The 141141-nt window shown below is 52.4% G+C and overlaps 3 protein-coding genes and 1 long non-coding RNA gene across 18 annotated transcripts; 2 read left to right on the top strand and 2 right to left on the bottom strand.

The window, feature by feature from the left end:
- Positions 1-39396: 39396 nt before the first annotated feature.
- On the top strand, positions 39397-64264 carry VSTM2B (V-set and transmembrane domain containing 2B). The gene is made up of 5 exons (XM_026494682.3): positions 39397-39478; positions 40030-40214; positions 41142-41171; positions 42458-42935; positions 63818-64264. Exons 1-5 carry the CDS (start codon positions 39397-39399, stop codon positions 63904-63906), a joined length of 864 nt encoding a protein of 287 aa, XP_026350467.1. The 3' UTR covers positions 63907-64264.
- LOC113252197 (uncharacterized) lies at positions 48967-104709 on the bottom strand. Of its 4 annotated transcripts, none has more exons than XR_006408992.3 (5): positions 104435-104709; positions 102623-102731; positions 91363-91457; positions 56786-57006; positions 48967-55176 (listed from the first exon to the last, which is right to left on the bottom strand). It is a non-coding gene; the product is annotated as an uncharacterized LOC113252197 (long non-coding RNA). The 4 variants fall into 4 exon arrangements; XR_007191018.2 differs by having other exon boundaries at positions 104481-104694; XR_003314770.4 differs by lacking the exons at positions 48967-55176; positions 56786-57006 and adding an exon at positions 71078-71290 and having other exon boundaries at positions 104435-104703.
- A 5-nt stretch (positions 104710-104714) lies between these two features.
- Positions 104715-115979, top strand: LOC113252195 (ribonuclease P protein subunit p29). Of its 4 annotated transcripts, none has more exons than XM_026494678.4 (7): positions 104715-104959; positions 106925-106977; positions 108561-108784; positions 109661-109738; positions 109904-109965; positions 111545-111646; positions 112579-115979. In XM_026494678.4, exons 1-7 carry the CDS (start codon positions 104953-104955, stop codon positions 112713-112715), a joined length of 663 nt encoding a protein of 220 aa, XP_026350463.1. In that variant the 5' UTR covers positions 104715-104952; the 3' UTR covers positions 112716-115979. The 4 variants fall into 4 exon arrangements, with proteins under 4 accessions (XP_026350463.1, XP_057170102.1, XP_057170100.1 ...); XM_057314117.1 differs by having other exon boundaries at positions 104735-104968; XM_057314119.1 differs by lacking the exon at positions 109904-109965.
- MEAK7 (MTOR associated protein, eak-7 homolog) lies at positions 114992-134252 on the bottom strand. Of its 9 annotated transcripts, none has more exons than XM_026494676.4 (8): positions 134137-134252; positions 127562-127738; positions 125391-125621; positions 124920-125064; positions 122619-123047; positions 120047-120165; positions 118392-118571; positions 114992-117941 (listed from the first exon to the last, which is right to left on the bottom strand). In XM_026494676.4, exons 2-8 carry the CDS (start codon positions 127712-127714, stop codon positions 117828-117830), a joined length of 1371 nt encoding a protein of 456 aa, XP_026350461.2. In that variant the 5' UTR covers positions 127715-127738; positions 134137-134252; the 3' UTR covers positions 114992-117827. The 9 variants fall into 9 exon arrangements, with proteins under 9 accessions (XP_026350461.2, XP_026350462.2, XP_057170094.1 ...); XM_026494677.4 differs by having other exon boundaries at positions 134162-134227; XM_057314111.1 differs by lacking the exon at positions 134137-134252 and adding an exon at positions 129719-130468.
- Between the last annotated feature and the right edge of the window lie 6889 nt (positions 134253-141141).

The following is a 141141-nucleotide window of genomic DNA, read 5'->3' as shown; positions in this document are numbered from 1 at the left end:
ATAGTGACTCTATTCATAATCACCAAAAAAAAGAAAAAAAATTGTAAAAAATGTAAACGTCTTCCACTGGTGAATGGATAAGCAAGCTGGCACGGGCATACAGTGGAATGCTTTTTTTTCCTATGGAGCTTAGCGATCTGATATTAAAATTCAAATTGAGGGTGGAAAAAGGGAAGGCAACACAATTTTTAAAAGAAAATGCAAAGAGGGAAAATGTGCCAGGTAATAGATTTGTTATAGAGCTAACCTCCTTGAACCACTGTGGTGTTATACATACGGGAGGAGACGAATAGACCTGGGCTAATCCAGAAATGGAAGTACCATTTAGCGGGGAAAGGTGGAGTGTTCCACCAGTGTGCTGGGACGATGGTCTATCTACACATACATACCTGCCTACTTAATGCTCCTACATTTCACTATTTACACAACCTCCATCTGCGAATTGTAAAGTTATAAAGGTGAAAACGTAAAAGGTTTAGAGATGGATTTCTTAAACACGATACCAAGAGCACACACCACCAGAAAGAACACAATGAGAAGTGTGATTACATTAAAAATTAAATTGTCTGTGTGTCAAAGGCGCCATTAACACATTTGGAAGAGGAAGTCATAATCTAGGACCATCTATCTCAACACATACAATCAACATCGTAGTCTCAAGAATTCATAGAGTACTCTTACAAGGCAATTAGAAACAAATAGTTTAATGGTCAAATTCATAAGAGATAAAACCCTAATGGCCCATAAGCATATGAAGTGCTGCTTAATTTCACTAATATTCAGAAAGAATTCAGATCAAAACAATGAGATGCAGCAATTCCACATCGGAGCGCGGCACCAGGTTGGCGGAAACGTCACGATCCGGAGATGTCCAGGGGTGCTTGAGACTGAGGGCACAGAAAACCATTCACGAGCTGCTGGTGGGAACTAACACTAATATAACTACTTTCAAAAACAATTTGGCAAAATCGAATCGAGTTGACCATGCCCGTACCCAGAGGCTCAGGATTCCCCTGCTGGGTGTGCGCTGCCGAGAAAGCTGGCCGGGCCCTCCGGAAAGTGCACTCTGGTTGTGTCAGTGGCCGCAGCAGAAAGTCCGCCAACAGACAATGGATAAATCACCGTGGTCCAGTCATACAATACATACCGCCCTTCCACTGAAATGAATGAACTGAATGTGTCCATGTCCACAGGGAGAAATCTCAGAAGCATAATGTGGAGGAGGAAAAAACAAAGATCGGTACGAATTGCACGACACTGTTCCCATAAAATGTGGGATCACCTACAACGATCGTTCATGGATGCATTTGTATGAGGCCAAAGTGGGAGTCCTGATAAGGAAGGATGCACCCCACTTCAGTGGCTGGCTCTGGAAGATGTATAGAAAAGGTCTTCAACTCTATCTGTAACCATTTTCCTGCAGGAGGAGGAGAGGGGGAGGGGAGCGAGGAAGGGAGAAGGATGAATGAATGATGCATTTCTATGTGAATGGGCTGTAGACTGTTTTCCCCTGTATTTTGTTTCTTTCTCATTGAATGATTTTACAACAAAAATAAGAAGAAGAAGGAAGAGATGAGGGAGAAAGGAAGGAAAAGAACAAATAGAAATTCACCGAAGTACAACGATCTCCTTAGAGCATTATGGGAGATTGCATTCTGTTCTTTACACTTTGTCGTATTTTCTAAATTATCCCCAGTAAGCATGTATGACTTTCATAATCTGAACAAAAACAATGAATGCTGTTTTAAAAGCACCTTGCTAAGCCGTTGTGATGTGAAAGTCTGGGCTGTGGGAGAGGCGCTGGTATTTTGGACATCCAGGCCAGCTCCCAGAGCAACTTTTCCAAGTCAGCTTTCTGGGAGGACTGATAAGGGCACAACCGAATTTAAATTTCACTATCAGTGCCACCCCCTGGGCCTCAGGAGGTGAGGGCTCCAGGAGTCTCGATCCCTCTGCCAGCTTCCTAGGGGACAGGGGCTGCAACAAGAGATAAAAGCCAGCTTTGTTGTTCTCTCCGAAAACCTGAAAATCATTCTTGAAAGCCAAGGTCACTGCCCCTACAGCCAACTTATCATTGGGAAGGTCCCCTCGATGCCCTTGAAACGTGGCTATGATCCCCTAAATCTCCCAGCATGGGCACGATCCTGTGTGCGTCATGAGACATTGTGCGCGACAACTTTAAGTTTATCCCTAGGGGCTTTTACATTTATTTCTCAGAACTACTCTGGGAAAGCTTTGTCTTGTTTCCATTTCGGAGTGGAGAAACAGGGAATCAGAGAAGTTAATTAACTCGTAAAGGGCCACCCAGCTAACAAGCAAGGTAGAGTGAACACCCCAGGAGGCCACCCAGAACTCTAATAGTGGAATATAAGGCACTAGTAAAAAACTAAGGGTTAAAAGATTTTGGGTAGGGGTGGAACATTACCCCCAAATCCTAATCCCCCATCAAGACAGCAACCCCAAGTGTAGGGGCAGGGTGGGGCCTACTTGGAGATCAGACTCTGAGTATTCCCATCCCAACACCATCCTTGCCATCCTACAGGGGTCCCTGTAAGTAAGAGCCCACCACCTCCTCCCACCTCCACTGCCCATGCTTAATTATCAGGCACTTAATACGGAAGACGTTGAAGTAGCCTGGAAAGAGCTGAATGAACAGGAGTGAGAAAATGCTCCATGCTGTCTCCCATCAGTCTCTCTGATTGCTCTCAGCTCGGTTTTCTGGACAGGGTCTGTTGCAGCCAAGCTCCAAACTAGTCATTTTTAACCTCCTCCATCAGGAAAAACACGCAGTACTTAGAGGCCAGCGGGGGCCCTCAAGAGATCTAGGCAGGCAGCAACCCACAGAGCGGCTATTCCCCAAAATTGGAACTGGCTCTGGGAAGTCCTGCAGGTTTCTATACACCAGCTTAACAACTAAGTTCCCGAGAGGGAGGGGAGGAGGACTGGAGCCTTCTGGCCAGTCTCTTGACCTTCTCGCTGGGACCCTGGACCTGCCAACTCCAAGCTTAGCCCAGCATCCACACTGGGTGACTTCATCCCCTCTCCCCATGGGGCAAGCGCCCTCTCTATGCCAGGCTCTACCGGGCCTGAGGATGTGCCCATGAACCCGGTCTTGCCCACCAGACAGGAGGTCAGCTAAAAGCAGCAGGAATAATTACTCATCTGCCTAGGACTGGGAACCGCTGGGGCAGCATGCATTACCGAAGGGGTCTGACATTGCCCTCCTGATGCCCTGGGGCCACTAGCTGGATGAGGTCCCTATTCTCAGCAGAGCCTGATACCCCAAGGGCTGTCACATCATCTTGACCCAATCCAGGCATCTCCCCCCTCCAGTCTTCACTCAGTCCTTCAGGGGCCAGGAGGTGACTTAAGCGTGGTCCCAGGGTAATGGGAGCACGGGCCTGGAGAGCATGTGCTCCTTTACAAGAATCACCCCTACTCATGATATACATGGGGTAGAGGCAACCAACAGGCAACTAACTACCTGTTACCAGCACCAGGAATCCAGCACCAGCAACAGGCCAAGGAGAGAAGCAATCTGGGGTAGGGGTCGCTGAGGTTGGATGCATGAATACATGGGCCCCATTATACCAGAGCTTTCCATTTTTTCGAGAAAAACTGGAATTCCCAATTTTTTTATTAAAAATTCTCAAAGTTTTAACAGTAGTAACTATTTCTAAAAGGCTGTGTATCTCCCTGAACCAGATTGAACAAGTGTACAGGTTGGATTTGGTCTCCAGGCTACCATTTGGTCTATGGGCTGGCTAGTGGCAGGTCCAAGTGATAGAACACAGCCATCACCACGGTAACAATAATAGAAGGCCAGTCTCTCACTACCATTGACAGAAGCTTACACTAAATCAGCCCAATGAGGGAGCGTGTTTTCTGTGCCTTTGTACCTTGGCCCATCTGGGATGTCAGAGACACTGTGGTGGGCGGGTCCATACACGTGGACGTCCAAGGGCCCACTTAGTCCCTCCACTCTCTGCCACAAAGCTTCCTCCCAGGGGTAGAGGATGAAGTCTTCCAGCATGGGAGCTGGGCTAAGACTGGGGAGTGGGGGGGGGGGTGATGGCCCAGAAGTGGGGGCCCCTGGAGGCAACCCTATCCAATCGGGGGTAGGACTCAGTGGACAAACCCGTCAACCTGCTGTCTCTGGAGGGACAACTCTGAGGGGTGTTCTGTGAGCGACTTCAGAGGGTCCCCAGCAGGAGTGAGCCATCATTGCCCACAGCAGTAGCCAGCTCACTCCCTTGTCTTCCTCCTGCCTCTTCTCCCCTCTCCACCCCCTCACTCCTGCTCCTTGGCATCCCTCCCAAAGAAATCATCTGCACCCAACTTCTTCAGTCGGCTCCTGCTTTCAGAGGAACCTAAATTAAGACAGATGGCTTGCAGCTAAGGACACTGAAGCTCAGAGAGGTTAAGTAACTTGCCCAGGGCCACTCAGCTCATAGAGGACAGAAGTGGGATTAAATAAGGACTGGCTAGCTCCCAAGTCTTGCTCTAACCACTGCCCACCACCTCCTTGCAGAAAACCAGGGTTTGGTCCCTTGACCACTAAGGTCATGGTCAGTTTTCACGCTCTGAATCTGAGCCTTTCAGTACGCCCAGGGGAAAGTGCCCAGAGCATAGCACACCCACCAAAAAGTAGGAGTGTCTACTCTAGAACTGGGCAAAACTGGTCCAATGCACACCCCAGAGAGTCCTGGGAAGAGTGGGCTCGGGACACTGTCCAGACACCCCAGAAGTTTACCTGTCTTGCTCCTCCTTAGAAAGAGCAGGGCAGAGGGGACCTTGAGCACCCCTAGGGGCCAAAAAGATCCAGTGGTGCCTGAACCGTCAGAGCTGAGTGGGGCTTGACGGGCAGGGAAGCTGCAGGTAGGAAGGCTGGGGCCTGGACAGGTGCACTTTCCCAAGACCCCACTGCGGGCTGGGATGGACAGAAGGCACATAAGGAAGAGGAATGAGTCCAGGGTTCTGCCCTTCTCCACTCCAAGGAAAGACGGGCCTCCAGCCTCCCAGGACGGCCACCCACTCTCTCAAGCAGGAGGGAGGAGGCCAGGCCCAGCCACAGCCTGATGTCAGGGACTAGTCAGGGAAGCCGGGCAACGCTGGAGAGAAAGGGTCCCAGGCACAAGGGATTTGGCTGTGTGAGGCTTACCTCCCTGGCAGGCGGGCAGTGCTAGGGGTCAGGGCCTCCTCGTCACCCCTCCCGACCAAATGGGCCCAGGCTAGGACTGCAGGGTCCTCTCTGCCATCCTCTGTGGGATCCCGGGCCCACAGGCTTGCTTCCCGCATCTGTTTCCTATGTCCTAACAATCAACCACCATGTCGATTAAGCTCTCCGTCATTCGCGACTTCTGCGGAATCACGGCAGCCCAGTGGCTCGGGGCTGACGGGCGATGCCTATTCTGGGGCCGAGGAAACTCAGGTACAACCAGGTTAGCGACCTGCCCCAAGTCACACAGCCTATCCACAGCCTTCAGCGCCTTTTGATTCCAAAGACCACATGGACTCGCTATGCTTCACTTCCTCTACTCCCTTTATTTTTAGAAAAAAAAACATTCTAGAAGGACCCTCAACCCCAGCATTTCCAGGATCTTCACTCTGCTGGAAGTGGAAGAAGGAAAACCGTACACGACCTGTTTAAGAGCCCATACACACCGAACAACTACTGAGCAGAATGAGCAGAGCCAGACCAAAGAGCAGGTGTGCTGGCCGAGCAGTGGCAGGTCGCTGGTCTGGGGGCTGCGGCACATCAGAGCTGCAGCCGTGGGCATGAGCCCTGGATTTGCCTGCAGACCCCTCACCAAAGCGCCCCCTGAGACCTGACCAGGAGAACCCCTATGGGGCCTGAGCCAGCACTGTTAAGACCCAGGGACACCACATGAGAGCAGGAGAGAAGCCAGCCCAGCCTCTGCAGGGCACATGCAGCCCCCAGAGTCCAGGGGAAGGGAGCAACCGCGGGAAACCGCTCACACAAGTGTCCGCACCCCTCTTGATGAGGCCCCATGAGTGCACAGGGCAGCTGTGCTGTTCCCATGCCCCTGGTGAGGACCCGGAGCCTCGGACAGGACAAGCAGCAAGGATGGGCCTGGAGCCCCACTGCTGACAGCCATGCCCTTCGTCTCTTTGTCCTGTGTGCTCCTGGTAAGCGCCTTGCTCTCTACACATTCATTCAGCAAAAGCTTGCAGAGTACCAAGGCCGGACCCTGCTGGGCACCATGGCTCAGTATGGGTTGTAGCTGGGGCTCTGGGCCAACAGCTCCTTGAGGTCAGGGAGGACGGCTACTTCCTGGATCCCCTCTTGGTGCCCAGAAACGCAGGCATGGTGGCCTCTAGACTGGAATTCTCTTCCGTCAGGCCAGGGAGAAGTCCAGACTATAGACTCAGGAGGCATATTTAAAAGCACTTGTCAGACACGTGATAAAATGACATGGAACGACACACACTCCTTGTCATTGTCACTGTGGATTTCCTGGGTTTGATACAGTGCTATTGTTACATGGATGTAACTATGGGGGACACTGGCTGGAGGCTACCCCGGATCTCCCCCGCCACTGCAACTTCCTGTCAATCAAGGATTATTTTAAAATAAAAAGTGTTTTTTTCCAAAGTTCTTGCAGGGAGCTGAGTGTGATAGTGTCTCCTTGCCTCGCCATTGCGTCCTCCTGTGACACTGAGTTGCCAGGAAGGAGAGGCAGAGCCCCAACGAAGCCTTGGCACTGTCTCCCCAAATCACTCCAGGCCCTGGGAGTTCTCTCCTCAGCCTCCAGTTTGCAGAGATGAGCCTAGGGAGAGCATCAGCAACTCCATATAAACAGGAGAGACTCTGATTTATTTCCTGGGCAAGAAGGAGCTTGGAGGTGCTGCGGGGACTTTCAGGGGGAGAGCAGGGGGAACGATTTCATGTCACGGTGTTTCATTGACTGGGGCCACAGGACTCAGATTTACTGTTCCAGGAAGGACTGGAACAAGGACGGTGATAAACTGAGGGCCAGAGGTGACCAGGAGAGGTGTATGGAGAGAGCTTGGTATCAGGAGAGATTTGTGGAAATAGCTTGAAAACGAGAAAAAAAAAAAAAAAGCTTGTTAAAAGTATACTAAAATAATTCCCACCAGCCTATTCCTTTCCCACTGTGCACCCCAGGAACATGCCTTCATGTCCTCACGAAACCTGGAGAGAGTGAACCCTGAGGGCCGCCTGCCCGCCCTGGGGCCCTCAGCGCAGTCGGGGGCTGGCCCACTGCCTCGGGAAATGCTAAGGATGATTTCCTGGCAGAGCCTTTCTACTGAGCGCTCCCCACACACTTGTCCTCTGAAAGGTGACACTATGACCCCCATTTCCCAGGTGAGGGAACTGAGGCTGAGAAGCTAAAGAACTCACTCGAGGTCACAGGGCAGGTCCATCTGACCCCAAACGGATTCTCCGAAGGGCTGTACCAGGCTGCCCCCAGCAGTGGCTGAGGTGGCCCAGGATAAGGGCGCTTTCCTGAGACTGCCCGGGAGTGGCTGAGTGCCGGTGATGCTGGAGTGAGGGGAGCAGGCAGCTGGTAAGCGCCCTCCCTGCCCCACCAGGCTGCCCTCTCGGTGCTGTGCTGGACCCTTCCCCAAGTCTCTTCTCAGCCACCAGAACATGGATCCTGAGGAAGGAGGAAGGGTCTGTCCAGCCCCACTTTGCAGATAATGTGGTAAAGGCCCAGGGAGTGGAAGAGCTGGCCGGGGCCTCCTGACACCACCCCAGGCCTCTGGTTCCAGGCCATGGAAAGGAGGGGAGGGGGACTCGTGGGAGACCTGGCCCGAGAGTGAGGGCAGGGTCCCCAGACCAAAGGAAGCAGGGATGGGGGAGCCTGGTGTAAGCCTGGCAGACACGGCCTCCAGGGGCTCTTAGCCTCTCTCTTGGCCTCAACTCTGCAGGCCACAGCCTGCCCATTTTGTCAGCTGTGCCCCTGACCTTACTGGGGGCTGCCGACAGACTCCGATCTACCTGGTGTGGCCAGCTCCAGCTCTCACATGCCCCAGAGAGAACTAGGGCAGTGGGGGAGGCCTCTCCTGGACCCAGCATCCACGGAGCAGTTCACGCTAGCCCTCCGGGGCCTGGGTGCTCAAGGATGGCAGTGATGCTGGGACAAGCAGCATGTCCTAGCCCATGGGCCTGGGAACTGGGGACCTGGGTTCCTGTCCTGGACAGCTAGCTGGCTGCATCCTCTTCCCACATCTGCAGGCTCCCATCAGCACAGAGGCTGCCAGGTCAGAAGCCCTGCCTGGCTCCCACCTCCAGTGTGGGACTCCCAGGAGCAGACTGTAGGTCCCAGCCTAGTCAGGCTGGCCTGAGAGGACCCCTAGTTAGAGATCAAGGGAAAGCCTCCTGCCTAGTGGGATTTGAGAGGCACTCCCAGAAAAGCACCCCACAACCACTCAAATATGCCTAAAATACACCATCTCTGCATCGTTCCTTTGAGGCATGCATTAGCCACACAAGACCTCTTGGACAGGATGCCTGCATCATCTCACCTGTAATGGACTCTTACCAGGACGCAGGATGGAAGGGGCAGCCTCCAGAGAGGTGGGGGGAGGGGCCAGGCAGACCTCTCCTCCCCCTTCTCTCTCCTGATCTCCCTGCAGCCCTGCCGAGTTCGGGCTTCCATTCCCACTCTACAAATGGCCACAATGGTGAGGGGCAGCTGGAGCCAGAACTCAAATCCAGGTCATCTGACTCCTGAGCTCTTTCTCCATTAAGGACTGCAAGGAAGAAAGGATGGACAGGCCCATACCCCCCATCAGTCCAGCAGCTCCCAGAGCCGCCCCTCAGCCCACCTGGTCCGCCTGGGGCAGAATAAGTTAGCAAAAAGCAAAATGAACAACAATATAGCAAACCTGACTACAAATTAATACATTTCGTTTCCTACAGGAAATACACACTTTTCCATCACTGTGATAGGTTTACAAAAATAAATATTCTTGACCACAAAAATCTCTACTTTCCAAAATTATATAGGCCATAATCTTTTTTATCACAACACCATAAGACTAGAAGTGAATAATAAAAATGTAAACCTAGTCCCTTAAGGCTTTCCAACCTTTTTAAATTTAAAACTGTCCCACAAAACTCTTGGACTAAATAGAATTTTCACGCTATTTAGAAAAGAACAAAAACAAGGTGTTCATATCATCATATGAAAGCTAAGGGATTCATTCAAAAACATGCACAGAGGAAAATTAATAGCCTTGGTTGATTTCATTACTGAACAAGAATAAAAGAAATAAACTGAGCCTTCAACTCGATACATTAGAAAAAAGCAGATAAACGTAGCATGAGAACATAGGAGAAAGGAACAGCCTTTCTGACCTAAGAAGGAGGGGCGTCCAGGTTCCCACTGCCTTTACACGAGACTGTTTGCATAAACGAATGCTGTCTGAATGCTTTTGCAGACCATGTTAACATTATAATCTGTTGAAATAAATATTGTGGGACACTGACTTAGATAAAAACTCTTTTCTGCGTAAAACATGAAATGGGCACAGCACTTCAGTGCCAGGGCCAGACCAGAACCTGTGAAGGAAACACACCCACTTACATTGAGAAAGACCCAGCAAGTCACTCCAGCCAGTGAGACTCAGAAAAACCTGATCCAGTACTTGCCCATCCCCACCCCTGCACGCTAACTGCAGCTATCGGATTCAGAAACTGGAATGCCATACACATACATGGCTGTTTGTATCCAACACAGATTGACTGAAAGCGTGGATTAATGATGACGACGATGATGAGGTGAATTCATACTAGTGATCAATAATGATTGAATATTAAAGTTCCTATGGGTGGAAAAGGCCATGGTGAGGGCAGGAATTCTGAATCAGGTCATACGGAAAGTACAAAATGCGGGACTTTGGGAGAACATAACGTGCAGCGAGCACAGGTTTGGCGTGAACCCCACGCTCAGCGCTAGCCACGCCCTGGAGAAGGCAGGACCGGGTGTCTCCCTTACACCTGTGACCGCAGGCGGGTGACTGAAGGAGAGTCTCCTCTTGGGGCTTCAGCGTTGGTGACGGTGGCTTCTCTTCCAGCAGCTGATGAACCCCAGTGGGGCAGAGGCCAGAAGTCAGAGGGGACCCTCCAGGAACCCTACTATTGTGTTGGCCCTTAAATAAGTGCACGTCAAAGCACAAACTTTGTAAAACTTTTGGCACAACTGGACGCTTTCCGCCTCTATCAGTGAGCAAGCCCTCAAAATAAGAAGGAATGAGGAAGGAGGGGAGGAGGGATGGGAGGAGGGAAGGGAAGAAAAACCTTAGCTCATTACAGACAAATGGCTGCCAGCACTTACTCCGGACACCTCTGCCACTCAAATCTTACAACCGTTCAGTCTTCACCTCTAGACCTTCCCAAGTCATTCACGACCTCACAGACTCCGCTCCGGGCCCACAGCAACGGTTACCTGCATGGCAGATACATTTCCGTATTTGATTATAATTAACTTAGTAACTATTTTGTAACAACTTTATTGAAGCGTAATTTACATAACATAAAATTCACCTGAAACTACCTTTAAAGCATGCGTAATGAGCAATTAGGAACTGAGCAAAGTTACTGGGAGAACAGGAACTTCTCAGAGCTGCTTGGGGACCTACAACGCAGACATGCACGGAACTGGACCGTCCCTGAGGAGTGGTTCTGGGGACTGGACCCTTTGCTCCCCCTCCTGAGCAAGTGCAAGGGTGTGTGGATCCCAGCGGGTGAATGTGACTGTGTACGCCCAGGCATCTCGGACATTCTCGCAGCCTGAGGAGCCCCATTTCATTGCAAAAATTATGTCTCTGAAAGCTGCTGAAAAGGATTGTGGGCTGTAATTAGAATAAGGCCCTACAGGATTACATTCACAAATGTAATTACATAACCGTTTAGGACTAAATAGCACTGTGAAAGGATGCAGTTTCCTGAGGATTGCGGCGAGGGGAGGTGCGGGTACCTCTCGGGGAGCCAGGGCTTCCGAGACCCCTTTCCGATGCCCGCTGAGCCCAAAAACAGAGGAAGGTGAATCTGAAGGTCCCCAGTTCCTCAGCGGGTTTGTCTTGGGTATCAGAGCAGATAGACTTCATGGATGATGAGGATACGTCCAAATATGACCCAAGCTGGAATTCTCATCTGGCTCACGTTAAACATGCTAGAAAAGAGATGGTGGGTTTGGGATTCACCAGCTGCTTTTTATTTGGTTCATAGAAACCGTGTCTGTGGCACATATGTGGCTGCAAGTGTCAGGCACCCAGCCATCTGAGAAAGTGCCTAGAATCTGTTGTCTTACTCTCCTGAGGCCTGGGGAGCACTCAGCCTTTGGGACCCTCTCAAGCATCACTCAGCGGAAGAGAGCGGATCATTCCTATTTCACAACGGACGTCAGCATGGCAACCGTCCCCAACCCTGGGCTTCCAGAGAAGATCTGACCTTGTATGATTTCCTTCTATCAGAAAGCAGTGATTTATTCAACGTGCTATGCTTCTCATAACTTTGTAAGATATGTCATGTGGTTAAATGTGCAACTGAGAAAAATCTCTTTTGTTGGTCCGAGTGTCCTCGATTTTGGTCCAGAAAAAAAAAAGGTAGCTGTACGAGTAGACCACAGCTTTTGAAACCATGACGATAAATCGCATTAATTTGGACGCCATTAATCTGGAGTATGTGCTAATCCCATAGGCCTAGGAGGAAGCTTAGCTTTGAAGAAAGCGTTTGCTTTCTAAGCAAAGAAGGGTGCCAACAAGCCACGGTAAGCGTAACCTACTTAAAAGCAACTGTTGTTCTTAAATTAAAAGGTGCACGTTCAGTTATGCCTGCTGGTGAGCCCTGAGCTCTCAGCTCCCCCTCCCTCTAGACCAGCCCACCTGCCGCAGGCTACCAATGCCAGGACCTCACCTGGCCCCGGCAAGCACGATGCTTCCTCCAGTACTGAGGTATGAAGTGCAAGTGCCCCCCGGGAGCCACTGGTCTCACAGACATCTTGGGGAAACTGAGGCCCAAAGAGGGGAAGGAACCGGCCCAAAGTCCCATACCCAGCAATTCCACCCCATCGTTAGAGCCCCCAGCCTTTGCCTCACACAGATCAGGGTTCTAATCTCAGCTCTGTCTCCTTTGGTGAGACTTTGGACAAGGCCACCTGGCCCTGTCGAGTCTCCATCCATGTAAGACGGATGAAGGCTCCAGACCTCTCTGAGGTCTGGATAAGACTGATCCAAACTCCAAGTCCACTCTCCGTGAGCATGCCCCCCTAAAATCTTTGCAAACCCCTGCAGTCACCTCTGCCTGGGGACCCCGCTCCCCTGCACAGTCTCTATTCCTACTGCATCGACTCCAGTGGGACAGCCAGCCCGTCCTCAGGGGCACATCCCCCGGGGGAAGCGGTAGGCTTGCTGAAGGGTTAGGTTGAGGTTAGGCTCCCCAGCAGCACAGGAAGGGGGCTGGCACTTTGTACCCTTCGTGTCACTCAGGCAGGTGTTGGCTGTGGGGATCAGGGGATGCAATCAGCTCAGGGCAGTTCCCCAGAAAGGGGGCAGAAGCCCCATAACCAAGTCTGGCCAGGGCACCCCCAGCAACCAGCACAGGGAGCAGGTGGAAATGGTGCCCTGAGACTTCCATCGTGGAACGACAGCTCCACATCGGCATCTGGCCCCCTGGCCCCGGCCCACACCTCAGAGTGCCCCTCACCCACACGATGCCACCTTGCCATGCTCGTGCCCTTTCCCCTGTTCCCTGCTCCTCTTCGTCTTCTCCCCTCTCCCTCCCTGGAATGAAAAGAGTCTCATTTTCTTCTGCAGAACAGCATCATCATTCTTTTATCCTTCTGTCGCTCGAGCTGCTGGCCACACGCTCTGTATATGGTGACCGCCATCCCAACGTTTGCCCGATTTAGCGCTGAAAGTCCCACGTCCCCGGAACCCCTGCACCCCTGTACCCCGGGCAAACTGGAACGCAGAGTACGGAGCCAGCTGAAATGGTCTAGAATTGAAACACCCTTAAATCCGAATTGCTTTTACAGCCACCGTGACTTATCGAGGCTCCCTCTCAAATGGACAGTAAGTATGATGTTTGCTAAGACAGCTAATCATCTTTTCTTTTTAATCGGGAATGGGTACTGCGTTACGTCAAATGCTGCTTTGGCCTCTATTAAAAGACTCACATGATTCAATCTGCTACTGGAGTAATTACATTAGTGTATTTCCCAATGTTGACTCGCCCTTTGTTGCCGGAATAAGCCATATTTGAACACACTGTATATTTCTTATGATCTCATGCTTGATTTGATGTTCTAATATTTTAGAGATAACTTTTGTTTCTAATGAGCTTCATCCACAGTTTTCTTTGGCTGCCTCTGTCTGATGTGGGAGCCTGGCGTAGGCTCACCTTGCAAAATGCGCCTGGGAACTTTTCCACTTTTTTCACCCATTTCCTGAATACCCCGAGCGCAAGAACAAAAAATGAAAGAAGAAAGATATTCAAAGATATAATACGGGAAATTTTCCTCAAGATGAAGAGCTTCATTTTTACATCCAAAAGGCAAAACATCTTCAGGAACGAATTTTTTAAATGGATAGCTATTGAGAAATATAATGGTTAACTAATACAGTAATTCTTCAGTCGTCCACAGAGGAAAAGGAAAGGGGTTCTCGGGGCGGGAGAGCTTTGTGAAATCACGCTGTGTTTAGTCTTTTCCTCAACCATTTTCAAAGCCGTGGAGGAAAGAGAAATGTCCACAAACTTGCAGTGAAAATGTACACCTAAAATGTTATGACCATTCCATGTGTCGTTCGAGTGAAAAAGCAACAGGAAAACCTTGTCAAAGAACGGGAAAGAACTCAGGGAACATAGCCTCCAGGAACTTTTCTTTAAAATCTAATTGATAGTTAAACCCAGGCAAAGTACAACAAAAAGGATAGCGTTAGGGGGAAAAATGGAGAGGTCAGGGTATGGGTCTTCAAGCTGGAAATCTCCAAAGCAAAGGCAGTTTTAAAGGCGAGACTATGTCTCCAGTTGTCCTTGAAATCTGAAAATCAGGTGACAGGCATTTCCTAGCATGAAGAAATCAGGCGGCACAGAATCCATGATTCTCAGAAAGAAAAATAGCTATTTCACAATAAAACCAAACATCAAACTAGGGGGGAAAAAACCTTTGAAATGGAAAAGTCATGGGGAAAAAATGACAACCGCTGAATACAATAAAATAGAGAAAAAAGAAAGCCTGTAGAAGAGAACCCAAACATTATAAACTTAGACAAGGTGAAAGAACAATCTAGTGAACAAAAATAGACAAAGAATCATCCAGAAAAAAGAAGCAAACCCTGCTAATTTCCTCATCTTTCAGAGTAAGGAGCCAGTTGCAATTGTCTAGAATTGAAACATCCTTAAAATGACTCGCAGCTCACGTCGTTTTTCATAATCTTTTTTTTTTTTTTTTTTAAATCTTAGGGACTCATTTAGGAGTGACATTTTTCTGAGGTGAAGACACATCGCTCTAAAGTTCAAACATTCCCACTGTCACTTCAGGCTTCCCATCGCTGCTATTAAATCAAGCAAAATTTGATGACTTTATTTGTGAATAGCTGTGTGAAATAATCTCATCGTATCAAACTGCTCCTATTGATGTGCCTGCATCTATTCCTAGAGAGAGATCTGGAATGACCACCACCCATTTTTTTTTCTTTTTGCCTCTCTCTTTTGCCTGTATTGTTTATGATAACACATTTTTTAATAAAATCAATAAATCCATTATTCTTAAAGGGAAGAACGAAATAAAGGGAGGGAGGGAAGAAGGGGGGGAAGAAGCATTCAGGTACGAAAACATGACTCAAGTTGGTAGATAGCACTCACTCCTAAGACTGTTGCTAGAAGCCCTGGGGATGCTGGGGGCTCTGTTTTTGCCTGAGCTGCCTAACCTGTTCAGGTGACGACCTACAGACAACAAGGGCACCCATATGGGAGAGGCTGCGAGGGGATTAATCTCAAAGAAAAGCAGAAAAACACATGGAAATAGAGAGAGGTTAAACCCCTGGATCAAGCCATGCCTGAAGCCTGAGCCTTTTAGTTACTGAGTCAATAAATTGCCGTCTTTGCTTAATCCAGGTATATAATGGTCTTTATCAGCTGCAACTACAAGCATCCCAACAAAGCGGCCTCCAAAGGCCCTTCTGGTTGGAATTTGGGATTTCCTTTGTCCTAAAAATGTTTCCCTGCTAAGCTCCTGCCAATCGTCCTGATTAAGTCTCAGTTGCACATCCTATTCCCAAGGCTGCTTGTCAAGTAAAGCAGTCGGCACGTGGCAGAAACCCCCCGAGCCAAGCCAGAGGTAGGGCTCCCTCGTGACCAAGACACACGCTCATCCATTCACCAGCCCCATGCTGTAGGGGCTCCGCCCTGGCTGCTCTCCTCACCCAGGCCTGCATCTGCTTCAAAGGACCTACGAGGGCTGCAGCTCTCCCACTAATTTCCAGGAAGGAAAATTCTGGGGTAGAGGGCAGGAGAAGTTTAAACCAAGCACCGGGTTTAAAAGGAACTTTGATAAAAATCCAGGCTGACCTCCCCAAGGAAGGGGGTCTTGTGGGAGAGCTGCGATGGGTCAGCCCCAAATGCTGCTACCGTAGCTGGGGACAGCTCGAGACTCCTAAGGGCCCCAGAAAATGCGGCGGGGTGCACGTGAGAGGCATCAGCCTGCGCCTCCCCCCCCCCCCCCCCCCCCGTGAGCCTTCAGGGGCCTGCCCTGGAATTCCTGGCTCTCTCCCAGCTTCCCTTGGCTTGTCGTGGGGCCCCGCCTCTCCTTTGCTTACCCATGAGCTCAGAGTGAAGAGCTGAATGTGGCCCGTCTCTGAGCGCCCTCAGCCCAGGTCCCTGCCGGGTCCAGCGTTCAGAACCAAACGAACCAATGAATGAGTGATTGGATGAAACCGGCAGTATTCTCCGCTCTGGGGTTCTAGGAACCTCGGGCCGGCGGGGTCCCTGCTGCATGGTGCTCACATTCTTCTGCATCACGCCTCCAAACAAGAGAAAGAAGAGGCCATCGGGGCAGGGGCCGGGCATTCAGGACATCAGACCACCGTGTGCAATCTCTGCCGGTTAGAATTGCCTGACCTTGTAACTGCACTAAATGTCTCCTGTCCGAGCCAATTTCTTCAAGTGTCTGCACCAGGCATGGCATGTCTACGTTTCCCTGAGCGCAGGAACTGACACAGGGTAACGCAGTAAAGGGTCTGGGGACAGGGCCCAGGGCAGGAAGCCTCGCTCTCCTCTCCTGAGTTCCTTAGGCGACTGAATTCAGCCTGGCCCCTAACTGTCCATTTCTGAAATGGGCTTTCCCACAGAGTCCTCGTGTGGAGATGAGGGTCACAGTCCATTTTATTGGAATCTAGAACCCATGGCTACAGCTAAGACCTGGGTGTGACACTCCAGGGGCCTGGGGACCGAGGGGGGGTATGCAAATAAGCCCCATCTTCCCCAGCAATCAGCCCTGGGACTCTGTGAGGACCGAACAGGAGGTCTTGGGGGACCTCTTCTGCAGGGCCATGGGGCCCCCTCATTATGTTTGCGTGATAAGAAGAGCCACTCGGACACTCAAGTTCAGTTAAGCCCAGGGACTCTCTTTGTCCACAGGGAGAGAGAGAGAGCGCAAGCGAGCGAGCGAGATGGCCAACTGTCCCCTTAAAAAACAGTAAGCCACACAGCAGGCACCTGGGATGTGGGAAGCTCCGCGTCAGCAATGGAGCAGCTGAGGCCCAAAGAGCAGAGGTGACTTGCACAAGGTCACAGAGAGCCTTGCCTGTGGACTCCTGACCCAGAGCTCCTCCCTGTGCCGCGACGCCGACACTGGTCAGTCTTTGCCTCTCACACCGAAGTTACTAAAACACAAGTTGTCAAAATATCAGATACAAGAAGAGGCAAGAAGATTAGATGCAAAAAAAAGAGCAACAATTTGGGTATTCTCCAAAATTCTCCAATTGCTTGAAAACTAGTGCCTTCTTTTAAACTTCCCCCATGTCTAACGTGTTATCAAATATTTTATGAAGTCACAGATCAAGTTGTTTCTGATATTTTCAGGAGCTCCATGTCAAAAGCTGATGTTAATATTTTGCGAGAGACAGGTATGGGGAACAAATGCAAAATCAATGCCACCTGTCTCCAGGAAACGACTCGAGATTCCAGACATCAGAGAGGCCTGACGCAAGCAGATTCAGGAACCAGAGCCCCCCCCCCCCCCCCCCCGCACAGGCAGAGAACGATGGGAAGTACAATGACTCCTTTTTGGTCAAAAGAAACACCTCGGTTGTTAAAAAACAAAGGTAATGAGATTGAGCCATTTCTGGGTGATTCTTTCTTCTTTAAAACCGTCACCCCAAACACTGGTTTCTAGCACAGTCCTCACACTTGACAGCATGGTGGTATGTGGTTGGATAGCAAGAGGGACTTCCTCGATAAACAAGGTGGAGCTGGGGAACAAGTCAGTGAGGCTCATCCCTGGGAAGGCCCATTAGCCCAGAAGCATTCACCTGTCCAGAGGCAGGGGACTGAGAACGTGGCCTCCAAAGGCCCTTAGCCGCCAAAGCTTCTGAGAAGGCTGGCAGAGAAGGAATGCCACCGGAAGCTGGCCCCGGGAACTCGGGCAGAGGGCACGGCTGGGAAGGCTTCACAGACTCGCCAGGCTGGCTCCCAAGCAGGGTGGGCTTGACAAATGGGCCAAGGTGTCTCCGGAAGTCCAGGCAGCAGGAGGCATTGTGACCACTGGGTCAGCCAACCGTTGGCCTTGTAGTAGAGCCCTGAGGTGGTCCTTCCAGGTGGGCATTCGCCGTCCCTTGTGCATGTGGCTTCTCCAGCCCTGGAGACCCTGAAGACTCAGCCGTCCGAGCAGCTTCCCTTCCTACCTGGCATCATGGCTACTTGTGTCCATCTTGCTTCCGTGGTGGCCCGTGGCCTTGACATAAGGTCTGACAATGACATGTGCGTGGGTGGGGAGAAATGGGCAGGGTTGCAATCTGGAGAGGTCTGGCCCACAGGTTGTCCTTATCACTGCCCATCACCGCCGTGGACCCCTGTGGCAGGCCACGCCGCACGCAGCTCTCTGCTCTCCAGCTGCCCGGGCATCAGGGATGTGTGCCGGCCCAGCGCCCAGAGCACTCCACCCCACCGTCCCAGCTCCTCCCTCTGCTCAGATTGGGTCTCTTCTCCCAGAGAGCGCCAAGTGGGCACCATGGAGAGCCAGCCAACAGCTCGCCACCACACCACTTCCTCTCACCCTGTGCCCCATGGCCGCTGAAGGGGCCACACCTCTTGTCCCTTGCATTCTCTCTTCCGTCTGGTTTCCTGAGGACCGCCTCGGTCCCTTGGCTGGTTTGGGGACTGCTTCGGTCAGAGACATTCAGTGGTAAGGGGCATTCGCTGGACGGTTGAATCACAGCAGACCTGCCAGAGGACATTCTGCAGATCTGCAGTCAGTCACTACATTTACCATGAGCAAGGAGCCTCCATGGCTGGACAGATATGTCTTCAAGTGGGCGTGACAGTCCGAACGCTTGGTGACAAGTGGCAGGAACCATCCAAGACAGATCACGCAGGGGGTGGGGGAGTTTATGGGCTCAGTAGCCAAACCCCAGGAAGGGTGGAGTCCAGCGGGGCCAGGGGACAGGGGGGATTGTCAGGATTCTCTCTCCCTCTGTCCTCTCCAGCTCCTCCCACATGAGCAGCACACTGTCACACAGGCTTCCTCTTTGTGGCTGGACGGTGGCCGCCACAGTACTAGGGCTCCTAGTTCCCAGCTTCCTAGGGTTGGAAGTGAGCATAAGAAGTGGTGCCATTCGGGGCGCCTGGGTAGCTCAGTTGTTAAGCGTCTGCCATCAGCTCAGGGCGTGATCCGGGCGTTCTGGGATCGAGCCCCACATCAGGCTCCTCCACTGGGAGCCTGCTTCTTCCTCTCCCACTCCCCTGCTGTGTTCCCTCTCTCGCTGGCTATCTCTCTCTCTGTCAAATAAATAAATAAAATCTTTAAAAAAAAAAAAAAAAGAAGTGGGGCCATTCCCTCGGCTCGGCTGATTTGCTGGCTTGGACCCCACCCCCCCGCCACGGGCAGTAGCCTCGCCTCCCCCCCAGGAGCTGCATGCGTGAGCGAGGGGACAGGATGTTACAGAAGGGGCAGAGATAGCATTCCGGCAAAGCGAAGGATGCCCACACACGTACATTTGGAAACCCTCTTCGTCCGCCACTCCTACACCGGCAAGCGCTAACCCTGTGCGAGGCTCGTTTACCCTTCTCATATCTGAATGGGGGCTTTTCCCGGCTTCATTCCAAACTGCAGAGAAGCTGGCAGGCAGTGGAGAGGGGGTGGTGGGGTCGAGGCTCCCCTCTCCAGAGAGATGTGCTCTGAACAGGGCCCTCAAAGCCTCGGCCTCCAAGAAACACACAGTCCCCTCGATGAGTGTGTGTTGGTCCGCTAAGGCTGCCATAACGAAACACCGCAGATCGGGTGGCTTAGACAATTTATTTTCTTACAGTTCTGGAAGCCAGATATCCAAGATCAAGGTGCCAGCAAGGTGGGTTTCAGGCTGGGGCCTGCTTTGCAGGCTTGCAGGTAGCTAGCGTGTCTCTGCGTGCTCGCAGGACCTTCACTGTGAGCATGGGAGTGGAGGGGTGGGGAAGATCGCTCTTCCTCTCCTTATAGGGACACCCGTGCCATCAGATCAGGATTCCACCGTTAGGACCTCAGTTAACCTTACTACCTCCTAAAGACCCTATCTCCAAAAACGATCTCATTAGGCATTGGGGTTAGAGCTTCAACATAAGAAATGGGGGATACGATTCCGTCCACAGCAGCGTACCAGGCCCCGTGATGAGTGGGAGCCGCGGAAGAAGCCTGCGGGTAATGTCTATGTCCTTCAAATCACCAGGCATCACCCAGCCCTGGCACCAGACTGAGGGCAGGCACACCCGCAGGCACGCGGTCATGCAGGGGCAGACCCTCGTCAAGCCCTAAGAGTTGTCCTCCATCCCCTCTGCTATTCTGGACCCGCCTCCCCCCAGGAGCAGACCCTGAGACAGAGTTCAAGCTACAGGAGTTCTATTAGGGGCCTGGGAAGGAACAGTGCAGGATGTGGGACAGTGAGCAGGGGACCGCTCTGAGCAACGTGCAGGGCACCCCTGGGACACTGCAGACCACACCTCAGAGCGGCCCCACCCAAACGGTGTGGAAGCTGGGGTCTCATCGTCACTGCTGAAAGCTGCTTCTGGGGGTGTCGGCTCCCGTATATCCAGGCCCTTGCTCCCTGGCTACAAGGACATGTAGACAGGGTCGCAGGTACAAAGGGTAAGATGCGGCTGGTGTGTGGACCCACTGTGAGTGACTTGGGGACACACGCACCGGTGGTGGTGGCCACACTCTCCAAGCAGGCACTTCCATGGGGCTGAGAGCAGCTCCAAGGGCCCAGAGACAGGGGACCCACACCAGGGCTTCGCCCCAGTGGACGAGCCCGGGCCTCAGTCAAAAATGACCACAAGTCACCAAGGGGTGCTGGGTGCCCCCCACCGGACCCCTGCCTGCCCCCTGTGATGTGTGAAGCTTCATGCCCAAGAAGCAGCACTTGCCCTGGAGTAAAAGCCCCCCCTCAGGTCTGTGTATGCAGCAGGACGGGGACAGAGACCCCATCTACCACGTTAGGTCGAGTCAGACAATTCTCCTGTCTGCATCATAATTCACTTTATTCAGAGGAATACATTACAGCAAAATATTAAGGAATTTTTTTAAAAGAAAAGCCATTTCCCTCACTAGTATTATTTTTAATGAGCTAAGTGATGTTAGTTTTGAAATTGCAATCGGGAGAGAAAGCACGCACACACACACATGCACACACAGAGTAATGGACAATTTTAATTTTCAACAATTGTGATTGTGAATAATGTTACTCATAGCTTCCACGGTGGTTTATATTCATTTGCCTAAAAGCCAAACCCCAGACTTCTCTATTGAAGAGTCAAAAGATGACTCAGGCGGGGTGCCTGGGTGGCACAGTGGTTAAGCGTCTGCCTTCGGCTCAGGGCGTGATCCTGGCATTATGGGATCGAGCCCCACATCAGGCTCCTCCGCCATGAGCCTGCTTCTTCCTCTCCCACTCCCCCTGCTTGTGTTCCCTCTCTCGCTGGCTGTCTCTATCTCTGTCAAATAAATAAATAAAATCTTAAAAAAAAAAAAAAAAAGATGACTCAGGCCAACCGGTACATGTCTTGTGCGCCCCACCTCCCTCTTCTGGAAAATCTTTCCGGGCTGTACCCAGTTATCAGAACCATGGGGTGTTCTGGGCCCTTGCTAGGGAGTAGAATCATTTGGGGAAGCGGTTAAATTTAAACCCTCTGGCTCATGACCCGAATCAAGCATGGGAGCCCGGGGCAGGGGGGAGGCTGGGTCATTCCCTGCAAGTGGCTCTCCACCGTCACAATTAGGAATTGCTCGAACACAAAACATTCAAATGGACAGCAGCAACCCGCACGCTGTGGGCTCCTTTAAAAATAAGCCCCATTGTTCCCCAACCGCCTATTAATAGCTGGAAAAGACATCTGTTCCTAATTTGGTCTTCTCAAATCAAGAAATCTTCCCGTCACTTCCCTCCGGGGCCAGGATGAAATCAATCAAGTGACAAAATGTATCAAGCACCAGGCACATTCCAGCCCAGAGGTCAGAGCCAACTGCAACCTGACCCAGGCCATGCAAAGCCCCGTGGCGGAGGTAGCATGCGCCCTCTCCGGTATCGACATCCTCCCATGCAGTACAGAGACCACGAAGAAAGACCCCCATGTGGGCTAGTCACAGCTCCTTCAGTACTCGAGACCCCTGCTCCATCACCAAAGGCTGGCTGTCCCACCAGATTCTGACTCCAAGCATAGCTCCCCTTGGACTCTGCCAGTGACGGGCAGCTCACCACCTATCAGGGGACTCTTCTCACCAGAGGATATCTGTGACGGCTAAACACACCTAAAACCCATCTCCCACGGTAGGACTGATGCCTCTCTAAGGGGCCACATCAATTCTTCCTATGTCAGTTCTTTGACTGCTTGAGTAGAGATGCCTGCCTGTTGCCAAGACTCATTTCTCGCTTTGATACCTGGATAGCAGGGAGCTTGTTATGAACCCAAAGCCCAGAAAGGACATGGTCACAAGGTGGCTCTCCCTCATTCTTGGGAGTGATCCTGTGCCCCCTTCCGTGCCCACTCCTGCCGTTCCAGACTCACAGCCCACCATTCCTCCGGCACTCCCTGCCCTCCCCTACCCCAGGGCCTTTGCCAGCTCTTCCCTCTGCCCAGCACGACTTTCTCCAGTTTCTACACAGCTTGTCCCCATCTCGTCCTTCAGATCGCAAGTCCTCAGAGCAGCCTGCACTGACCGTCCTGCTAAAGGGCACCCCAGCATGCCCGGGGTATTACCCCTCTTGTTAGATGCTTTGCATACCGGTGAGCACTATATGCTTTCTTCTCTCTTAGTCACACGTTCATCTCTGACTCCCCTTCTAGAATGTAAGACCACCAATACGTACAGGCTAAGAACTCAATAAATGGTCGTCATCTGAAGAAAGAACAGCTTTACAGGCCGAAGAAACAGCAGCAGGAGCCAAAGCACCAGAGAAGCCGTGGAGCCTATTGGTTCTAAGCACAGGCTTTAGGTCGAGAAAGATCTAGGTTGGCCAGCTGTGCGGCCTTGGGCAAGTTACCCGACCATCCCGAGTCTCGGCTTCTGCACCTGCAAAATGAGGACAATAACCGCACCTGCTTCCCTGGACGTGAGTGAGGCGGTGTTTGCAGAGCACTTGGTCTGAGAACAGGTTCAGAGCAAACCCTCCATCGGGGGGCGATGGTAAGTAGTGGGGAAACCCTGGTCAGGGCTGCGGCCGTCCAGGGGGCCTGCGTCTCAGAGCGAGACAAAGCAGGCTGGGTGGCGGGGAATACGAGAGCTTCTGCCCCTGACGGCAACACCGTGGGAGGAACTGCCCAGCCCCTTGGAGCCGGGAGTGGAATAGCCAAAAATAAACGACACCACTGGGACCCAGGCTGGGGACCTGCCCCCTGCCCAGCTGTTTCTCACTGTCCTCCTCCTTTCTGCCCTGCGGAAGAGCTTCCAGCCCACTGGGGGCCTGGAGCTCAGGGGAGGGGACCAACAGCGGATCACATCCATGGCTGTTTCATCTGCGGCTCACATGCCCTGAGAGCAAGGAGGCCAGCGAGAAAGGAACAGGCCTTCAGCACCCCTTTCAAGGAGGCTCGGAGCCTCCTCCACCGCCAATGCGGGTCCCACAGGCGGGGCTGTGGGAGAAAGCAGATGCCCTGGAGAAATGGGCTCCTAGGGCCTGCCTCCAGCTCCACAGGCCTGATGCCCCCCACGGCTCCTGGGCCGGAGCCAAGGCGCTTCCGCTGGCCCCTGGTTCCCCAGGACACAGCCGGAATTGTGCGGCCCGCGGCAGGCGCTAAGCTGCAGCTGAGGGGACAAGGCCCAGCTGTTCCTGGAGACAAGCGGGCAGCTTTCTTCCCGCATGAAAAGGGGACCTGTGTCCCCTGGGGGAGGGGAGGGAGGGGGAGGAAAGGGGCCAGGGGAGGCCCAGGCAGGGCTGTAAGCACCCCTCCTCAGGGTCCCCTCTGTGCCCTGGAGTGGGCCAGGTGGGCCAGGAAGGGGAAGGCAGCACGGGGTCCTGAACAATCGCTTAGGCTTGGCCCTGGCTGGAGCCTGAGGCCTGGCCTCTGCTCCTGACCCCTGTGCAACCCTGAGCCAGTCCCTTGCCACTCTGGCCCCATGTTCTCCACCATATAGGGGGAGCTCGACTGTTTTCCCTTTGATCCTTGCAAGAAAGGGGGTGGACCATTTCCTTAGGAGGGCTGGTCCCCCTGCGTGAAGAGGAAGCAGGACACAGGCCCACGAAGGTCTGGATGGCGCTGCTACCGGACCCTGCGTCTGCTCGGCAGCACAGTGCAGGGAACACTGTGGGCAACCACTCACACGCGTGAAACCCAAGGCCCCAGAAGGCACCCAAGATGGCGCCGATAGCAGAGTTGAGACAGACTCTGCCCCCGGAGCGCCAGGGCACTGTCACAGAACATGAGGGCCTTCAGAGTCCTCCCTCTGAAAACTGACTAAAAATATCCAAGGCAGGTCTCTTTTCTTGTCTTCTCTTCCCTGGGTCTTATCATTAATCATACACCCCATTCTTTAGAGATAAGAAATCCACACATGCCGATACCAGTCTCTCCTTCCACACACACACACACACACACACACACACACACACACTCCCCGGGGCAGCTCAGGGCAGGCTTGTCCCCCCGGACTTCACTGCGGGCTCCGGGTCTGGGTGAAGACAGCCCCAATGACCTTCGTGAGTGCCCGGCCCTTCAAGGCTCCGCGGCAGAGCACAGGGACCCACCGTCCCAGGAGAGCACAGTCTGAGGCACAGAAGAGGGACAGACAGTGTGCCAACAGGGTTGGAAGAGGAAACGCAGAGCACATCAGACGAAGCTTCTAGAAGGGGGCTGGGTGGACAGATACTGCTAGGACTCTTCCAGGCACAACTGACAGAAAGCTGGGTCCTGGAGCCAGGAAAGGAAGGGACCGGCCACAGACGTGAGAAGCATGGGCGTGCCCCTCTCTCCGGGCCTGGCTGAACCGGGGACACGAATAACATCATAAGACCATCTTTCTATGTGTCAGCTCTGGCTTCTCCCCTAAGGGTCCAGAGATGGCTCTGGTCACCTCACAGCCCACCACTGTGGGTGCCGGGCATGCTGCCTTCCTGACGACTCTGGCCAGACCCCTCATTACGGCAGGGACACTGCATCCAGCCTGGGCCCTGTGCATCCCTGAGCTTATTACCATGGCCGGGGGTCAGAGTGTTCTGACTGGCAAGGTCTGGGTCACATTTATATCTCCAAAGCTGGGAAGCAGGGTCAGCCCCACGTACCCCACAAGGAGAGGGTGTGTGGCTGGGAGAGGTTATCTCCATATGGGAAGAGCTGCAGGCGTTTTTCTTTAAAATCAGCTATTCACTATAAATGTGAACAGCGTGCCAGTATCGCCCTTTCCCACAATGTGGGGGTGGGGGTGGCTGCAATCTGCAAGAGTAGAGAGAATGAGGCTAGCATGAAGAGAAAGGGAGAGAAACAGGTAGAACAAGCGTCCTGATTGATTCATTGGAGTCCCTGGATCAAGCTCTGCCTGAAATCTGTTTGAGTTACGCGCATCGACAGGTGTCTTTCTTGTTTGTTTTAGACAGTGTGAATTGTTTTTCTGTCACTTGCGACCAACATGAAGACATGTTTAAATTCCTGCCCTCCCACCTAAATGGTGAGCTCCAAATGATCAGAGATCCTATGGTTTCCATCTCTGGATGCCCAGCACCTGGCACAGGGGGGCACGGGTGGGAGGTGCTCACTGAGGGCTTGGTGAATGACTGAAACAGCATCAACAGTGACGAGGACGATGAGGCTTCTCCTCTCACTGCCTCTGCCAGCTCTCGGCATTCGTGGAGCACAAGGCCATCCCCCCTGCACCTGCACGCGGGGCACCTTCCCCATCCCCCACGACACCCTCGGACTCAGGTGGGGGGGGCCGAGGATATTGTCACCCAGCGTTCTTTCCTCAGGGCTTGTCCTTTGTTGCATGTTGATTAAAATGTTTTTAAGAGACCCGTCTATGGTACTAGGGAGCCACCTTTTGGACAGGTGGCGTCCACGCGGCCTCAGAGCGTGTCCCCCTTCTCCAGGGTCTCCCTACAAGGCCGTCAGGGTACCCAGGCACGCTGGTAGAGGGCTTCGGCAAAGCAAGGCAGGCAAAGCCTCGGACATGTTGTGAGAGTGAGATGGAGATCGTTAGCCCCCATTTTAATTTAACAAGCCCAATTTTATAAATAAGAGTGAATTTTCCCAGGCTATTATACCTAATTATGCATTTACATCAATTCACATTATGCGGTTGATGAAATGTTAATACCAAAGGCAATTTTCTGCTGACGGGTGGCATGGAGAAGAGCTTTCTTCACATTACAAGTCAATATTTTTGGAAATAATTACCCAGTTGCTCACTAGAGTCTGCACTGACGGACCCAGTGGCTGTGTCTACACAGCCCCCAACCTGAGATGCTGGAGGGGAAACCCCCGGACAGGGAAGGAAGCCGGGAGAGACCAAGGGCGCTGAGGGAGGGATCCTGGCGGCCTCCGCCGGCCGGCAGAACGGGCTTCACCCTGCCTCCACCTAACACCCGTACCGTGGCCTTCGATGACGTTCTTACTAAGTTGCTCCAGAGCTCAGACGTTCATCTGCAAGACGAGAACGTCACTCTGTCCTCGGGCATAAAGGCATTTATCCCTTGGCTCCTTTGTTTGTTCAAGAAATGTTCACTGCAGGTCACTCCCTCTGGGCACTCAGGGACACCCAGTACCCGCTAATGACGATTATACGGAGGCGGGCCAAGCACACTGACATTCTCACAGACCCGGCCCATCACTCTTGGTCCCCGGGGATGACACATCTCAGGACTGATGGAGGCCAGCGGCCCCAGAGCCCCAAGGCAGAACCAGAAGGACCACCCTTCCGCACAGAGCCCCAGCAGCTCTTCAAAGGGCTCCCTCCACACGGGAGGCCCGGGGGACACCTCGGCATCACCCGGGAAGAGGTGGCAGGGGTCAGGATGGGATGGCGGCTGAGGACGTAAAGAGAAACAGGCTGATCTGAGAGACATCCAAGGGTCAAATCACCACGCTGCTCCCTCCCTGAGGCAAGAGAGAGAAAGGAAGTAATCTCTCCTGCGGGGCTGCAGGGAGCGCAGGCCAGTTACTAAGCCAGAGATAACTTGCAGGTTCACAGTGGACCAGGCGCTGGGGAGGGCCAGGCTGACAGGTGCCCGTGTGACAGCCGTGTGGAAGCCACAGACACACACACACACCTCCGTGTGGAGCTGGAGAAGAGGGCCCGGGCCCCAGCGGCGAGGCGGCTGGGCAAAGACAGGCAGCCCGCTCGGAGGCGGTGGCACGGCCAGCGCCGGAGAAGAGACGTGCTTGAGGAAGAAGAGCATGCCCAGCCGTGCCGAATGTGTACAAGGTCAAGTTAAGGACTACACAGTGTCCCTTAACCTCGAGAGCCACTGCAGTGAAGGAATGGGGTGCTAGCCAGGCCGAGGAGACCTGGACAACGAGGACCCAGACAGACCTGCCCCAGAGGAAAGAGGGGGAAAGGCGGGTGGTGGTCTCCGTCAGGCTCTAAAGGAAGGCCCCTGGAAGGAGACCAGCCCTCGTCCTCCCCAGCCTGGGGCTGCCGAGCCCAGGAGTGAGGAACAAAGCAGGCACCGTGGGACCTATGGCCCAGCTCCTTCTTCCCGTGTGGGAGCCCAGCCTCCTTCCCTGTAAAGGGGAGAAGAATTCTAGACACAGGGCTGCTGTGAGGGTGAAAGGGCATGCGCAGGTGAGAGACCTATGACTGAAAAAAACCCAGATTCAAGAACAAATCCTCACCCAAACTTGAAATGGACAGAAAATTCAGGGGAGTCTGAAAATTCCACAGGACCATGTCTCATAGAAATCTCTAGTCTCACAAGTATGCTCATATGTGCACAAGGGTGCTGCCCAGTCCTCTGTCCGTGTCTCCGTGGGTTTCAGATAAGGCTTAGGGCAGAGAGGGCGTGGGCCGCACCAGAGTCGTGCCGGGCAGGGGCCACAGCTGGGGCTGGTGCGGGATGAGGCCTGGAGAGCCCAGCATGCTAAACCGATGTGGCAGACCGGACCCTGTAGGCCAGGGTATAGCCGGCAGACTCCAGAGGTTTATTTTTGTAGAGGAAACAACATTTAAAAATTAAATCCTGCGTAGAAACCTGGATTTCCAGCTTCACCCAGAAACACTAGAGCATTAGACCCCACAGGCAGGGCGTGAGGGCAAGTGTGGCCCCAGGCCCGGGTCCTCCCCAGCCTCTCCACCACTGGCCCCTTCATGCTTTGAGTGTCTGCCTGGGCCCTGAAGGCTTCAGGCCTCGCACCTAGAAGAGAGATAGGGGACTGCAGTCTCCAGGCAGCATGAAGGGACAGGAAGCGCTCACGCAGCCTGGGCAGCTTGGCCCTCTTCCTCAGCGAGGGGAGGGCCTGCCCAGAGTCCCCATCCACTCGCCCACCAAGAGCAGCCAGGAGAAGAAGGGAGAGCAGCTAAGGGGAGCAAGTCAGGTCAGCTCAGGTTTGCAGTCCCAGGGGGATGTGCGCCATTAAAAGGGAGAAGAAGGGGAGAAAGGAGCAGGAGTAGAGGGAGGAATGGAGAAGGAGGAGGAGGAGGGAGGAGGAAGAAGAAGGCAGGAAGAGGGAGGAGGAGGAATTGAAGAAGGTGAGGAGAGGCACAGCACAGTCTCCTGCTTCCTGTTTGATGCCCGTAGGACGCACGCAGGAGGGCTAGCCAGCCACCAGGCTGCACCTTGTCACCCTGCCTTTGTGCAGGGCACACCGGCCTGCACACGCACACTCCATCTGCACACGCACCATCCGTGCACGCACCGTCTGGGCATACGCACACCATTTACACACACCTATGCTGTCTGTCACACCAGTTGTCCGTGCAGACAAATGCTTTCTCCGCGCGCGCGCACACACACACACACACACACACACACACACACACACACGCAGGGGGCAGGCTGTCTGCACACCGGCGGCCCATCTGCACACAGGGATACTCGTGCACTCACACACACACACGCACAGCCTCCCTGCATCTGTGCGGTCAGTGCGCATAAACACAGCATGCGCCCCCCTCCCGTGTTCTGAGAGCGCACCCCTGCGACCGCAGGCCCTGGATAAAAGGGTTGGGCTCGAAGGCCAGGGCCCGTGGGGAGAGCGTGCCCGCACCAGAGTCTTTGAGGGGACAGGCCGCAGGGCGTGTGCCGGAAGCACACAGCAGAGAGGTTGGCAATGCCTGGAGGCAGGACCCAGGATGGCCATCCTCCCAGTTCCATCCCTGCCCAGAGACGGGGCTGCAGGGGTGGGGAGAGCTGCGCCCCTCTGTCAGGCCTCCAGGGTTACTCTAGGCACACTCTGCCACTCTCTTACCATGAAGCACCCCGCCGTTCTGTCACCCTAAGCTCTGTCGCCTTGCACAGATATGACACCCCCTTCCCCTCAACTTGGCCACTGTGGGCTCCTCCCAGCCATCCCCAGCCGGGGGTTCCAGAAGCCATGCTCTATCCCTCCTGCCTCGGCACAGGCAGCACTGTGGAGACCCCGTGGGGTCAGTGCCCTCGAGGACCCCCACCAGGGAGCTCTGAGTGTGGAGCCCACCAGAGTCCGCTCCTCTGTGTTCCGGCTTGCCTTTCCCCAGCCACCAGCAGGGCCCTGTCTCAGCCACACACCCAGCAGGTGCTCTCAAAAGGCTTGCCAGGCTGGGTTGAAACTCTTAACACCACCTCTCTAAAGTGCACGGAGCAGAATCGAAACTTGACAAAAATTCTCGTGCCCATTCTCCACCCTTGCCAGCTCCCTGACCTGAAAAGAGCAGGACAGGGTGTTCTGTTCCCCGGGGACAGCTGGCAGGCCGAGCCAGAGAGAGGTAGGAAAGGGGCACAGGCCAGTGTGGACAGGGTCTCTCCCCAGCCTCCCACCTCTTCCCAAACGGAGAACCTTATTCAACAGCTTTTTTTCTTGGAAAGGGAAAAATGACATTTTGAAACATTACTGTGAAAAATTAATTTAGGTCTGAAGCATCAAAGACATTTTGCAAACAAAACCAGGGCATTTTGTGGCTGGCGACTGCCCGAGTTTAAACCCCCAGGCGCCCCAGCCCAGCCAACAAACCCCAGGGGGTGTAAGGACCTCACCCACCTGCAATTGCTCTCCAGGGGAAAAGCGTGGCCAGGCTCCAGAGCCCAGGGGGACAGGAGAGTAATCACACGCGTGCAAAGCCAAGGCAGCCCCCGGCTCCCCAGGCAGGGTGACCTTTTGTCAACTTCGGACGGGAACACAAATCTACCGTCACTCTGGATCGGCCTTGATTGGATCAAAATCCCATTGGAAAACGGGGGGGGGGAGGCAATAAAACCTCCAGAATTGATATTAAACCACTGACATTTCACAAGCCGAGCGGTTCTGGCAGCTGCCAGTCTACCGGCAGGAGGAACTCTAAAGGGGCAAGTCAGGCGTGAAGGTCATGGCGGTGCCGAGGAGCCTCTCCCAGGCCCGGGCATCAGCACGGAGGGGCCAGGGGCCTAGCTGGCCAGGGCCCAGCATGCTCAGGCCAGGGTGGGAGCCCCTGCCTGGGGGTCCATGTATTTTTCCAGGTGCACCCCAGCAAGAGAGATGAGTGGACCTCCAGGGCCATCCAGACCAGAAGCTCGGCGGCTCTGCAGAGATAATGTCAGACCTGGAGTCTGTGCCTGTTTCCCTGCCCCAGCGCCCTGCTGGGCAATACCTACTGCAGCCCAGCAGCGGGGGGAGCCACTATCCAGGGTGAAACAGGACACACAGACATTCCTTTGAGCAACGCGCCAGGAACTGTGCAAACGCCTTGGCTTCCTGCCACTCAGCACACACAGCCCCCGCCACGTGCCAGGCCAAGTGTCCAGAAAGGTCCAGGCCCACGTTCTTTTCCTGCAGGTAACCCACCTTGGGCAGGAGCAGGGAGGCAGGCTGAAATAAAGCACTCTACCAGAACCAGGCACCTGTGCGTGCCACCGTATGCGGACAAGGAGGGGGACTCGAGAGCCCTCGTGTTTACTCCCAAACGCCGCCAACTCCAGGCCCAGACCTACAGGTGCCGGCCTCAAGGAGCAAGTGGGAGAAGGAAGCCCTGTCCAGGGCTCAGGGAGCCCAGGCAGCCACTCCAGAGATGGCACATCCTGCCGCGTCCCTCACGCCCCCCACCCGCGGAAATGGCAGATGTCACTTAACCATGACAGCAAGCCCAGCTGTGGCCTCAGAGTACTTCTCAACACAGAGCCCCAGTAGCAAGCAGCACCTCACGGGAGTCGGCCCGTGGGAAGACAGCAGGTCTGAGCCTTCCTGAAGTAAGAGCTTAACCGGGCATGAGGGGTGTTCTGAGTGCGAACGGGAGGAGGAGATCATGAGGAAGGCTTCCTGGAGGAAGAGTCTGGAAGCAGGATTCAGTCGGAAGAGCGAGTGGATAGGCAGGTGAGCAGACCCTGGCCTGGAGCAGAGATGGTGTGGCGGGACCATGGGGCTGGGGGCTGCAAAACAGCACAGCAGGAAGCATCATCAGCCCAGCCCTGGGGCACTGAGATGGGGCCGGAGGGGAGCCTTCCCCAGAGCACAGGTTCCACTTCAGCTCTGGATGGTGGCAGGAGATGGAGAGCCCGTTCTGCTCCCTCACTCTCCAGAGCCAGCCCCAAGAAGTGGCACCAAGGGCAGCGCGGCTCGGGCACGGGGGTAACCGCCTGTGGGCCGCAGTGACTCCTGGTCCCCCACAGGGATGCTCCGGTCAGGAGCTTCTAGGTGGTAGCCCGGAAAGATGTAGAAAGATGCCAAAACCTTAGGGTCCTGGAAATAGAGCCATCCGTCAGCTGGACAGGCGTCTCCGGAACTGCTTCTGGGGCCCAGAAATGCCGGGGACACGGGACCAGAGTCACCAGCGTGAGTCTTCCCCATGACAATTCACGAAGCCACTTTATGGAGGGAGCCCCACAGGAGCCCTAGGAGGCAGGGATCACGCTGCCCTCTGATGGAGAGCAAAGGCTCAGCTCAGCGTGGGGGAGAGACTCAGCCCAGACCCACCAGGCTTCCACCACCCCATCTCTGCCCCCGTAGCCCCGGGCCCGGGGCCGTGGTTCTCCGGCCGCATGAGGCCAACTCCCCAGAAGGCTCCTCAATCCCAGATTCAGGGAGCCGCCGCGGACACCTCTGGCCCCCAAAAGCATCTGCCCCGGAACCATCGAACATCTCGCCACAGGGGAGACCTTGCTGTGGGTCGAGAGGAAGCACTGGAGCCAGAGCCCTGACCCTCGGGCTGACCCCTGGCCATTATTAGCCAGCTCTGTGTTTCTAATCACCGTCCTCGCCATTAACGTGAAGAAAGCACATCGGGAAATAACAGGGTTTTATCTCAAACCGATCGATCTGCTCAGATCCGTCTGGCCCCGGCCTCTTAATTCTCCGTAATGTCAAAGCAATTTTTGGTTAAGTATACAGTCTGTCCTCTACTAAATTAAACTAATAGATCTAGTGGGAAATAAAACCCCAAGTGTATTGAGAATATTAAAAATTTTTAAAAATAAACTCTTCATGGGTCTGTAAGATTTACTTTGGCAAATGATGAAACAAATAACACACGGACAGGCCGTAATAAGATTCATTAGGGGACACTCAGCAACGATGGTCACTTCCCCGCAGGCCGCACCACCCCGACCAGGCACCCGGGCTCGAGGATGGCCAGGCAGTACCCTGAAATCCCCCAGCCACATCCTCACGACACAAACGCCAGCAGGACACACGCTTGAGAATGTGGACCATGGCGGCTGGTCCCGCAGCTCACGGGCTGAGCATTCTGCTACAAACCCTTCATCTCAAAAGTCCGTGCTCCCATTCCCCGCGCAGTCAGCATGCTGGGACCCCCTCTTTACAGATAGGGAAAGCGAGGCTCCGAGAGGCCAAGACAAGACCAGGATCTGAACCGGAGCCCATCGGATTCCACACACCCGGACACTGCCTTGCTCTGTTTTGTTTTGATTCATTTGGCTTTTGACTTCATTTTTCATTGAGTGATCACTGGCCTAGGCCACGAGGCAGGATCCTGCACAGACGGGGCTCAGCAGAGCCCGTGTCTGAAGCCTCCAGAGCCAGCCCACCTGCTATTCCTGCCAACCCCGGCCTGGCACCTGTGGGCATGGGCATGGGAGGCGCAAGAGAGGAGAAAGGAGGTGAGGCAGGAACGAAAATCCCATTTTGCCGTTGGAGAAACTGAGGCTCAGGGGCTTTCCCAACCGCACCTCAAGGTCCCAGGCACCTCTGGCGGGCTAAGGAAGGGTGGGGTAAACCCTTTGCCCCTAAGACTTGGGCACCGTGGGGCTCGCCCTGAAACCCTCACACCAAGTGTGCTGCTTGTCACAAGCCAGCTCTCAAGTGCAAAGAGAGTGGGGAGAAGAGAAGGGTGACAGGTGAGGTCTCACCGTAAGGCCCCTCCTCAGAGCTAGGTCCAGATAAGGACAGGTCTGCGGCAACCCCTTGCTCCTGCTCCCAGCTCTCCGACCTGCCCCCACCCCTACCTCACGCTGCTGTCAGTCAGACCTCCTCCTTGCCACGTTCAACACTAGCCAATGGTCCCATCGTGCTTCTTCTTCTGGACTCTTCCCTGCCTCCGCACCCCTGCCCAGGCCGAAACTCATCTGGGATGTTGATGCATCCTAACCACAGCCCACTGAAGCCAGGCAAATTCCTCTCTGCCCACAGGCCTGAGCAGAAAGGCCACACATGCAGGAAGTCTTACTCCCAGTCCTCGCTCCCTGAAGTTGCCCTGCCAGGACTGGGGTCACTCTGCGCTCGATTTTTTTCCTCATTAGGCTCCAAGCCCCACAACCAGGATCGTGTCCTATTCACCTCTGAGCCCCACCATTCTAGGCACAGAAATCTTTACCGTGGCTAGAAGGCTGCATGCGCCCTGGCCTGCCTGCCGAGCCCCCCGAGCCCCACTGTGCCCCCTTCACTTACGAGGGTCCGCCACCTTCTTCCCTCCACCTGCCCAGCCTGCCATACCCTTGGCCTTCGCACTTGCCACGCCATCTGCCTGCAGCATTCTGCCTCTCCCAGGTGTCTGCCTAGCTGACCGCTTCAGGTCTCCCTCTGTCCACCGCGGCTCCCACCAGGTGTGTCTGTGTGCGAGCACACGTGTGCGCGTGCATGCGTGTGTGGGCTGCGGGTCGTGTGTTACGCACAGCTAAGGTGATCAGGTCTGGGTTTTGTTTCTTGCTGCAGGTGTATCTCTCCCCACTTCTGGGCTGGAATGGAGGCTCCCTGCAGGCAGGATGCTACGGATTCCCCGCAGCCTGCACACTATAAAGTCCGCGTCTCCACGTATGTGCGGATAAATGAATAATGCACTCTCAGGACACGTGGGCTGGGTAAATGCTTGAGGTGAAGCAGGCTCTGCCTGGAGTGTCTCCCCTCATTCCGTCTCTCCAGGCAATCCACAAGCCTGATCAATCCTGTCTCCGACAAGCAAACAAACAGCCCCAGGTGCAGGGGACCCAGAGCAGTGACACCCATGCAGGAATGACAAGCCAGACCTGGGACTGCAAGCCAGGCCTGCTTCTCAGGGCGCATCCGGGCAGGGCCGGGGCAAGGGCAGGCCCACCTCCCTGATGGCCTGGAGACACGGTGTGAGCGGAGGACCCGCTCTTGTCTCCCAGCGATGCAGGGGCCAGAGCCCCACTGTCAGCCTCCTGGACGCGGGGCCAGAAGAGGACAACAGGTAGCCAGACTGTGAGCTTTGCCACTTGCCTTCCCCCATGTCTTAGGGGCAGCCAGGGCACAGAGAGGGCCAGCCTCCGGACCTCCGTCTGGAGAAGCTGACCTGATGTTTGCCCCTGGAGGGGAGTAGTCCCGGGGTGGACTTCGGGCCTTTATCCCGTGACAGGATGGCCACTGAATGACTAAACTGGCCAAAAATAAAAGCCCCCATAAATCTGGTATTTCCCTTTAAGCTGTCGGGTACACAGAGTGTGCCGGGATTATTGATAGAAAAGTTTATGGACGGGCTGCATCTTAAAATCAAATACATTACCCAAAATCAATGTTGCTGTACGCGGTACGGGGAGGACAGGAAAGGTCAGCCGAGACAAGAATATCGAAACCAAAACTCCAAGAGGACCTGAGCATTAAAATAAATAAGTTTTGAAAGTGAGTTCCAGGAAACACATTCACTTAGGGCTGTAATTTAAGGGCACTTTCACGAAAGGCTGGGCAGTCTTTTTAAAGAGAGCTTTTCGAAGTGCCTTTGAGAGTCTAGTGAATCCGTCCACAAAATGGCACTGACAAGCGCTGCACAGCCCGACTGGCCGCCCAGCACAGCAGCGCGGAAGGACCCGGCCGGACAGAGCGGGGTGGCCACCGGCGAGCACCCAGTGCACGTGGGTCCGGTACGCGGTGGGCCCAGCGGTCACGCCACAGGACGGCCCACCGCCAGGTCCCTGCACGCAGTGATCCTGCAGGCATTTTGGAGCCTGCGAATGGAGAGAGGGAAAGAGAAACCTTGTAGTCCAAAGGGTGTCGGTTACGGCCTACTGATGAACATTCAGGATCGGAGACGTGACCGTTCTGAAATGCTCTCAAAAGTCCATCAGAGGGAAACTGGCCTCACGTCACAGGACCGACATATCCTCTAAACAGGGCATCTTTGTGGGAACCCAAGGGACAGTGGCAATTGCTAGGGGTGAGTGGGGTGAGTGACTATGTCCCCAGAGAGAAGTTTCCTTTTGTGAAGGGAACCAGAGAAACTGCACACGCTCCATCAGAGATGCCATCTTTAGAGCCTCCAACTGAGACCTTGTTCCACGTCTCAGCAGAGAGAAGGAACCAGCTCCCCTGCAGAAAGGGGGGGAAGAGGCCAAACCCCCTTCCTGCCACAACTAACAGCACTCCCGGTCGCAACATTTCCTGAGCCTCACCGAGGGCTGGCCTCGCTGGGAGTTACAGACGCAGAGAGCGAGGGCGCAGCTGCTACCCTCACAGTCTGCGAGAGGGGACGGAAGAGCAAACAGACCCTCTGCTCACAGAACTCCTGGGCACCTTTCAACAAGCAGGGAAGAAGCTGCAAGGCAGGGTCAGGCTGCCGTCAACCAAGGGCAGAGGGGTCCTGCTCTCCATATCAACTGGGTACAGAGGCCAGAGTGTCCCCTGGAGCAGGGAAAATTGGAGTGTTCTGGTTGAGAGTTAGAACCCCGGAGTAAGACAGACCCGGGCTAAAGCTTTGCTCTGCCACTGACTAGCTGTGTGACGGGCGGCTAGTTCCTCAAGTTCTCTGAGCTTCAGCCACAACAGCTCTAAAATGCAGCGAAATCACAGTGTCTATCCCACAGGGTCGTTATAGGGGTTAAATGAGCTCATTCATTCACTCCACAACTATTTATTTTTTAGTTTACTAAAATTTATTTATTAGTTTACTCTATGCCAGACCCTGTCTAGGTGCCAGAGATGTGTCAGTGAACAAGGCAGCCAAAGAGCCCCATCCTGGTAGAGACTACAGGCCACAAACAAGAAACACAATAAATAAGGATATTGTACCATATGTTGGAAGGCTTAAGGGAAGGAGGAAAAAAGAGAGTAGGGTGAGGGGAGTGCTGGGGAAGAGAACATGCAGACTGCACTATAAAAACGGTGGTCCCAGGATCCCGGTTGAGAAGACAAGTTCTTAACTAAAACCAGAAGAACATGACAGAGTTTGTGGACCAGGTATGGGGAAGGAGCATCCCAGTCAAATGATACAGCTGGTGCAAAGGCCCTGGGGTGGTGCCAGGGTGTTGCACTGTAGGAAGAAAGCCAGGGTGTCTAGAGTGATTGGGGAAAGGACAGAGAACACAAGATGAAGACAGAGCAGTGGAGAGGGAAACAAACAGACATGACATGGAAACATGTCAGACATGACAAGGCTGGTGGTGTTTATCCTGAGTGGAAAAGGAGCCACTGGTAGGGTTTTGAGCAGAGAAAGGATGATCTGATTTCTGTTTGGGAAGGGTGGCTTGATTGTCATGGTGAGAACTAATGCATGGAAAGTGTATACCCAGTGCCTGATACATGAAAAGCATGTGAAAGTATAGCCGTTATTCTTGTTAATAACACCAACTCACGAAGTGCACAAGATACACCTTACCCCAAGATACATCTTACCCCACAAGGTGCTTCAAGTCTAGAAAACTCACAGATCTCACGGATAACCCAGGTGTAACTCCCTCTAGCTGCCAGAATTCTCCCCTTGCGTATCCCTGATCCCTGGCCGTTCATCTCTGCCTGGATCTGGCTTCAGGACAGAGATTTCCACCTCCCCAGGCAGGCCTCTGCACAGTGGGCTGGCTCTCGCCATCAGAACCCTGCCTGGAATCAGTCCCCAAATGAATCTGCCTTCCTAGAATCCCACCGAGGTGCTGAATCTCCGTAGCACAGTGCAAGTCTGCCCCCTCCCTTCAGAAGCTGAGGACGGCAGTGGGGCCTGCAGGGTCTTCCGTGCAGCAACCCAAGGCAGTTTCTAAAGGAAGGTGGGATTTCTACCGGAGAGCTCCTGGCCCTAGGAGGATGAAATGACAGAAGGCAGCTGGCGACTGCCTCCTTGGGTTGGAGTCCCCGGAGAGAAACTGTAGGAAGATGAGGAAGGCCCTAGACATTCCTCCCTTTCCAGCCACAGACCTTGGCAAACCAGGGCTCCCTAGCTGAGCAGCAGTGGCCTGAGGGGGTGGGAATGACTCCTTGGTCACAGATGGGGATACTGAAACCCAGGCCCAGGAAGGGCAAAGGGCACACTGTCCAGGGGCATCCTATTGGTAAGAACAAAGCTTAGGAAGGGACTGACGCTACTTCCCCACCGAGGTTGCCGGCCCTGGGCAACACACATCAGGTCTGCTGCTGGGAAGACCTGCCCTCTGGGTTTCCTTCTCCCCAGCTCGCTCTCGGGGAGCACTCTGGTGGTCCCCCCAGGAAGCCGGCAAGCCAAGCCAGGAAAACAGACACGGCAACCGTCAACCCGAGGGGGGCCTCTCACTCCCTCTTGTAGGACTGAGCTGAGAGGTTAGGGCCAGGAAGATAGGGACAAATGAACTGAAATCCGCGATTCGGGTCTCCCATGGGAAGGGAAGTGAGAGAGACCCAAGCCTAGCTGCGGGACTTGCACCTACAACTGTGCGCCCCTTGGAACCGCAAGCCGGCCCCACGTTCCCCTTTGGGGGCCAGACTGCACTCCCGCAGAGAGCTGGGGAGGGGCAAGCTCCCAGCGAAGGCTGGGAGAGGTAGAGGGATGCGGGAGATGCAGGGGCGGGGGATGGGCTCCGGAAAGAGGCCGTGGACCCGACCTCTCGCCGCCTGGGGATCCCCCGCCTTGTACCCGGTAAAGAGAGGGCCGCGACCAGCGAGGAACGAGTGGGAACGCGGGGGCCAACGACTGAGGTGCAGGAACCCCACCCCCGCTCGGAAACCTCCGGAGCCCTGAGTCGTGCTGGGCGCTCCCCACCCCTCCCCACCCCCGCCGCCTCTGCCGTCACTCACGGCCGCTGCTCGCTGGCTCGCTCGTGCGCTCTCCGCGCCACAGGCACCTGCTCGCCGGGCGCTCTGCGCTCACTTCTCGCTCACACACTGCAGACTCCTGGCGTCGCCTCCGTCACCCGGCCTCGTCCCCAGCCCCGCACAGCGCTCCGCCCTTCTCCCCGGCCCCCGGCGCCCACCCACCAGCCATGGCCTGGGCCTGGGACAAAGAGCGGGGCAGCTCACTGCTGCCCAAACTGGGGTAAGGAGTTGAGGGCGGGGGTCTGCGGAGAGGGCCGCGGGGCACGCGGGGTGCAGGGATAAGCGGCCGTCTCGTGCGATGAAGATTGGGAAGAAGCCAGGGAGAGTTTGGGTGGGAGGACCCCCAGCCAAAGCGGGTGCGGGCGGGGCTGCGCTCCAACCACAGAGACTGTGGTCCCTCCAAGCGACCCCAGCGGGGGGGCGCGCTCCGGGGCGGGGGAGGTGCCGGCTGTGGAAGGGGAGGGGAGGGAAGGGCGGGGGTATGCAGCGGTGGAGGCGGCTCCGCGCCCAGCCACTGACCGCCCCCTCCTTTTCCCCTTCCCCTCCCCCTCTCACCGCCTCTCTCCGGCTCTGGGTCCGCCACGCCGGACCCGCTCTCCTGGCGCTGCACTGTGTCGGACGCCAGGTCTGCGCGCCGCGGCTGAGCGCCCACTCGCCTTGCGGAAAGAGCCGCGGAGGGACCAGCGGGGGCGGCGGCGGGAGAGCTCGGCGGGAGCCGGAGGAGGTGGCATTCGGGAGCCAAACCAGAAAGAGACCGGGAGGCAGAAGCTCGCGGCTCTGAGGCACGCACTCCCTTGGCCAGGGATGGGTCCAGGGGCGGCCCAGCTTCTGCCCGGCCCGCCGGGCAGAGACTGAATTGAGGTTCCCCATCGTCCTGTGGACGGCCCGAGAGAGGGAAGCACTGACAGATCATCAGTAGCCTCCCGGCGGGACCTCGCGTCCTGCGCCCCCCGCGCAGCGCCCCCCGCCGGAGCCGCGCCGGGCAAGCCGGCGAGGGAGCGGGGCTGATTGGCGGCCGCCGGCGGCCGGGGGAGGGGGCGCCGCGCCGGGCCATGGCAGGCTCGGAGGCGTCCTAGCCCGAGCCCGAGCCGGATCCGAGCCCACGCTGCCGCCACCGCTGCCTCTCCGCGCCCGGGCCCCCGCCGCCGCCGCGCCCCCCGCGGGAGATGGAACAGCGGAACCGGCTCGGCGCCCTCGGATACCTGCCGCTGCTGCTGCTGCACGCCCTGCTGCTCTTCGTGGCCGACGGTGAGCGCGGGAACTTTGCTGCCGCAGGGGGCTCGGGGGGTCCTTGACGGGGCCGCCAGAACCAGCCTGTCCCGGTCGCCAAGGAGCCGGAGGAGGAAGAGAAGGGGAAGGCTTCGCGGTCTCCAGCAATCCCGGTGTGCAGCCCAGGCCCAGAGGGGTAGGGGGGAGGACAGCAGCGAAGGGTCGCCGCAGCGGCGGAGCCCGCGCCGGGGTCATTTGAAGCCGGACAGGTGCTCCCGCGGAGAGGCGGCTTTCGGGGCGCGGGAGTTGGCGCACCCCAGCCTGGCTCTGGCAGTGCGGCTGGGCGCGGGGTAGAAGCATAAGCCGCCCCTGCTGCCCCGCCCGATCCGGAGGGAAGCAGCCTGCAGCGGTAGCCGGTCTCTGCTGGGGCCGGACAGCTGTTCGACCGAACTTTGCTAGCGCCCGGGCCACGCTTGTGGCTTCAGGGTGGCAAGCACAAGGCCAGCGAGCCGGGGACGCACCGTCTCGCCTAGGGTTGCCCCAGGCCCCCGCCCCACAGTTGGTCACGCCTCTCTCTTCCCCGCCCCCAGCTACATTTACCGAAGTCCCCAAAGATGTGACAGTACGGGAGGGAGACGACATCGAAATGCCCTGCGCGTTCCGGGCTAGCGGAGCCACCTCGTATTCGCTGGAGATTCAGTGGTGGTACCTCAAGGAGCCGCCCCGGGAGCTGCTGCACGAGCTGGCGCTCAGCGTGCCGGGCGCCCGGAGCAAGGTAACCCGCCGCCCACGCGGCGCCGGCGCTCACCGGCTCAGGCCGGGGCGGCTGGGGTAACCTGGGCAAGGAAAGCAGGGCGCTGCCCTGGGGAGCGCCCATCTCCCACGATCCCCGTTCCCACAGCATCTTGAACAGCAGCCCAAATCCTGGTCATCCCTTCCTTTCTCCTTTCCCTTAAAAACTCCGGGACCGTAGCCTAGCCCCTAAAGAGCAACACCTCATTCAGTTCGCCTGCTCTTGCTTGCTGGCTGCGGGCCCGCAGTCAGATGGGTGCTTGGTTGGTGAAGGAAGACCACTTAGTAGGGCCAGGCTTTCCCTGCCCTCTGCTGCTCCGAGGTCCCCAGGGCACAGGGCCAAGGAGTTAAGCTCCTCCGGGCTGGGTTCCAAAGGCCCGCAGTGCACTTCCAACCCCCCCAGGATCAGAGGGAAGGCCCCCCTGGCTGTCTGCCTCTTAAAGCAGTCTCTCACATACACTCTAACACACACATACACATCTACCTTCTACCCAGGGTCCCACCCAGAGTTACTGCTCACGTCTCCCTCTGCGTCCTGTCCAGATACACCGGCCCCTCTATCCAGCTTTCCACGGGGTTTAGAGAAACACGGCAGGGAATGAGGATGCTCCGGGCGAGGGAGATGAGGTTTTCTTCCCACCCTGGTGGCAATCCAGCCTTTTCTCTTTGGCCGGCAGGTGTGCTAGGGCAGCCCCTCCTTGGCCAGGCACCATGCTAGCTCCAAGCCCTGCTTCCTTCCGGGTAACACTCCAGGAAATCCTGATGTCCTTGGTGACTTCAGCCCGGCACATCCCGAGCGGCTTCGAGTCCTAGCCCGCCCGCGGAGAGTCGCCTTGCCCGAGGCGCATCTGAGTTCCTCGAGCCTGAAGGCCGAGAACCTAATGTGTCTCTCTCCCTCTTTGCATTTTAGGTAACAAATAAGGATGCAACTAAAATCAGCGTAAGTGTGGAGCCCCGCGCGGGCCGCGGGAGACCCCTTCTGGCCGCTTCGCGCCCCACATTTTCCTCCCTTTTAGAAAGGCTCAGCTGCTGCGCGATGTAGGGCCGTGCTCGCAGCCTCGCGTTGTCGGTTGCTTGGCATGTCGGGGCGCCATCTGTCGCCGCTAGCGGAATCGGGTTCGCTTTTGTGTAAATCAAGGGTCCCAGGCCTGAATCTCCTTCCTCCGTGCGGCGCTCACCTGTAAAACTCTCCTTCGTCTGGCCGGCGCGTTCAGGCACCTACGCTTCGATCGGCTTGCCTCTCCTCTGCTGCCTTGTCTCCCAGCAACTGGAGCGCGCTGCTCCTGGCGCTGGCCCTGACCCGTTCGCCCACTGGTGGGCCTCCCCCCCCCCCCCACATACACACACCCGGCACCTCGGTGGCGCCCTCCATCGCAGCCCTCTCCTCCGCCTGGGTTTCCGGTCTGGTCCCTGGTGCTGTGGGTTCGTCGTGGGGGACGTGTGGGGCGGGGGTTGGCGGGGCTGCCAGGGGCGGGTTGGGATCTGTAACTCAAGGGGGAGATGCGCCCAAGCTCTCTTAGCTGGAGCGTGGAAATATCAGGGCCTGGAGACCACTGGGGCCTCTGGATCTCTCGGTTCCCAGGTGAGGCAAAGCCGTTGATTGCCAGCCTAGGTGAGGCGCTGTTGTAGGGAGCTTAGCAGAGCCCAGGGAGCCCAGCAGCAGCCCCAGCGTCGCCCACCTCTTCGGGAGGGCGGAGGGTTTGCTGTGAAGGGCTGGGGGGCAGGTACTTTTGTGTACTCTTGCGAGCAGAGTGGCTGTCCTTCAGACACTACCCAGGCGCTCTGGATTCCAGAGTGAAGGAGCGTTGGTGGGAGTAGATGTAGAGGGTTGGGCTTAAGGCCGCCCAGCAAAGACGGGTGGCTAGCGACAGGAGGCTGAGCCTGGATTTCTCCAAGGTGCAGAAGGAAGGGAGGAGGGGTAGGTTCCGCAGTTCTGATGGACGGAAGCATAGTTTGGCGGGCGGATGCACTTAAGATGATGGGGACACGTCGCAATGGGTAGGGCCATCCAGGGTCCAATCAGGGTTGGGAGCCCCATGCTACTGGGGAGACACGGAATGAAAGAGAAACTGAGTCGCCAGGGGCAAACCTGCGTCCGAGAGGTGTTGGGGTGCTGCGGCACGGGGGCGCAAAGGCAGAGGTGGGCGCGGCTGCACGGCGCTGGCAGAGAGCGCGTTGCGGGCCTGCGCATCCTGGCCTCTGACCCCAGCCCCCGCTGTCTTGCAGACCGTGCGCGTCCAGGGCAATGACATCTCGCACCGGCTGCGGCTGTCTGCCGTGCGGCGGCAGGACGAGGGCGTGTACGAATGCCGCGTGTCGGACTACAGCGACGACGACACGCAGGAGCACAAGGCCCAGGCTCTGCTGCGCGTGCTCTCGCGCTTTGCGCCGCCCAACATGCAGGCCGCCGAGGCCGTGTCCCACATTCAGAGCAGCGGTCCGCGTCGCCACGGCCCCGCCAGCGCCGCCAACGCCAACAACGTGGGTGCCACCGGCGCCGCGGGCCGCGCCACCTCCGACCCCGGCCGCGGCGACAAAAGCCCGCCTCCGGGGAGCCCTCCCGCCGCCCCAGGTCCCGGAGTCCCCGAGGCGGCAGCCGCCTCCGCGGCCCACGCAGCCACCACCACCGTCGCAGCCGCGGCCGCTGCTTCGTCAGCGTCGCCGCCACTGGGCCAGGCTGTCCTTCGCCAGAGGCACGGCTCAGGTAAGGGCGGGTGCCGAGAGGGGGCGCGCTTGCGCGGGGGCTGCGGGACGGGTTCGGGGTCGGGGACGCGAGTGGGGGAGGGGGCTCTGGCCGCAGGGGAGGCCCCGCTCTGGCATTTGAGCTCGCCTGGGGGTTGCTGGTTCACTTGGGTGCTCCTGGGGCAAGTTTTCCGCAGCCGCAGTTGGGCTCGCTCGCCTCCTGCTGTTTCCTGTTTATTGCCGGTCGCTCAGAAGTATTCAAGAAGTGTATTTACGAAGGGGGTGGGGGCTGCCCTGCCCGAATCTCCGGGTACACCGCGGGCTGCAGGGTGGGGAGCCCTCTCTTGAGTTTGGAGAACTGGACCCTTTTCTCCTGGAGCCGTTAGAGCCTAGAGGGTAGGGCACTGGCACCCCGAGTGGGGGGAGGTGGTTACAACTCAGGCAGTGAGCATCTGGATGCTGATTGACTGATAGAACAGACAGACTTTGTCCAAGGCTGTGTGCGAGGGCCTGGCTGTGTAGCCTCTGCTCTCTTTGGCTAAGTCCCCATTGGTGCTAGGCCTAGGCTTTGCTATAAATAGTCCCCTTGGGGTCCTCTTGGGGAATGAGGGAGTGGGAGAGCCTTGTCATTGCTAGGAGGGCACCCAGAGGTTAAGACCTGCTTTCCTAAGGAGCTGAAAGGGCTGTGGGAGATGGAAGGGGGGCAGGCGAGAGGAGAGTCAGAGAGCAGAAGGGAAAACAGAATGACTGCCAGGGCAGGCAGCTCTGAGGCAGGAGGGGCTGCTTGTCAGTAGTGGGGGTTTATGGAGCGTAGGTAGGCCTATTGCAGGGAGTGTCCCTCCCCAAGCCGTCCCCCACTCCCTCTGCCCACTCAAAGGTGGGCATCCGAGATGGGCTCAACTCCAGCCATCACTCCCTGTGTCTGATTTTAAGCCAGTGACTCCCTCTCTGAACCCCACCTCCAGACTTGTTCGGTCCATAGTCCCAGAGAGAGCATTTCTACTGGCTTTGCAGCACTAGACGGCTGCGTTCTTTGACGGTGGCGTATAAACGTCCCTGTGGGATGGAGCACACTGCCATGCCCTACGCCCATGCCCCTCCAAGTGCAGGCCACTCACCACCAGCACAGAGCTGCTAAGGATGGAGGGTCCTGGGCAATCCTGCTGAGTCTGAGGGGACAGGCCTCCCAGCCGATCTCCCTGGCTGAGATCCTACCTGTCTGTCTTCGTGTCAGTTCATTGTATCTCATTCAGTTACACCGCCCTTTGGGGAACTCTCCACGCAGCTCAGGCTTCTGGCTGGATCTTACGCTCCACACAGCCCCCCCACTAGACTTTCCCCCAGGCTGTGGGAGAAGGTGGTTGAGCTGAGACCTGTGGAGCGCCTCTCCCCAAACAGCCCCGGCCTTTCCCACCTGACTTGGAATTTTCTACCCCCTGTATGAGTGTAAGATAACACTAGCTGCTGTGACAAGTAAACCCTGAAATGCCAGTGGTTAACACTATTCAAATGTATTATTTCTGGTTCACATCTCGTGCTGCTCTGGGGGTGGGGGTGGACAGGGCCTGAGGTTCTGTTCCGTGAATTCATTCAGGGACCCTGGCTGACATACACTCTACCATCTTCAACAAGTGGCTTCCAGGGTCACTCTGGGCATTAACAGACAGCTGACAGGCAAGACTGAACGGAAGCCACCCTTCTTAATCCAGTCCCCTGAGAAAACCAAGCCTGATGCTCTGAGGCAAACATTGTGTATAACAATTGACTTCTGTCTTGTACATTTAGAATGTTCTAAGTTTGCATCATTCTTGGAAGACCGAGAACCTGGCCACAGAAATCATTTTGCTAGGGGTGAATTCTCTCAGAGGAAAGCTGGTGTAGAGAGTGGCAAGGCAAGTGTTTAAGAGCCAGGCCTCCAAGTGGTAAAGATTACGTTCACCCTCATCTTTTGGCCAGAACTCAGTCACGTGGTGCAGCAAAGCTGCAAGGCAGGCTGGGAAACGTAGCCCTCGGCTTGGCAGGTGCTGTCCAACCTCATGTCTTGTCTCTTCTCGGTGGAAGGGGAGCATAAATCTTGCGGGGAGTTAGCCATCTCCGACTAGCACACAGTAGGTGTACCGGAAAGTGTTTATTGACTTGTAGAGTGATTGGCTTAATTGGGTTGGTGGGAAAAAATCCTCTGCCCCATGTCCTCGGGCCCCAGCAAGTGAACACACATGTGTCAGGCTAGAACGTTCCTCAGGGATGTTCCATAGTCCCCGAGTAGAGTGCAGAGCAGAGCATTCAGAAGGCAGGGCCAGATGTGAGTTGTGCTTCCAGCAATGATTGGCTGTGTGACTTATGCAAGTGGCCTGATATCTCTGAATGTATGTCCTCATCTGTAAAATAGAATGAGAATCCCTGACCTCAGAGGGAGCTCAGTGTGGAAATTCCTATGTAAAAGTTCATTATCATCACCGTGGCCATTATCTGCTCTGGCCAGAGAGGAGGGGACAGGGGAGATAAAGCTGAGTGGTTGGCAGTTGGGGGCCAAGCTGCTGAGGGCCTTGAATGCCAGATGGATCCAATGGGGACCATTAAAGGCTTTGGTCAAGGAAGCATCATATGAAAAAGATGTTTACTGGTAGTGTTCACAGAAGGTGTTAATGAGACCAAGGCCACAAGCTCATTCCTGCTTGAATCTCCCTCTCCGCCTGGCTGGAACCTTGACACCCTGAGACCAACCAGGGCTGATCTGTGCCTGGCTTGGCTGGCCTGATACCCAGTCTCTGGGCTGACCACAAGGGGGTTCCAGGGTAACTCATCCCCACAACAGGGACCCCTCTGTGGAGACAGTGCCCTTTTCGGAAGATCTAGAGGTCTTCGCGTCAGTTCAGTTCTGATGGCATGGTGCCCACGACCTCCCAGCAGACGGGGCCTTGGGCACTTTCCAGCCACGGGGCAGCATTTTAATGCCCACACAGATCAGGGCAGCAGCCCAGTCTGGGGGAATCCTCTGCTCTCCCATGGGGTGGCTTGTAGTGTGCATTTCCCTCCAAAAAGCACAGCCAGGTGGGCTCCCATCAGGGCTGATGGGGCAGTGCCACCAGGATAGGGGTATGGTTGACCCCTAAGGTCTCTGTCACCCCAGAACCGTTGCCAGCTCCTGAACAAGTCAGGGACCATGTAGACACATCTCAGAAAGAACCCAAAGTTTCTTCCCAGCTCCCATTCGGAAGGCCAGAAGGTGTGCCTTTTGCCAAAAGACCAGAAAGCCTGCATCTTCCCATCTCCAGGTGAAGGTCTTGGGAGAGTCCCGGTGCCGTGGGCACCTCCGTGTCCCACTGTGGGCATGGAGAAGTGCAGTAACTGACTTCTAACCCACAAACATACCCAAATGGCCTCGATCCCAAAGAGGGACCCATGCTGTCCTATGTGTCCCATCCTGCCCACCACCCAAGGCCACCCAGGTTTGGGGCTGTCGGTGGAACAAAGCCTGGAGATGGTGTTTTGGATGGCAGGCATCGATCACCTTCCTGCAAGGCTGTGTCGTTGAGCAGTGCACGGTCCTGCAGACCGTCCCGGGGTGCAGCAGGCCAGCCAATCGCCCAGAGCCGCCAGCAGCATGAGCCGGACAGGGAGCTTGAGACCGTGACCTCAGGCTTCACCTCCCCTGCTCACACTTGTCAGCAGCCTAGAGGACAGGGGACCAGCCAGGACTGCGGCCACCTGGTTAACAAGCACAGAGTGTTGACAGAGTTTATCAGTCAGGGTGCTGGTAAAGCAAATGGCACATTCAAACAGGGTTACCGGGGAGAGGCGACAAGAGTAGTTTTTGAAGGTGTGGACAGGGTTAGGGCAGTTAACAAAGGGTGAGTGCCAGTCCCCAGGGCTAGGGGCAGTGGAAGCCATTAGCACCCCTGGCCTGAAGGGGCAAAGGGAGAGCAATGAGTATAACGCAGAGGGGCTAGCCAGACGGAGCAGCCTGCCTGACGGGCGCTGCGGCCTTGGTAGAATGCCCCGGCGAGCATCTCACTTTCCCCCCGCCCTCCAGTTCCTGCCAGGGCCTCCCACTGGCCAAACCATCTGAGAGCCACGGGCAGGGACTCCGGCCGACGCAGCCTAGAAGGACAGGTGCCCAGGGGCTCAGAGCAGAATAGAGCAGGGCGGATGGTGGGTCTGGGGGGCACAAAGGGAATAACCCAACTCTCAGAGGGAGGAAGATGGACTCCACCCCACCCCACCTCCAAGATAAACCCAAAGCTGAGCTCCTAGTTAAAAAGGCCATTCCAGGCCCCGGTCAAGTGGACGCCCTGGCTGTTTCAAAACGGCAGCGTCGGGGACAGTCCCAGCCCACCTCCCAGTCACCGGTGAAGCAATTGCTCCTGGAAGAAAGTCAGAAGAAGTCCCAGAGAACACTGGGCTCCTCCGTCTTTCAAGCCAGCTACTTTGGTAATGCCAGGAGAGGGGCAGCGGCGGGGGCGGGGGGCGGTCCCGACTTGCAGCTCTATCCGTCAGCTACTGCCCCGGCAGGCCAGAAAACCCTTCCCGTGCCCCAGCGGTGCCCAACACAGCCAAACTCATATTTGCACTAAAAGTTTATGTGCAAAAACTCATTCATTTCACGTCTCATTTGTCAAGAGACATTTTGATATTTGTGCTTAAAAATAACATGGGCTGGACTAGCACAGCGGATCTGGCACAGGAGACCAGGCCCCTTCGTAGCCATGTTCTCGTAAATCTGGCTCCTAATTAATCTGAACGCTGACCTATACTTTATGAACAGTTTGCTGCTGATTGCCATTTCTAGAAAAAAAAAAAAAGAGAGAGAGAGAGAGAAAAAACAAAACAGAGTACCTTCCCGACAAACCCTTCTAATGGGGAAAGGCGTGCACCGCCGCGAAGCCACGTGCAGCCTCAGAAGAATACAGTTTGGAGCTCAACGGCTTGTGTGTTGGCAAGAGGTTCCCCTCTGCAGGGACCTGGGGATCAGATCGCAGGCATGTGAACCTCTAATTAGCCTCAAGGCTCGGGCTCCGAGGAGAGGCGGCCTGGCCCCTACAGAGAGCCGGCTGATGTGGCCAGCTGCTGCCTGGGGCCCACACGGCGAACTGGCTCTCAGTGTTTCCATTGCTAATGAGAGACAGTCAAGGCCATGGGTGTGCCGGCTTTTGAGAGGCTCTTACTGCTGGGAGCCATCGAGGCGAGCATCCTTGGGTGTCGCCATGGCAACCGTAAACCATGACCCAAGGGGGCTGTGGACAAGGTGAAGGCACTCACTCTCAACCCCTGGCCCCCGTGGATGACCAAGCTGGTGCAAGTGGGGACAGGGTGACCTGGGAGACCCAGTGGGGTCAGGCGACAGTCACCTGGGGTTCCCAATCTCCCCGGACCCATGAAGACCCCCCAAAACAATTGCCTTCAATAAACAACCCACTCTTCCCTCAAGCTCTGATGTGACATGAGGATCATAATTAAAGAGAAAATAAATCCGGCAAAATTTGTCCCAGAGAAGAGAAGGCGAGGCTCCTGAAAGAGAAAATTAAAGGATTTCATAAAGAAGACGGCTGAGCCTCACAGCTGGTGAGAGACGCCTGCAGCATCCCTGACAGCAGCACGTGTGTGAGGTTACTGGCCACGTGGCATCCTCTCCCTCACCGGCCGGTCACATGACTGCCATGAGCGGGGAACCAGCAACAGCGGCCACGAACCCAGCTTGAGGGTGTCAAGCGCCGCCTGGATCTCCACCACAAAGCTGTCTGTGTCAGCGGGAGTCCCAAGAGGGCTAGCCCTCAGCCAGCTAAGGCAATCAGAGGGGGCTTCCTATAGGCAGTGTGCAATTTCTGCCTGGGAGAGGCGCGGGGGGCTTTGTCTTCCTGCTTAGGTCAGTCCCGGGAAAGCGGCTGGAGGCCTGGCCTGCCTCCCCATCTCGTGCCACATGACTTGAGAAAGTTGCACCAGAGGGGATGGCCTTCATCCACCACGGAGTGGTTAGCCAGCTCGTTGCGTGGCCCTTCTCTCCGCATAAGGGGGACCCCAAATTAAGGACAAAACAGCCACCTTGTGGATCGCAATGATGATAAATAATTGTTGCCTTTTACTGAGCGCTGAGTATGTGCCCCACACACGCCTATCACAGGTTTCCCTCCTTCTGCTGTTGCGCATAACTCCTCCTGCCTCCCTTCACCACACAGTCCCCTCCCCCGGGAGCAGACCCCTTCCCCAGCCAGGGTGGCAGCCCCCACGAGAAAAGCAGAGAGCCGGCCTTTCTAAATGTCACTGGGAGCCAAAGCCACCAAGGAGCTTCTCGTTAAATATGCCAGGCGCACATTTTTAAAGCTCTGAATATTAAGGATTCCCCAAGCATCTGTAGGGATAAATGAGGTCAAGTGCTTTTGTAATACGATATTGATTAGTTCTGCCCCATGTGGACAGAGGCAAGGGCTTGGCTGTGGTCTAAACCCCTGAGCTTTATGGGAGATGCTGGCTTGGTTTTAACACATTTTTGCAGCGCGGGAGGAAAGAAAGTATTATCTTTCCTATTCCCCCATGCTTTGCTGACTCTTACCAGGCGTCTCAGAAACTCCTATCCGAAGCATGAGAGGCTCCCTTTGTCTTATTTTTGTAAGGGCTGCAGGAAAGTTTAAGATGACCAGCCAACAGGCCCGGCCCCTGTAACTGCTGACCCTACCTGTTCCTTGAAGGGTGACAAACCTTCCCTGCGCAGGGGCTTCTGGGAAATAAGCCTGCTTGTCAGTGGCTTTGCTGCTCTTGGGGAAGTTGTGCTGTAAATACCAAGACGCCTTAACCGATTCGGCCTCTCCGGGCCACAGTTGAGCTGCTACTGAGCAGCTAGCCATGCGGGGGAGGGGGGGGAAGGGGCTCAGCAGCCCCCGAGAGAGTGAGACCTGTGCCCTCCATGAGTCCAGGGGAGGCTGTTTCTGTAAAGTATGGGTTGCTGTGTTCCACATTGCCACTCCCTGGACTGAAACATCAGAGCTCCTCTGGACTGGCTTCTGGTGTTTCTGGTCCAAGCGGAATGTTTGGGGGGGCCACTGTCTGTACAAAATAGAGCCAAAGTGGACATTTCAAAAGCTTTCTCCCCACCTGTCATCCACCCACTCAGCCACCTCCGGGGGCTCTGCTCCGTCCAGCTCGAGAGCGTCCGCCTTGCCAGAGGGCTGCCCTGGGGAGCAGACCCTTGATGAGTGTGGAAGCCAGCTCTAAGCAGGGCACTGCCTGAGCGCCCCCAGCTGGACACCTGGTGCCCGTTAGGGCGAGCCCAGGAGAAGTGGCCCGGTCAGTTCTCTCAGGAGCTGCCCATGATGGCGGAAGAGACCAAGCACAAACCCAGAAGAAGCCCAGAACAATTCAGGAGGAAGTTTTTCTCGCCGCCTTCCTCGGACATTTCATTCTTCCTCCCGACATGTCGAATGTTCCTTGCTGTTCAGTGAGATGGCTCATAAGCAAGCCAGCATTGGGTGCCACAAGAGTCTCCCCATTTCTGAGCCCCACAGAGCCCCGACCGCCGAGATAGCCCAGTACGTGCCTTATCTTCCATAACCTTCGTAAGTACCGTGCTTCCCATTTTCACCGTGAGTCCAGCTGCTTGGATTCGAATCCTGATCCATGCACCCCCCGTGTGACCTCCACGTCTGTTCCCATCTGGGTGGTGCCCGTGCCCGTGCCAGCATCAGGGGAGATAATCCACAGAAGGAGCTGAGCCCAGCACGGGGCTGACACCTAGCAAACGCCGGTAGACGCTGGCTCTTGCTATCCGCATCATTCAGGTGAATGGCATCGACCGTCCAGGATCATTTCATGGAGTTCTGATCCGAGACATCCGTCCCTCCGCACGTGCTGTGAGCATCACGGAGCTAAAGGTGATGGAAGGACCTGGGAGCTTCAGAACAGTTTTCCCTTCAGCTTGCCAATGGCTCAGCGGGTTGCTATTTTTGTCCTTTTTCTCTCAGTGCCTTTTCCGGGGGTGGGGGTAGGAAATGGGGAGGACGCCACGTCTTCGTCCTGGCCTGGCTGTGGCTGTTCTCAATGAGTTAGGAGCTCCTTGGTGAGCAAGGACAAGCTCATCGTGGCTTCTCGCGGTCCACCCCGAAGCTATGCCGCCACGTGCGCGCACCTGCTGCAGGCCGCACTGTGCACCTGTGTCATGTCTGGTCTTGCTTCACAGCCGTCTAGGCTGCTGTCGGCGGGGAGGCCGTCGTGATGGGAGGAGGCAGGGCCTTTGGTGGCTGGAAAGCCAAGATCTGAGGAGAGCCCGGAGTTTGCAGCACTAGCCAAGGGCCCCTCCACAGGAGAAGGGAGCAGAAGGAACAACCCCTTTGGGGTCAGTCAAGTAGCCAAAGGGCCTCCGGAGCAGGCCTGGGCTGGGGAGGAGGTGCCCCATGTCCCCCTTGGGAAAGCCTGGTGTCCCGCGGGGAGGCACCCGTGGAGTGATGGGGCTTGGGGCTGCTGGCACAGGCTTGGGCCTGGACTGGCTCTTCCACACAAGCACCTGTGGTTGCCTTTCATGTTCACGCTCTACCCAGATGCCCTCTGTGGCTCACTGTGCCTGGTGACTACCAGTAAAGTGTTTCTTGGGCCCCAAGGACCAGTGGGGAGAAGGGGGGACAGAGACCACCGTGGGGAGGGGCTGGGAGCCTGAGCGGGCTGCTTGCAGGGACGGAAGGCCAGGGCCCCTCCTGCCCAGCCACACCCCTCCCTGCCCCATGGGAGCTTGCCTCCCACCCAGCACAGAGAGCCCACACAGGCTCACCCAAAAGGAGGCCCACCCACTCTTGATGGCTATTGCCAAAGACCGAGAGGCCCTTGCTCTGCTCATCCCTGGCCCCCTGCCCATCAGCTCTCCTCAGGAGGAAGTCTGTTTTCTTTAGCCAGGAAAGCCCAGCTGCAATTGAGTCGCCTTATAGCAACTTTTATTACAATTGATTGTCACAGAAATGCCACTTGGCCCAGATGAAGGATCTTTAATAAACCGGAAGGAGGGAGAGATGACATCATGTTATGGCTCATTCTGAGCTGGGGCTCTTAGCCAACTATACCTGGTCTGGCCAGAGCCAAGGGGCAGGGGGCTGCCCGAGCATCAGGTAGACCCAGCCCCTATCTCAGGGAGGAGCTCGCAGTCTCACAAAGGGGGTCAGACCAAGCAAGAAGTACTCGGAGAGTGAATTCAGGGCTCAGCTGGGGCACAAGAAGGGCTCAGAAAAGGTGGGACCAGTAGAGATCGCTTCACAGGAGGGAGAAAAGCTTTGTTGACCCTGCAGCCAAAGGGGTCTCATCCACTCTGGGCTCCCAGAAGGGCTCCACTGCTGTCTCAGGGCTCCCAACATTTCCCTCCCTGTCAGGCAGTCAGTGCCTAGCTGAGTACCCCATCCAGGCTGATGCCCCAGGCAGGCAGGCCCAGTTCTTTCTCAGGCCTCTATCCTCCCTACTCCGCGTTCGTTGGGCCTGGCACTAGGTCATTCACTCACTCGTGCACGCAGCAAATGTCAATTGAGCATCTTTTATGTGCAGGAACTGTGCTGGGCATTGAGGACACATACAAGGTCCTCAGAGTCTGACAGCGGGAGAAACAGACATTGATCAAATAGTCACATGACAAGTGGAAATTTGCAGCCATGGCTGGTTACTCTAAATGAGAGACCCATGGGCTACAGGAGCTAAAAATAGGGGGACTTGACTCACTCAGGGAAGTGTCTCTGAGGGAGTGATGCTTGAGCCATAATCTGAAAGATGGTTAAGAGTAAAGAGAGAGGCTAAAGAGAGTAGGTGGGGCTTCTAGGAAGAGGGGACAGCATGTGCAAAGATCCTGTGGCAGGAGGGAACAGGGGAGTAAAAAAGGCCTGACAAAAGATTACTATGGTTGGGGCAGCAAAGCAAGAAAGGGAACAGAGGGAAATTTAAGTAAAGAGTAGTTCAGAGCTCAAACTCCATAAGGCCTTATGATAGAGATGGGAGTTTGGGCTTTGTCGTAAGGGCAACAGCATGGGGAGCAAGTGGGTGATAGGGCATGATTTTTTTGGAACTGACGCTCTGGCTGCAGTGTGGCGGTTGGAGAGGTGGGGACAGAGTGGATGTGGAGAAACGACTTTAGGGGCAGTGATCCAGCCAGGAGATGATGGGTCTTAGACTACCTGTTTGGATGGATAGGTGGTAGGATCGGCAGATGGGCAGAAAAACAAGCTGGTGGCTGAGTGAAGGGAAGGATGCGGAGGTATGGATGAGAGGGTAGGAGATGAGTGGAAGGAAGGATGAGTGGAGGTGTGGACGGATGGAAGGCTGAGTGGACATGAGGATGGGTGGAAGGAAAAATGTGAATGGGTGGGTGAATGGGGGATAGAAGGAAGGATGAGTGGGTACATGGATGAAACAGGAATGGGAAGATGGGTACACATGGGGTACAAGTGGGGTCTTACAGAATGAATGGGGTTGGGGCTGCAGACATGCCCAGGGTTGGCATGGCCCACACCTGACACTGTATACTCAGTCCCTATCTTCCAGGAGAAAGGTCCTAGGAAGTGGCATGGCACAAACTGGCTCGGCCCAGAATTCCGTGTGAGCGCTTGCTTCTGTCTGTAGTCCCCAGGCCACAGTCAGAATGGGCAGGGCAAGTGGACACAGCCAGTCCCCAGCCTGCTCCAGCTCCCCTAGCACCCAGGCTCTAGAGGGCACCATCAGTCCCTGGTGAAGCTCAGGAGTGGGGGACCTTTCCATCTGCTGGATACTGGGCACTCTGGTGAATGCAGCCTGACCAAGACTGACTCGATGATTATTGTCCAAGTAAAAGTTAACGTGGATACATTTTTTCAAGCATCTAAAAAATCAGATCTCCAGGTGGGCAGATGAATAACTGTATTCACATTAAAGACTAATGTAACAAAAAATACACAAGGCAATAATTCATAACGCATTCTAATCTACGGAGTCATATTTTAACGTGTGACATATCCTGGGCAGCTCCTCTGTGCTAATTTTATTTAATGAGCACATGTTATAGAATTTCCAGAGCACTATTCCTGGGCAATTAAAATGGGTTAACCTTTTCAGTTAAATTCTATTTCTAAAGAAAAGTCCTCAGTGTAAAACAGAAAGAAATATCTAGGCACGGCCAAGGCAGAACCTAGAGGAGAGGTTGGCAGTGCTGGCCTCAGGGTCCTCCAGCCCTTCTTCCCTGGCCCTCCGGCCTCTCTTCATGGCCAGGCCCCACTCCACTGAGCAGGGCAAGGAGGCTGAGGCCTGGACCCACACTGAACAGCCTTCACAGAGCAGAGCGGGCATCGAGTGTCCGACATTCGCCCGACCTGGGGGATCTGGGGCATGCTCGTGTCAAGGGACACAAAGGCTATGGAGGGGACCTGTGGGATTCAGATGGGGCTAGGTTGCCCTGAAGATGGGCAGGGTCCACTCATTTGAAGCGCTGGCAAGTCCTCTATGCCCTATCTGTGTAATAGGCACACTAGCGCCCCAGCACCCACAGGTCTGTGTGTTTCAGATCTGGAAAGGGTCCTGGAGAGCCTCTGGTGAATGGTTCCCAAGCTGTGTTCCTGGGAACCCTGAGCCCCAGCCCTACCCCCAGCTTCAACCAGAGCTGTTCAGTTTCTCTAATGGTTTGAAACATCAGGGTTCCATGCAGCAATTAGCTTAAAAGGCGGGGGGGGGGGGGGTTCTCCCGCTTTAGAAGATTTAAAAAGCAACTGATAAAGTCCAGATATTACATATATATAACACAAAAATCCACTAATTACATAGGGTATGCAAACACCTGATATATATGTGCCGCCACCTAAGGGAAGAATTTGCAGTGGCTTACAGAGCTGCGTGTGACATCACAGAACAGAAACATTTAATGAAGAAATTAGAATAAAGGGAAAATGAATGTGAGATGGTGGAACTAGTCTGAGGAAACGCTGGACAAAGAGATGTGCGTACGGTCTTGCGTAGTTGAAAGGTCAGATCAGTGTGATAGCAGCCGGCCTCCAGCACCAGCTTGTGTTTGAAGATGAAAAATGAGCTTCCAAATGCGAAGCATCTGGTGGGTGTGCGGCGCATCGTGGATGCTGAGACTAGGAGAGCCTTCCATTCTTTCACCCAACAAATATTTTATGAGCATTGCAGGGTGCGGGCAGGGTGCTGGGAGACAGGAGTCAAAAGGTCAACCTCCCACAGGCACCCCATGCAGCTGGGAAGAATCGGAACTTGCTCTCAAGTCCATAGGATGCAGGGAGCCTCCAGATGGAGTCAGGGAGGCTGCGGTGTCTGAGGGGAACCTGGGGGTGCAGAGGAGCCCGTTAGGGGAAAGGCAGGCACAGGGTGAGCAGTGTGGAAGATGAGGGGGCTGGAAGGCAGGTGTGAAGGTGCAAGGTGGTCTGGGGCAGGGCCGGGTGAGAAGTTAGGTCTTCAACCTGGGACGGGGTCCCTGGAGGGCTGGGGCTGTGATGTGTGCTTTGCAGTTGAAAAGGCCGCTGTGGCCTCTGGCTGGGCAGGTGCCTGGCTGTTTGGGGTGAGTGGATGTGGGAGTCAGGAGCTCGGAGAGCTGATACAGTGAGAGGGAGGGTCGAGGGACCAGGCAAGGGTGGGCCAGGGGCAGTGCAGCAGGGGGAAGTACAGGAAATGAGAACTGTCTTGGAGGTCACCTTGTAAGGGCCTCTGGGCTGGGCTGGGGAAGGGGAGTGGGCTGCGGGCAGCCAGAGGAGACAGGGCAAGGCCGTCTAGTAAAGGGGACAGCGTGAGTGGCCTCCATGCAGCACCCCAGTCTGGAGCTGGGGCACCTGCAGCATTGTGGAAGTAGGTGAGGCAGCGGGATCCCTGAGCGGGGTCAGGAAGAGCCTCCAGCAGGCTAGGGAGCCTAGATTCCATTCACAGCTCCCGGGGAGTCACTAGAGATTAACCCCTGTAATTAACTGCCTACCCGCTGTGCAACTTTAGGCAAGCCACTTAACCTCTCTGGGTCCCACCGGGGAGAGGCGAAAGTGGCTTCTACCTCCCAAGGCCACTGAGAGGTGAACGGAGAGAATTCTCTCGCTACTGAGAATGCAGAAGCCTGTGCCTGTTAGCACCCTGCAGCCTCAGAGCTCGGAGAATCTGGATGGGCAGTGGGGGATCCCCCATGAGGCCTGGGTCCAGCAGTGAGGGAGGCCCCTGCCACCCCGGCCCCAGGCACACCCTGATGCTCACTGTGGTCAGCGCTACCCCTGGCCCTGCCAACACTAGCCTCCTGACCACACGGAAAGGCCAGTGTACCCTTTTCATTCAGTGACACCATTAAAGGATCATCTGGGGCAAGATCTCATTTCAAAAGAAATAGGAAAATGGAAAGGAGCTCGCAACAAAGTTGGCCACATTAAGAAGCCATTATGAAGGTTAAAATACAGAAAAACATCTCATCCCACGCCGTCTCCCTTGGAAGCAGCCTGGGGCTGGGGTCGGGCTGGGGTCAAGCTGGGGCACTGGGGGAAGAGCTCCTGCTCTCCGGTCCTGAGAGGGAGTAGAGGCGGTGGGTAGGTGTGTAGACAGCAGCCAGACCGTCTGGGGGTAATCTGGGCTCTGCCATTTATCTTAGCGTGGCCTTGGTAGGGCCAGATTTAGCAAATGAAAATATAGGACACCCAGTTAATTGAATTTCAGATAAACAAACGATAGCATTTTAGTATAAGTAGGTCCCACGTGGTATTTGGGATATACAAGCACTTAGAATTACTCAGTGTTTACCTGAAATTCAAACTGAACCGGCATCCTGTATTTTCTCTGGCAACCCTAGGCCTTGAATACGTCACTTCCTGTCTCTGGATCTCAGTTTCCCCAGCTGTAAAATAGGGATAGAACAGCAACTCCTACAGTTGTGAGGACTATATTTAAGGCATCACACCTGCCCTGTACCTGGCCAGCTGTGCTGCCGTCTTTCTGAAGGTGCTTGCCTCTGTCGGCTCAGGCCTGGCTGGGTCTGCTGCCGGCCATCTGGCCATCCGCTCCCCAGGATTGTCATCCGCTCCCACTTCAGGTCGCCATTTCGCACTGGGGACGGGGCTGCTTGCTGGAGGCAGAGGAGAGGAGGAGGTCCGAGGCCAGCCCTGTGCTGCACGGGTCCACCGAGGCAGGACCTGTAGTAAGAAAGGCACTTATGGGAGTGGGGAGAGAAGGGGGGAAGACAAAGGGCCACATGAACAGCACAGACATTTGTCCCAAGCCCTCTGTGCCGGGGTGCTCAGGGAGGGCTTCCTGGAGGAGGTAGCGCTGGTTCCAGGCTTAAGGCACAGGTCAGAACTAGACAAAGGAAAAGGGGGTGCTGCAGGGTGAGCCCAGAGTCCACGGCAGGTGCTCAGAGGGAACGGTGGACTGGAGAGCAGGTCAGCTGGCCGGGGGCAGCAAAGGTGAGGTTGTCAGGGAGTGTCATGGAGAAAGAAGCCCCAGCTGTGGCCTTGAGACAGTGGCTCTTTCTCCTCCAGCGGAGGGGACCTATCAAGGTTCTGTACCGCAGAGAACGTTCTCGGGTGTGTCTGAAGTTGGGAGGTGAGCAATGGGTGGTAATGGAGACAGGAAGGTGCTCTAGGAGGTCACGGGGCCCGTGGCATGGCAGGGAAGGCACAGCAAGCAAGGGCTAACACGAGTGTTGCACACCTACCTCCGCCCCCATTCACCCCAGGGAGCGCCTGGGCTCCTCCCACTGCGTGGCCACTGAGGCTGCCGGAGGACAGCTCGTCTTCCGACCCAGGGGGTCCCGGGCAGGCCAGGCAGCAGGGCGATCGACACGGGACCAAGGGACCCACGCCTGCCTGCTCTCCTGCACCTCTTCTTCCCGCACTCAGCTTTCCTTCCGAATGTCTCTGTTTCCTTGTGCCTCGTTTCTGCCCTAGTTACCAGCACGCATTAATGTTATGGCAGAAATTATTTCTGTCCAATTCTGTCGGTGCCCGGTTCTTCCTTGCTGACTCCCTTTGAATAAATAGCCATGAAGAGGCTTTAATTAAAACGCCAACAAGGGAAGCAGCCTCCTTGCAAGCCGGCGTCTTCCCACCCAGCTGCGGCCAGGGAGGCGGAGAGCCACGGCGGCGTGGGTGCCGGTGGCCGTGGGCAAGTCAGGAGTGTCAGAGCGGGGAGGGCCAGGGCCAGGCCTCCTGGAGGCTGCCACAGAGCGAGCTCGGGGGCTGCAAACTGGGGCACCACGGAGGGCCAAGCCGGGGGCTGGAGGCGAGTGAGGCTGGCTGAGCAGAGGGAGCCCCACCCGCTCAAGGCCAGGGAGGTAACGAGCAGCTACCCTGGGTCCATGTGGGGTCAGGAGGGAGCCATGAGCTGCAGATTCCTGCTGAGAAGAGCGGCCAGCTGCGGGTCCTGTAGATGGGAGGAAAACGTGCCCAGGGTTCCTGGGACTCGAGCCTTGCCAGTAGACACCCGAATCTGTGCTTTCATGTAAAAGCCTCCTCCCCGGTTTACATGTTGGATTATAATTTATCATTTTTAAAACTGTGTGCACCAAGCCAGACCCCTCTGCAGACCAGACTGTGCCTCCAGTGGCCTCTTCTCTCTCCTCCTTGCTGTTGCCCCTGGCCCTGTGGGAGCTGGTGATTTGTGGCCAGGGAGGCGGGGCTGGAGAAGGGGGTGGATGGTGAAGAAGAGGCAGAGGCCGGCCCTCAGGAGTGCCCCCGACCCTGCCCTCAGCTCTGGCCTGGTGCTTCCAGGTCATAGGCATCTCCACCGTGGCCATGACCTCTCTGCTCGACTCCATAAGCCCCTAAAAACCCGGCAAGAAGCCCTTTGCACCCTGGCCCTGGGACATTCTAAGAGGGAGCTTCCTCCTTTAGCTAAAGCTCGACCCTCTGCCGTGGGTCCAGGATGGAGTAGGGCCAGGCGGGTCCAGGACTGCTGATGGGAACAGGAGCGAGGGCCAGTCCATCCCCGGCGGCTGCAGCCAGACAGCCCTCCGTCCCATGGCTCCGGGGTCTGAGGCCAGCCCGTAAAGACCCGCCACTCGTAGGCCACTGGCTCTTGGGGGCCAGCCCTCCTCTCTCCCTTTGAGGCAGAGCAAAACGGGAAAGGCCCACACTGGACATCAGCACTGACGGGCCTCGTCCAGGGCACTCCCTTGGCCTCCTCCCTTTCTAGCCAAGAAGCCCATATTTAAAAGATGTGTTACGACAGCATGAACAGATTCATGCGGCCTTGCTCTGCGCAACACAGAGGAGGGGACTGTCCTCAAGACCCTCATCACCACCCTTAGGTTAGGACAGCCAAGCTTACTGGCGGAATGGCTTGTTCAGGGAGGCTGGGCTAGTTCTCTGGCTACCTGTAGTCAACATGTGAATATTCTAGTCCAGGGCTGGAGGGGGAAAGGCCCTGCCTGGTGCTGTCAGCCCTCAGAGTGAACCTCCAACCTAGCCCGGGCCGTGAGAGCCGGAATCAGCCTGTTATCTGTTTTTATAGGTAGAACCAGGCCTCAAATGTATCTGAATTGTATTTACTCTTTGCAAACCTCAACTAAATTTTAGTTTTTAATCTATAGCAAAAGCAAAAACAAAAAAGCAAAAACAACCTCCAAGCAGCGCTGAACTCTGGGGGCATCGTTTGCAAAGCCCTGACCCAGGCCAGACCCTCCACTCTAGCAGCCAAGTCACCAGGAGGCCTGCGGCTGTCTCCTGTCCATGGCCGGCACGGCAGGTGCTAAAGACCACATCAGGGCAGAAGTTACCCCCGAGGCCGGGGAACCTGGGAAGGGCAGCAGGGCACATGGAGGGAGGACCGGTCAGCCCACTGGTCAGCCGGGGAGCAGCTCACCGTGCTCCTGATGCCCACAGAGTGGGGGGCGGTCCCCCTGGTGCTCCCACGCCCACGAGAGTCTGGGACAGAGTGGGGGTGTCCTGCTGCTTCCCCTGCGGGCCCTCCCCCCACCAGCAACCTGACTCATGGGCTCAGCAGACAGTGTGGACAGGGCAAGGGTCCCAGAGGATGACCCAAGCAAAACCTCCTCCCTCACTTCTATCCCAAGGGCCTCAGAGATTCCCTGCTGTTTTCTGACAGGGCTTTCGGCATTCTGCTATTGTCGTGTCGGTGGAAAAGTGGGCTGCTGCCCGGTCAGAAGCCGCTGGGCTGGTGCCTTTGCTATGCCCGTGGGGGCTCAGGGCCCCCACTGGGTTCTTCCGGAGCCTCTTCAATGGCTCCAGCAAGCGTCTTATCCTGCTCGCCATCTCAAGGATAAAAGTTAATATTCACAGAGCAAAAGCAGCTTTGATTTCTTTAAGAATGATTAGCAGAACGGTGATACTTGTTAAATTAAAGAATGAATCAGCCACTATTCCATCAGAGGGCTCCCCTCACCTCTGACTTTCCAGCCTGATTTTAAGGAGCCTGATGTTCCAGCTTAATCATGACAAGCAAACTTGTGCGTGTTCCGGTGCTATTCCTGGTCCTCCTTAGGAAGGGAGGGCATAGACAGACACCGTTAGCATCCGGTCGACACAACAGCCTCACGGCCCCTGGAGCACAGCCGCCTCCACGCTGCAGAATAAAGGAGGCCAGCACAGGAGATCCTACCTCAGCTGAGCCGAAGGCACCCGCCCGGCCCTGCCCTGGACAGTCAAGGTGCGCCCCAGCCAGCGGGCAGTCCTGGCTCACTCCAGGAAAGTGAAGACAAGGACGGGGGCAGCCTCCGAGGGAGGCCCAGCAGCCCCGTGCTCACCGTCAGTGTCCCTCCGAGGAGCCGGCCCCTGGGGAGAGGGACGCTGGACTGCCAGAATCCTGACTTGCCTCCGGTGTAAAGAGCCCTCTTCCCCCAGGGCCAGCCTGGACGTCAGTCTTGCTCAGTCTGCCCTGATTCATTCGGGAAGCCAGGAGTGTGGTTGGATATCCAGTGAGAGATTGGCAAGATGTTCCAAAACCTAGGGCCTTCTCCCACCAACGATCCAGGGATGTCCGTCTGTCTTGTGAGAAATGGCTGGGGAGATCATTTGCCCTGCTTCTTCTATCTTGGAAAATTTTCCTCTTGAGAGAAGGACAACCCCTCACATTCTTTTTTCCCCAACACTCTTCAGAGAAGTGGTTATGCTACCCTTTTCAATAAGATCTGTCTGCAAAGCAACTGTGTTTGAGGCACTGCTGTTTACATGATTGTGTAACAGGGCACTCGAAAATTCCGTGGCTTTGGTGTGATGTGACAGCCATTCATTTAGCTCACGATCCCGCTGGTTAGTTGGGCAGCCCCTCTGCCGGTCTCGTCTGGGCTCACTCGTGCTTCTGTGGACAGCTGCCCTTTCAGCTAAGGGCTGATTGGACTCGACGGGCCTCGGCTGGGACATCTCATGGCTTTGATCCTGCAGCAGCCTGGCCCAGGCTTGTTCACAGGCTACAGAGGCACAGAGGAAGGGCAAGCCTCAGTGTACAGCACGTTTCAAGCCTCTGCTTGCCTCACCCTTGATAATATTCACTGGCCAAAGCAAGTCATGTGACCAAGCCCGGAGTCATACCGTAGGGTGTGGATGCTGGAATCGCAGAGATGAGGGAAGGAGATTGTGGCCCTTTTGGCGATCTACCACTATGATCTTGCTTGATCTGGACCCCAACCTGGTAAGACATGCCAAGCACCTGTTAACTGCATGGAGCCATGCCTATGCACATCCCCACCTTATGGAGTGCGGAACAAGGCCCAGAGAGGGAAAGGGTGCTGCCCCAGGTCACACAGCAGGCTGGCTTGGAAGCCTCTCTCCCAGGTGCCAGCCCACTGCCCCACACCACCTCCCTTGGCCCCCTCTATGGTGACACCGGGCCAGGGAGTAGATATGTGTCACCAGGAGCCAAACCCTGGCTGTCCTCCCAGAGACATGCACCAGCAGAGACAGCGCAGACCCTGGCGTCTGCCCTCCCCAGGCACTGGCCTCTGTGAACCACCGTCTCAGCCCCCCAGCCCCTGCTGCTCCCACTCTGGCCCAGCATGGAGTGGCAGGCTGATTGTTTTAATCCAGGATCTTTAGAAAGTCTCGTGCAATTTTAAAACTTCGCAATGTGAGTAGGTGATATTGTGATGCTGGGAAAGGCCAGTCAGCAGTATTTGGAGGAAAATTAAAATTTCTCTTCGCATCTCCCATGCACACAGCTGCACAGGCCACGTTTACCTTGCCTGGCTCATGAGCCCAATGGCTGTTTCTCCGGCCCCCACGTGCCTTGAGGGTCTGTGCTCTGCTGCGCGCATCCATCTGCTTTCCAGGGCCGCACGCGGCCGTTTCTGTCCCGTCTGCACCTGCCCGAGTGTCAGGGTTTGCAGGAGCACGAAGATCTGAGCCAGGAGATCTGGAGGCCAAAGGGCCCAGTCCGGCCACTCAAGTCCCAGGTGCCCAAGAGGCAGCGCTCTGCCTGCTGCAGCCCCAGTTTCTGCGCACCTGAGTCCAGGTGCCTGGCCATCCATCAGCACATCTGTCACCACATGCACCCTCATCCTTTCCAGTGATGTGTGACGGTGAAAAGCAGCCATGGAGGACCCGAGTCTTTGGAGTGACCACCATACCCTGGACCTCCTTAGTGATGGATGGCAAGATACACATGACAGCTCCGGCCAGGCAGCAGGGACGGCCAGCAATGATGCCTGTGTGGAAAATTAGTGTCTGAAGAGCACCCTTGGAATTGTCCTGTCCTTGTGCTTCTCCGAGAGGTCTCAGACTGTGCTTGGAAACCACGGACGGTGGGTGAGATGCGCACCACAGCAATGGCCCCTGGATCATTGATCCTTCCTCCTCCTCCTACAAAGGGAGACCGGGGCCCAGGACATGGTGATTGGCAGAGGAAGATGGATTCAGGATTGGCGGAAACATCTTGGACAGAAGATTCCTGGCTCTTCCAACTGGAGAGAGATCATGGGTTCGGGCCCAGCCTGGTCAGGGAAGCCAGAAACCCAGCCTGCCTGGCTGTGGCCCCTGCGGCTGCGAAGTAGGGGCAGCCACGGCCTCTGTACCACCTGCTTGGCCCAGGAGAGGGTCGCCTGCACCTCTCCACAGGCGCAGAGCTCCTCCAGCCGACTGGCTGGAGTGAAGGGAGGAGAGAGGCCTCCAGAGGGAACAGGGTGGGGCTAGAAACTATCTGTATTCATGCGGCCCGACCCTGATCATGGGCAGTGACGTCCCCAGGGTTTAGACAGCACCTCTGCACTGGCTTCTCTCAAGACCCCTGGAGCATCCCACCGTCCAGGGAAAGCCTGGGTTCACACGTAGGCCTTCCCCAGTTTACACCGGAGGCCTCCAGTAGACGTAGACCCTGATGACAGATGGGCAGGAAGCAGGAGCAGGCCACCCAGGGAAGGCAGAATGAAGACACACGCCACCATTCCAGTGGTGGGCCAGGGGTCCAAGTTAATGGCAGTCCTGGAGAAGCAGATGGAAGTGACCTCCCACTAGAACGGTGCAAGGGTCACTCTTCCAGGAACGTAGCCCACTCACCTCCACCAACCAGTGATTTCCAAGCTCCCCACTTTGACCCCAAGGGCTCCACTGACCATACATGGAAAGATGACTCAGAAACATCAGGGTGCCTAGGACAGCATTTGTGAATACTAAATTGTGCAGTTCAGGCCGGGGTTGGAGGGGCTGGAGTCGTGTGCAATCGTGGAGTCTCCCTGGAGGAGGGGGGAAGCTGGGGCTTAAATGCAGAGGGTACTTTGCAGTGTATGTTGAGGGTAGTGGTGGGGGAGCATATTGTCTTTTTAGTTATAACAACGTGGACTTGAGAACTGCAATCTAGCACGCCCAGCTTCAGGCCGGGTCCTTGTGTCTGACCACAGTAGGCTCCGAAAACATGGGGTCTGTAAATAACAAACAGCAAAATGCCTCGCCGTGGTGTGGAAGCACCACCAGGCATCAGCTTCTCCCTGGTCTGCTCATGGCCACTAGGTTCGCGTGAATCAGGCACTCACCGTGCCCGTTGTCTCGTCCCCTGCAGGCACTGGCCCTAGCTCCGCCACGGACCCACTCCTGTCCCTGCTCCTGCTAGCCCTGCATCAGTTCCTTCGCCTGCTGGTGGGACACTGACAGACACGGCCAGCCTGCACACCTCAACCGCCCCACACGACCTGCCCGGACCCAGTGTGAGGCCCGCAGTCACAGATGGACACAGAGAGACTTGAGAGAAGCATGACCAAGTCCACGTGGAAAATAAATAAATCATATTTTTGGGGAGGTTACACAAACGTAGAACACCTAAAATAATGCATCTAGTTTCCAAATAAGATGGAATTTGGACCATGCGGTATGCATGGGGTCAGTGATTTCTCTACTTCAACGTATTTTTCTTTTCTAAACTTTTCCTCCAAGTCTTCATTTTGCACGAACTGTTGAGCAGTTATCTTTAGGATACTATGTAAAAATGTTGGGTCAAAGCCTTTCTGACAAAGCGAAATATTTTTAGTAGATTATTGTGTTTAGGAATTTTTTATTTACTTTTTTTCTTTGGGGGCTTTCCTTTTTTTTTATTAAAGTAAATTATTTCTTTTGAGACATTTTGATTAAAAAAAGATACATCTTATCATAATTAAAATTCACTGTCAATAATATTTATTTTTAAATAAAGATTGGAAACAAGGTCAGACACTTGTTTATAAACTGTATTGTATATTGCTGATAACAGTTGAATAAAAAACAACTTTGAAATAACCTCTCTGCAGGCATGTATGAATGTTAAGCCCTGGAGCCTAGAACAGCCCGAATGCCATGCGTCCTGTTCTTTGAAGCTAGCTGCACGCTTGGCGGGATGTAGCCCAGCATGGAGGACAGCCCAGGGAACCTGGCCAAGGCTGCACAGAGCAGACAGGAGTGTTTCCCAGCCTCCACGAGGCACAGGGGACCTCACGGAGCCAGGAGCAAGAAGAACCCCCAGCCTGGGTTCAGAAGGAAAGAAGGTCCCTGGGAAGAGGTGCGATTTAAATCAAGAACCACTTTTCCCCTTCTGGTTCAAAGTAATTGTGCAACACATTGGCCCACTTGGACATGACAGTTTCACCTCCACCGACTCCATTACTGGATTCACTGCTAGTTTGAGAAGGGAATTCCGGGAGAAGGTGGGGCAGCTCATGCTCTTGCTATATGCATGGAGAGATAGCTTTGAGCCTCTGAAATACCTGTGCTGGGTAGGTTCCACGTGTCTTAAAGAAATAGACATGACTTGGGGGCTGTTATTCATTCCATGATAAGATTGCATGAAATAGCCAGAACCCATTGGATTTGTTTGTCTAGCCAGTTTTTAAACAAGTGTGTTTGTGCTTGACGCACCTCATCTTCCTGCATTCTGTGGCAGGTGGAGCTGTGTAACCAGCTCGGACCAGGGACTGCTGAACAGAGAGTATACATGACTTCCAGTCCCAGGCATTTGACTGCTAGTGCAAGACCCTTCAAAGCCCTCTGTTCCTCTGATCAGACTGCCAATTTTCAAGACTAAATAGCCAGCCTAGGTACTGAGTGTCTATGGTGCACGCAGCCCCCTCTGCTGGCCAGCCCTGGAAATGCAGCACCATGGCGAACCGGCCTGCGCTGTTGCCAGCCGCTGAGCTTTGGAGCTGCACGTTCGTGCGGTGCGGTCCAGCCTATCTCCGCCGATTCGGCAAGGCACTGCCCTATTCACTGGAGAGGTGAGAGGAAAGGAAGGTGCACTTGGATGACTCCAGGAGTGCAGAGACCCCCGGTGTGGAGCTGATGCACTGAGATGCTGATGGGGAGACCACCTCCACTTGCTGTTTCTGGCAGATACATCAAGTTGTTCACATTTCATTTCTATTGATCAGCACCAATCAAGCTGTAAATTTAATCACTTGTCTGGTGGATAGTGATCCTGCCAGAGGATTATCTCTTTTATAGTCAACTCAATACTGCAACAGGCTAATGCCATGTTAAACTCAGGCCCTCTGTGCTTGAAAAGAAAGAGGCAGCTCCTGGGCAGATGCCAGGTTGAATGGAAGCGATGTCAGTGGTGGGATAACATTGCGCCAGATCACTCCAGGGCCCGGGGCTGGGGAGCCGTTTCCCATCCCCAAAACCAGACTGTCTGTATATGTGCACTCAGCCAGGTTTCTGCTGGAAGCAACTGGACCAGCGTGGTGCACACGGGAAAGACCAGGCAGATGTGCTTTGGGGAACTGCTCTCCTGGGCTGCCCCTGTTCTGCACAGATGGGCAGAAGCCTGTGAGTTCTCCTCGGGACCAAGGTTTCCAGGAAGGATATCATGGGTGAGGCTGGGCTTAACCTCCCAACAGAGGCCAATGGAAGTCAGACCAAAGCCAAAGTGGAACTAGGGTCCATGAGAGGGAAAAGCAAATCCCTCTGACCGTGGACCCTCCTGGACCATGTCCCTGCTGGTTCAATAGGAGGAGGACAAAGGAAGGAGACTCAAAGGACACAGAGGAAGGAGAGAGGAAGTGTGCCCCTGTGCACCCAGAAAGCAGATTAACGAGACCCTCCACACATGCGCCCTGAGGTCCCTCATGCAGCACTCCAAGATGACGACAGAGAGTGGGCAGGCTGCACTGCATTTTTGGGGATATATGCAAGCCAGGAGGAACAAGCACCCACCCAAAATGGAAACCATGGGATGGGACTCACCAGCCAAACCACATTTTCCCTTGGATTTTCGTTCAAGTCCATGGCAGACAGGGGCTCAGGTATGAGGACAAAGACGAATATTTGGATTTGAGAAGCAGGGACTGCAGGTGATTCAGGAACTCTGGCCCAGGCTGTGAAGACCACCCAGTTGGCTAGAAGGGATTGTGGAAGTGTGGGTCATCATTGCGAATAACACCAAAATGAGGGTGAAGAGGCAGGAGGGGAGAGGAGGGAAGTGATGGCAGGGCAAAGTCCACCCCAGTGGGAGACTGGGTAGGGGCTTGGGGGAGGGCAGTCGGGCGGTGAGGGGAGCAGGGATGTTGGAGAGAGTGGCCACACCCCACACCCAGGGGAGCAGCCCTGCGTTCTGCAGTTGTGCTAAGGGCTGGCCCTGGTTAGCGCACCCTGTGGTCCCGACCCACGTGTGTCTTCCAGGCAGCATTTCAGGGCAAAGCTTTGCAGGAAGGACAGGAGTCCTCAGACAAGTGACAGGAGGCGGTGGCATTCTGAGTTTCAGTTCTGTGTCAACCCCACATTCCTAGCTACTGCTCTGACCCAAAAAGCAGAGCTCCATCTGACTGATCAAGACGGGCCTTGGTTGCACTGTAACAAAAGGGAGCCATCTGCGAGCTGAGCTTGGGGCTAAGGGGCTCCTGACAGCGGACGGGGTGGGAGGGGGTGGTGTGATTCCTGCTTCTCTTTGCACTGCTTCCCCAGACAGACTCGTCCCGGGATCAGAGGGCATCAGGCATCCACGTTGCCGGCGTCTCAGAGGGTGCACCCTCCCCACTTTTTCTGGACAAGTGGCAAGAGGCTCAGTGCCTTCGTTCCTCCTGTGTGGGGACAGGTCTGTTCAGCAGCCTACTGCTTCAGAACATTTCTGCTTTCTGCACAGCAGGTGATGCCGCAGTGGGAGTGGCCCAGCGCCTGGGGGAGCTTCAGCCAGCCTGGCTGCGTGGTGGGGCTGCTGCCCCTCAGGCCTCCCTGCCTTCCTTTGCCTGGAAGAACCTTTAGCAGATGCCCTCGAATGCATGGAAAACCCACGTCCTCTAGGAGGACCCACCCTCTTTTGTGCCTGCAGAAACATGAGGTGAAGTCTGAACACAACACCAGCAGGACCCCTTTTAAATGACAAAGAGCCGTGGAGAACTAAAAATATGTATCAAGTCAGAAAACATGACTCCGCACCAAGTCTAATGTGCCACCAACCAGCGAAAATCAGATATTCCCTGCACTTGATCTTTTATTTTTTTATTTTTTTTTAAAGATTTTATTTATTTATTTATTTGACAGAGATAGAGACAGCCAGCGAGAGAGGGAACACAAGCAGGGGGAGTGGGAGAGGAAGAAGCAGGCTCATAGCGGAAGAGCCTGATGTGGGGCTCGATCCCATAACACCAGGATCACACCCTGAGCCGAAGGCAGACGCCTAACCGCTGTGCCACCCAGGCACCCCTGCACTTGATCTTTTAAAAGAGCATGTGATTGTATCAATAAGTGATAATCTTAGAAAATATGGATGATATCTTTCCGATTTTAAAGTGGGAAGGATTTCTTAAATAACCCCCCAAAAGTGGTAACTATAAGAGAACAGATGGATGAGGGTGACCAAGTATACTGCAGAGCATTGCTTACCAAAGCCACCATAAAGAAAGTGAAAAAAGACTTACAAAATGCAACCAATAAAGGATTAATATCAAGCATGTACAAAGAACTCCTAGAAATTAGTAAGAAAAGCACACGTGATACAATGGGAAAATGGAAAGAAAACGAACTACAAAAAATATGGCCGGTAAACACAAAAAAGGTGTTCAGACTCACCTCACTAGTGATAACAGAAATGCACGCAAGTCTGTAATGATTATGGCCACTCAAGGACCAACAGTGAGACAGTCTGACGATACCAGGTGTTAGGATGTGGATCGCAAGATCTCTCAGGCATTGACTGTGGGAGCGTAAGTTGGTGCAACCTCATTGGAGACATTTGCCCCCGACTCTCAAGACTGAACATTCCCATACCCTGTGGCCCAGCAACCCCACTTCTTTTGTACACAAAAGCCAATGGCAGCCCCATTCACATAACCTGGAAACAGACAAGTTTCCGTGGACAGGAGAATGGAGGAATATGGTGTAGAGTATTCTCAGAAGGGACTATTACACAAGAGCTAAAAAAGGAACTACATTTTATTATGTATTAGTTGAAAATAATAAGCTCCAAAAGATTACTTACAGTATAATATTCTTTTTATGAAGTTAAAACCCAACGAAAGCCAATAGATAGAGGATGGATGGATGGACGGATGGATGGATGGATGGACTCTTTAAAAAACCTGTAGATGAGATAAAACTATCCAAAAAGGGAAGCAAGAGAGTGATGAATACGGATACGGAACCATGGTTACCTTGGTCAGAGGAGGCCGAGAGATGGGGCAAAGGAGGAGCCCACAGGTAGATGGAGGGGATTATCAAGATCTTAGTTTCCAAACTCAGTGGTGAGTTCGGGGACTGACTGCATTATTTTGAATGAAGGAGTGAATGATACCACACTTGAATCAGTGATGAGTTTATCATGGACAAGGACCGTGATCAATCAATTCAGCGCAGGTGAGGAGAAAAACAAAAGAAGAGACTGAGTCCCATCAGGGATTTCTATTAAACCAGAAAAGTAACATTCAACTTTCCCTTTCTACAGCCTCCAAGACAAATTCACGTCCACCTCAGTCTCCCGCCCGGAGGTTGCAAACTGAAGGTTCATGAACTACCGCCGGCTCAGGCAGGTTTTGCTTGGCCTGCACAAGGATGTTGACTATTATTTTACAATATCAGGAACGCTCATGTAAAAATCCAAAGTTCTGTCTTCTCTTGAGAAAATCATAATATGTGGCCACATGGGGCCCACAATCCTATGCGGTGACGATCGATGGGTGCCGAGCGGCTGTCCCCGGAGAAAGAGCACGGTCTCCCCACCTCCCGACAATCCCTCCGCTCTCTCGCCCCACCCAGCCTGCTTCATGCAGGTGCCCGGATCTGTGAGTATCTGGGGCTGATGAGTGCGCCCCCAAGAGGCCTCCGTCCTGCCTCTGCCCTCAGCAGCCTCTGACAGCTGTGTCCAGTCTCCTGGCCTTGCAGCCATTCAGAATGCTTCCCAAAGGGGGCTGAAGCAAAAGAAGTTTTAGGGTTAACCACAATTCCGTTCCCAAAGCAGGTAATTGATGTTTTTGTAGTACGTGTATCCAGTTTTCGATTTAAGAACACAGTGAAGTTAAATTGGATCGCAGATAGCCTGAGCTTTCTTTTCCTTGCAAATGTTGATTTTTCAGTGCTTTTTTTCCAGCAAATTATAGTATACAAAATTTTCCATTTTGCTTTGGAAGGCCTGTAATATGTCTACAGAACAATCTACCAACACATTCTTATCTACATAACCGACTAATGCCCTGTTTGCAGCCAAACATCGTCCTGCTCCCTAAATCCCAGAAAGCTTGGTATTGTCAAGCTCCTCTCCAGTGACCCAGCTCTAAGCCCCTGGATGGTAAAAATTTGATCCCACCAACCGCCACCTCCCACAGCTTCTCCAAACAGGGTCCTAATGATTGGTGCTTTTAACTCAAGCAGACCACAGTCACTTTTCAGAACATTAATTCCCATAAAATGGAATGTCAGTTTTACAGGGAAGGCTCCCCTTTATCAGCAAAAACTGATTCCATTTGACTGATTAATTGTCCTTAGAACTGTCAAAAGCTTCCAGACTAGCGGTGACAGCTGGGGAGGAGATGGCCAGGCAGTGTTGCGATGTGGGGCACTCCTGGGCCGGGAAAGCCAGATTACAAATGCACAAATAATTAATTCAAATCAATACAGCGAGGGGTTCAGGCTGAGAGACATTCAATTATGTTGTTCAAAGAGAAGATGCTGGTCTTCAGCTAGTCCGCTCCACGCTGCAAATAATAGAGTATTTTTAATTTGTGCAGCAGGGATGTTAATCTTTCCTGGTGTAATCCAGGCCTTGGGGAACGCCATAAATATGTGGCACTGAGTAAGTGAGGCTCCCTGGGGAGGGCACTCAGTCAACCCAGCCCTGGCTTCCCTGCCTGTCTCTTTACATCAATCTCTCAACACTCAATTAAAAAATATATGATAGGCTAATAGATGATGGATGGATAGACGGATGGATGGATGGATGGATGGATGGATGGATGGATGGATGGATGGATACGGAGGCAGGGACAGAAATAAAAATTTTCAAAGACTGTCAGATATCCACACCCCCAACCATAAACAGTTTATGACTTCTAGATTTTACTTGAGCCAGTAGTACCAATAAATCCCAGAGGCATTATTCATGTCCCAAAAGGAATTGATTTAGAATTACCTTAAACAGCAAACTCCTGCAGCATGTTTAAAATAAGGTCTGGGGGCGCCTGCGTGGCTCAGTCGTTAAGCGTCTGCCTTCGGCTCAGGGCGTGATCCCGGCATTCTGGGATCGAACCCCACATTGGGCTCCCTGCTCCGCTGGGAGCCTGCTTCTTCCTCTCCCACTCCCCCTACTGGTGTTCCCTCTCTCGCTGGCTGTCTCTATCTTTTTTAAAAAATAAAATAAAATAAGGTCTGAATCTTAATTTTATTATATGAAAACAGAAGCACGAGCATAAGTGCGTGCGTGCGCGCACACACACACACACACACACACACACACACACACACAGAGGTTGGGAAGGTTATACACCAGGGTGTTAAGGGTTGATGTCTCCATGGCGGGTGGGAATGACTGTGAGCGTTTAGTGGCTGACTGCAAGGCTCAGCTTTTCCATGATGAACACTACTTCTGTAATAAAACAAAAGCAATAAAATATTTTTAATTAAAGCAATTCTCACACACAAAAAAGATGATTCGTCTATAAAAATGTCACGTTCCTATAGTTTTCAGAAGGAGTTACTCTAGGAAGGGGCCCTCAGGGAATGTGGTGCTACCACACCCACCACCCAAAAGAGAAATCTGTTTGGCCCAAGCACGGGGCAGGTGGCAAGCAGGACTCAGGAAGGGGAGGTTAGGGAAACGGGGTGTCCTGGGGGCCATGGACCCATGAGGTCTGCAGCCTGATATTAGCTACTGTTATTCACGCAAACACGCATTGGTTACTATTCTACACGGAGCTCTGCACAGGAGAAAGAGCTGACTGTGGAAGGGTCCCCGCCTCCACAATTCATTAAAGGAGCTGGTGGTCCAGCAGGAGGGATGACGCATCCATAGTGACTGGAATTCCAGTTGGACCAAGATAAACACAGTAATGGGGCAGAAGGGGACCCAGGGGGAGAAATAATTAATTGTGATGGGGTACAGGGGAGGGAAGCAGGGGCTCATCAAACATTCGTGGAATTGAATTGAAGTGGCATTTAAGCTGGGCCTTAGGAGCCCTCCCTCCCTCACCCTGACGCTTGGAGAGACGTATTAGACACAGACGTAGCGGGATTTCCTCTACGAGGACCAGAGCTGCTGTCATTTGGGCAAAACTCAGTGCTTTCTCACAGCGGCTGTCACCAGAAGTGGAGGCCTCACTGCGTCTCTTTCCGAGATGTGTTGAGATGTGGAAACAAGATCTATAGATCTTGGGGCGGCTGAGCCAAAGGCAGCCCGTGTGGGAGGCTCAGAGCCCACTCAGGAACATGGATAGATCTCTGAGCAGGGCCGAGACACACAGCTATGCTGAAAGTTGAGTCAGCCACAGGGAGTGCCGTGTTCCAAGCCATTCCACGCAGGTGGTGCTGGGAGACAGTGCTGGGCACCTGTCACGATGGAGACAGATGTGGGGGGAAGCCAGGCACACCACAAATCAAAAATAACAAGGAAACCTCCAGTCAAAGAAAACACAAGCAACACCAGCTCTTCGGCTCCTCCCTTTGTCAGAGCCTGGCATTCTGTGAGCACAGACTCCCCGGACAACAGAAATGCGCCCAGCGGAGATTTTGCAAATGAATAGGCAGATCCAGGGCAAAAAGATGTGTTTGTTGACCATGCTAAAAACTACAATCAGTCAAATAAAGAGAAATTTGCCATCTCCCCCTAAATTGTATGAGGCAGGGACTAAGAAAATGATCTATCAAGCAGGAAATATTTCAGCAATTGGTCCTTATTTATTAAAGAGATGTATGGCATTTGCCATGCCACCATGTGCATTTTCTTTTTTTTTTTTAAAGATTTTATTTATTCGACAGAGATAGAGACAGCCAGCGAGAGAGGGAACACAAGCAGGGGGAGTGGGAGAGGAAGAAGCAGGCTCATAGCAGAGGAGCCTGATGTGGGGCTCGATCCCACAACGCCGGGATCACGCCCTGAGCCGAAGGCAGACGCCCAACCGTTGTGCCACCCAGGCGCCCCATCCCTGTGCATTTTCTATAAAATAGAAATTGTAGAAAGAAGTCCAGAAAACCAGAGAGAAAGATCAGAGGTTTTGTCTTTGCTTGTTACTGTGAATAAAGTTCCCACTTAACCAACCTATGACATTGATCAAGATTGAAAGGGAAATTTTCACTATACTGGTGACAAACGATTTTTGAGATAATTATTCCACCATTCCAATTTGGGGACATCTACTCTGTTCCCACATCAGAGTTACTTAGTTCTTCAAACGTGACCTGTCGGTGTGTCATGACTGCATAGATGCTTTTACGGCATGCAGACCTTCCCTCGGTCTTCTTGGGCTTTACCCAGCTGTGGTGGATGCTTCCAGATGCTGGCCAAGGACCCGTCCCAGAGGCTTGGCCCGTGTCCTCTGCGTTCCCGCCCAGGGCTTCCACTAAGCCACAGCACTGTTCGGTCTGGAGCAGGCACAGAGGAAGCACAGTGGGGGTGGGGGGTGCCCGGAGGGTCCCGTGGGTCCCGCGGGAATGCCCTCCTTCCCGTTCTCTTAGTGGACCGTTCTCAAGGCATCCTGCCTGCTTCTGTACTGTACAGCCGAGCCCCGTTGCCCACAGAAATGACCTAGATAGAACATCCTTTATTGTCTCTTCCTCCTTCCAGGCTCACTCTCTGCTCCCTCCCATCTACTTTCTAGAATCACCCCCAAATAAATTGCTTCCACTCAAGTCCTTGTCCCAGGCTCTGATTAGGACTCAGCTTTGCAGTGTGGTGCCGGCCGGCAGCCATTCTTCCTTTACAATCGTATTTCCCTGGGGAACTACCATGCTCTCCGTGTGCGCAGATCTCTGGAGGTGAATGCACGAGGGACCCGCAAGAGACCCACATCTGAATCTGCCCCTTCCCCACCCCCGAGCAGGCTCAGGGCCACTGGGCCCCCTGGAGGGAGAGATAGAGGGTGAGAAGAACGGCTCGGGGCCATTCCCAGGTGTCAGTAGTTTATGTTTAGCGGACTGTCTTGCTGAAGAGCTCTGACTGTGTCTTCTCCTGCCCACCCACCCAGCTCCTTCGGCGCACCTGCCTCCCCCATGAGCCCCTGACAGCCTTCACCAACCAAGAGATTCTCTGCAATGGAAGATAGCCAGAGTCAGGGCCCTGCAGCTGGTAAAAGACCACCCACTGTCAAGTATGTAAGTTATACATCTAGCTGCCCCAGGAGAAGGTGTGTACCTCTCCGTCTCAGTGCCTGTCTCTCCCTGTCTCTGTCTCTCTATGTCTGGCTCTCTCTCTCACACGCGAGTGCATGCGCGAGTCCTATCCAAATTCCCAGAGAAGGGCTGTGATTGGCCCAGTTTAGGTCAGATGATTAGCCCTAATCCAATCAAATGTGACAAGGAGCTGGGGTTATGTTACCCAATGTGGCTTCCAGCCCCACCCCCTTCAGCTGGTGAGGGAATGGGGTGCCATTGCAATCGGGGAAGATACTGTAATGAATGTCCATTATATCAACGCTGCTCACACTTCTCTGTGCTCACAAATTCCTGGAGGGTCTTGTTAAAAGGCAGGTCCTGCGTAGGGCCCGAGGGTCTGTATCTCTGACAAGGTGGTGCTGATGTTGCCGTGTACGCCCCGCACTTTGAGTAGCGGCACTACGGTATCAGGCAGGGAGGACCCTCTTCAGCCTCACAAACAAGAGAAACCACTGCTACACAGCAAAGATTACAAGGAAGACTTCTTGCTGGGCGAGACAGAATGAGTGAGTTGTCAATGACATTTTCATGGGGCTTTTTTTACACAGGGACATTTAACACAGCCTACAAACCAAGCCATTAAACTTTCAGCCAAGTAATTACTTTCATCAAGTAATGATCAAATCAGACCCTAACCGTGAGCCTCACCCTCCCATCACTTGCCAGGGATTGTGACAGGAACATCACGGATTAATTAAAAGAGGTGATTTTATATTTTGTCACAGCATTTTTGGGACAGTGGCATCAATTGGCCAAGTCAAAGTGGTCTGCTTCTTTTGCCTACTTTGCCCAATCCCTGGAGTGTCCTCGCCTGTCCTTCCTCTTGTAAATCTCATTTCTCTACAGCTCTGGTGTCTTCTGCCCTCACCGGTGAGGGCTCCCAGCCTGCCGAGTACCACACTTGTGCTTTGCACTCCCCCTCCCAAGCCCTAGTCTTCATCTGTGTCTGTCCTTTCCTGTCCATGGCCTCAGAAGCTACCAGTGACAGACAATCCTGTTTCAACTGCTCCTCATGGCTGTGGCCATGTTGCCCTTTACCCTGCCCCATCTTCCTACTAGCCATTTAGGAGAGGACCAAGGTCTCAGGCTGAAACACCCATGGGGTTTGTGGCAGTGTCCAATTAGGGGAGCAACTCAATCTTGGTGGAGACCCTACAAACGGGATGCTGCAGAGTCTGTCTGTGAGGCTTCAGAGGGACAGGGAGAGCCACACGGCACTGTGGTCCAGGGATGGCACTGCAGACACAGTGCAACCTTGACACCTGTTGCTTAGTATTCATATCACCATGGTGCCCGGCCCTTCTGTCCAAGCCCTGCGCACCTCTCTTCTGACAAGGGCCACCCAGGGCAGGTTTCCCAATATAGCCAGACCCAGAATTGGGACCCACAGTGATCTTGCAGATCTGATGGAGTTTACTCTTACTCATGGGCCTGGCACTGGAGTCAGGAGTTCTCTTCTCAGTACCCACACTCAGGAAGAGCCCAAAGCCTCCAATAGGAAAGCAACTCATGGGAAGGGAACTCTGTACTCCTCCAGAGAAACCTCCTCTCCAGTTCAGCAGTGTGGTCATGACTATAACAAGGAATAGGATAAAGAGCTCATGTGAGGAGAGGTAGGCATGGCTGGATCAAGTGTGCAAACATCATCACCAGGCCTGATATTCCCTCCATCTCCCAGCTCTGCTTTCCTCAGGGCTGACTTGGGTTCTGGGCAGGCCTCTGTTTGTGTGGTACCTCACAGGGATTACGTCCTCTAGTTTAGCAACCAGTGGAAAGAGACCATCTCTCTTCCTAAAGCTCCTGGGGTTGCCTCTCAGAGGTCTGTCTTAGGTTATGTGCCAGACTGAGAACCAGTCCCAGCGGCCAGGGAGTGTGGAACTCTCACTGGCCAGGAATGAGTCATAACCTCTCACTAGAGGTAAGAACTGAGGGCAGGACAAATGTACTCCCCAAGAGGAAGTTGAGGGCTGCTAACAGAAGAAACAAATTTCAATTTGTCTAAAACAACTAAATTCTGGGGACAACGCATAAGTTCGTATAACTTCAGCTATTATATATAATATCACAGTAAGCAGTTATCCAACATGGCCAAGGATAAACCTATCTTTCAGACTGAAATGACGGGATCACACAAACACCATACCCAGATCACTGAAGGTCATGGATTACCCCAGATGGAGATCTTGAGATGAAGGTTAGAGCAAAAGTAGTCTGTTTAGAAGGTCATGAGATATCTATAAGGGAGGTAGAAAGTGAGACACTCAATAAAGGGTGTGTTATCGGTCTCATTAACACTGTGGCGAACTGAAACCAGTCCTACCAGGGAACTCTGGGAGATGTCAAATCACACCTGAGTTATCCCAAGCAGGGGTGAGGGAGCTGGGGTATTTATACACCAACTCCTGCCTGTTGGTTCCCAGGAGCTTCTGGCTTGCTGTGCCCAGTGACAAAGGAGCCCTGAGGCAGAGAGATGCAGGTGCTGGCTGTTGGCAGTGGGGCTGGCATGCACTAAGGCGGGAAGGGTGACAGGAAATGGGCAGGTGACCAAAAACATTCACAGTCTCCAAAGACAGACTAGACTGAATAGACGGCACCACGTGGTCTTGAAGGTCCTAGAGTCATTTGAGCATCTTGTGATCCCTCCAGCTCTATAGTAAGAATGTCATTCACCGCTGTATCAAGCTCTGTACAGAAATATAGTTAGTAGAGATTTTTGGTAGGTAGAATACTAAGTAGAGTCACTTTATGAGGTTTAAAAGTTAGAAATGTCTTCTTGAAAAATGATCCTTTTTTCCTCTTCGATATTACTCTTACTCAGAATTTCAAAACATTTTATAAATAACATGGTCTCTAAGCCACCCTGAGAAAAGAAAACTGAATTTCAAGGGTTTTTTTTTTCTTAAAGTCATTTTCTTTTTTAAAAAGATACAAACTGGTTGCATAACCTCCTGAAAACAATGTAACTGATTAATTGATTTTTGCAGTTTTAACCCAATTGTTCTGACGGTTGATGAGATGATACTGTGGCACGTACGGGATTTAGCGTCCCAAATCTACCTTGTCCAGTCACCACAGCTGGTCCCCAGAAGGAACACTTTGTTCCCAGAGAGCCCAGGCCAAAGGTTTGATCATTACGTGTAAGAATCATCCCAAGTGCAAGGCCATTAACCCCACATGCACTGGGCCCTTTCCCCTTTAAGAGGCAATTTAATTCCCATCATCTTCACTTGACCCTGGGAGACCAGGAGGACCTAGACCATAAGTTCCACCCCACAGATGGGCTGAACTTCATCCAGGTGAGATGAGGTACCAAGGTTGCTGGAAAAGGTGGAAACCAAGCTTTACTCTAAACTCTAGCATGAAGATCTTTCCACCACACCCCTGGTCCCCAGATAATTGGTTTTTCTTGCATTAGTAAAATTATTACACCAAGCCATCTGAAATGCCATATTTATTGGTCAAAATGATCAAATTACAGCAAATTTGCCATTTTCATAGATCAAAGAGGTCAAAACCTAATATTATCAATTTCACCTGGTTCAACCTAATACAAAACCATTTGGGAACCTGATTCTAAGTGAGCAAGAATATCAGAAAAACCATTACTACTACCATCTCAAATAGGAAGACTATTTTAATCAAAAAGGTGGGAAGGTGACTACATCACCATGTGAGACATTGTGCTTTGTGAAGCACGAGCTGTGCTATCTGTATTATGTTCACTAGACCTGCCTTGGGAGCCAGGGAGCCATGTCAGTCTGGAGTCCCCATCTGACAAAGAAATGCCAGGGAAGCCCATCCTGGGGCCACTGCCACAGAAGTCCTGTGCTCCAAGGAGTGCTCTGCTTGGATGGTCCCTCCTCCATTGCACTGCCTCCCTACCCACTCACTGACCCAGGACAGGGAAGGGTGGAAGGTATGAGACGGCTGTCATTGGGTCCCTGGGAAGCAGCGTGGCAAAGCATCCAAGGGGCTGCACAAGTTGCAAGCACATGATCTGCCTGCAGAGCCACCCTCGCTGCGTGGCATAGATGAGCAAAGTGGGTACCACAAGGGAGAGACTCCTCTGATCTCAAGGCAGAAAGCTACAAGCTGAACAGACATGATGACTCATAAAACCCAAAACTGTTTTGAGACCAATTCCTTTTTATGTAAAAAAGAAGAAGAAAAAGAAATATGTCTGTTTATTCTTTCTCTGGACTGAGCTTAATATTTAAATAAAGCATTTTACGAACGGGCCCCACAAATCATCATCTTTGCTGCATGAGTTCTAATTGCATTATCGCTTAACTGCAAAGCAATAGAGTGTGTAATTTGGGAGCCGTAATGCCTGGGGGTGGGGGGCAGGGATGATTTAAACTTTTCATGCAAATCCCAGAATTCAGAAAACTGGGCTGAGAACAGCAGCAAGAGTCCAGCTTCCTCTCTAGCTGGCTTCTTGGATACCTCAAATCTCCATGTCAGGGAGGCAGCAGAGAACAAAAACCCCTCAGATGGCGCCTCACACTACCCTCGCAGCAGAGCCTCCTGAAGAGATGTGGAGTGCAGGAATGGCATGTCAGCAGTTACTGTACGCCTGTTGCCAGGCTGCATGAGCACCAGGGACACCCACATGAACGTGGCTGGTTTCTGACTGCAGGAAAGCTGCTCTAGTGAAGGGAAGCAGACATGTCAACAGAGCTCAATGATGGAGACACGCGGAGGAGGTTTCTTCGAAAAAAGGACGCCTAGACCCAAGTCTCTAAAAGACAAAGTTAGATTTTTAAAAAGGAGCAGTGAGACTAGCCGGATGCTCACTGGCACTTGCTTCTCTTGGGTGCAACTGATCTGCTGGAAAAGTGCTCGTGAAGAAGCCAGGAAGGGAGCAGCAGGGAAGCCGAATAGAGAAAGGAGAAGGCAAGCAAGGGTGTGATTCTCAGCAAAGTCCCAGATTCAGCCGGACCCCCGGCGAAGCTCTGAAGTGTAAGTTACACCTCGGAGTTTGACCTACCTCAAGGCAAGGATGCTGGTCTTTTCTTCCCCCAGGCAGGCAATCATGTTTATGGGATGCTCCAAATGAGAAACTATTCTCTACCTACAAAGGAGGCGGCTCTGGTGCTCAACACCATCCCACGGAAGGATGCAGTTACGGTCGGTTAGACAAAAGCCCACAATGCTTGGGGAGAGGTGCGTGCGGTGCATGAAAGGGACCCAAGAGGATCAGGGCTGGCCGACACCCAGTCTGTAACCCAGACTGGCTCAACCTCGGCAACAAGATAGGGGTGGAAGATTTGCCAAACCATGCCTGCTCGTAAAACCCCAAGCACGCTTGCCCACTTACCTGCTCTCTTTCCAGTTAGTACAAGCCCTCCAACTTTGTTCTTTCTTTCCAAATCATTTTAGCTACACCAGGACCTTTTCACTTACATATACATTTTTTAATTAACATGTCAGTTTCTACAAAAAAAACATCCAGGATTTTGACTGAGATTATGTGAAATCTATAGATCAAGTTGAAGAGAACTGACATCTTAACAATATTGAGTCTTCTGATCCATGAACACGGTGTATGTCTCCTCGTTTACGTGAGTCTTTAATTTCTCTCAGCAGTGTCTTGTAGGTTTCAATCTACAGAACTTGCACATCTTTTGCCAAACTTATCTGTAGGTAGTTCAACCTTTTGATGGTATCATAACTTACATTATTTTGAATTTAAATTTCTCATCACTGCTACTATAAGGAAGTGTAATGTGTTTGGCCATATTGATCTTTTTCTTGCAACCTTACTAAACTCACTTATAAGTTCCATAGCTGTTTTTTTGTAGATTCCTTATAATTTCCTACATAGGTAGATGCTGTCAACAAATTAATATGTTTAGCTTCTTCCCTTCCTAACTGTATGCCGGCCTGTTTTGTTTTGTTTTTTCTTTTCATGCCTTATTGCACCAACTACCACCTCCACCATGGAAGTGAATAGAAGTGGTAAGAACGGACATACCTGTCTTGTTATTGGTCTTTTGAAATAGTATTTTCTCTTTCACCATTAAGTATGCTGTTAGCAGGTTTTTCACAGAAACTCTGTATCAGGTTGACAAAATTGTGTTCTATTCTTAGTTCACCATGTATTTTTACCATGTTTACTATTTTTTAACCAATTTTTACCATGGTTGAATGTTGCATTATTGTCAAATTATTTTCTACATTTATTGAGATGATCATATGATTTTCCTTTTTAGTCTGTTAAAAATGACACTGATTTATTTTCAAGTGTTAAACTGTGCTTATGTTCCTAGAACAAACTCCACTTGGTTGTGATGTATTCTTTGTGTTTTGTTGGATTCAATTTGCGAAAATCTTGTTAAGAATGTTTGCATCTAGGTTCATGAGAAATCTTAATTTGCAGTCCTCTTTTCTTATAGTGTGTTTTCTGGTTTTGCAATTACAGGTAATGCTGGCCTCACAGAATAAATTAGGAACTCCTCCCTCATCTTCAAGTTTCTAGAAGAGTTTGGATTGAATTGACATGTTTTTCTTTAAATGATTGGCAGACTTCTACACTAAAGCCACCAGGGCATGGAGGGTTCTTTTATGGGAAGCTTGTTGTTGTTTGTTTGTTGTGTTTTATTTTTTGTAGGCTCGACACCCAACTAACGACCCAAAGATCAAGAGTCACATGTTCTATTGACCGAACCAGCCAGGTGCCCCTGTGGGAAGGTTTTTAACTAGACTTTTAATTTCCTTAATGGATTTCGGGCTATTTGGGTTATCTACTTTTTTTCATGAGTAAGCTTTACTAATTTGTGTCTTTCAAGAAATCTGTCCATTTTCTCTAAATTGTGGAGTAATGATTATTTTTCCTGATGCCCTCTGTATTACAAGATTTTTCCACTTTTGCTGTTGGGGACATGACTTATTCCAGCCCTGTATGAGTTCAGAGGTTTTTCTACCTGCTTCTTTCTAGCGGTTCTTTCAGTTGCCTCAAGTAGTTTCCTCACATGCAGGCACTGACTGATACTCAGCTGAATACGTGAGTGGAACCTGAGGACTCCAGAGTGTTCTCTCTCTTTCTCCTCCCTCCCTTCCTATCTCTCTTTCTTCACCCCCCTCTGGTAGTCTGCTACTTTGGCCTCCCTAAATCCTCCACTCAGTCTCCTCATCTTGAGTAAACCACTGGGCTCTGTGTGGACTTCCCTCTCCCTGGAAACTCACTCACCTCATGGAAGAGGTTGGGACCAGAGATAAATATCTGGGAGCAAGGACATAGAGCTAGTAAATAAAACCATAAGTACAACTGGAGAGCCTGTAGTGGAGGAAGGACAGTATCTTAAATACAAAACCCATAGGGGCAGGGTATGCACAAGAGAGACTATGATGTAGGAGAAGAAAGATGTAAGTAGAAAGAAGCTCATCAGAGATGAAGTTATAGAACCTAGACTTTGGAGAGTTTCAAGGAACTGAAGGGCTCCAAGTGTCCTTGCCCCAGAGGTGCTGGGCATCAATGTCAGAAGGGCTTACACAGGCACAATGCCACCCATGCCATGAGTACATCCTGTGCTGTGACTTTGCATATGCTTGTTTCACTGGTTTTGCCAATATGAAAAACTTGTCCCCTTTACCAGAGAAGACTAAAGTAGGGGTGAGTGAATGAGACGGGCAGAAGTGGTACAAGCCATACTTTCAAGAAGCTTGGCTGAAAAGGGAAGGAGATTAGTAGCTAGGGGAAGGCAGGACCAAGGTGTTGGGAGTGGAGGGGACACTTTCTGCTCAGTATCCAATCTTCAATCTGTGCATAGTCTGAGGAAGAAAAGGCAGCGGACAGGTAGAGCCTGAGATAAGGAAGAATGAGGATAATTGATGGAGCAAGATCCCAGGAGTTGGGAAGTGGGAAGGGTTTGGCCCTGTGCAGGAGGGAAGAATGAATGCCAAAGCAGGACAATTGCAGCTTAGAGAGAGAGCAAGTCTACAACCCATGTACTGCTCTCCCTGTTTACCAAGAGAGGCTGACAACACATGGGCAGTTCACATGTCAGCCTATGACAGCCTAAAAACAAGCCTCAGATTTGTTTTCTAGCAGCCCAAAATTGCAACTCTGAGGCTTATTCCCTGCAGCAGCGGCAGTAAGTCCCACCAACGCACTGAGATAGTGGGCATCTGCACGTGGTGCTCAAGGCCACAGTTTAGGACTGCCTTGGGTCACCCAAATGGTGTGACATAGACAAGACATTCAAGAAATCCATTCTGCATAGTATCTATACTGAAGCATTAAGTTCCACATAGGAGAGATACAACCACCTGATTTCTACAATGCAGAAATGTATCATATTGATAGAACATGGCAACCCAAACTAGTTGAAGCCAAAAGAGAATTTATGGGGCTGGACTTGGCTGCAACTCAGTCCAGAGCACTCCCAGGTTACCTGATGCACAGGCAGCTGCATGTGCTAAGCTAATGGCAGCAAGTTCACCAGCTGAACAAAAGTTCTGGAGTTAACTCCTGGTTCTAACTGATCCGGACTGAATGATATGCTCATCTGGAACCAATTGTCAGGGCCAGAGGGACTCAATGTGCTGACTGGGTGATCCCAGGATGGCCTGACCTTTGCTGAATGCACATGGGCTAAAAATGAAGAACAGTCACCTTATTCCTGGGGGGTGGTTGGGGGGGGGGGGGGAATGCATGCCGGGAGGCACAAACGACTAGTGTTCCTACAAGAATTACTTCAAGGCATCAGCTCTGGGCGGGACTGGTCCAGGAATGGAAAATGGACACAAAGAGCCATGGCCTATGTGTGCATCTCTGATGGAATGTAACCCTACATAGTGTGTACGAGAAGGAGAGAGAGAGTAAGCCACAAGCTGGGAAAATGAAAACCTCATTCGAGAAGCACTGCATCTTTCAGATGGTGCAACAGGTATGCTTAGAAAACAGTGTTCATTAGCTTCTCCTTGACCTTTGAGCTTGCTGCCCCTTCAATTTTCCTTCAAATGAACCCATAATTCCATCTCAAGAATTGACTGGAACTAATTCCTTCATTAAATAAGCTTCATTTGGGGGCTGACTACCTTGAGTCCTGGAAGAAAACACATCTTACTTTTGCGGAGACCAATCTAGGTCAGCAGTGCAAAAGCTTCTTTTTGAGAGAGGTGAACCACCAGCCCTTGGATGAAGGGCTGAGGAAGCTTTTGTACTGAAGGTGCAAAGTGGAGAAAAGAGAGCAATGGCATAAGAGCCAGTTGAGAGGGCAAGCAGAGTGCACACACACCTGCTGCTTGTCTCACTGCCCAGCCGGGAAAATTCTTTGAAACAGAGGCGTGTCTGTGATCACAAGCAGGCACGAGCAGTATCTCCAGAGCAGACGCAGAGCCACCACTGTTGTCTGTAGCCTGAGGCAGGGGTTCGCTCCAGTGGTCCCCGAAGAGCCTGTCAGTTTGTTCAGGAGTGAGAACAGACACAGGGACATTTGGGACCTTTGTTCTCCACTTGTGGGTCCCTTTGCTAGCAGCAGACAACCCTGGTAGCCAGCCTCCAAAATGGTCCCCAGTGATCCCTGTCTTCTGGTATTGTTTCTCCCACATTGAGGAGCAGTGGACATGATGGTGTCTCTGGAGGGTAGATCATAAAAGATACCGTAGCTCTCACTTGCTTTCTCACTGACTCTGGGAGAAGCCAGCTACTATTTTGTGAAGATGCTCAAACAGCCCAGTGGAAAGACACACACAGCAAGGAATCAAGGTCCTCTGACCACATCCATGTGGACAAGCCATTCTTGGGAGCAGACCCTCTGGCCCAAGTCAGTCCTTCAACGGACTGATGTCTGGACTGCAAGATGAGGAACTCAGTGAAGCCAGAAGTCCTCAGTTAACCCACTCCCAAATTCCTGACCCACAGAAACTGAGGTAATAAATATTCTCACAAGAGTCAGTTTTGGGGTTATCTGTTATGCAGTAAAATAAATATTATAGCTCCACTTCCAGATGCAGGCAAACAAGTCTTGTCTCCTGGTTATCTGTCTAATATTTGCAGGACTTGCTCTCACTCAGTGCCATGATCCCATCCTTCTGGACAGAATCTTCCAGAGGGCAGGGACCAGGTTGTCATTAATGTCCACTTCCTATGCTCCTAATTTCCCCCCACATACTATAAATGCTCAATACACATTTCCCAGATTAACTTGAATTTCTGTCTTCTGTAGGGGAGAAAACTTGTGAACACAGAAGTGTTTCCTTCTCCCAGAAATTACCTTCCATAATTCAAAATGAGAAAATGCAGCTCTTTAATTAACAGAAAACATCTAAACCCAGACCTCAACAAAGTTGGTATATTGTAGAGGCTGCTTCTCGCGGAGATTATAGCTACTTGCAAAGGAGTCCACAGGTCAATACAATTTCAGAGAATTGTGTCCAGCAGGCGACCTCCATGTCCGAGAGAGGACCTCACTGCAGCACAGATCAGCGGCATGTGTCTGCTTGGCCAGCACCATCCCTGGTGAGTCACAGCATCAAAGAGCCCACCCACTGGGGAGGACTTAACGTGTGCCCAATACCATCTTGTCACTCTGCCAAGGGGTCCAACACAGAGCCCCATCCCCGGGGGTAGGAGGGCTTTCAGTTGGCTAGGGCAGGAAACGTGCCCATGGAAAGATGAACCACACCCACATCTGAATTTGCCTAGGATCCAGCAGAGTGGCAATGACGGTAGGTGGTCTTCAGAAACCAAGGAGGGGCTCTTCACTCTGGAAAGTGTGCCACGCCCTGTGCTCCTTGTCAAGGAATGCATGGTCTTACATAGACAGCTTGCCAGGGAGGGCCTGCTAACCCAGCCCAGAGACAGTGCACTCAGGCTGAGCCCTAAAGGATGAGCAAGAAGCATCTGGGGGGAAGAAAGCATCACGAACAAGCAGCCTCATGAGGCAGGGAGAAGAGCAGCTTGTCATGACTGAGCATGTGATGTGAGGCAGGGGTGAGGACAGATACGGTGGGACATGGGTTGTGGAGATGTTGGGAGACAGTTCTTCATGGAACTGTCACATTTCTGCATATCTCATGAGCAAAGGCACTGGTGGCCTTTTTTCTGGACTATCTTTTCAAGGATGTTTGTACAGTGAACTGCCTTGAAAGAGATTTGCTCTCCCTCTGGAGTGAAAGGCAGGTATGCTGACTCCCCACTACAAAAAGTTCAGGAGGCCCTAGGATTCCTCTCCTGTGAAAGCTGAGTTGAACCAGTACAGGAAAATGCTGACTATGGGCCACCATTACTGCTGTGAGAACGGAGTCCTTGGCCTCTGACCCAGGACTCGTGTGTGTTCTACCAGCATCCATGAAACTGGCAGACCAACTTGTGAACGGGAAAATAGGCTACAGTTCCTGACAGGGGGCCCCTGAATTCCAGGTTCTATACTGCCGGTTCTTGAGAAGCAAAATTACATATGTCTTTAGCCATCAAGGAATGCTATTGGGAGCATAGCAGGGTGTTCAGATACAGGGCCATTTATTGGGTTGTTTTGTGTTTTTCTCAAGACATACAGAAATCTCTTAAGGACAAAGTTAAATTCTTCTGATCTTTTTTTCTTAGCAGGAGTTAAGTAAGAGGCAACAGGGTAGAAGGGGGAGGATACCTGGAGCATCCCACCAAAATTAGAAAAGTTCCCGAGACTGTGAGTCCACTGAAGTCACCAGGACTGCTGCCTGGAGGAGGTAACCAAACTTGTCCACCACCTGTAACAAAAACCTACTGACACAGATCATCAGACCCCTCTACAGATACAGCAGTCTCAACCTCCCTGGGCATTGTTTAGTCTGCCCAGGCTGCCAGAACAATAAAATCCCACAGACTGGGCGACTTACACAACTGAAATTTATCTTCTCACAGTCTGGAGGCTGGAAGTCCAACTTCAGGGGGCCAGCATTGAGGTTTCTGGGGAGAACCCTCCTCCCTGCTTGAAGATGGCTGCCTTTGCACTGTGTCATCACATGGTAGAAAGAGAGGGAGCAAGCTCTCTGGTGTCCCTTCTTATAAGGCACTAATCCCATCATGAGAGCCCCATCCTTCTGACCTCACCCAAACCTGATTACTTCCCAAAAGTGCCATTTCTAAATACCATGACACTGGGGATTATAGCTTCCACATACAAATTTTGGGTGGGGGGGGAACACAATTTAGCCCATAGCAGACAGTCCGGAGTCTTGACCCCCAAGAGCTCCCAATACACACAACACCCACTAATTTATGATACAACACTCAGGGACCACTCAAGTCCTCAAGCCAAGAGAAACTTGAACACCAACTAGTCCAGCCTCTTGCCACTGAGTGAGGAATAGCAACAGTATCTAGAGTAGGTGGCTGGTTAAATTAAAAAATTTTTTAGAGGGGCGCCTGGGTGGCACAGCGATTAAGCGTCTACCTTCGGCTCAGGGCGTGATCCCGGCGTTATGGGATCGAGCCCCACATCAGGCTCCTCTGCTATGAGCCTGCTTCTTCCTCTCCCACTCCCCCTGCTCGTGTTCCCTCTCTCGCTGGCTGTCTCTATCTCTGTCAAATAAATAAATAAAATCTTTAAAAAAAATTTTTTTTTAGAATCTCAAGGAAGCAGGTATCCTCCTTATTCCCCTCAACAACCCAATGTACCCTGATGGTCAAATTGGTCAAATCATCTGACAATATTCTCCGGATTTCATTTAAACCTAATTTCTTGACCTTTGGTTCCATTAAAATGGCACTTGGTTATTCTAACAATAATTTTTGCTGAAAACCACCCGAATTGCTTTTAACTCAAATGGACAGTTGCAAAACGGAAATGTTAAGGTGCCCCAAGCCCAAGAATCATAAAACATTCTGCATTACAATTCAATGTCAGGCGAGTGCCATTAGGATGTCACAGGTAAAGAGATTTCACAGGTAAGGAATCTCTCCTGTTCAGTGCCTGAGAATCCAGACTAGACTAGAGTCTCTGACTCAACTGGGCCTTCCTCCTGTGGCGGCTCCTTCTCTCCTGCATCGCCTCGTCCATCACAGGCCAATGCAGTCACTCTGCAGCAGACGCTCTTGGATTCTAGACTGCCAGAACCCGGGAGCCAATGCTTCTCTGATCTATTTCCCGGCCAGCTGTCCAAAAACTCTGCACCTTGTCTCACACCATATGCATTTCTCATGAAGGTGACAATACTCAGGCCCGCCTTCAGAAGACCAACACACACACAAAAGTCATTTAAAAAGGCAATATCTTACACTCTGACTCTAGAAGCCTTCGCTGGTGGATGATTTCTGGCTTTCTCTGCATTTCACACAGTGAATTGTCATCCCTCAACATAAAGTTTTCCCCCAATGATGACAAGACATGGGGTTTAGGAAAGAAAATGTATGCTGGAGGGGAAGGAGGGGGAGGCTCATATCCGCAGTACGAGGAGCAGGGGCTGCTCCGAGCTTGGTCATTTTTCCTTCTCAGAAAGGATACCCAGGGAGCATCAGGTAGTATTCGTGTTAGAGAACTGGGACAGCTCTAAACCCCATCTACCAGGTACAACTTCCCACTTTGTTAGAGGTTAGGAAAATCAAATTTCCTGGTTGCCTTTTGAGGGTGTGGCTGTCCTGGGTCTCATCCAGTAACATATCACACAGCTTTATCCCTTCCAGTTAGCGCCCGATGCAGGAACTGATGTACTAAAAATCCACTTCATTGATCTTCATCTGAGAATATGGTTAGCAAGGTATAACTTCTTCTGATCAATGCTACTGATCAATTACCTAATGAAAGAAAAATAAAGGAGGGGCCTCCTTGGCATCAGAATGAATGTATATACGTCCAAAGCAGCACACCTATAACTAACTCAGGACTGATTCTCTGTTCAGGACTCTGCATTAATAACAGATAACTTCCATGCACAATGAAAGATGTGTGCTCTGTGTTTCAAGGAAAGCATGTGTGTCTCCAAGAGGGAGGGGAAATCACCTCCTAAGGCAATCAGCCTCTGGGCAAACGGAACTCAGTGCCTGGCATAGCTAGGTGAAGCAAAGTAGCTCAATTTACAGAAGAGGGGGCACAGGAGGGCTCCTCACACCTGCCCCTCCAGTGGTCTTTGCATACAGCTTTATCAAGGTCCTCAGTGGAAGGAAGGCCAGGAAATAATAAAGAAGGAAAACATACTACTTCTCCTCAGTTATAGCCAACCAAGGTAAGTCAAGCTCTCAGGCCTGTGCCCCGTCAGATGAAATTCTAAGTCCAGGTTTTCATTGTGGAGGCAAAAGGGTGACATGAGCCAAGTCACTTTTTATCTCCTCCCTTGTCCCCACCCCTCATCCCCACCCTGACTCCTTAGACCAGGCTCAACTGCCAGGTGAAGGGTTCACTGTCACATGGCAGAGTTTCTTTACTACCCTCAAGTAGTGTTTATATTTCAAAATAAACCTCTGGAGAAAGCAATGCTCCCCCTGAAGGAATGACTCGCCATTGGCATTCCAAGCACCCTGGTTCCTGGAGCAGGAGCATGCCTGTTACTATGGGGTGGGGGTGGGGGACAGGGGTGCTTTATGGTGCCCCTGGATTCACACAGCTCAGGAAGTAACCTCTTCTGCCTGAGCATGAGCCAGCCCTCTCCGTGCCTCTCAGTGGACTGCAGACAGGCAGTCCCTCATGCGTCCCTTCACAGATGCTCTATGCATGTCCGTGGGGCTCCCGCGCTGCGGGTCCCAGGATTCCCACAGGCAGCCTGGAATAACAAGGGGCAGCACCCCATTCTCCTGCCCTCGCCACCTTCCATCTGCCCTCCACAAGCACTTGCTGTCCCTTGATAAGGAGGAGGGAAAACTACAATCAAGTGCTTCCTAACCCAGATGTCACGAATAAATGTCACCAGTTAGTGTCCAACGTCAAAATAAATAAATAAATAAATAAATAAATAAATAAATAAATCTATCTTAATCTGCAGTTTTGCTAAATAGCTTCAGCTCCCTTTGTCTTGATTTCTACCTCCATGTACACAGAAAAGGACACTTGTCTCATGAAATTCATGAGCTCATGTCTATATATCACTGGCCCATGTTGTATTATTTACTCTGTGGGTAGGAGTGTCTCTCTCCATGGTAATAACAAGGTCACTGGGCAGAAAATCATTTCACAGTAAAAGGAAAAAGGGCACTTCCAAAAGCAAACAAAGCCCACCACAGCGGAAATTCCCTCACCTCCTCTCAGCAGCCCCGTCCAGAACCCGCTGCAACCTACCCGCAATCCAGCCAGCGGAACCGCTCCTCCCCTCTCCCTCCACCTCACTGATGCACCACCAATTTCTGAATGTCAGCCACAATCACGCCTCCTCCCCAGGGTCTCATCGTTCCTCTCTTCTGTTAACCTCCATCTTGTTTAAACCACTTAACTCGGTCATCATCCATTCTGGCAGGGAAAGCGTAAATCAAAATCAAGTTCCATTGTTTAGAGAGAAATAACCCCATCTCCTGGATGGTCGTGGATTTAGTACCCAGGGCTGCAATTCTTTGAAGTGGATGGTAAACTGGGGTTTTGACAGGCTGGGAGGAAAACAACTCCAAGACTCTGGGGGAGGCCGCCAGCCACCGATTCAATCCTTGTGTTAGGCTGCCATCTTGTGACATACTGGGATATGCAGCTGAGGACCCAAGGCGGCATTTATGTCTAACATTGTAAAACCTTCCCCCTCCCCAAAATGTAAACCAATAGATAATAAATGCCAGTATAACCTCTCTTAGCCTAAATGGCTGAATATTAAAGGCAGTTCTTCTTCAGGCATCAAGGAGCCTCATTATATAGGAAAACAGATTACACAGCGGACTCAAACTTTGTCAGAAATCTAAAGTGTGTCCTGACATTGGCCCCTCAGACCACCTCCCCTCTCATGGTCTCCTCACCACCCAACCCTGTGTCAGATGGGCTGGGCCTTCTTCTTGGCTATGAGCCAGGTGTGTGGGCTTCCCTCATGGCCATTAGTGCTCCAAAAGCAAAGACCAACAGGGCGTCCAGGAGTGTGCTAGAGATGGATCTGCCATCAACACCCTCAGAGCTCCCGGGTGTCCCCACTGAGTCCAGGGGACCATGTCAAATAGAGGAGCCCCTTCAAGCTCACGAAGAGGGCTGCTGTCCCCAGCCAGGCCCTGAGTGCTCTGCAGGCCAGCACCTGGGATAAAGTGGACCCGGTCCTCTCTGTTACTTCACTGACAAGCGGGAACAGACCCTCATTAACGAGGTCTGACTTGGCTACTGCGAATACAGAAAATGACTGGGAGTCCAGCCTAGCCCTGGAGCTACTCTCCAGCTGGCAAGCTGCACATCCCAGCTCTCCAGATGCCTCAGGCTCTGGGACGCGGCCCTCGGGGCCCGGAGCTCACAGAGAACCTTTCCCAGGATATGACCCCTCTCCAGTAGGGCAGTGGAGGCCTCAGGCGGGCGGCTAAGAGTCCCCAGGGCACCTCTCATTTAATAAGCAAGACACAGGGGCCCAGACAGTGCTCAGCGAATAAATATCTGTTTATCAGATGATTAAAAAGGAAAGTGTGTGTGGTCTGGGGATATAGTCTCAGTAGTTATAAAAAGGTTAACTTTGCACATGTAGGCTGCTGCCATCACAGGAAACACTGAAAGCATTTTTCAGCTATAGAATTTCTCTGCTGAAATTCCTCCCTTTTTACCCATTTTGTCCCTCTTTTCCTCTAAGTGATTCGATGTACTTACAATAGTAGTTTTTATTGAAGTATACTTGACATACAATATGATACTAGTTTCAGGTGTACAATATGTGACTCGACAATTCCATACGTCACAAAATGCTCACTGTGATAAGCGCAGTCACCATCTTTACCATACAAAATTATTACATTATTGGTTATATTTCCTACTCTGTACTTTCCATCCTCGTGACTTATTCATTTTATAACTGGAAGTTTGTAACTCTTAATTCCTTCACCTATTTTGCCCATCCCCTCACATCCCCTTTCCTCTGGCAACCACCAGTTTGTTCTCTGTATTTAAGAGTCTAATTCTGGGGGCGCCTGGGTGGCACAGCGGTTAAGCGTCTGCCTTTGGCTCAGGGTGTGATCCCGGCGTTATGGGATCGAGCCCCACATCAGGCTCTTCCGCCATGAGCCTGCTTCTTCCTCTCCCACTCCCCCTGACTGTGTTCCCTCTCTCACCGGCTGTCTCTATCTCTGTCAAATAAATAAATAAAATCTTTAAAAAAAAAAAAGAGTCTAATTCTGGTTTTTTTTTTCTTTGTTTGCTTTGTTTTTTAGATTCTACACATAAGTGAAATCCTACCATATTTGTCTTTTTCTGTTTGATTTTTTTCACTCACCCTTGTACCCTCTGGATCCATACGTGTTGTTCAGAACGATAAGACTTCACCGTGTTTTACAGCTGAGTAGTACTCCATTGTAGACACAGTTGATCCTTGAACAACACAGATTTGAACTTCATGAGTTCATTTATATATGGATTTTTTAAATAAATACAATAGAATATCATAAATGTATTTTCTATTCCTTAATTTTTTTTATTTCTTATGTTCAATTAGCCAACACATAGTACATCATTAGTTTCAGATGTAGAGTTCAACACTTCATTACTTGCATATAACACCCAGTGCTCACCACATCACGTGCCCTCCTTACTACCCATCACCCAGTTACCCTATCTCCCACCCCCTCCCTTCTGTAACACTCAGTTTGTTTCCTGGAGTCCAGAGTCTCTCATGGTTTGTCTCCCTCTCTGATTTACTCACATTCAGTTTTACCGCCCTTCCCCTGTGGTCCTCTGCACTATTCCTTATGTTCCACAGATGAGTGAAACCATATGATAACTGTCTTTCTCTGCTCGATTTATTTCACAAGCATAATACCCTCCAGTTCCATCCAGTCAATGTAAATGGTAGCTATTCATCCTTTCTGGTGGCTGAGTAATATTCCATTGTATGTACGAACCACATCTTCCTTATCCAGTCATCTGTTGAAGGATCTCCACTGCTTCCACAGTTTGGCTATTGTGGACATTGCTGCTATGAATATTGGGGTGCATGTGTCCCTTCTTTTCAGTACATCTGTATCCTTGGGGTAAATACCGAGCACTGCAATTGCTGGGGTGTAGGGTAGCTCTATTTTTTTTAACATATTGAGGAACCTCCATACTGTTTTCCAGAGTGGCTATACCAGTTTGCATTCCCACCACCAACAGTGTAAGAGGGATCCCCTTTCTCCACATCCTCACCAACATTTGTTGTTTCCTGCCTTGTTAAGTTTAGCCATTCTAACTGGTGTGAGGTGGTATCTCATTGTGGTTTTGATTTGCATTTCCCTGATGGCAAGTAATGTGGAGCATTTTGTCATGTGTTTGTTGGCCCCTTGTCTGTCTTCATTGGAAAAGCGTCTGTTCATGTCTTCTGCCCATTTCTTGACTTGATTATTTGTTCTTTTGGTGTTGAGTTTGAGAAGTTCTTTATAGATTTTGGGTACTAGCCCTTTATCTGATAAGGCATTTGAAAATATTTTCTCTCATTCTGTCAATTGTCTTTTGATTTTGTTGACTGTTTCCTCTGCTGTGCAAATCTTTTTATCTGGATGAAGTTCCAATAGTTCTTTTTTGCTTTTGTTTCCCTTGCCTTTGGAGACGTGTATAGCAAGAAGTTACTGAGGCCGAGGTTAAAGAGGTTGCTTCCTGTGTTCTCCTCTAGGATTTTGATGGATTCCTGTCTCACATTTAGGGCTTTCATTCACCTTGGGTTTATCTCTGTGTATGGTGTAAGAGAATGGTCGAGTTTCACTCTTCTGCATGTGGCTGTCCAACTTTCCCAGCACCAATTATTGAAGAGACTGTCTTTTTTCCATTGGATATTCTCTTCTGCTTCACCAAAGATTAATTGACCATAGAGTTGAAGGTCCATTTCTGGAGTCTCTACTGTGTTCCATTGATCTATGTGTCTGTTTTGGTGCCATACCATGTTGTCTTGATGATCACAGCTTTGTAATAGAGCTTGAACTCAGGCATTGTGATGCCACCAGCTTTGGTTTTCTTTTTCAACATTCCCCTGGTGATTTGGGGTCTTTTCTGGCTCCATACAAATTTTAGGATGGTTTGTTCCAGCTCTGTGAAAAATGTTGGTGGTATTTTGATGGGGATTACATCAAACGTGTAGACTGCTCTGGACAGCACAGACATTTTAACAATGTTTACTTTTCCAATCCATGAGCATCGAATATTTTTCCATTTCTTTGTGTCTCCCTCAATTTATTTCATAATTGTTCTGTAGTTTCTGGAGTACAGATCCTTTACCACTTTGATTAGGTTTATTCCTACATATCTTATGGTTTTTGGTGCAATTGTAAATGGGATCAATTCCTTGATTTCTCTTTTAGTCACATTGTTTATGCATAGAAATGCGACTGATTTCTCTGCATTGATTTTGTATCCTGCCATGTTGCTGAATTGCTGTATGAGTTCTAGCAGTTTGGGGGTGGAGTCCTTTGGGTTTTCCACATAAAGTATCATGTCATCTGTGAGGAGAAAGAGTTTGACTTCATCTTTGCCAATTTGAATGCCTTTTATTTCTTTTTGTTGTCTGATTGCTGATGCTAGGACTTCTAGTACTATGTTGAACTATAGTGGTGAGAGTGGCATTCTGTCATGTTCCTGACCTTAAGGAAAAGCTCTAAGTTTTTCCCATTGAGAATGTTATTCATGGTGGGCTATTCATAAATATGGCTTTTATGATATTGAGGTATGTTCCCTCTAACCCTATACTTTGAAGAGTTTTTATCAAGAAAAGATAATGTATTTTGTTAAATGCTTTTTCTGCACCGAGAGGATCATATTGTTCTTGTTTTTTCTTATATTAATGTGCTCTATCACACTGATTGATTGTGAATGTTGAACCACTTTTGCATCCCAGGAATAAATCCCACTTGGGTCTAGTGAATAATCCTTTTAATGTACCGTTTGTTCCTATTGGCTAGGATCTTGGTGACTATTTTGGCAGCCATGTTCATCAGGAATATTGGTGTGTAATTCTCCTTTTTGATGGGGTCTTTGGTTTTGGGATCAAGGTAATGCTGGCCTCATAGAATGAGTTTGGACATTTTTCTTCCACTTCTATTTTTTGAAACAGCTTCAGTAAAACAGTATTATTTCTCTTTTAAATGTTTGATAGAATTCCCCTGTGAAGCCATCTGGCCCTGGACTTGCTTTTTAGGGAGTTTTTGATTACCGCTTCAATTTCCTTGCCATTTATTCATCTGTTCAGATTTTCTACCTCTTCTTGTTTCAATCTTGGTAGTTTATTATAAATTCCCAGGAATGCATCCATTTCTTCCAGATTGCCTAATCTGTTGGCATACAGTTACTGATAATATGTTCTTACAATTGTCTGTATTTCCTTGGTATTGGTCGTGCTCTCTCTCTTTTTCATTCATGATTTTATTATTAATTTGGGTCCTTTCTGTTTTCTCTTGGATAAGTATGGCCAGATGTTTATCAATCTTATTCTTTCAAAGAACCAGCTTCTCGTTTCATTGATCTGTTCTACTGTTTCTTTGGTTGGATTCTATTCCATTGATTTCTGCTCTAATCATTATTTCTCTTCTCCTGCTTGGTTTAGGCTTTATTTGCTACTCTTTCTCCAGGTCCTTTAGGTGTAAAATTAGTTTGTGTATTTGTGATTTTTCTATTTTTTTGAGAGAGGCTTGGATTGCTATGTACTTCCCTTTTAGGATGGCCTTTGCTGTATCCCATATGTTTTGGACTGATGTATTTTCATTCTCATTAGTTTGCATGGATTGTTTACATTCTTCTTTAATTTCCTGGATGACCCATTCATTCTTTAGCAGGATGTTCTTTAACCTCCAAGTGTTCAAGTTCCTTCCAAATTTCTTCTTGTGATTGAGTTCTCGTTTCAAAGCATTGTGGTCTGAAAACATGCAGGGAATAATCTCAATCTTTTGTTATCGGTTGAGACCTGATTTGTGACCCAGTACGTGATCTATTCTGGAGAAAGTTCCATGTGCACTTGAGAAGAATGGGTATCCTGTTGATTTAGGATGGAATATTCTTTATATATCTGTGAAGTCCATCTGGTTCAATGTGTCATTCAAAGCCCTTGTTTCTTTGTTGATCTACTTAAATGACATGTCCATTGCTGTGAGTGGGGTGTTAAAGTCCCCTGCTATCGTTGTATTATTGTCAATATGTTTCTTTACTTTCATTATTAATTGGTTTATATAATTGGTTGTTCCCACATTGGGGGCATAGATATTTACAATTGTTAGGTCTTCTTGTTGGATAGACCCTTTAAGTATAATATAGTGTCCCTCTACATCTCTCACTACAGTCTTTTGTTTAAAATCAAATTTATCTGATGTGAGGATTGCTACCCCAGCTTTCTTTTGTGTGGTAAATTGTTCTCCACCCACCCCCCCCCACTTTTCAGTCTGGAGGTGTTTTCAGTTCTAAAATAAGTCTCCTGTAGATGGCATATGGATGGCTCTTGCTTTTTTATCCAATCTGATATCCTGTCTTTTGGTTGAAGCATTCAGCCCATTTACATTCAAAGGAACTATTGAAAGATATGTATTTGTTGTCATTATATTGCCTGTAAAGTCCCTGTTTCTGTAGATTGTCTCTGTTACTGTCTGGTCTATGTTACTCTTGGTGTCTCTCTTTGCTTACAGAATCCCCCTTAATATTTCTTGCAGGGCTGGCTTGGTGGTCACATATTCTTTCAGTTTCTGTCTATCCTGGAACCTCTTTATCTCTCCTTCTGTTCTGAATGACAGACTTGCTGGATAAAGTATTCTTGGCTGCATGTTTTCATTTAGTACCCTGAATATATCTTGCCAGCCCTTTCTGGCCTGCTAGGTTTCTGTGGATAGGTCTGATGTTATTCTGATGTTCCTCCCTCTGTATGTGAGGAATCTCCCCTCCCTGGCTGCTTTCAGGATAGCTTTTTTGGCTCTAAGATTTCCAAGCTTCACTATTATATGTCTGGTGTTGATCTGTTTTTACTGATTTTGGGAAGGGTCCTCTCTGCCTCTTGGACATGAATGCTGGTTTCCTTTGGAAGTTCTCAGCCATGATTTGCTCAAATATACCTTCTAGACCCCTCTCTCTCTACCCGACCCCTCTGGGATTCTGCTAATTCTGACACTGTTTCATTTGAAGGCACATTAAATTTTCAAAGCTTTTCTTCATGGGCTATTAGTTGTCTTTCCCTCTTTTCTTCAACTTCCTTCCTTTCCATCAGTCTGTCCTCTAGGTCACTTAGTCTCTCTTCCACCTCTATGACCCTGTTAGAGCATTCAATTTAGACTGCATCTCATTCATAGCATTTTAAATTTGACCTGTTTGGATCTCATTTCTGCCCTTAAAGATTCCATGTTGTCATTTATACTTTTTCAAAGCCTAGCTATTAACATTATAATTGCTTCCTGAACTCTGTCTCTGACATCCTATTTATATCCATATTGATTAGCTCTATGGCAGAAGAACATTGCCTCTGGTTATTTCCTTTGCTGTGAGTTCCACCTTCTAGTCATTCTGACCAGGAAAGGATGGGTGAGCTAAAGAACAGAGTCCAACTTAAGCAAATGCACCCTAAAAAATCTAAAGTGGTTGGAAGCCACCACAGAAAAGTGAACAGAGCCAAAATGAAACAAAACAATAAAAAAAAAGGGGGGGTGGGAGAGAGACTATAATCTCACAGGGTGGAGAAAGCAGAGTGATCCACTCATTCCTGACTGAATTTTGCTCTGTGTGTTAGAAAACACTACATCCCAAAGTTGTGAAGAAACCAAAACCAAAAGTGAAAAAAGTACTAGAATGAGGCATAAATCTATAAAATGTAGATGTGAAAAAATGAAAGTTAAAAAGTGACTTAAAAACAAAAGTTGGTAAAATAAGAATCTATTTGAAATGGGAAAAAGGTAAAAAAAAAAAAAACAGAAAAATAAATCAATGGAAAATTTTAGACTGATGGATAAACAAGTTTTGAGGAAACACCTGGAGCTCAATATACTATTTAACCCTGGTGCTGGAGTTTTACACTCTTGTGGGATCCATAAGCTTGTCATTCAGGTGAATTCTTCCAGTCTGTCTCTCGGGGAAGGGCCTGCTGTTCTGCTTCTCAGGCGTCTTTGCATGGGTTGAGTTGCCCCACCACTTGTCAGGCGGATGGGCTCAATGTGAGCTGGTTGTCTGTGTGGCGTTTGTTTCCTTTGCGACTTTCCATGCCTCTTCAGAGGGTCAAAGCAAAAATAGCCATGCCTGAATCACTGGCCCAGAGCCACAAGATCCTGGTTCCCCCTCTTCAATAAACCCTCTGGGTCAAACCGTCTCCACTTCTGAGTGCACCAAACTCTGCAAGCTCCTGCAGTTCATGCCCCCTGCAATCCTCGCAGGGGGATTCCCAGGGACCCTGGGCGTTAGTCGCTTTGTGCCTTTCCAACTGTGAATGGTTGTGGGCTCATGTATGCACACTGCTCTGCTGCTCCCAGTCACAGATGAGTGCTGCCCTACTGTCCTTTCTGGGGCCATCACCGCCCTGTGAGCTGTTGCCCAGTCATGGACACAGCTGTTTCGTCCCTCCCAGGAGATGGTAAATGGCCCACACGTCCCAGTCCTTCTCAGGGTGCACAGGCAAAGAGTGGTCTCTCTACCATCCTGGCTTGCAGTTTATGGTGACCAGAGCTGAGAATCCTTCCTGGGCTTGCTGACCATAACCAGTTTCCTCACTCTACTGCCTGGGCACTCTTATCAGTTCAGGCACTCCTGTTCTGTCTGTGTCTCCTGGGATCCTGAGACCACAATAACCCAGCTAGAATTCTGCCCTTTTCATCCCCAGAGCCCCTTTCAGAAAGGGATATCTCTCACTGGAGCAGATTACTAAGGGTCCAGATTTTGCACTCCAATGTTGTATCACTTTCCAGAGGCCAGCTTATGGAGGCTCCCTTTCCCTTCCATTTATCTTCTGATATTTCCCCACAGATTCACAACTCCCCACCTCCTACCTTGCAAAAAGCTGTCATTTTTCTGCTTATAGCATTCCAGATATGTTTTCAGACATCTCAAGCTGAATTCATGGGTATTCAGAATGGTTTGATATCCAGCTAAATTCAAGGGAACAGATGAAATGAGGTTCCCTACTCATCTGCCATCCTGCACCCCCCCCCCCCTCGCCGAGCTTGTCTTTTTATCCATTCAGTCACCTTATGTCTTTAGATTGGAGCCTCTAGTCCATTTAATTATTGATTGGCATGTACTTATTACCATTTTGTTAATTGTTTTATAGTTGTTTTGGAGTTCTCTGTTGTTCTTCTCTTACTCTTTCCTTTGTGGTTTGATGACTTTCTTTAGTGTTAAGTTGGGATTCCTTTCCTTTCTTTTTTTGCTTATCTATTATTGGTTTTGGTTTTTACCATGGGGTTCAAACAGAACATGCTAAGTATATATCAGCCTATATTAAGCTGATATTCACTTAAGTTCAAACACATTCTAAAAGCACTACATTTTTATCCCCCATCCCTCCACTGTTTAGGTTATATTTTACATCTTTTTGTGTGTGTGAATTACTTTATTTTTTTTAGAAATAATTGATTTTACTATTTTGTCTTTTAACCTTCATACCAGCTTTATGATTGATCTACTACCTTTACTCTATGTTTGCTTTTACCAATGAAGTTTATTTCCTTTCATAATGTTCTTATTTCTACATATGGCCTTTCCTTTCCTGTGTAAAGAAGTCCCTTTAACATTTCTTGTAAGACTGGTTTAGTGGTTAAACCTCTTTTAAAGTCTGTCTAGGAAACTCTCTCTTTTAATTCTGAATGATAACCTTATTGGGTAGAGTATTCCTGGTTGCAGGTTTTTTTCCTATCAGCCCTTTGAATATATCCTGCCACTGCTTTATGGATGGCCTACAAAGTTTCTGCTGAAAAATTAGCTGAAAGCCTTATGGGGTTTCCCTTGCACATAACTGTTTGCTTTCCTCTTGCTGCTTTTAAGACTATCGCTGTATCATTAATTTTGTCATTTTAATTACTATGTGTCAAGGTGCAGTCCTCGGGTTCATTCTGCTTGAAGCTCTCTGGGATTCCTGGACGTAGATATTTGTTTCATTCCCCAGGTTAGGGAAGTTTTCAGCAATTACTTCCTCAAGTAAGTTTTCTGTCCCTTTCTCTCTCTCTTCTTCTGGGACCCCTCTAATGTGAACGTTAGTAAGCCTGATGTTGTCCCAGGGTCCCCTAACTTAACCTCACTTCTTAAAATTATTTTTTCTTTTTGCTGTTCAGCTTGGGTGCTCTACCCTGTTTTCCAGGTCACTGATCCATTCTTTCCAACCCCATTCTACTACTGATTCCCTCTAGTTTATTTTTCCTTTATTTTATTATTTTAAGATTGTTTATTTATTGAGAGAGGGAGTGCACACACAAGCGGGGGAGGGAGAGGAAGAAGCAGACTCCCTGTTGAGCATGGAGCCACACATGGGGCTTGATCCCTAGACCTTGAGTGACCTGAACTGAAGGCAGACACTTAACTGACTGAGCCGCCCAGGTGCCCTCCCTCTAATATATTTTTCACTTCAGTTACTGTATTCTGTAACTCTGATTGATTTTATTTTATATTGTCTCTCTCTTTGTTGAAGTCCTCACTGAGTTCATCCACTCTTCTCTCAAGTCTGGTGAGATCACTGTGACCATTATTTTGAACTTAGTATCAGGTAGATTGCTTATCTCTGTATCATTTAGTTCTTTTTCTGAAGTTTTATCTTATTCTTTCATTTGGAGCATATTCCTCTGTCTCCTTGTTTTGGTTGACTGTGTTTGTTTCTGTGAATTAAGCAGAACAGCTAACTCTACTAGTTTTGAAGGAGTAGCCATGTGTAGGAATGTCCCCTGTGTAAATTGCATGTACCTGGCAACACTGGCTGACTGGCTGGAGATGGAACAGGAAGGAGCTGGAGGTCTCAGGGTACTTCGTCCAGGGTCTCCCTGGTGAGATGGCTGGGGCTGAGGTAGGCATGGACCAAAAAGTTCCAGGGGCTCTACACCAGAGCCACCCAGGCAGGACAGCTGGAGATGGGGGCGAGCATAGGTCAGGTACTCCTGTGATCCTCCATAGGGCCACACTGGCAGAACATCTGGAGCTAGTATGTGGGCTGGTAGGAGTTCCAAGGTACTCCATACTGGAGCCACCTTGGCAGGACAGCTGAAACTCGAGTAAGCATGGCCCAGGTGGTCCTGGGATGCTCCAGGTTGGCACCACCCTGGCAGTATGACTAGAGCTGGGGTGGTCACAGGCTGGAACACTCCACGCAGGGGGTCCACTGATGGGACCACTGCAGCTGAAACAGGCATGGGCCAGTGGGTGCTCCAGGCCAGAGCCACCCTGGTGGGATGGCTGGAGCTGGGGAGGGCATGGGCAGTCAGGCCGTGGAGGAATGGCTGGAGCCAGTGTGGGCTAGGAGCCAAGGTTCACTGAGGTGGTGGGCCAGCAGGAATGCCTGGGCCCTGCTCCCATCTGTGCTACCAAGACATAGAGGAAACATCAACAATGGTGCTTGCCAGTGCCTCTGACCTCAGAGAGAGTTCCAGAAGTTCCCCCCCAAAATTGGACCTTCTAGTGTTAGTAAATGGGCTTCCTTATAGTCTAGCTGTCCTTTAAATCACTGTTTTTTGTTTTCTGTTCCTTTGCCGTAGATCAGACAAAACTGCACCTGGGTCCCTCAGTGCTGTCTCTCCCTATCACAGTTCATAGTATCAGGAGTGGGGTCCCCAACATTATCACGTCTCCATTTCTCCTGCCACTTTCTATGTGGTCCCTCTATCCTTCGTCATGCAGCAACTGTTCCATCAGCTATCAGGTGCTTCTTCAGGAAGAATTTTTCTACATGTAGGTATAGATCCAGTGTGTGCATGGGAAAAGGTGAGTTCAGGATCGTCCCATGCTGCCACCTAGGACTCCTCCTCCTGTAATAGCGTTGTAAAAGTTTTGAAGTATTATAAAAGTATTTTAAGTATTGTCTTCCAATTCAAACATCTGGGTCATCTATGGTTCTATTCTGGTGACATTTCTTCTCCTGATTACGGGTGACAGTTCCTGCTTCTTTGCATGTCAGAGACACTGCTTTTCAAATTTTAAGCTGCATGTGGTGTATTAAAGAACAGAGACTGAAGGAAACTAAGAGGTAGACCCATCTCTCAGAAAGGTCACACCTTTTCCTGTCAGGCAGCTATGCTGAAGGCCTGACCTCTTCACTAAACTGGATTTTTAAACAGTTTCAGGTCCCCTTCTGGCTTCAAATATCTTGAAAGGGAAGTCTGTCCCGAACCTCCAGCAGGGCTTTGGGACTCAAATAGCACAAAACCCAGGTCTCTTTGCTTTCTGGTCTTACCCCAATTTCAGTTTGGGGTGATTTTATATCAGCTCCTTTCTCCCACCCACTTTCCCATATTTTGGCCCAGAATGGACACATATATATGTTAACACATAGCTCTTAGGCTGCTTCCCCAACACTGAGCACAGATCAGAACAGGTGAGGGGAAGTGTGAGCTGCACGCACACATGCTCCATGAAGCCTGCAGTGATTTCCCTGCAAATCCTTCAAAAGACTCAGCAATGACCCCTTAAATCCAGTGAAGGACATCTCTTAGGACCCCAACGAGCCTCCTCTTCATTCAGATATTCCATCATGAAAAACATAACTGAGTTTCCTCAGTGGGTTCAGCTGAGAAGGAAACTTCTTCAGGGAACTGGAAGAATCTATAATGTTGCATTTTAGACATCTGGGGTCAAGTTAACCTTGAAGAGTGACTTTTGGATTTTGAAAGACTGACAAACCTGGATTTCAGAAACTGATATTTGGCCACACATGCTAAGTGCTGTAGTCCCTGCTGCTTGGAGTTCTAAATGGTTGGCCTTAAACTGACTTAGAGCACAGTACTGTCTCTTGACCAGAGGGGCTGGTATGCCTTCCTCCTGTGAGCATCGCTCTTTGATTCTCGTAGCCAGAACACCCAATCGCCCAGCAGGAAAGGGCTTGTCTGGCAGGAATGTCCAGTGTTAGGACGGGAACCTTATTGCCTACTCTCCTCACACTCTGTCACACGGGGAGTCTCCTACAGCACTATTAAGCCTGAGGAATGACTGCTGGTGCCACTGTGTCCACATCCCCCACCACCACCACTCCCAGCTCCCTTGTCAGTCAATGACACATTTGGACCAGCATACAGATCAAGGGGCGAGAGACGTTTTTAATCTTGAGCCTCAGGGACTGTGCCCGTTTTATGAGACTGCAGATAATGACGGCTGTCCTGTCCAACTGTGTCGTCTGTGCCAGGCTCTGCTTTAACAGAGGCATCAGCTCACTCTACGCCATATTTGTGTATTTATTTATAAGGCACGTCCTAACTTTCATAGAAATGCATAATCTTTTGAGCTTAAATATGAAACTTTTGTGTACTCAACCTAACAGCCTGAATGTCTTAAAGCAGCAATCAACAGAAACCTGTCTGAAGAGAGCAAAATATGAACTGTAGAACTTAAAAACATATGGGTGTTCACTGTAGAATTCTTACCATTTTTCTGCACTTTTGAAGCCTTTCACAAGTTGTTCAGGCTGAAGGGGATGATCATTTGCAATGATGCTCTCAAACTTTGACTTCCTATGGAACTTTCACAAAGCCACTAGTGGGAAAACACATATGTAGCCATGTTTGAAAGCTTATCATTTATAGATATAAAAAAAAATAAGAAAGTCTCATTTTCTCTGAACAAAATTTAGAAAATAGACAAAAGGAAGAATCTCTCATAAGCTCACTTATGCAGCCATTAAAAACTTCCTCTATATTAGTCTGTCTTTTCAATCCTTTGTGTGTATACATTGAGCTTTGTGTTAATATTTTAAACCTTTTAAAAATTTATAATTTTTAAAACATTATAACCTTTTAAAAAATTGTAACCTTTTGTTATAATATAAACTATAATTTGTTTAATGGCTGTATGGTGCTCTATCATATTAAGTTCTATAATGTACCATACTATAGTTCCCAAAACTACTCACAAAATCATCTGGGAACTTTTTTTTTTTTAATATAGATTCTTAAGACACACATACTAAAGAAGAATCTCCAGGGATGCTAAAGAATCTGAATTTTTTAAGCTTACCCTTTGACTGCAATGCAACTTAATTTATTTAGTTAATTTGCACACACTTTATTTAATCCACTATTGTTGAATATAGAGTGGTTTCCAAGTTTTTACTATTATAAACAACAATCACAATAATACTGATATTTGTAAGGACAGGTGCCACTCTGCATATACAGACAATTGTTTCCTGAGGATAATAAAGTGATTTATTTTTTAAAAAATGATGTAGTGATCAGGGAATTACAAAGTAACTGCAGTTCTCAGTGTTCACCCCACCACAAGCAGGGAACTCCATGGAAGACTGGCAGTCATCCGAGCAGACTTGGCTACTTCAGAAGGGGTCAACTGGGAGACAGAGAGTCCTAGCAACCCTAAAAAAAAGAAGCTCTCAAAGACAGAGGTCTGCCTTCTCCCTTGTCACCATAATTACAAAGGTCCTGCTCAAAAGGGCCCCCTTGAGACTGTATCACTGAAATTGGCTCTTACTATCTTCTGCTGTCTCATGTTGCTATTTTTAAATTCACATTGGTAGTTCACATGGTATGGATCCCCAAGAGCAGTTTCTCAAGCTTAATCCCATAGACTCCTAACTATTCTCAGGCATCTTCAAGCGCAATACATTTCAATGTTGTAATTCCACTTTGATGGTAATATACATACATTCACGTTCACCAGGACAAGCCACATTATAGCCACTGAATTACAGGGCCTGCAGTCCTATGTTTATGATCAAAATGGCACAAGGTCACCACCCAAAAACAAATCAATGTTTCCCGAACTAGGATCTGTGTACATAAAACCTCAGGGCTCCTAGAGAATTCCTGTTCCTTTAAAAGGACTCTATACCTCACTGGAAATTGAGACCCACTGACTTAAAGTGGAGGGGCTGTACTGCTCTCCTGAACCGCACTCCGCAGAAATAAAGGCTGCACAGTGCTGCACACCAGGCCACTTCTGAGAGGTCTGCACCAGGCCTTCCAGCCACAATTCTTGGACCCTTCCCTAGAACAATGAGCATCAATTCCTTGCCTTTTAACTGACTGACAGAAACTAACATTCTGGGACTCAAGAAAACGTTCAGACTATCAGGCCCAATCCACTCACAGCTGATGGGAAAAAGGGAGGCCCGGCGATGGGAAATGCCATAAGCGAGGTCAAAATTAGAGCCTAAACCTTCTATCCCAACGTCAGTGCCCTGGCCAATCTGTAGATAAGGCTGACTGGAGACCCCCACGTACCTCATTCCCACCATCCGCGACCCCTTTCTGCCCCCCCCCTTGATACCCAAGGTCCCCGTGGTCCTCTTCAGGTCCGCTCGCCCCGCTCTACTCCAGCTCTTCACAAGCAGTCCACACGCCCTAACCGCAACCCCACGGTTTCTGGCCTTTCTGGCGTCTATAGTACACGCAAGCTGAGAAAGCCCCACCACGCAGAGACACCCGCAAGTCGAGCAACACCTCTGCGGGTGTAGCAAAGCCGCCGTCCAGGCGCATGCGCCACCGTAGGTGCGCGCGCGTCAGTGACGTCACAATGGCGCCATCTACAAGCACGCGCGCCCGCGACCCCAGCTGAGAGTTGGAGCGTCAGTCTGGAGACTGAGCGTGGCGCGCGAGCTCGGGCACAAGAAGTCTCTTTAGCCCAAACTTTGAGGAGAGATGTTCTGATGGCCGAGGGCTGCTGAAGAAAGTGAAGAGAGGTAAAGAGTGAGCGTCGCCCGCGGGAAGCGTCATCAGAGCGCACCGGAAGCGGCCCGAGGATGAAGAGTAAGCGAGGTTGAAGGCCTCTAAGCTGTGGAGGGGTGGGATGTCAAGGGTCGGGGACTTGGTGCTGGTAGGTGTACAGGGTCGTAGCGGAGTCCGAATGAAATTGCTAGGGGCATTGTCCCGCCGTACATAAGTGAAACCGAGGCCCAGAGTCTCGGTTGGCCTGGCTCAGTCCCTGAGCTACAGATGGATGGATGTCAGAGCTGGAGACAGGTCCCCAGGGGGCCTGCTTAGCGGTGCTAAAGGAGGGCCCAAGGCCTGGGGCCGACTTGGCCACTACCTGGTGATAGTGGTTAAGGCCATGAGCCTCTCTACAACCTGGTTTCCATTCTGTGAGGTTACTTAGAGTGGTGCCTGCCCAGCCTGCTGTTCTGGGAAGGACCCTCGTCTGGTGGAAAGCGCTGGGAGCGTGCTGAGGAATGGTATCGTAACCTGGGACTTTGGGAGTTGAGTGGAGAATAGCTATGCCAAGGAAGGGAGCAAGCACCCAGGGCTGGTATAAGCAGGGGAGTGTAGACACCGTTAAAACTGGTTTTTGGACCAGTATGTTCATTTCCACCTCTGCCACTCCTATCTCTGTGATCAAGTTATGTGTCTCAGCATATCTGAGCTTCAGTTTTCTCACGTGCGTTATAGGAATAATACCTACTTTAAAGGATTGTTCAAGAAATACCATGAGATAAAATGTGTAGCTTTTTAGCCAGGTACATGACAAGTAATGAGTGCTCAATAACTGTTAGATGTGTATTGTTCCAGGGGCGCCTGGATAGGGCAGTCGTTAAGCGTCTGCCTTTGGCTCAGGGCGTGATCCTGGCGATCAGGGATCGAGTCCCACATCGGGCTCCTCCGCTGGGAGCCTGCTTCTTCCTCTCCCACTCCCCTGCTGTGTTCCCTCTCTCGCTGGCTGTCACATAAATAAATAAAATCTTAAAAAAAAAAAAGATGTGTATCGTTCCAGAAAAGACTTTCAAGTCTAGTGGACACACCTGTGACAGTTGAAGCAAAGTCATTCCTGGGGTTGGTCTTTAGAAACAGGTTTTAATGCCATTCTTGCATTTCAAGGAGAACCAGACTCTGTATCTAATATAATATAATATATTGTATAATATATATAAACACTTTGGTTTGCTTGTTCACGAGTACTCAGGGAAACACAAAGGAGCTGGGGTGGAATTTGCAGAGTGTTGTGTAAACCATGTTTTCTAGTCTTTTGACCCTTAAACCAGGCCTTTGTCTTACATTTATTCCATTTACACCCATACTCCGTCCTCAAAGCCTTGTTTTTCTTCATCAGAAAATTAAGTAAGAAACAGAGGAGTGTGCAAGTTTTTAAGGTTGAAACTACATTGATCGATATATATTTTTTGAGCTTGAAGAAAGACCTATTATGTTTTATCAGTGTAGGACACCATCTATTATATGATAGACCCTAATTTCATAGATATAAATATGTGAAAAACCTTTTTTTAAACGTCTTATAGTAAACAAAATGTAATATTTCCAACCATCTGCAACCAGGGAAGTTCTGCCATATAACTTTTATTAAAGATTTATTTAATTGAGAGAGAGCACACTCAGAGGGGAGGGACAGAGAGAGAGATCTTCAAGCAGACTCCCCGCTCAGCGGAGGCGCCAGACGTAGGGCTTGATCCCAGGACCCTGAGATCCTGACCTGAGCCGAAATCAAGAGTTGGACACTCAACTGCCTGAGCCACCCAGGCGCCCCGAGAAGCACTGTTTGAAAGCACTCTTGGAACTTCTAGGACGGTGGCCAGAGGGTAGAATAAGAGGCATCCAAGACAGCTGAGAAGCCTGTGCTCTTTGTAGCACCCCCATCTTCTCCTATCTCTAAATAAGCACAGTTTGTTTCATAGTTAGAAAGGTCGTGGGTCTTAGAGTCATGCCCAACAGGAATTGATCATTTCTTGTTTGTTTGTTTGTTTGTTTGTTTGTTTGAATCCCCAGGTGTGGTCTACCAAGCCTTTTCTCAGAAAGAGGCCAAGGAGTTCGATATTGAGGTACAGTGCATGGCAGGAAGTCTGGGAGCAGCAGCGGTGATGGCAAAGTTGGCTCGATACCCTAGTCCTGCTTTAGATGTCCTTTCCCACATCTCACTCCTCATCTTTCCAGTAGATGGGTTCAGCTCAGTCACGATCTGCTGTTCTGATGGCCTCTTTCCATATGCCAGCTGCTCTTTCCCTTGTTCGGTTAACTGGGACCTCTTGATCCTGTGTCATCTCCCACTGTGTCGGGGACACTGGGCTGTGCCCACCTGAAAGCTGCCCTGGTGAACATTGTCATTTGGCTTTGTCACTGTGCCCCCTTGCCTCTTGAAGAGGGCAGGCAGTCACATTTCCTCAGGGGAATGTAGGGATTATATCTGGTGCTGCAGACATGCTTTGTCAGTGGGCAGAAGCTCCACTGGGGGCTGCTAATGAGCGAGTTCACCTGAAATCAAGATTTTAAGAGACTGGTACACCGTTATGTGGTTTCTTCATGAAGAAGGGCCACTTAGGAATTTAAAAGAAGCAACTAGTTGTTCTGTCACAGTAATAATAGTGATGATAATGAATCTTTAGTGAGTATGTAAAGGGGCAAGGCTGACACTGACTGCTGTCCTTACTGGGAGCTGCCTGGAACATTGAGAGTATCACATCACACCCCCGCCAGCCCCGCTTCCCCATAAGGGAGCGGGATTATTGACACATTAGCTTCACAGGGTTGGCAGCCCGTTTAGCGCAATAGGGGTTCAGGAAATCGCCAGCCAAGAGGCAGGACCTGGGTGGACAGTGGCCGACCTAGGACACGAGCAGCTAATGCAGAGTAGCCCGGTGGAACTCCCAACATGAGAGGCAGTGACGTTGGAGTTCTCTCAGGAATTACACACAATTTGGACAGTTCTTTTGCCCCCACGTCCTACGAGTCTGTGCTAAGTCACAGTCAAATGCTGTTCTGCTCTGTGTGGGAGAGAGTGAGCACTGGAGGCTGAGACGCACTGGCAGCACTTCCTTTCCCCAAGCTCTGCGGGAGCAAACCTAGCAAGTAGTCGTGACGCGTCCACGGGGCCAAACCCAAGGAAAGAGGATTGCAACATGGGCACCGTGTCAAAATTCCTACCCCGCAAGGCGTGGTCCATCCTGGGGCACCAAGTGGTACCCAAGTGTGAGGATCATTTCCTTTGAGGCCATAGCTTGGCTCCACTCTGAGCTTGCCTTCATCTGGTCATGACTGACTAAATATTGTTGTCATACATTTCTCAGGCTCTCCTCCCGGCCAAGGAGCAGAGAAAGTCTTTTCTTCCTAATATAAAGGGTTTTGGGAGTTTTAAAAAAATCCTCCTCAAAAGTTATAACCTCAGCGAAATAGAGTAGGAAGTTGAATATGGACGTGGCCGTTCTGTGTGGCAGTCACGAATTGGTATTTGAAGGTGACTTTCACATCTGGACAGCTGTGGGTAGCTGACATTCAGCAGTGGGAGGCTGTGTGAGGCTCCGTCGGGAGACAGATGGGTCAGTGAAGGCATCCCCTCTGCGGTGTGTAGGGGGGTCTGGGACGGCCCCCACCAGAACAGTGGGCCCCATGCCGCCTCATCCCCATGCAGCTTCCGGGAGCCCAGCAGGCCGAGGCCTTCGTGAGGGCCTTCCTGAAGCGCAGCACGCCCCGCATGAGCCAGCAAGCCCGCGAGCACCAGCTGCAGCGCAAGGCTGTGGTCCTGGAGTACTCCACTCGCCGGAAGCGAAAAGAGAAGAAAAAAAAATCCAAAGGCCTTTCTGCCAGGCAGAGGAGGGAGCTGCGCCTCTTTGACATTAAGCCGGAGCAGCAGAGGTAAGCCGAGGCTTTCCTGCCGTTCTCCCTAAGGCGGCTTCATCTTCCTGGAATGGGTGCGGATTTGGGAAGCCCAGCAGCAGAGGGGGGCAGCCCCTTTTCCCTGAAGCTAAGGGAGCTTCGCCCACTTCTGCCACAAGGGGGCAGCCTTCCTTTACCAATTCAGACTAGGTTTGCACGTGGCTTTTAAAGCAGGGCACCCTGAGGCTCTTGCTGTTTTACTGTCTGGCTTGTGTCCTGAACTAATGAGAACCGTACCACAAGTGAGTCTGTTACCCATGGCAACAGGCTGTTTGTCTCTCAGCTTTCCTAGAGAAAGAGGAACTGGTATATCTTAATATATGCTCTTTATAGCTTTGAATAGCACTAGACAGAATCATCCACGGGAGTTTTATTGCCAAAGAGTGTGCTGCCCACGTTTCAGAAGTTTCTGAAAGGGACGCATCACTCCGTGGAAGGACGTGTTCCTCCCTCCAGCGGACACTGCATCCCTCCTTGGCCACGGTTCTGCATATGCTCATCTTCAGACTGTTTGTAGACTTCCACTCCAAGATCTGCAGCTGAATAGCCTCCCACATCCCACAGGACAAAGTCAGTCGCTTTGTCCGTGACCCGCTTGCAAAAAGAGCTGGGCGTTGGGTGCAGGAAGGGGCAGCTGCCTGCCCAGGTTTCCCTCGCTGGTGTCTGCACCAGTGGAGCCCACTTCGAGTTCAAGCTTGAGGTTCTCCTTGGTCTGCTGTAGAACCAGGATCCGCACCCAGTCCCCAGGGACCCAGGTCGGGGTCCTTGGCACCAGGCCTCGCTCTGTGCTCTGCTGACGTTACAATCCCAAGCTCGTGTCGCCTTACTGTTTACTTCTTTCTAACTTTGCCACAGATACAGTCTTTTTCTCCCTCTGCATGAACTCTGGAAACAGTACATCCGCGACCTGTGCGGGGGTCTCAAGCCAGACACGTGAGTTGCATTTCTGAAGCCTTGCCCCTTGGGGCAGAACCCAAGTCTTACGATCACTGTAAATGCAGCCTTCAGAGCCAGCCGGCTGCAGGAGTTTGTAGACCTGTGTGCTCCCTGCAGAATCTTGATCGTGGTCAACACTGAGGGCTTCTGTTTACCTCCTAGGCAGCCACAGATGATTCAGGCCAAGCTGTTAAAGGCAGATCTGCACGGGGCTCTTGTTTCAGGTAACTCGCCTAGGAGCCCACGGTCACCTGAACGCCCGCACCGTCCCTCAGTGGCAGCGTGGCTCTGTGCTACAGGGCTCGACACACTCCTGGTCATGTGGATATCTCCAGATCACCGGCATTGAGGGTGGGAGATGAGTAGCTACCCGAGCCAGTTCTGGCCCCTTTTTGGATACACCCTAAATGGTCTTTGTGTGCCTTTCCACACAGGGACCCCTGCTGCTCTCCCAGGGGGCACAGCAGCTGCTGGCACGTGCCCCCAGCCCTGAACAGAAAGTCCCTTTCATCCATTTCCCTATAGTTTTCAGTCTCAGCTGTGGACTCCCAGCTCCCAGTGTCCTCTCCAGGGCAGACCTTCCCCTGAACATCTTCACTCATCCAGCTGCCACTGCACACAGCCGCCCACGTGTCCAGTAGGCGTCACAACCTTTCCATATCCGAAACCACTCCGCCTCCTCACGTCAACCCCTGCCCTTGTTCCCCAGCTCCGTTCATGGTACCAGCGTTTACCCTGGTCATTCAGCCTAAAAACCTGGGTGGGATCACGTTTCTTCTTCCCATGTCCATCGGCGTGTGCGAGCCCCCGAATCCAAGCCACCACCGTCTCCCCTGGATTCCTGGAGAAGCTGCCTAACCCTCTGCCTGCTGACACACTGCTCTCCCCCAACCGGCCAGCCAGAGGGAAGGTCTTATATCAAACCTCAGACCATGTCTGTCTTCTGCTTCCTTACTGTGCTCTAGGCCTCTCTGACTCTACTGAGCACCAGGTCTGACCACATCGGCCTGCTTTCTGCTTCCAGGCTTGGACCCACCTCGGGGCCTTTGATTTATTCCTTCCTTCTGCCCAGAGTTCTGTGTGTTCACAGGCTGCTTCTCAGTATTCAGGTCCCTACTCAGATGTCACTTCCCCCGAGGGCCTGCCATCACTGAAAGTGACCTTCCTCCCCGTGCCTTGGGTTTTTTCTTTGCAACAGTTACCACTACCGGAAAATGCAGTCATCTGATTTAGTACACATTCCCCTCCTACCATTAGAACATCAGCTCCTTGAGAGCAGAACCTAGAACAGTCTTGTTCACTCCCGTGCCCGGCACCGACCTTGGACAGTGCCAGGCTCATAGCAGGTGCTCAGTGAATGTCTACAGGACACATGGGGGCATGGGTCAGGAGAGCTGAGGGGCTGGCCCCACTCACTGCTCCACAGCCTGTAGCAAGATTCCATTCTGGCCAGAGTTTGGGAGGTCATGGGAAGGCCATGGTGGACAGGTGCTCCTTCAGAGCCCATTGGTGAGACTTGGCCCCGTGCCAGCAACCTGTGGGTCTTGGTGGTGCTGGACATACACGTGACCTCTTGGCTTCGTAGTCCTTCCCAAGACTCCGTGGCTGCAGGCCCTCCAAAGGACACCTTGCCAGAGCAGCCCAGATGCTCTAAAGCCACAGGCAGGGCATTGGGACCTTGAGTTCTCATCCAGTTTGGTCCCTGTCCAGCTGAGGAGCCCCTCCCCCCTGTCCCCACCTAGCTAGCTGTGCTGCCCCCAGCACCACCAAGGCTGAGGCCTTGAATGTCCTTTTCCTTTGCAGTCACGAAATCCAAATGCCCCTCCTATGTGGGTGTTACAGGAATCCTTCTACAGGAAACAAAGCACGTCTTCAAAGTCCTCACCAAAGAAGACCGCTTGAAAGGTAAGTAACTGTGTGTCAGGGTGTTGTGGCCTACGGCCTACCCGGCTCCATCAGCCCTGTCCTTGTGGCTTCAGCAGCTCAGTTTGGTCTCTCACATCAGCACAGATTGCAGATGCCTGCTGACCGTACGTCCCACACCTGCTGGGGACACCCCCTGCCCCCACCGCTCTCCCAAAGGCAGCTCGGAGCCCAGCCAGCAGCCACAGCCAGATACGACAGGAGGAAGGGCTGCGTGGCTACGCTTGCAGATACTTGGGTCTGTTTCCGTGCCTGAGGCCCTCCCCTGCCCCAAAGCTGCTGCCCCCAGAGGAGTGGACAGGACAGACAAGGGAGCTAGGGTAGTGCCTGTCCCTGGAGTTCCAGGATCTTGCCCTTTCTGCTGACCCTTGGGGTCTCAGGAAAGCAAGTGCAGGCTCACCCGCTGGGTGGGCCAGAGCTCATTGTTCTAGCAGAGACGAGCGTCCGCAGCCGGGCTGTCGAGATTTCCACACCCCTTGCCCGCAAATCCGAGATGGCAAAACCACGGTGGGAGGTTTTTGTTCCTTCAGTTTTGGAGCTTGGTTTTTCTTGCTGCTTCCTTCCGTTTCCTTGTATATTCTTGTCTCGTTTTAAACCTCAGAAAGAGGTGTCTAGGTGTCCTCGCGGAGCGTAAAGCCACAAGTCTGTCTGAAAATTATATGGGGAGACCTGTTTCTAGCACTTCTTCTGGGAGTTTGGCTTAGAGCCTTTGACCCTGAAAATTAGGTGTTGAGTTATATTTAAAATCTGAATAAATCGGTCATATGGCCGAATAACACCCTATAATCCCGGTGCTGCTAAGCTTTGTGGATCCCTGTTTCTTACTAGCTTATCAATAGTATTATGCATCAGTGTGAACTTAAGGATTTTTTCCTCGTCCTTTTTCTCCTGGGTTTTTTGTTTGTTTTTTTCAGTTATCCCCAAGCTAAACTGTGTGTTCACAGTGGAAATCGATGGCTTCATTTCCTACATTTATGGAAGCAAATTCCAGCTTCGGTCAAGTGAGCGATCCGCCAAGAAATTCAAGGCCAAGGGAACCGTTGACCTGTGAGCTGTTTGCTGTGGAGGCGACTGTTCTGACCCCAAGCACTGGGAACACCTGAGTGCCCACCTGTCAGCGAACAGATAGCCGGGTCGGTTCTGGTTCTAGACCCCCCCCCCCCAGCCTGTTAACACCAGAGTTAAGAACAGTTCATCATCCGGGAAGAAACACACCGTATTGAGCAAAGAAGGCCGGGAACGGAGGGCTGTATGTTTCTAGGTGACGACGGGCGTGTTCTGCTCCGTGAGAGGAAACCCTGGCAGGATCCACCCAGGCTGCCCTGACTGGTGCCATTGTGAGCTTTTTACTTCTTTTTCATCCTTTTCTGTGTCTGCTGAATGTTCTGTGATGAATCCCTGGCTTATGTAATAATAAAACCCACGTGTCGGCATAGGAGGCTCCTGGTGAAGGCCCGAGCCCTGCGGCACAGCCAGGCCCGAAGGGAAGCGGCCCGAGGCTGAACCTGGTGGGGGCCCTGTAGACAGAATTTCCCGAGGGCAGGGGCTCGGCGCATCTGACGTGTTGCTTTACATCACGCCCCCTGTGGAACTCTGGGACCGAACGGCGGTCTCCTGGGATCGAGCCCCAAGTTGGACTTCCTGCTTGGCGGGGAGCCTGCTTCTCCCTCTGCCTCTCCCCCTCCCCCCAACTCCTGCATTCTCTCTACTAAATAAATCTTTTAAAAAAAAATGTTAAAAGTCATCAGTATCAACCCAGCAGAGATTTAAAACCATCGAGATCCTAAGAGACATGGATGGGGTTGTCAAGAGCCCACCCCTCCTTGCCCACCAAACCAAAAGGTTCCCGAAGAATGTTACCCAAAACTTAAGGGACTTCCACTTGCTTTTTTTTCTAGAACCTGAAGAAAAGGAAAGTTTTAAATTATTTTTGTAAGGGCAGCCTAACTGTAAAGCATGACTTACGTAAAATCGGACCCAAACAGAACTACCGACCAACTCCTTTGGACGCACGGCTACGAAAGTACAGAACACAGTCTGAATTCACACATTCGAAGCGCGGCAGGCAGCATACAGACGCGGCTCAGTGTTCGCAGCCCCACTGGTTTGGTATTCCTCATATAAAAACTAAATCAGACAGTCACGGGTGCTAAAAAAAAAAAAAACTTTTTGTAAAATTCACCATCTGGACAGAAACTCTTAACCTAAGTACAAATAAATGAATACTCCCTTCACGTGAAAAATCTGTCCGCAAAGCCAGCAACCTGCTTCAGGATGAAAGACCACACATTTCCATTACAGTCAGGAGTGGGAAGGGGGTATCACTGCTACAGAAATTCTGGAAGTATTTGCTGATACAATTAATCAAGAGAAAGTAAAAAAAAAGTCTAGAAATTGCAAGAGTAGGGAAACCGTCCTCACTTCCGGGTACGCAATCACAGTACGTGCACTGAACACATTGTAGGTGTCGGTTATAGCCCGGTTAGGCTGGAGGGAAAAAAAAGAAATCACGGAGCCAAAAACACAGCTGCACTGAGCCTGGGGATTCATTAGCAGTGTCCACGCTCAGCTCCTCCCCAGCCCCACCGAGTCAGAAACTGGGGGTGCAGCCCTACCACCTGCCCTTCAGCACGCCTTCTAGAGGATTCTCACACAGACCCAAGGTTGAAAACCCCCAGACCAAAGAAGTCAGCAAGGTAGCTGGGTACAGAACTAGGCAGAAAAATAAAAAACCTTCCTATGTTCAAACAATCACCAGGGAAACAAGTCCACGTACAGTACCAGCAATAACGACAAAATCCACGTGGCAAACTTCGATGTTCCTGTCCTTGGGGGCGGGGGTAGCCACCTCGGCCGGGTGTCAGCTCTGCCCGCACTGATCTACATGTCATGCTATCTCCAAAATACAACCATCAAACTTTTTAGAAGGGTTACCCAAGGTCAGAGAAAACAAATAGGCAGGCATAGGAAGGAAACTTCCAAAACACAGAAGTCATCGGGGAATAGCTCTTACTTCTTTTTATCATCAAACTCCAGTACTTAAACCATGAGGCAGAGACTGAAGTTCATATAGAAATGCAGGGGATGAGAAAGTGGTCCTCCCCTCCCTCCCCTCCCTTTAGGTGGGGGAGGGGCAGAGGGGGAGGGAAAGAATCTCAAGCAGGGTCCATGCCCAGTGAAGGAACCAACTCGGGGCTCGATCTCACGACCCTGAGATCATGACCTGGGCCAAAGTCAAGGCTCAGAGGCTTAACCGATGGAGCCACCCAGTAGCGCCCTGACAAAATAGTACTTTAAGTCAGTGGGAAAGAAACATACCATTAAATATAAAGGATACTGAAATTTATTTGGGGGCAAGACAGAAGTACATTTTAAAATACATTTTGAATGAATCAAAAATTTAGAAGGAAAAATGAAAGCAGAAGAACAGAAGAAAACATGATTTTTTTTTTTTAATTACAGAGTGGGGAAAAAAACGTTCTAATAAGCAAACTACAAATCTCAGAAGCCTTAAGAGGAAACACTGGTAAATAGGACAAAATGCAAAATCTGTGTATGGAAAAATAAAGCCCAACAAACTGGAAGAAATACTTAGCAAACAAACGCTTCATTCCAAAAAGCACTCAGGCAAATCGGCAGGAAGAAAACCCACATCCCAGAAAACCAGGTGGAGGGTAGGACACAGACGGCGATGGAAACATCAAACAGTTCACAGTCACTCGGAGCAAACATCAGGTCCACAAAACTCAGTTTTAACACCGTGTCCGTATATGCACGGCCAGCAGGCACGGAGGGACGTCAGGAGTGTATACACTGAACTCCAAAGAGCTTTGCTCGTTTGTCAGCATCTGAATTAGGAAGCATCTTCTGATCCAACAATTCAACTTCTCAGAGTTTACTCGTCCCGACAAAAATCACACCGAGGCACACACCCAGCAACGCCCAGCTGCAGACACATGGTCCGCAGCCGCCGAGGCTGCGCACCCGCAACGACGGGGCGTCCGCACCAGGGACGTGGCACGGTCCGTGCCATAAACCGGGAGTAGAAGGGTGCCTGGCAGCCACGTCCACCAAGAACGAGCGGGACGCACACGGTGCAGCAGACACAACTCTGCTGGGCGTGCGAGGGGTCCCCTCCGGCCGAGACCTAAGCAGTTTCCTGTGAGTGGCTTTGCCTTTTGGGAAGGAAAACAGCCTTTTGGGGAGGAAGATTTCTCTCTCAAGTTACATCCTTCATAGTTCAACCTTTTTTACCTTGTCCACCTGTGGTCATTGTTTTAATAAAACATGGCAGGGGGTGGGGAGTAATGACAGCCACGTCTGCACCACGAACCCCATTCTTTCACCTCTTCCTTCTGGCACCTTCTGGGGGCACTCACTGGCCTTCACTTACAGGGAAACCACGGGCCCTCAATTCTTCTGTTGCTGAAAGAACCGCCTGTTCACTGTTAAACCAGCACCGAGTGTCTCCCAGGCCTGGGTGGAGGGAGGGGCCAGGTCCGGTGACCCTGGCCGCGGCGTCACCCTCCACAGGTGGGTGGGCGGAGAACCTCACAGCCAGAGAAGCCCACCTGCGGGCTGCACCCCCCTGGGGACCACGCGCCTGGACTGGGCACCCCCCTTTCCCTGTGTGAGCAAGCCGTCCTAGGAAACGGGTCCCTGCTTGTCACCTGCCCTCTGATGACAAAGAGCTCGAGGCAGAGCGTGCGCCCACCAACAAAACCCAAGCCCCTCTCTCAGCCACGGGCAGAGGCAGTGGCAACGGCACTTAAGCTACGAATCCCAGCGGGCCTGTTACTAGTGAGGTACTGAGTTGCTTTTTTATAAAAAGAAATCCAGAACAGACGGAAGGTGCAGGACCGACCCGGTTCTTTGGATTTACGGTAAGGATCTGAGGAGCCTCACCTCCCCTGTCTGCTAGCCCATCGAGTGGGGAGACGCACAGCGTCCCCGAGCAGCTTTTCATGAGGAAAATCAATCACGACTACGCCTGTCATGTCAGGCCGCTGCCTCTCTGCGTCCTGTCTGGGCGCGCACTTTTCTTTGGGAAGCTCATTTGCAAGGCTTTCTGCTCCGTCAGGGGCACAGCTAAGTGCACAATTTGGGGAGCCTCCTGGGAGAAAATACAGCACCTGCAAAGTGCACACAGCTTGGCTTCCTAGGGCTTAGAAGCAGGCAAGTTCTGCAGTACAGGTCCCATTTTCACCACATCTGCAGAAGGTCCAGGTATACAACGAAAGACCCAAGAAGGTGGTGTAGGTCTCCGAGCCGAGCCCACAGCTCTGCCCGTGAAGGACGGACTTCTCACGGCGGGTCAGACCCACCCAGGTCATGGGTCAGCACGCCGGGATCACTCGAGTCCGTGGGAGTCCCTGCTGTCAAATGACCCGTCAGCCCTTTGGGGGCCACAGCGCCGGAGGGTGACACTGAAGAGGTGGTACCAGGGCTGGGAACCCAGGCCAGGAGGTCAGGTTACTCACCACTAATTCATGCCACGGGGCGTCTCAGAGCTTCCGACTTCCCCATGTTTAAATCAATAACAGAACCACCTGGAACCTCTGTAGACCGTGGCACAGACTCATTTAAAAGCAGCTGAGAAGGGGGGGGAGGAACCTTATCACAAACATCTATGGAGGACCCCCCCAAACCCCCCCCCCCCCACCGACAGGGACACCTGCTCTCTCACTGTTTAGGCTTTTTTGTAAATAGAAATTTCAGGTCATAGGAAGCTGCTCCCAGAAGGCACTGAGACTCACGCTGGGACGTGCCTCTGCCCTTTGCCAGTGAGAATGGAACATGAGGCACGTTTTTAACTGCAGCGGCTTGAGCGGGGGCCAGGTGACCCCAGTAGGCGGAGCCCCGCCCTGCACGGCAGGGGTGCCCGTGCCCTTCCGACACTAACTCAGGCAGAGGTCTCCAGCGTCCATGTCTTCAGATTTCATTGGCGAGAAAGGAACAGAAGATAAGGATTAAGTTGCTAACAGACACTCAGGATTCCTGGGAGACGTGCCCGCCGATCCATACGTAGCATCAAAGGAATTTTACCGTGTTCCGATTCAGCACGTCCCCGACCACGTGGACATGCCCAGTGCGGCCCTGTGTTGAACCATGTGATGGGGGCCAGGATCCAGCTCTAGGGAGGCCCGAGCTCGGGGGCACCTCCTCACTGATCCTCCGGGATGTCCCGGAGCCCTTCGCTGTGGCGACTCCGCCCGCTGATTTCCAGCAGGGCCTGGGCCTCGGGGTCCACGTCCAGGATGCTCTTGCCGCTCTTGGCCTTGGGAAGAAGGGAAGGGACGTGAGCGTCTCCCTGACGGCCAAGAACGAGCAGGGGGGTCCTGCTGGTTTCGAGCTCATGACAGTCAGACCCCTGCTGCTGCCACAAGGAAAACACCATGGGGGCTCTGGCGCTCTCGCAGACGTGCTCCCGACCCCAGGATGCCATCGTTGGGAGGTCATGGGGTGCAGAGGGCCCAAGAACAGCTCACTGCAGAACCAGGGGACGAGAAGGAAGCCGACCTTCCTCATCGTAGGTGGGCCACGCTTCCCACCCCAGACAGGCCCTGTTTCCCGGCAGGTTCACTTCACAAAACGCCACAGACCCCAACAGGACTCCCAGCCCTGCTGTGCACCCCCCAGCATCTCTGTCCGGCAGCAGCTCTGGGACCAAGTTTAAGATGAACGACCTCCAGACGGAGCAGGAAAAGGGGCAGCGCCCCCAGCTCACCTGCTGCGACCCCGAGGCGTCCCCCACTGCCCACACCTCCATCTTCTCAAAGCCGAAGTCCTCCTGGGCCGACAGCTGAGGGCTGTTGTACGTGGTGCACTTGGGCTTGGCCTTGCTGTGTCCTTTCCCGAAATCCACATCGACCCACAGCCCGAAGTAATTGTGCTGTCCTCCCATGCCCTGCAGGGGAAGAGCAGGGACTCCTCAGTCGGAGCCGCCAGACCCCCCGAGCCCGCCTCTGCTCAAGAACCAGGCTGACAGGAGGGCCAGGAAGAGCTGGACGCAATTCTCTGCCCCGTTTATAAACCGGAAACATACTGAGTGCTGCGATTTAAACATCCCATCCCAAGCTACTAAAACAATCATCGAGGCGTGTGGGCGCCCCTCCCGCCGCTCCTTCTCCTGGGGCTGCACTGGCTGGGAGCACAAGCGACAGCAGAGGACAAAACAAAGGATTCAGACCAGGGCCCAGAGACCCAAGGCATTAAACTAAGAGCGGAGAGAGCAGCACCGACCCTGATGCTGGAAAACCAGACAGGGTGTGTGTCTCACTCAGACCAGGACCCTGGGCCGGGAGCCTGGGAGTCGCATGCTCCATGGGGCCAACTGCAGGGCAACGAAGAGGAAGCAGACCTGGGGGCGACTCACGCCCAGTCTTGCCACCATCCGCCACTCCGCCGTCACGCTAAGCTGTGGCCGGCAAGACAAAACCGTTCAGCCTCCGGATGACCGTCCCGGATGCCCCCTCTACCGCCGCCTTCTTGGGCCCCTCGCGGGCCGAGGACTGAGGTCGAGCAATAGACCAGAGCAGAAAATGCCAACTCTCAGGGCTGCTTCTCTCTTGGGCTGATTCCTGAGGACATACTGGGTGCTGCTCCTGAGGCCACCCACCTCTCTTTTCTGGGAGGTGTCTGGGGTCCTCAGGGGGCCCCACGGGAGCTTTCGGGTGAGCCTGGGAAGGAGCACTGGGGCCCTCTCCATCCTGACAAGCTGCAAGCACAGAGCTGGGATCCCCCAAAAGCTGCTTTGTGTTAAGCCTCAGAGAAAAGGAATCGCTGGGGTGCTGGCAGGAGACCCATTTCTCACCCAAAGTAAGCAGCTCACAGGTGCAGGGCGGGGGTGCACATGCAGGGGCACCCATCCAGCTCCTCCCCTTGGCCCTGGCCCCCAGCCCCCACCCCTGGCCCGCACCCTTGTCCTCTTCCTCCCATGGCTGCGTCTCCGGGCTGCAGACAGAGCAGAGGGGAGGTGCGCTCACCCTGACAGGAGCCCCAGTTGTATGACTTACCCAGGGACAACTCCTGATGGGCCCGGGGAGCCCACATCTGGGCGTGCCCCTCGCCCAGCTCATCTCCAGCCACAAAGGCCAAGCCCAACCAGCTGACCCCAGGAAAACTGGCCGAACCCACCATTTGCACACAAACCACAGACAGGCCTCAGCAGAGCCCAACCTTGCAGGAGAGAACTCTGTCCTAGCTGTCACTCGCCACCGCACCAAGCCCCAGGCAGAATGAACACAGCCCACGCCCGTAACCAAATGCATACGGCTCCCCTGGCTCGCGGGGCAAGTGTCAGCCTGGGCATGTCGGGACTGACCCCGTGGCAGGAAGGACATCACGAAGGTGGGGCAGCCCCTGCCCTCCCTAAGTCCTTACCAGTCCGTTTGGGATGGTCTGCTGCCCGTGATTCAGGTACATGTAGTGGTCGTTGTAACCCGTGGACGTGTACACGGCCATGCGAGGGGAGATGGAGAACAGGAAGCACGTGTCATCCCCTGAAAGTGACCAGAGTGTGGACAAGCTCACATCAACGATCCCACACAGCACCATTTCTTACACTCTGGGGAACTGGGGCCGGAGAAAGCAAGCCCCGTGCTGCTCAGCCCACGGCCGCAGGTCTCTGCGCCGCACAGCAGAAACGGTAAGCCGCCAGGAAGGGACTCCCCGGGTCTGCAAGGTGAGGACAGCTTCCAAAACCGAGGGACAGGACCGCAGGGAAGGGGACCACATCTGTGATGCGAGGCTGCCCTCTGCTGGAATTCCATCGAATTCTCATGTCTCAGGACAGCACAGAGAAGTTTGAAAATCTGTCAACTGTGTTTTTCCACGTTCTTCGGGGGCCTAATCCTGCTTCTTAATAAAACACTAAGAGCAGCAGAGACCAGTCAGACCAATGTGGGAGCCGGGAGAAGCGGAAGGTCAGCTGTTATGACGATTCCCTGTACCCTAAAGCCGAGCCTCCAACCGTGCAGACAGCAGCTCATCATTCCCCCAAAGCCTTGAACGGAGTTGGGGGGAAGGTGCCCCATTCGTCCCCCCGGACACTATGACAAGGAAGGTGGGGGTGCAGAAGTGAGTGAACGCAGCAGGGCTGAGACTGTGGGCCCCAGAAAGGTCCCTGGGCTGATGTCTGGGAGCGTGGATTTGGGGAGGGTCCCCCCCACTCCCAGAAATGGTAAGAGGGGCTCCCTGTGCAGTGTGGTTGATCCAGAACATCTGCTTTCCTCCCGGGACTCTGGGATTTGGGTGATCACATGACCAGCCCCCAGGAAAACCCTGAGTGCTGAGCCCCTAACAGGCATCGCTGGTAGACAGCCCTGCTGGGGAATCGAGTGGGTCCTGTGTGTCCCCCGGGCGAGGGCTCTGGAAGCTGGCGCCTGTCTCTCTGCTGACCTTGCTCCACGTCCTCTCACTGTCATTAATCATGGCCACTGGGGTGACCGTACCGAGTCCTGCAGGTACTCCCGGGGAGTCCCCAACATGGGGGTGGCCTTGGGGATCCCTGACACAGTGGGGAAGAGCTAGTAGCAGCAACTGGATTAAAGATCTGGAGTATTCTGAAACCTTAGAGAAAACTAAATCCTAGAAACGACAGGATCTCAGGGATTCTGCTCATGATTCCCGCCACCCACCCCGCAGCTACCACGATCTCCCTTGTAATGTCAACTCTGCACCTGGACACGGCCTCCCGGCTTGCAGAAGCTTGCCTCCAGAGGGAAGGTGTGCAGTGTGACAGAGGACCCACAGGGCACCATGTGCACCCTGTGGGTCCTCCCATGTCTGGGAAGGCTTCCTGCAGGAGGTGACCTCAGGCTGAGTCCCAACAAGGAGCTGGTCATGCAAACAGGGTAGGGGGAGAGAAAGAGCAGCATGCGCCAAGTCCAAGGATAAGAGGGAGTCTGGGGAGACGGAGCAGGCCACAAGGCTGGAGACAGGAGACGTACGTCCTGCAGGCAGCATTCAAGCGTCTCAAGAGAAGACACCATGTCAGACATGCTGGGATGTGGCAAATGGATTGGAGGGCAAGATGGAAACCAGGGGGCTGATCAGGCGGCCCCACAGCAACATGGAGGGAGCGGCATGAGAGAAGTTGAGGGGATAGAACAGAGGACCCTCCCGTTCACACTCGCGGTCCCTGTCCCCGAGGAGCACGTGGCATCGGTGTCGCATTTAGGGACCCGGACAGGAAGGGTATCAACCGTCCTGGCTCCTGCTGCATCACATTTCCAGAGCCTGTGGGAAAGGCCCCCACTTCACCGCTGGGGAGACGCACCAAGGACACAGGCTCGGGGCCACACGCCGAGGCACATGCAGGGACGTCAGACCCTGGGAAGGCATGAGCACCTCGAGCCCGAGAACATCCCGCTACCCAGGAGATAAACGATCCTTGAAAAATGTTGATCAGAGCACGTTTCTTTAAGGAGGGGAAGCATTTACTTCAGGACTTTCATCCAGCATGCTGAATGTCACGCAAGGAGTGCTCGGATTACGACAAATCACAGGACTGGGAAACCAGGGCAGACGGAAAAGGCAGACCCCGCAGAGCAGATGCACCAGCGGGGATCGGGCTGTCCAGGGACGGGGACGGCCGGTGACAAGAGCCATCCATCAGACAGGACCAGCGGAAGCCCCCACAGCCCAGCCTCCTCCATGGCCTGGACCCCGCGTGGTTTAATAATGCCGAGCCATGGTCTCCTCCTCTGAGAGCCACGGTCGGGATACCTGTCCTGTGTCCCTTCCTCTGTTGCCAGAATCACTGGACCACGTAAAGCTGCATCTCCTCCTACTGTCCTCCTGACCGTGTCCCGAGAAGCACCCGGAGGAGACGGAACAAAGCCTCCGCACACCGACGCCCCCGGTTGGCTCAGAGGTCCCCAGGCAGCAGCCACGAGACCCAACCCTCCAGGAGTACCATGCTATGGCGTGCCATGTGGGGACCCGGTCTCACCTTGAAACTGAGGCTTGACCTCCCAGGAGCAGGAGGCAAACCCGCCGAACACCTGGCCGTCGTGGTCCTCCAGCAGCAGCACGCAGGGGCCCCGGTGGGTGATGCGGCCGCAGAGCTGGGCAAAGCTGTGCCCGTGGAGCTCGGACGAGAAGAGCAGGCGCCAGCGGCCCCGCTGCTCCTGGCGCAGGTGGGAGTTGACGAAGATAACCGACAGGACATCCAGGATGCTCTCAAACTCCCTCTCCTGCTCAACGTGACGCTCGGGGACCAGGGTGGCCAGATCGAGGGAGAAGCGCAGGAGGAGGAAGCCTCTGTGGATGACCACACTCAGGAACGTGGCCACGTGGGGGGCCCTGAACACCCAGGCCTCGATCGTGGCTCGGTCACACTCACAGTCCAGCTGCTGAGGCCCTGGAAGCTTCTCGCCACCTAGGGGAGGGACGGCCCAAGCCGTGTGGCCACCACATCACCTGACATCCACTCCCCGCACCTGTGCAGCCCATCGTGGGAGCCACACGTGGCTCCTGAGTGCCTGACATGTGGCTGGTCTGAACGGAGCTGTGCACTAAGTATAAAACGCACACCCGAATGCAAAGAGCCAGTGTGAAAAAAGAAGTGTAACATCGCAATCATTTTTTATATTGATTATGGATGTTATCCTTTGGACATATTAGAAGTAATTCCCTGTGTTTCTCTTTACTCTTTTCATGTGGCTACTGGAATATTTAACATTTCACACGTGGCTTGCATTGGTGCCTGCACTGATCTCAACAATTTGACGTCCAGACCCTTCTTTTCTCTCCTCTGCAAGCTGCATGGGAGAGACCCAGGAGAGAGCCAGGCCTCACCCCTGCGCCCAGCCCTGAAGCCCTCAGCAGGTATTTCCAAGAGAGCCACACCAAAAACCACTCTTCTAGGGGTTTCCACCCAACAGACCCATTTCGAGAGGCCCTTAGAAGTTGACACTCTCCAGGCAAGTCGGGGTGGAGGCTGGTAACTTATGAGACACCCCCACCACCAGTTATCTGGGAGGAACGGGTATCATTAACTAGGAATTATGCTCGACACCAAAGTCTTGTTCTCTCTCTCTTACCCACCGAGAATGAAGGGGATATGGTGGGGACACCAGAAGGCCAACTACTGATACTTTACATATATTATGTTACTCTCCTGTCCAAGTTCCAAATTCACCACTTGATTTTTGACATAGGACCTATTTCAAACTGCATTTTAAAATCCAGCTTTATAATAAAATAATGCTTTTATAAAAACAAATCTACTTTGCAAAGAGATTCACCACAGGTATTTTTAAATCCCAAATAAACTCAAATGTGTATGGTTTCTCATCTAACGATAGTAGAATACACAGTAGTTTCAAGGGCACATGCAACCTTCTCTGGAACAGACCGTACATCAGTGCAGGAAGCAAGCCTCCGTAAATGGAAAAGGACTGAAGTCATACGAAGTAGGTTCTTCAACCACAATGGAAAGAAATCATAAATCAACAACAGGAGGCGATTTGGGAAATTCAAAACATGTAGAAGTCAATTAACACACATCTACGTAACCAACAGACCAAAGGAGGAACCACAAGTTAGAAGATACTGAGAGGGTTGAACACACACACAACGTACCAAAACTCATGGGATGCAGCTAAAGCAGTACTTAGAGGGAAATGTATAGTCGTAAATGCCTATATTGAAAAAGAAGAGAGATCTCAAATCAATAACCTAACCTTCAACCTTAGAAAACTAGAGAAAGTAGACCAGACTAAATGTGAAGCAACCAGAAAGACAAGACAAGACTAGGGTAGAGAGGAATGAAGTAAGAGACCAAGAAAACCAACTATATCAAAAGTCGGCTTTCTGAAAACATCCACCAAAACCTGATAGACCCTCCGCTAGATGGATCAAGAATATAAAAAGCCTAAGCCTAAGCCTTCTGACTAATACCAGAAATGAAAGTGGGGACATCACTACTGATCCTACAGAATAAGGATTACAAAGAATACTAGGAACGATTACATTAATTTCTTCATGTTTGTGAATTTCCCAAATGCCTCTTGTTACTAACTTGTAATTTCTTTCCACTGTGGCTGAAGAATCGTACGTTGTATGATTTCAGTCCTTTAAATTTATCATGAGGCATATTGCATGGCCAACCAATAAGATAGTCCACAACAAACTTGGAGGACTCACGTTTATGGATTTCAAAACTTCACTACAAGGCTACAGTGACCAAGACTGCATGGTACCAGTCTACACATCGAGGTCTCAGTGGGTGAGCACACAGGGCACTTGCCTTGAAGGTCCATCTCAGAGAAGAGCTGGGCAGCCAGCACCTGCACCCTGGCAGGGGGGCCTGAGCCTCTCTTCTGGGTCCAGCCTCTCAGCTCCTGTCTGTAGTTGAGCACATGCACCACAGAGCCAACCAGATCCTCTGTAAACTGTAAGACCACAGTGTTACCGTTCATCACATTTCCACCATGACCCACGACCTACATCATATCAACACAGGGAAGGGCGCTTTATCTTTTCAATGCCAACTACAATAGGCCACAACGTGGGAAAAGATTACATTACTTAAGTAAGTGTTCAAGCTCTATTTTGCCAAAGCCTCCGTCCAGGAGTCCTGACCTCACCGGTGATGTGGTCTAGGGTCCCCAAGGGGGACATCTCCATGTGCCTCCACCAGCTATACAACCATCCTAAGTCCCCCGAGGACACCCGAGGCTTCTTGGCATGGCTACAAACAGCCTTGTGGCCTCTCTACCTTCTGGACTTCTCTTGCTTTCACGGGACCTTCGGTGGGAGAAATCATTTTCAGGATCACAAGACTCTTCTCCTCAGAGTTTCCCTTCAACAAGTGGGACATGGACACCGTGAACTGCTCCTGGGAGACACTGTCGCTGGGCCCCTTGGCCTTTCCCGTCAGGTCAACGCCCCGCATGCCGTCATATAGTCTGGTGACCATCGCCAGGGGAAGAGCTTCCCCAACGTGGCTCTGTTGGGAACAAGTGGGAGAAAAGGCTGGACAGGGTCGAGCTATGCATAGTAGGATCGCAGGAAAAGGACCAGGGACCAAGACCAACCTCTGCCATTCCCGGATGCTTCCACCAGCACTCACCTTCCTAAACCCCACGCATCTCCCCTCTCCCCCACCCAACGGGATCACATCACCCCAAAATGCACATGCCTGATGTGTCCTGGCTTGTGGCTCGTCTTGGCCATCGGACTCTTCCACAGTCTGTTCCCATCCTGCCCTCCAAACTTTTCAGTCCCTGGCCCCCCCCAGATTGGCCACATCATTCCTGCTCTGGCCACTGCCTGCTCTTTATTCTGCTTACACCTTCTTCATTCTAGACCAACAGCTGCCACACGCACATCGGAATTTATTAACCCGTGGAACATACATGTGTGCATAGCTGATCTGTTCTCTGTATGAGAGGAGTCAGCTCTTCTTATCCAAAATCTTTGTGTTTAATATGTATTTTTACTTAAGGTTTAAATTTTCAATCTATTTTTTTAAGATTTATTTATTGATTTGAGAGAGAGAGAGCGCGCAAGCGAGCATGGGGGAAGACACAGAGGGGGAGAGAGAATCTCAAGCAAACTCCATGCTGATCATGGAGCCTGACGCGGGACTCGATTCCATAACCCCGAGATCATGACCTGAGCCAAAATCAAGAGTCAGATGCTCAACCCACTGAGCCACCCAGGCGCCCTGATTTTAAATCTTATTCCTAATTACCGTCTTGCCAATAACATTCTGTAAATACTGTTTTCCTTTTTCACTACAACATGCAATGTGATTTGCTCCAGGGATGACAAAAAGATGGAGAGAGAGCGCAAATCACAAACTGCATCACGAGCTTCCTTCGAGCAGGGTCTGAAAACCGGGTTCTCTCTAACGGCACCCTGTGTGTGCAGTCTGGGACCACACGGGTATTCCGAGGCTCTCATAAAGCAGGTTCCCGAGCTCCCCGCTCAAGAGTACTCCTATTTCCGTCTGTTTTCTCCAGGTTCTCCTGAAAAAGCGACCTTCACTTCTTCCCCAGAAGAAACTGTCTTCAGTCACCAGGGTTTTCTCATCAACTGTTCACCCTCCAGACCATAATACACACACGTGAACAGTTACCCACCCTGCACTCACGCCTTCAACTGGCCTGGCCGGTTCTGCCTGCTTCAGCTTCGTGGGTGACCCAGCAGACTGGGGTGCTTGGGTCCAGTGCAGATCCACACACACCCACGTACACACGCACGCGTACACACACACACACACATACACACGCACGCACACACACACACGCGCACACACGCGCGCGCACACAGCTGTGACCTGGATGAGCCCCCTGGCCAGTTTCCTCGTCTGTGAGGTGAGCATGTTGGGGGATCCCAAGGCCCCCACCAGCTCCCACTCCGCACATTCTAGAGGAGGCCCCTAGATTGCCTTCCCCTGATGCAGCCCCTGCCCCACCACCCAGCAAGATGGGCCGGCGGGGTCTCTGTGCCACTGCCTTGCTCAGTCCGGGCACTCAAACATGCTGTTAAAAAAGCCCCGTGGAGGGACACCCGGGTGCTCAGTCGGGTAAGCATCTGCTTCTGGTTATGATCTCGGGGTCCTGGGGTAAAGCCTGCTCCCTGCTCAGTGGAGAGTCTGCTTCTCGCCCTCCCTCTGCTCCTCCCCCCACCATGCTCTCTAATAAATAAAGTCTTAAAAAAAGAAGTATCCCCCCAAAACACCGTACACAGAGGCAGAGCAGCCGCAGCAGACCCCGCAGCCCGCCACACGGAAAGTGCAGACCGTCTGCCTTTTGCAGAGAACGCACTTGGCCTTGTGGCCGAACCCGCGTCGGACTACAACAGAGGGCCACTTCGGGCCCAAGGGCCACAGCGCGCGCACCTGCTCAGACCACGCACTCACCGCCCCCCTGCGGCTCTTGCCTTCAGCGCCTTCAGAGAGAAGCATCGGGCCGAGGCGTCGGAGCTGGGTGCCTCCGAGGACAGAGCATCGAACAGTCTATCGATCTCCTCCTGCTCCTCGGGAAGGAACCGTGAGCAAAACTTCTGCGCCGACCGGCTTCCGCTGCTCCCCATCCCTCCTCGTACCGGCACAACTCTCTGCAGAAGACAGCAGGTCGGGGATCAGGAGAGAGAGGCCACAGAGAGCACATGTCGGTAAGTGCGCACGGGCAATTCATCAATACCGATTCAGCGGCAAAGACAGGCTAAAACCCGTCAGAGCTACGGCCTGGAGTCGACACAGATCAGGCGGGAACACCGGCCCCCGACCCCGTGGTCTCCCCGAGCACACGCGTGCCCGCCAAGCAGCCTGCGCTTCCTTATTCAAAAACACAGTTCTACACTAATGTACCTAAAAGGTAGAAAAATCAGTATGTTCATCTAAATACTCTGATTTCCAAAACTTAACTTGAAAGAAGTCTAAGGCTGGCTGATCCCATGTATTTGAATAAAATCGACACCTTGAAAATAGCACCTATGAAGCAAGCGTGGGACCGGACAAGCTCTTCCCTGTGATCCTGGCTCCGCCCCGCAGCAGCTGCGCAGGCTGGGGTGGGCTCCAGAAGCTTCCGTGCCCCCACATCCTCTTGTGTGAAACGGGGATCAGCACGCCCTCCAACATAGGTCCTGGTGACCACTGGGCGAGTTAGCCCAAGCAAAGGGCTGAGAAGGTGCCCGTGACCTGCAAGGGACAGTCACAGAGACGGGCACCCACAGGCCCAGGGCATTGTTCATTGTCACAGACCCCATTCCTGACAGGGGTCGAGGGCCATCAGATCTGGGAGTCAAACAGAGCGCACAGTCGGGGGGGGGGGGGATCTCTCAAGAGCCAAGTGCTGTGGCTTGTTCCTTCCGTCCTTAGACTCCACCTGGAAGCCGTGTCGGTGAAATTGCTGGAGAGAAACGCACCTTCTCCCCCAGCCCAGGAGTGAACCGTCTCCCACGAGGTCAAGGCAGGGAGCTGGGAAGGGGAGGGCAGGCCAGCCCAGGCCCCCCAAGATCTGGCTGACCAATACCCCAAGGGAAAATTTTTCTTCCCCAGATTTTTCTTCCTTCTTGAGGAGAGAGTTACCTAACGTGAAACTAACCACTTTGGAATGAACAATCCAGCAGGACTTAGCGCATTCAGTGTGGGGCAACCGCCACCTCTGCCGATTCCAAAATATTTTCGTCGCCCCCAAAGGGAACCTCGTGCCCATTAGCAGATACTCCCCACCCCCTCTGGGGCCACCGAAGTGCAGCGTCTGTGGGTGACCCTGTTCCAGACATTCCACGTACACGGAACCACACCCTCTGTGGTCTTGTGGGTCTGGTCTCTCTCTGGTGGCAGACGGTTTTCGAGGCTCACCCGAGCCATGGCGAGTGTCCGCACTCCGTCGCGTAGGGTCGAACGCTACTCTGGTACGCGGCAGACCAGGCCGGGTTTACCCGTACATCTGCTGTCGGACAGGTGGGCTGTCTCTACCTGCTGGGTATTGTGAACAGCGCTGCTACGAACACAGACTCGTTCCAGGCTCTGCTTTCAGACTGTGGGGTACCTAACTAGGAACCGAGTCACTGGGTCGTGTGGTGATCCAGTGTTTAATTCGGGAGAAACCACCGATCAGCGTTCTGTTTTCCATTCCCAGCAGCAAAGCACGCAGGTTCCAATTTCTCCACAGCCTCCCTGATGCTATTTTCTATCTTTGTTACTCCAGCCATCCTGGCAGGGGACCCATCTGCCCTGCGGAGGAGGACGCCGGCAGGGACTCGGACAGGGACTGCAGCGCACTTGCCGAGGCAATGGAGAGGAGGGCTCGCAGAGCCCAGCTTGGGGCTGTCACTCACGGGCCACCTGATCTAAATGCTTCCACTCCTCAAGCTTCTCAGCAGCATGAGAGCCAAGAAGGAAAACCTCCAGCCCTGGGCTCAAGGGCCAGCCTGCGTGAGGCTCTCCTCATCGCTAAGACAGAGGGGACCATGCCGGCTGGTGCCTGGTCCCCACCAGGGGCACGGCCCAACCAACGGCCCAGAAAACACCTGATCGTGTAGGACTCCAACAGGAGATGAGCCACCATCGCCTGATTTGTAAATACCCACTGATTCCGGAGGACAGTAGCAGAGAGCGCCGAGCAAAGGGAGACACGGCCGTGACCAGGATACGTTCCACCAGCCGCGAGCCCGTGCTGTCAGCACTGAGGGTCCTGAGGCCATGCCCCAGAGGAGTCGGAAGAAGATGTCGATGCTGCCAGCTGAAGGCCAGCAGGGGCACACGGGAGCTCAAGGCTGCCTTCCAGGCTGCTGTGCAAGGAAGCACGGGCACCGGGCAAGAGCACGGGAGGCTGGGCGTGGGGCTGGGGCGCACGAGGGGAGCGCAGTCTGGACTGGGTCTGTTCATCACTTCCCTGTAGACGCGGGAGGAACAGCTAAGTCATCACTGGGAAGAGACCCACGTGTTCGTGTTTACCAGGACGGGGGTCGGGGATCAACCCGCGCCCCCCAGGAGAGGGGCTCTGTACAGCGTGGTCTGGCTTTGGCCTTGTTCTGTCACAGCTTTGTGTGTGTCGCTGGTAAATCACGACAGCTTCAGTCAGAAGTAGTTAGACTGATATTCCCCCACCACCGCCAGGGAAATTCAAGACTCTCTCAAAATCTGGGTTAACTTATCGAGTCACCAAAAACCTTGTCACACAACTCTCCCTGGGTCTCTAATCTTGTTATTCTGCCAAAGTCCTGAAAATGGTAAATGTTTAAAAATACACCCTAGTGGTTCTATTTCATTCCCAGATGGGGGTTCCTGACAAAGATCATTAACTTTTTCACTTCTAGAAAACCTTAAGGTTTGTGACTCAAAAGGGCCCATGACTTACCTAAATGGCTGGAAGGAATAAAGGTCTTGCCAGCACCTGGGAGGGGAAGGATTGGCGACGTCAGCACAGTGTCACGTCAGAGCTGGACTCTAACAGAGGTATGTGGTCCACTCGGGGCATCAGACTCTAGTGCCCTATGTGGCTCAGAGGGCCCTCACTGTCCCCCACACACCACCACCCCACTCAGCCTTTGGGTTCCAAGACTACTCAGCATTCCTAACTTTCCTAGAACTGATAGTCGCCTTAACTGAAATGGAGCACAGACCCCTCCTCCCCGACTCTGCTCGCTCTCCCCACTCACCACCCCCCCAGGTTCATGCCTGACTTGCCGGCTCAAATCTGAAAGTCCCAAGAGACTCTGTCCTACGGCCACCTGCCTGGCACCTTAGCCACCTGGTGCACGCAGGCACAGCGCCGTGGCGTCCCGGGCCGGCCTGTCAGGCGCACCGGCCCACTCTCCCGCGGCCTGCTGGGCTCCCGTGTGCAAATTCCAAGAGGCCAGCCTCGCCCGAGTCCTAAGAGAGCCCAAGCACTGCCCCAGAGACTCAATCCCAACCCCTACTGCACTCAGGGGCCCCAGAATTGGTACCACTCGCTCAGCCACCACGACCTGTCCCCTACCCGGGGACGGGCTCCAGGATGCCCTCAGGTCTGCATCCCACAGCCCCACCAGGCCCGAGCCACAGCAGGCACTCCACCTGTGCTCTTCCATTCACCAAACCATCCCCCCATGAGAAGAAAACAGGCCCGGAAGACACCAGGGAGAGCCAGCAGCATGGATGGGAGGTCCAGTCGATGCTGCCTCTGGCCTCTCTTTTCCTGGTGCCATCTGACTGCCTTGCCTCCCAATCCCCAAATCCCAAGATAGCTTCCTCCCTGCTCAAAACCAACGAATCACTCCACCAGGGGGAGGCCGGCCTCTTTAAGGGGGACACATGGAGCTAAACGGCCACCAACGTTTAAATGCCACTCCTCAGAAGTTTCCATGTCCCAGAGGAGGGAACAGTGCACATGGGGCTGGGACACTAACGGGCCACAGGTCGTGCCTCCTCCAGCATGTGGGCCCTTCTGCATCTATTCTTTCAATCAGTGACTCAGTGTCCCCAGAGCCAGGCCCCGTCCCAGAGAGCAGGCAGACACAGAGGAGCCTCAGGCAGGCGCCAGCCTGCAGGAATGTTCCATTCAACGGGGAGAGACAGACAAGCGCAGCCAGGATCAGTGGGGATTGAAGTGAGAACACAGGAGTCAAGAGTTGCAAATGTCCCGAAGGGCACATTCCGGCCCGGTCTTCAGGCGCTCACAGGTAGCTCACCTGCGCAGTGGGGACAGTGTGCACGAAGGGGCCGGGGTGCACACCACAATCACTGAGGGGAGGTCTGGGGTGGGGAGGGGAACCAGAGGCACTACAGAGAGAGCTCCCCTCACGTGACCCGCTAGAACAGGTTCCTCCTGTGTTGTCTGACAACAGAGCAATATGGAGCAGCCCGGCCAGCCCTCCTGGGGGCCAATCACCATAAGGGGGGAATAGGGCCCGCCCACACGGAGGACAGGGGAGATGCGGACCATCAGCGGGAGGTAACAGGGCAGCACCTGGAGAAGACACCGGGAAAGGCCCGGGCAATGGGGCACACTGGCAACCCAGGAGGGGGAAGGGTGAGCTACAGACCTGGAGTCAGAAGGTCAGGGAGGATGGCAGCCTCTGAGAATGGGGCCCTGCCCCCTGTACCACTGTTCTTGGAGTCCCCAGAGTACTGGTGAGGGGCCACAACTGCCAACAGTTCCCAGCACAGCCCCACCTCCTCTGAAAGAACCCCCTCGGAGCAGGATAAAGAAACAGCAAGGGCAGCAGGTGTCATGCCCCCTTCCCCCGCACCCCCCCACCCCGCGCCGCGCCATCACCGCCTCGGTCACTGATCCTGCCCAAAGTCTCTCCAGTCAACTCTGGGGAAGAAATGAAGGCCTTCAATGCACACCTGTGTTTCCCCAAATACAACTTCCTGAACTTTCTTTCTGTCCCTGGCAATGGTTTTCTCCTGGCACCATTCCAGGTGTGCCTCCCTACGTAGGACAGCCGGTTTTCCTGGCAAGTGGTGCGCAAACGACCCCGCGCAGGCCTGAGCTTTCTGTAGGGTTACGTGTACCAAGTTCTCTTTCAAGAGGAAGTACCTCGATGTTACTTTAAGCCTCCTTACATCAGTGGTTCTCAACTGCGAGTCGTTCAACATGTGGCAATGAGGCTTGGTTGTGATGCTGGCGTCTAGCGGGTTGAAAGTGGGGTGCTAAGTCTCCTACACTGCACAGGACAGCCCCCCCCCCAACAAATGACCTGGCCCCAGATGTTAGTAGGGCTGAAGGTGACAAACTGGTTTTCCAGGATGCAGGGCAGTGGGGCTGAGCTCAAGGGCGGGCGCTGAAGTACACAGATGATCCTCAGGGCTTGCCTGGGCCCTGGGCTCTGCTGTTACCATGGAAGCAAAGATGGGCAGACCTGAGGTCAAGTTCTGACACTGGTTGGTTTGAGGACTACGGGCAAGTTACGAAGCCTTTTCCAACTTGAGTACCATGACGGAAGTACCACCAGCCCCATAATGAGGTAGAAAAAATTAAATCAGGTTAACGCAGGGGATTTAATTCTGCTTTCTGGGGTCCAGAAACAGAGACAGATGGGCTCAAGCAAGGCAAGTTTGAATCCCTGCCCAGGAACAAGGGAAGCAGCCCAGCTTGGGAGCAAGGAACCCCCTCAGTGCTGGGGGAGAGCCAGCAGCTTCCCTGCAGAATGGAGCTGCAATCCCGGCTGGCGTCCTAGGATAGCCCCGTCGTCCTCAGAGCCTCCCCATCTGGCTCCTGTCCTCGGGGTGCTCTCCCCTCTAGCCTGCTGACATCCAACTGTGACCTCCCAGGGGCCACTGTCCTGACAGCAGTCGCCTGGCCCTCAGTGCCGCTCTTCTGCTCCGAGTCCAACCTCCTCATCTGGACATCCGGACTTCAAGCCCTGTCTACACCCCAGCACCAGCAGCCCTTCTGCAAAGGGTCAGCTCGGGCCTGCGCCAGCCTTCAGGCTGTGCAGAGTCCCTGCTGGCCAAAGGCACCGGACCTGTCCTGCTCCTGCCCCAGGCTGGCTTCCCTTCCTCCAGGGAGCCCCGATGACTCATCTGCTGGGAATGGTTTTTGTTTTTCTCCCCTCTGTGCTAGGTTTAGCCACCAGCTCTACTCTCCTGGGACAAAGCTAGTAAAGTGTGGTCAATACAACACCCCCAACCCCACCCACAGTCCAGTATAAGCCCCCCGACGCCTCCTCCCACACATGCTCCCCAGTTCTTCCCGCGTCTATGCCGCCTCTCTCACCGCCCCTCCCACAAGCGGGCCGCAACCCTGGGGACCCTTTGATCTTGACAAGAAAAGAAAATTTGGGGTGATTTTGTGCTCCGACTGACCACGTGGGGAGACCCTCCCTCCCTCGCAGCTGTCCCCCGAGGGCCCTCCACCTCTTCCACCCTGGAGCCCAGCGGAGCGGGTGGCCAGAGAGGGGCAAAGCCCAGCCCCACTCCAGGCACCGTTCTCTCCCGGGTCCGGCGCCATCACCCTCAACCCCTCCCCGGGATAGGCGCTCCCTCCCGGCCACCGGGCCAGCGTCCCCGCTCAGCTCACCGCAGCCCACTGACCCAGCACCCACCGGAACCTGCCAGTCGGATCCCCCGCATGGATTTTCTCTTGGAACAGCCCGCCCCAGTTGCCAGGCGACGCCGCTGACGGGCAGCTATCTGCCCCAATAGTAGACGTGAAAGCTGAGGGGGGCCTAGCCTCAGAAAGGAGTCAGCCAATGGCCATGCTCCTCATGGGGCGTGGGCCCTCGCGGGCGGGGGGCGGGGGCGGGGCCAGCAGGCCGGAAGGAGGGCCTAGGTGCCGGGGCGTTCCCGCGGGAGAGGCTGGGGAGGAGCTGGAAACCGGGCTGGGAGAGAAGCTGCCGGTACAGGGCTGGGCCAAGCGTGGAGCACCTGGGGAGGGAGCAGGAGCCCGCGCTGGGGTCGAGAGGAGCAGCTGGGCTGTGGGAACAGCCGGGAGAGAGAAGAGTGGGTCCAGTGGGGACAGTGAAGGAAGAGGCCGGTAACCCGCAGCGGGACGCTTCTGCGGATCCGGACCCAGGCAGCTCTCTAGAGACACCCCTCGCTCGCCCCGCCACCTCTGGTTTTGGCCAGGAGCCCCTCCCAGGTGGAGAAAGTGCAGCCTCCTAACCTGGAGCTTGTGCTCCTGAACCCCGCCCCCCGCCCTTACCTCCTCCAGGTAACCAGGTCCTCCGGCCCGCATTCTCGAACTCCTCCTTCCCAGCTGCATTTGGAACGTGCCCACGGGCGTCCGGTTGGCCTAGTCGGTTAAGCGTCCCACCCTGCGTTTCAGCTCAGGTTGTGATCTCGGGATTGTGGAACTGAGCCCCTTGTCAGGCTCCGCGCTCAGTGGGGAGTCTGCTTCTCACTCCCTCTGCTGGTCCCCCAGCTTGCTCTAGGAAGGAACGAAGGAAGGAAGGAAGGAAAAAAACGTGCCCACGGCTGTTCCAGCCTTGATAAACAGACTCTCCCTGACCCCCATCCCCTTCATTCCTACTACTCACCTTCCCTTCATTCCTCAAACCCTGAAGCCTGGCCCCAGGAGCCTGGCCCTAAATCCAGCAGGCTCTTTCAGCCCTTACGTGGGTATCCTCCTTATTATCCCTCCTTTCTGGGCATCCAGGTCGATGGTCCCTGGCTTCTCTCTTCCTCCCTCGCAGGTAATTTCCACCCAGGCTCTGCTGGCTTCTGCTCTGCTGAGTTCCTCCCCTGCTCTTCCCCCCCACCCTCCCCCACCCCCGCAGCACATCCCTCCCCGAGGAAACAGCCTTTCTTGTGACTTCTGTTGCACCTGTCTGCTGTGCTGACCCCCAAGCCTGCCCTTTGACCCCACATGTTTGCTTATCAGTCATCTCCCCAAGGCTGCACCTGAAATTCAGCCCAGCTGAAACCAAACTCAGCCTGTTCCCTCCCAAACTGCTCCTCTTTACTTCCTTCCTTAGTGCATGTCAGCACCTGCCATGCCTCTTCCCTCTTCCCCAAGTTCTGTTTTACTTTCAAGATAGCTCCTGCATCCACCCCTTTCCTTCCAAGTCCCCAGGAGGCCCCTCTCCAGGCCAGACTGCAGTAACAGCCTCCTTCCTGGCCTCTTTGCCTCCTCCAGCCCATCCCCGGACTGGAGCCAATGGAGCACTTAATGCCCAAATACCTGTTCTGCCAGACTAAGAGCTAGTATTCCAGGATCAGCTGGGCTATTCATCAGGCCCCAATAACAGAGAAAGCCAGCTGATGGTTTTTACTGTTCCTCAAGTTCACAAGGAATGTTATTTCTCAGGGGCACGTGACTGCACCTGTAAAGTATTGTAATGATCCCTTTGAGTAATTTTTTTTAAAAGATTTTATTTACTTGACAGAGAGAGCACAAGCAGGGGGAGCCGCAGGCAGAGGAAGCAGCAGGCCTCCCGCTGACGGGGGAGCCCCACAAGGGGTGGATCCCAGGACCCCAGGATCCCAACTTGAGCCTAACGCAGGTGCTTAACTGCCTAACCAACTGAGCCACCCAGGCACCCCAAGTAATGAAAATTTTCCTCAAAAAGAACTTTAAACTCCAAAATCGTAGATTAGCAACAACTCTGCTGTTTGACATTCCATCATTGAGAATGAAACTTCCCGCTCCGGCCTGGAGAATGTAAGCCAACTTTGCCAGAGAAGAGCCTGGATCTCCAACCCAGGTGCAGAGCTGCAGAATAGCTTTGTGGTTCCCAAGGGAACGGGAGCCGGTGCACTTTGCAGGCCTGACCTGGCGCTGGTCCCTTCCCACTCGGCCCTGCTTTGCATCAAGTCTGTGGAAACACTGCTTCTTTCAGTCTTCACCCAAACTCCACTTTCCACGAAATCCGATGAAAGCTCGCTCTTTACCTTTGTCAGGTAAGCTGCCCGGGGTTCCTGGTGCAGTGGGTAAAGGAACCTGCTTTGCCAGACTCCGGGGTTGATCCTGGGGTTCTCAGGCTGGTGGAGCTTAGGGTCCAGAAGGGCAAGGGCCGTGCTTGTCCCTCCAGTTCATAGATGCGCACGGAACAGCGACGGGCTCTCGGCATCACATGTTTCATCATCTGCACTTGCTGAAGGCACCTGAGGTGGGGGATGAGGATTACATTGAAGGGAGGGGCTGGCTTGGGGGAATGGGCAGAGCCGTAGAAGAGAGGTTTGGGACGGATCAAGGGGAAAAAACAAGCACATTGAGAGGCTATCGGGGAAACAGGTGGGAGAGAAAGAAATATACAGGGAGGTCTAGGCTTAAAAAGAGCTCAAAGGCCATCTGAACATTTTCCTTTCTTGTGTCAAAGATTTACGGCCTTTCCAAGCTCTTTTTTTTATTAAGCTTTTATTTATTTGACAGAGCATAAGCAGGGGGAGAGGCAGGCAGGGGGAGAAGCAGGAAAGCCGATATGGGGCTTGATCCCAGGACCTTGGGATCATGACCTGAGCCCAGGGCAGATGCTTAACAGACTGAGCCACCCAGGTGCCCCTTTCCAAGCTCTTTCGGCCCACCCTTGTCTCCACCCTCCCTGCCCATCAGATGCTTTCTGGCCATTTTCCAACTCTGAACCTGGACATGGGAGTTCCCTCCTTCCATGGTCCCTGCCTCAGGGCTGCACCTAGCTGATAACAGCCTGCAAGGCATGGTTCCTCACGACAAAATTGGTCTGAGCACCAAGGCCTACGTGCCAGGAGAAGCAGATCCACGAGAGCCAAGTGTCCCAAAGCCCAGCCAGTCCCATGCCCTGCAGACCAGCAACACCAGGGGACAATCCCAGCTCTCCAGCTCATTCAAGTTAGCTTCCTGCCACCTGCAGCCAAGGTGGTGGAAGGATTGGGTCCCCCTGTACTTATGCACCCATGTTGACTCAGAGACCAAAGTAGTTGCTTTGGTAGTGTTCTGATCTCTAAAGCCAGGGACATTCCTGTGCCCATTGTCTGCACCTGGGACGGCACCTCCTCCCCCTCCCCCCCGGCTGGGCCCTGGCCAGCGGGAAATCGCTCCATGGCATCCACAGTGGCTGCCCAGTCCACACAGTCCGCCTGCTCTCCCTCACCACGAGCCGGCGAGGCTAAGCCACATCAGTGATATAATTGTCCTCCACGAAAAAGGCTTTTACGGGTCTAAGCACTAAACAAGGGGTTGGCCGGCTTATTCTGTGAAAGGCCAGATAGTAAATACTTTAGATTTTTCAAGCCATTCAGCCTCCGTCACAACTACAGGATTCTGCTGTCCTTGCACAAAAACAGCCGTGGACGATACACAGCCGAACGTGGCCATGTCCCACAGGACTTTCAGGAAGGACACTGCAATGTGAATTTCATGTAATTTTCACACATCGCGAAATATTCTTCTGTTGATCTTTCCCAACCATTTAAAATGTGAAAATTATTTGTCACTCACTGGCTGTATTAAACAGGCAGCCAGCCAGATTTGGCTTACAAGTTAGTACAGTTCCTGTTGTGTTTTAATAATATTTATAGAAGCTTCAAATTTGCACATTTGTGTTACATACCCTTTAAAAACTGGGGTTTTTAGGAGAGAACTCCCAGTCACAGTTCTGGCCCCCAGCACGCAGGGACTCCACTGCATGCCTTGGTCTCAAGAGCAAGTTTGAAGTATCCAGAATTTTCAAACTCACTTCGGGTGTGGCTTGGTTCTCCAGCCCCTCCTAGGGTACATTTTTTGTTAAAAGAGTGGATTTGAAGTAAACGTTGGAAACAGTGACCTCAAAGACCAAGAAACGGACCTTGGGCAACTTGGATGAGCTCATTCTGCATGACCACTTGGAGTTTTTGTGATTAACAATTCTCAATGACAGAGCGGCCTAAAAGCCTTTGGAATGAATCCCAAACACTCAAAGGCATGAACAGTTTTTCAGTTTCTAGAATGTACTACCTAATGAAGTTTGGATCCCTCTTTCCCTATCTGTGGAGCTATAGGTCATGAAGAAATTTGCAAAGTTAATAATATATATATGTTATGACATACACATGATTGGCTAAATAATAAATGTAGAAGAGGCAAATCTTCCCTTCAAAAAAAACCAAAAATCCCAATAATTTACATAGATGCTCCCAAGTCAAGAAGGTGGAGCCTAACCCCCCAGTCCTTAGGCAGGCTGTGCACAAGGGCTTCCTCCCAACGGGGACAGGATGGAAACAGGAGAGGGGTTAACCCACAATGGACAAACCTGACAACAGTGACCTCAGCCACGTGATCAAGGTCAACAACAACAGCGATGAGTTGCGAGGATGGCATCGGCCCTTCTGACCAGAGGGCCCCTGTTTGATGGTTGCTGAGAATGCCCTTGGTCTGGGGAGTCCCCTCCCAAGGTGACCACCTCCTCTCCCGAACCATAGCCCATCATGGACCCAGCAAGCACAGCTCATGCATCCAATCAGGTTGGCCTGCATGGCTAGGACCCCCAACATCCCATCAGTTCGTCCATGTTTCAGCTTTCTCTCGGGATCTTCTACCTACTGACCATGTCCCCCCACCCCACCAGCCTATTCTTCCGCTGCTCCGTGCCTTTGCGCCACCGTCCCTCCCATGAGCTCCTATCTCCCCTTCAGGGAGTGTTAATCCCTCCCAAAAGGAGGGTCTTTAAGGCCTTGGAGAAGAGAGGAGATCTGGTTGGGGGTGCTGAGGCCATTTCCCCAGGAGTAAGTGGGGAACCAGCCTCTCACGTCAGGGCCAGTGGGGGTGGTGGCCTCTCCAAGAGCTCCAGCCAACGTCCACATCACACAACCATTACCAGAGGTGCAGGGGCAGCAGAGAAGGGTCAGCTCCTGATAGTGACCACCCTGCCACCCAGCTTTTCATTAGGGGGCGGCATCTAGGACAGGATTCAGAAGGCAAGGTGGGCATGACCGCCTGGAGTCACTGTGAAAAAGACCATCCCCAGGGCACAGTGCTGACCGGCTGCAGAGGCATCAGCTAGCCCTGGGCAAAGGACGAGCCACCAGCCAAGGACGGACGCTGCCGGGTCCGGGGAGTTGCAGTGGGCAAGGAAGGCTCCCAAGGATGGACGGAAGTGACCATGAGATCAACATGCACTGTGAACCCGGGCCAGGCCCCGGTTGGCCCAGAGCCAGCGTGCCACAGTGGGAGGCACCCAGCTTCTGATCTTCAGAACCTGTGACCTTACGTGGCAAAAGGGACTTGGCAGATGTGATTAAGTTAAGCATCTTTGAAATGGAGAGCTAATCCTGATGATCCAGGTGGGTCCGATGTCATCACAGGTCCTTCTGAGAGGCAGGCAGGAGGGTCAGAGGCAGAGGAGGAGATGAGAAGATAGAGGGGGAGGAGGGAAGGAGGATGCTGTGCTACTGGCTTGAAGATGGAGGAAGGATTCCTAGAAGGTGGAAAAGGCAGGGGAGAAATTCTCCTCCAGAACCTCCAGCAAGAACTCAGCCCTGCTGACACCTTGATTTCAGACGTGCAACCCCCTGAACTGTAAGAGAATAAGTTAATACTGTCTTAAGCCACTAAACACGTGGTAGTGTGTTACAGCAGCAATGGGAAACTAACACACCACTGCTCATCAAGGAAAGACTTTCTGCCTGCCATCTCTCCTCCCTCCCTCAGCTGCAAGCAGGCAGGGGTCAGAGACAGGCTTGCCAGATGTAGCAAATATAGATGCAAGACAACCAGTTTAAAAATTTTTTTTTACGATTTTTTATGTATTCATTTGAGAGACAGAGTACAAGCAGGGGGAGAGGCAGAGAAAGAGGGAGAAGCAGACTGCCCACTGAGCTAGGAGCCAGACAACCTGGGGCTGAATCCCAGGACCTGCAGATTGTGACCTGAGTCCAAGGCAGATGCTTAACCACCCAGGCGCCCCACCCCCAGTTAAATGTGAATTTCAGATAAACAATTTTTTAGTATAGTCCCAAATGTTGCATGGGACATCCTTACACTGAAAAGTAGTTAATCATTGTTCATCTGAAACACAAAAGTTACTGGGCAGCCTGGTTCTATCTGGCAACCTTAGGCAAAAATAGCCACTGTGGGGTGCCTGGGTGGCTCAGTCGGTTGGGTGTCTACCTTCGGCTCAGGTCATGATCCCAGGCTCCTGGGATCAAGCCCCACCCCCCCAATCCATCAGCTCCCTGCTCAGCAGGGAGTCTGCTTCCTCTCCCTCAGCCTCTCACCCCCCCCCTTGTTCTCTCTTTCACAAATATTTAAAAAACAGCAGCTGTAAGGGAAGAAGGGAGCAGGGAGAAACAGCACACTCCCCTGATGTCCAGGGCAGACTCCAAAAGGGAGAGGAGAAGTTTTAATATTAAATCAAGATTCAAGCTTTATTAGCCAAGACTGGACATTTTTAATTAATAAATTGAGACCTCTTGCAATCTCAAGTGACCCGGGACCTAATTTCCCAAGAATGGACAGAAAAAAAATCATGGGAAAGTTCTGGACTTTTCTTCCAGGATCAAGAAGGTGGCTCTCTCCCCCCATTACCATGGAACAGGTTCAAGGGGCCACAGAAATAAAAGGGATGGCATGATTGCACCTGAAAGGCAGTCTTGGACCAGTGACAGTGGGATAGAGGAGCTCTGTCTCTAG

This window comes from Ursus arctos, unplaced genomic scaffold (genome assembly GCF_023065955.2).
Source record: "Ursus arctos isolate Adak ecotype North America unplaced genomic scaffold, UrsArc2.0 scaffold_19, whole genome shotgun sequence".
Classification (NCBI taxonomy): domain Eukaryota; kingdom Metazoa; phylum Chordata; class Mammalia; order Carnivora; family Ursidae; genus Ursus; species Ursus arctos.
This window is presented reverse-complemented; position numbering and strand designations above follow the sequence as displayed.

Excerpts from the sequence above, each read along its gene's own strand:
- MEAK7 (XM_057314110.1), bottom strand. The coding sequence starts at position 129,832 with ATGGCCTCAGGACCCTCAGTGCTGACAGCACGGGCTCGCGGCTGGTGG. Across the intron at positions 120,166-122,618 it reads GGTCAAGCCTCAGTTTCAAG|GGGATGACACGTGCTTCCTG; the intron begins GTGAGACCGGGT and ends GGTCACTTTCAG. Across the intron at positions 118,572-120,046 it reads AGACCATCCCAAACGGACTG|GGCATGGGAGGACAGCACAA; the intron begins GTAAGGACTTAG and ends CTTCCCCTGCAG.
- VSTM2B (XM_026494682.3), top strand. The coding sequence starts at position 39,397 with ATGGAACAGCGGAACCGGCTCGGCGCCCTCGGATACCTGCCGCTGCTG. Across the intron at positions 40,215-41,141 it reads TGCCGGGCGCCCGGAGCAAG|GTAACAAATAAGGATGCAAC; the intron begins GTAACCCGCCGC and ends TTTGCATTTTAG. Across the intron at positions 42,936-63,817 it reads TCGCCAGAGGCACGGCTCAG|GCACTGGCCCTAGCTCCGCC; the intron begins GTAAGGGCGGGT and ends CGTCCCCTGCAG.
- LOC113252195 (XM_057314117.1), top strand. Across the intron at positions 108,785-109,660 it reads ATTAAGCCGGAGCAGCAGAG|ATACAGTCTTTTTCTCCCTC; the intron begins GTAAGCCGAGGC and ends ACTTTGCCACAG. Across the intron at positions 109,739-109,903 it reads GGGGGTCTCAAGCCAGACAC|GCAGCCACAGATGATTCAGG; the intron begins GTGAGTTGCATT and ends TTTACCTCCTAG.